Genomic DNA, 137,100 nt, shown 5'->3' with positions numbered 1-137,100 from the left:
ATTGTCCCTCTGTTTTTTTACCAAGGAGTGAGCAGATTTCCAAGCAAAATTTAAGCAAAAACCTCAATTTGTATTTATAAGGTCAAATGCTAATTTAATCTCAATTGCTTCCTTAGTAACATTGTCCCCCCCCTCCCCCCCCCCCCATGAACCATGGGCCTTGCCGTTGGGGTGGGGGGAGGCTTGCGTGCCTCAACGATCCAGATAGCCGTACTGTAGGTGCAACCACAACGGAGGGGTATCTGTTGAGAGGCCAGACAAACGTGTGGTTCCTGAAGAGGGGCAGCAGCCTTTTCAGTAGTTGCAGGGACAACAGTCTGGATGACTGACTGATCTGGCCCTGTAAAACCAACCAAAACGGCCTTGCCGTTGTGGTACTGCGAACGGCTGAAAGCAAGGGGAAACTACGGCCGTAATTTTTCCTGAAGGCATGCAGCTTTAATGTATGATTAAATAATGATGGCGTCCTCTTGGGTAAAATATTCCGGAGGTAAAATAGTCCCCCACTCGGATCTCCGGGCGGGGACTACTCAAGAGGACGTCGTTATCAGGAGAAAGAAAACTGGCGTTCTACGGAGCGGGGCGAGGAATGTCAGATCCCTTAATCGGGCAGGTAGGTTGGAAAATTTAAAAAGGGAAATGGATAGGTTAAAGTTAGATATAGTGGGAATTAGTGAAGTTCGGTGGCAGGAGGAACAAGACGGAGGAAGAAATGGTTCTGGCCGTTGTTCTGCTTATTGTGCTGCGTACTGGGTATACATAAACCAGTTCATAGAATGTGCCACCGCAACTGATAATGCACAAATGAATCCAGTTTAAAAATACTATTCCCTGATAAAGCTCAAATGGCACGAAGTCATCGGAGAATGTATTATCCAACAGTTTCCTGAAAAATATTTTCCACAATCGAAAAAATTCCTTATCGAGAATCACATTGGTTGTTCCAGGTGGAATCTAAAGTATATCAACAGTCTTTTCAGCGTCCTCCTCAAAGACAGAGGTATCGTTATGTTCAAGACAAGAGACCAACAATTAATTTCTGGAACTGGTTAGAAACAGTTTTGAATGAAACGTTAAAAATTTTTCTTTCCTATTTTCCAGTTTTTGATAGGACGATTATAAGAGTTTTGTCATTAAACAGTCCATTTTTTAATATTTTGGTCATAATTCGCCTTGAGGTCTCTGAAGACAGGTATAAAGCTGCGGAAACGGTAATCCGCTCATATTCGTCTCTGTCGTTGTATAAGAATGTGTCATAAAATTAATATTTTGTACTACAGACTCTTCCTCTTTTCGCTTCTAAATGCTAAAGTGCAGTTTGCTTGCAGTTCTGCCACGAAATCTGACTGGTCAACGGTTGACATAGCAGATATGGCGATAATAGCAAGCTGTATCTTCATGTGACCTTAATGGCATCTACTCTACTGTTTTACTTGAAGTAAACTGTATGGTTTCTTGAATTTGTCCAAATAGGTCGAAGAAAACTTGAAATCAGCAATATTCGTCTCAGTCGCGATTTGGATATCTCCATTAGGTAACGGTGCATTGCTTCTGATGATCAGCTCTACGTACACTACTGGCCATTAAAATTGCTACACCAAGAAGAAATGCAGTTGATAAACGAGTATTCATTATACAAATATATTATACTAGAACTGACATGTGATTACATTTTCACGCAATTTGGGTGCATAGATCCTGAGATATCAGTACCCAGAATAACCACCTCTGGCCGTAATAAAGGCCTTGATTCGCCTGGGCATTGAGTCAGACAGAACATGGATGGCGTGTACAGGTACAGCTGCCCATGCAGCTTCAACACGATACCACAGTTCATCAAGAGTGGTGACTGGCGCACTGTGACGAGTCAGTTGCTCGGCCACTATGGAGAATGTGCTGTCCAGGGCAGCACAACAGTCACAAATCAGCGCAAAAATTATTGCGGATTAGGATTAAAAATCGCCAGACACTGTGTTGAAATGTTGTGCCGGATGCACTTTTGGTCGACTGTGAGCAATCGCGACACCAACCTCAGGCACGGCTTCTTCACAGCCAGTTCTCCATGCAGGATATTGCAGAGTCTTGTACCATAGAGATCAAGGGAGAGGATGTTCTTTGGTGGCCGATAACCCAGTCCTAAGGAGAAAATTAAAAAATGCAGTGAATGAAGCAGGCAAAAAGGAATACAAACGTCTCAAAAATGAGATCGACAGGAAGTGCAAAGTGGCTAAGCAGGGATGGCTAGAGGACAAATGTGTGGATATAGAGGCTTATATCACTAGGGGTAAGATAGATACTGCCTACAGGAAAATTAAAGAAACCTTTGGAGAAAAGAGAGCCACTTGTATGAATATCAAGAGCTCAGATGGAAACCCAGTTCTAAGCAAAGAAGGGAAAGCAGAAAGGTGGAAGGAGTATATAGAGGGCCTGTACAAGGGCAATGTACTTGAGGACAGTATTATGGAAATGGAAGAGGATGTAGATGAAGATGAAATGGGAGATACGATACTGCGTGAATAGTTTGACAGAGCAGTGAAAGACCTGAGTCGAAACAAGGCCCCGGGAGTAGACAACATTCCATTAGAACTACTGACAGCCTTGGGAGAGCCAGTCCTGACAAAACTCTACCATTTGGTGAGCAAGATGTATGAGACAGGCGAAATACCTTCAGACTTCAAGAAGAATATAATAATTCCAATCGGAAAGAAAGCAGGTGTTGACAGATGCGAAAATTACCGAACTATCAGTTTAATAAGTCATGGCTGCAAAATACTAACGCTAATTCTTTACAGACGAATGGAAAAACTGGTAGAAGCCAACCTCGGGGAAGATCAGATTGGATTCCGTAGAAATATCGGAACACGTGAGGCAATACTGACCCTACGACTTATCTTAGAAGCTAGATTAAGGAAAGGCAAACCTACGTTTCTAGCATTTGTAGACTTAGAGAAAGCTTTTGACAATGTTGACTGGAATACTCTCTTTCAAATTCTGAAGGTGGCAGGGGTAAAATACAGGGAGCGAAAGGCTATTTACAATTTGTACAGAAACCAGATGGCAGTTATAAGACTCGAGGGGCACGAAAGGGAAGCAGTGGTTGGGAAGGGAGTGAGACAGGGTTGCAGCCTATCCCCGATGTTATTCAATCTCTATATTGAGCAAGCAGTGAAGGAAACAAAAGAAAAATTCGGAGTAGGTATTAAAATCCATGGAGAAGAAATAAAAACTTTGAGGTTCCCCGATGACATTGTAATTCTGTCAGAGACAGCAAAGGACTTGGAAGAGCAGTTGAACGGAATGGACAGTGTCTTGAAAGGAGGATATAAGATAAACATCAACAAAAGCAAAACGAGGATAATGGAATGTACTCGAATTAAGTCGGGTGATGCTGAGGGAATTAGATTAGGAAATGAGACACTTAAAGTAGTAAAGGAGTTTTGCTATTTGGGGGGCAAAATAACTGATGTGGTCGAAGTAGAGAGGATATAAAATGTAGACTGGCAATGGCAAAGAAAGCATTTCTGAAGAAGAGAAATTTGTTAACATCGAGTATAGATTTAAGTGTCAGGAAGTCGTTTCTGAAAGTATTTGTATGGAGTGTAGCCATGTATGGAAGTGAAACATGGACGATAAATAGTTTGGACAAGAAGAGAATAGAAGCTTTTGAAATGTGCTACAGAAGAATGCTGAAGATTAGATGGGTAGATCACATATAACTAATGAGGAAGTATTGAATAGGATTGGGGAGAAGAGAAGTTTGTGGCACAACTTGACTAGAAGAAGGGATCGGCTGGTAGGACATGTTCTGAGGCATCAAGGGATCACCAATTTAGTATTGGAGGGCAGCGTGGAGGGTAAAAATCGTAGAGGGAGAGCAAGAGATGAATACACCAAGCAGATTCAGAAGGATGTAGGTTGCAGTAGGTACTGGGAGTTGAAGAGGCTTGCACAGGATAGAGTAGCATGGAGAGGTGCATCAAACCAGTCTCAGGACTGAAGACCACAACAACAACAACAACTTCATCTTTCTTCACCACAACTGCACACATGTATTAACAGGATATTTTATTTACTTAAACAGATAGCTGCTACTTAACTTTAATGGCATCCATGTGGTGTGGCACAAGCTCTTCAATATTAGTCCTCATTAGCCTCAACGAGGGGGAAGTACAAGTCCCGCTATGTGATGAACGACAGATGTGAAACTGGAGTGCGAGTAGCTAGTAACTGAGACCGAGACTGACCCCTCTGGCCCCCAGCGATGGTCTAAGTACTTGCAGTCGAGAGGAAGTTGGCGGCGTGTTGCTTGTGAGCCTGTCTTTGGCATCTATCCTGATAGGCGCACTTGATCCAGTGCCTACTATCGATCTTCTTACTACATCTTTGCCGAGCGGTGTGCTGGCTTACACGAGCTCATTCCTCCCGCCCGAAATGCAGCACTATTGTCATGTAGGGAGGATGCGAACGACAATGGGGAGGAAGGCAGGACGCTGGATGTAGAGATCAGCCAGGACTGTGGAGGACAGCATACCCCCTACCGTACCCCCCCCCCCCCCCCCCCCATCTGGCTCGCGAGGCAACAGCAACATCCTCCGGAAAACTGCTGCCAGGACACACATCCAGGCCTGAGGGCGTGTCCTGGGAGGATGACGGCGACAGCCGTGGCGGGTCCAAGTCCATCGGGTCGGCGAGTGGGGAAGGCAGGGAGGGGCAAGGGCGCATAGTCCAATCACTCCTCCTGGGGTGCCCTGGTGGCACCAGCGGGCAGTTGTGAAGGCCGCGCACTCCTGTGAGGCCGTGAATCTAGGGGAAGAAAAGCAGCAGAATCACAGGGCAAATGAAATGACACACACGAATTTGATGCTGGAGACAGCCATGCAGAAGTTCCGCCGGTGATGGCCCATGCCTTGGGTGGGAGAGACAGGAGGTGAGAAAGAGTTGCACGCCTGTTCCCGTGTGTGGGTAGTGCAAAGCTGTGCCATCTGTTGCGTAAAAGTGTGTATGAAGCGTTCTGCTTCTCCGTTGGACTGTGGGTGAAATGGAGCACTTGTTAAATGACAAATGCCATTTCGTTCACAAAACTGTTCAAAATCATGTGAAGTGAAATGTGGTCCATTGTCTGACACAAATACTTCTGGCAAAACTTCTATCCAAAATATGGAAGACAACGCTTGAATGGTGTTACGTGATGTGGTAGAGTTCGTAGGCACTGCAAATGGAAACTTGCTAAAACAGTCTACCACTATGAACCACCGAATGTTCCAAAATAGTCCTTCAAAGTCTGTGTGCTCTCGTTCTCATGGCGTTTGTGCCTTAGAGCAAGCTGAGAAAGTCTGTGGCGGAGCGGATTGGTTTTCCACGCATGCGCGACACTGTGACGTCATCTGTTCAGTGTGGACGCCCGTACCTTGCCAAGTACAGTGCCGTCGAGCTAACTGGTTAGTGCGAACCATTGCCCCATGTCCTTGGTGGAGCAATCGCAACACATCCTTTTGCAACACTTTGGGAATATGCACATGTGACTGTCCCCTGTCATTTTGAACTAGGTTCAAAAAAATGGCTCTGAGCACTATGGGACTTAACATCTGAGGTCATCAGTCTCCTAGACTTAGAACTACTTAAACCTAACCAACCTACGGACAGCACACACATCCGTGCCCGAGACAGGATTCAAACCTGCAACCGTAGCAGCAGCGCGGCTCCGGACTGAAGCGCATAGAACCCCTCGACCACAACGGCCGGCTTTTGAACTAGAATCACACCCTGTTGAATTGTAAGGTCATGCCGACGTGCATAGTATCGGCGCACTGCTGAGTTCTGACTACTGTTCAGTGAACGAGGCCAAGACGTGCGAATGTAATGTAACAAAACCTTGAGATCTGGGTCTGCTTCCGTGGCCTGCGCAATTTTTCTGTAGTGCAAGGAAAAAGTTCCAGCAATTAAGAGTCCTGCGCGTCGATTTGGCAAATCAGAGTTTGGGCCAATCTGAAGGAGAGATAGAGCGTCTGCATTGCCATGCTTTGCCGTAGATCTGTACACAATTTCATACTGATACCGCGAAAGCAACAAAGCTCACCGTTGCAACTTTTTAGCAGTGTGTGTAGGAACCGGCTTTGATGGATGAAATAAGGACTGCAAAGGCTCGTGATCTGTCACTAAATACAACTTGCACCCATACAAATAGTGATAGAATTTGGTCACACTATACACAATAGCGAGAGTCTCTTTTTCTATTTGTGAATAATTGCACTGAGTTTGAGTTAACAATTTTGAGGCAAAAGCAGTAGGTCTGTCTTGTGCACCAATTCTCTGCGAAAGCACAGCGCCAGTTCCGTAGGCAGAAACATCAACTTGCGAACCTACTGGCTTGGCAGGATCAAAATACACTAAACATCTGACAGTAAGCAAAGCATTTTTGAGTTTCTGAAATGCGTCTTGATAGTCCTTAGCCGGCCGGTGTGGCCGTGCGGTTCTAGGCGCTTCAGTTTGGAACCGCGTGACCGCTACGGTCGCAGGTTCGAATCCTGCCTCGGGCATGGATGTGTGTGATGTCCTTAGGTTAGTTAGGTTTAAGTAGTTTTAAGTTCTAGGGGACTGATGACCACAGATGTTAAGTCCCATAGTGCTCAGAGCCATTTGAACCATTTTTTTTATAGTCCTTAGTCCACACAAAAGGTACATTTTTCGACGCAGACGATGCAATGGAGCCGCGATCTGAGCGGCATTCGGTATGAACTGAATGTAGTATGTCATCTTGCCTAGTACTGACTGCATTTCAGACACATTGCGAGGAACAGGCAAGTCACGAGTTGCAAGAAAATGAGATTGGAGGGGACGCACACCCTGAACGTTCATCACATGACCTAAGTACTGTGATTCAGTTTGAAAGAAGTTACACTTTTCGAGATGACACTTGAGTCCTGCTTCTGACAACACTCGAAAAAGAGTACGCCAATTTGGCAATATATTCCTCTGGTGTACGACCTGAGATGACAATATCGTCAAGGTAGTTTCGACAAAATGGCACTTTTTCAGTCAGCTGTTCCAAGTAACGTTGAAAAATGACGAGTGCGGAAGCACTGTCGAAGGGCAAACGCAAATACTTGAACAGTCTTAAGTGTGTATTTACAAAAAACACTTACTGTGATTCTTCATCCAGTGGAATTTGCAAGCACGCATACTGCAAATCTATCTTAGAAAAGTAACATCCTGCGCCAAGGCTGTCCATGAATTCCTAAGGCCGAGGCAAAGGATAAGTGTCAACTGCTATCTGTGAGTTGACTGTAGACTTGAAGTCAACACAAATGCGAATGCGACCAGGAGGCTCATGCAACAAAACGAGAGGACTTACCCACTGACTAGCTTGAATGGGAGCAGTTACACCATTATCTTTTAATTCACTGGCTACTTTGACTCTTAAAGCAATTGGGACGAGGTGGGTCCGGAAAAACTTAGGCTGTGCATTGTCTTTCATTGAAACATCCTCTACAAAGTTGTTAGCTTTTCCCATTCCTTCTGAAAATAGTTCAGGAAATCCTTTAAGCAAGCTAGTGACACTGTCTTTTGGTGCAAAAGCCGACACTGAAAGTACATTGTCTTGGATGTTAAGTCCAAACAAATCAAAGGCGTCTAAACTGAATATGCTCTCACGGTCTCTTGATTTCAACACAGTAAAATTCACTGTCCTAGTGTGAGGTTTGTAAGTGGCAGGCAAATACACTGTCCAAGCACTGGAAGGTGAAGGCGTGGTGAGCCTAACTGTTTGTACGTGGCACTATGAAGCAAATGTACTGAGGAATCTGTGTCTAACTGAAAGTACACACGACGGCTAGAAATGCGTTATGAGACAAATAGTTTGTTAGAACGTCGTTGCACAGCACTAGGGCGAGGAGGAGGAACAACCTTAACTTTTGTAAGAATCTGTTGTAGGTTTTGAAAACACTGCGTTCACTGCATGAGCGCTAGCCTATTTTTCCCGGGAGTAGGCAAAATTGGCGTTTTTGTGCCGTTGCAAATCAACTGCTTGGAAATGGCCTTTTTTTCGCATGTGTAGCACGTTGCATTACGTGACGGAAAATGTTGCCTTTAATGTGGGCAAAACATCTAGGGCAAGACTTAACTAAATTTACAGGCCTGTTTACCTGTTTACGTGGCTGCCCGGTTAACTGTGTACGCGCTGGTTGTTGTGACTGGTTGGGACGGTCGCGAGCAAGGGGCGACTCGACCCGACAAATCGGGGCCTGGTCAAACTTATCGGGCGCTATGGCGCCCGAATCATATTGCTCTAAGATTTGCAATACTTGATGAAGTGATGGATCAGAGTACTTTAAGATCTGTTCCCGTATTCTACTGTCTGGGACACTGAATGTTATTGCATCGCCAATCATTAAATCACAGTAAAAGTTGCCACAACTACATTTAAATTGACACTTCCTAGTAACGCCCATTAATTCTGTGTATCACTGGCTGTACATCTGTTCCGGCTTTTTCTGCAAGCGATGAAACTGATATCTAGCTGCAACTACTTGGACTTTCTGGTCGTATTATTGAGTTCATAGCTGAGTTCGTCAGGGGACGCGGTTGGGAATGGTTTTTGTATTAACCTGAACACTGGGGATCCCGCAATCGAAAGGAAGCATTGTAACTTTACAGTATCTTGAACGTGATGAACGTGACAATGTCCTCGGAACTGAATCAGGTATTCGAGCCATTCCTCTTCTGTGTCGTTAAATTGCCGGAACGTTGGTACGCTGGTCGGCGGCGCTTGTTGGGTTGATTGGTTGCTTGCTTGTGCGGCCGATGAAGCTTTTGCAGCCGGTAGTTGTTGCACTGTCGTCAGTAAAGCAGCAATTTCTTGGTTCTGAAGCTGAAAACCATGTATTAGATCCATCACATTGGCCGTCTATGGGTGAAGCACGGGGGCAGAGGCTGAAGGAAACGGGGTAGCCGTGGTTTACACAAATACCTTACAACAAAAAAAAACAAGCAAAGCCTCTCAAAAGAGAAATCTGATTAATGTTGCGGCTCCCCTCCTGGGATACATGCAAGAACACAACAACAAAGTAGCAAAATAATCACCCCTGTAAGCTAAAACACAAGAGAAGCAAGCGAAATCCTCGGCCAAGTTGATTATTTTCGAGCTGCACTGATTTATCCTCGTTGCCACTGTTGCATTCTTGTACCATAGAGATCAAGGGAGAGGATGTTGTTTGGTGGCAGGTATCCTCTTTCTATAACACAACTGCACACATGTATTAACAGGGTTCTTTATTTACTTAAACAGATAGCTGCTACTTAACTTTAATAGCGTCCATGTGTTGTGGCATAAGCTCTTCAATATTAGTCCTCCTTAGCCTCACTGCTGGTGAAGTACAAGTCCCGCTATGCGATGAATGACAGACGCCAAACTGGAGTGTGAGTTGGTGTGTCGTTGACTGAGTTAGTGACTGAGACTGAGACAGTGAGCTAGTAACTGATTTAGTGACTGAGGCGGAGCCCTCCGGTCCGCCACAACGATCTAAATCCTTGCAGTCGAGAGGGAGTTGGCGGCATGTTGCTTGCGAGTCTGTCATTGTCTTCTATTCTGTTAGGCAAGCTTGATCCAGTGCCATCTTTGCCGACTGGTGTGCTGGCGACAGCTTACGCCAGCACAGATATTATGGGCTCATTCAGTTGCGATGCCTGTAGTCTCAGAAATCTCATGAATTTTTGTTCGGCGGTCTTGTATTCTCATGTCACTGATTTTGTCAATGGTTTCCTTTGTGGTGACCTCAGTTGAACGCAAGAGCACTTCTTCTTTAGTGCTTGTTTCATAATGGCTCCAGGCACTATGGGACTTAACTGCTGTGGTCATCATCTAACATTCTGCGTGGTGTCTGTTTGTTCTAACCCGTGTCTCCCTACCACTTTCGCGCAACGAAGCTTGGAGCGTGTTTTTTAGGGAATTGACTGGTTTGAACCCGGGACCTGTTGCTGGTAAGGACATGCCAGACCACACATGACATGTAGAGTTCAGAAGAGTTCAGTGAGACTAGCGATGTTATAATCAAATACTTAATGATTTCAGCGTCAGCTCCACTGCACTCCCTGTAAAATAATCTTAATACTAACTAAATTTAGTGGAAGGGTTTCAAGGCTTTCCTATTTTTAGTTAGCTGGTAAAATAATGTCGAAAAAGCAGTTAAGTTTACCACTGGAAATTTTATTCTATTAACAAAACATTGTTTATAAATCGCACTATTGATAAATGGTTCAAATGGCTCTGAGCACTATGGGACTCAACTGCTGAGGTTATTAGTCCCCTAGAACTTAGAACTAGTTGAACCTAACTAACCTAAGGACATCACAAACATCCATGCCCGAGGCAGGATTCGAACCTGCGACCGTAGCGGTCTTGCGGTTCCAGACTGCAGCGCCTTTAACCGCACGGCCACTTCGGCCGGCGCACTATTGATAAAAGGAAATATTTTAATACAGGATGATAAAAACCAACTGCGTTCAACAAAAATGTGAACGAATATTCCCTGAATGGGTTTCCAAGTTCTACAATTGATCGAAGGATGACCTATGCCATATCACATCTACAATCTAGGTTTAAGTTAAGTTTTATAAAAAGGAAAAACTATCAAAATCGTCTGCTGTGACCCTCAATTATCTTTAATTACTTATTTAACTTGTCATAAGTTACAGCGGCTCATGTGGTTTCTCAATAATTATATAACAGAAAAATCATCGCGTTTCAGATTTTAACTTCAAGTAGCAAATGGGAATACCATGAGCTTTAATTGACGATCGACACTAGTATTACGTAAAAAGGGGATGTAACAGATGAGACTTCTGCAGTTCTGAGTGAAGCGTTATGCGCTGTTATGCGGCATCGCATGCGTTCATTACCTTGACGGTGTTTAAGCAGCGTCAGGGGGCTGCGGGCAGTGCAGCTCCACACCTCGCCGTCTCGGAAGCAACTCTCCCCTAACTTCTCCTTACTACAATTTACCAAAGTTGGTTTAGAAAAAGCTATCTGGCTGTGCTTTCAACTGACCAATCAGGGTCTCAATGTTAACCTTAAGCTCCGCCTACAAAAATTCTGTCCATCCAATGAGAAACGTTATACTTTTCGTGGTGGGGCAATGTTTTTAACGTTTGTAACGTAACAGAGACACAAAAAAGTCTCACGCTAAAACTTGCAGCTGGTGTGGCCCTTTTAGTGTTATCGTAAGTTCTATACCGTTCTTCTGGAGGGCTCTATCTTTTAACATGGGCTGTGGGGTGGTCCTGGCGTTCAGCCGGCTATGTGGGTGTCCGTCCCTTATCGTAGGGCCTTCTAGCTTAACACGGTTCTACTCTCGGCTTCCGTTCTCGTTTCTTCCCTTGGAACTGCGTCTGTTTCACGGTGGGAAGGCATTTAGGCGTTCTTGTGTTAGTCTGTGATATTCCATCGTATTTCTTTGGTTAATTTAATGTCAGGATTTATTCGGAGCTATGTGACATACTGCCGGATTTGCTTATCATGTCAGGGTTGTTGGATTTGCCTGACACCTTACAATCAGTCCCCTAGAACTTAGAACTACTTAAACCTATCTAACCTAAGGACATCACACACATCCATGCCCGAGGCAGCATTCGAGCCTACGACCGTAGCGGTCGATCCGTTCCAGACTGTAGCACCTAGAACCGCGCGGCCACACCAGCCGGCCATGCCCTCCTATAATTACTGTGTTCACTGCGGTTAAACAATGATGACATAGTGGGGAACTGTACCGCCTAACATAGAACTGAAAACCTACAAAATTGTTACGAACTTGTCTCCTCGCCTATCCATCTCAGCCAGTAGTGTTCTGAAAACACTCCCGCTAACGAAACGACTCCTCTAATCTTAGGAGTGAGGGGAGATATTTCATTGAATTTGAAGTGACCGACCAAAATTTCTCCCTCTCGTCCCGAGCCGACCTCCTTCTCTGTCGTGTTTACCTCCGCATTACCTGGAGAACGGTTCCTCTGTTCAAAAAACAGAGGGAAGAGATTCGTTGGATTTGAAATGACCAACCACTCTCTCGCTCCAGGCTTCGCTTTTTTTATCCTTCTCATGGCCTATTCCCTCCCCTTCTTTCTCCATGCTAAGTTAATTTCCAAACAGCCACACAATCATCCGACGACAATCACCATTGGAATACAGGGTAAAGCAAACTTAAATAGCATCAATAGGAATAAATGACATGAAATACTTAGCACTTGGTCCATCATTTCTCCATAGTTTTAGTGGAGTCTTGCCGGGTGAAATTTAATGTGGTAGACCTGGTAACGGTGTAACAAACATGACACACAAATGGCAAATTAATTCACGTTACTTTAAACATTTCAGTATTTACTTGCCGTTGCAACAGACTTACCGGCAATATTTTGTAAGACTAAACGATTGGTAATAGTTTTAGTGCCCGCATTGCAGTGCTGAACACAAATGTGAATGAGAAAAGTCCATATTGGAAATGGAAATGTCGTGTGGCTATGGCCTCCCGTCGGGTAGACCGTTCGCCTGGTGCAGGTCTTTCGATTTGACGCCACTTCGGCGACCTGCGCGTCGATGGGGATGAAATGATTATGATTAGGACAACACAACACCCAGTCCCTGAGCGGAGAAAATTTCCGACCCAGACGGGAATCGAACCCGGGCCCTTAGGATTGACAGTCTGTCACGCTGACCACTTTTTTTTGTTTTTTTTCTTTTTTTTAATTTATTTTTTTTCTTTTTTTATTTTTTTTTTATTTTTTTTTTTATTTTTTAGTGGACCGGTGGGGGCTCGGGGGGCAAAGTGGGCAGGGGTCGAAACCTGAGGCCTGGCCACAGTGTCCCCCTCTCCACCACCGAGCCTGTGGTGCTTAGGGAAGTGGGAGAAACAGGAATCAACAGTAGTGGAAGGCGTTGTTATTTATTTATTTGCATGTGTTTTTGTAATATTCACTAATAGCGTGAAATGATGTGAACACATATGCGAAAGAGAAAAGAAATATAAATTCTAGATAAAGAAAAAGAAAAGGAAAAGGAAAAGCAAAAAGAAATAAAATCCGCGCAATCTGCGACGCGCTCTCCCATCCGCGGAGGTCAGGAGTAGAAGAGACCGTAGGCGGTTGAAACTCAGACACCGCCGGGGGAGGAGGGGTGGGTGTCCTCTGTGCCAGGCACCCCCCAACTCAGTGGAGGTCTAACAAAGACCGCTCGAAGATAGTTAGCAAATAATGTTCGTTAACGTGGCGTGTTTTCAAGAGCTGCATGGGCTGTTCGTAAATAGGTCCAGAAGTCGAGGCGGGATTTAGGTCCCTCATTAATAAAGATTAAACTTTTCACTAGAGGGAAGACTTGAACCAAGGACCTCTCGTTCCGCAGCTGCTCACGCTAACCACCGGACCACGGCGCCCCTACCACTCAGCTACCAGGGCGGACAAAGTCCATATTATTTCACCTTGTCTCACCCTTCGGTTCGGTAAGCTAGCCCAACTGAATCCTAGAATGCCGTGATCGCGTGTTTAGGGGCCATGCCTGCTTTCCGAGAGGTGTAATGGGTGCTGTAGCAGCAAGCTGCGAGTTCTAGTATCTCGTTCACAAGCTGTTTCGTCGCGTGATAAGGACATCTGAGAAGACCCGACAGCTGCTCTATCCGGTGAGGTCTGCCTTGCCACAGTTCACATGTTTCAGTGAGTCGTCTTTATCCTCGTCTAGCTGAGTGGTGACGACACTTGTTGATAAATCACCGGTCCTGGCAACATGCTGGTGCCAGCTAGCTCAACACAATAGCCGCGTTGTTTATAGAAACGGCCAAGCGGAAGTGTTAAGTCAATCTCAGTCTCTCTGAATAATGCGGAAAATGCAAGAATTTCATTTCGTTTTACAGGGCTAGGTCGCGGGAAAGTTGTGATACTGGTACGTATTCAATAACCTATGACTATCATGCAAAAAATATCAACTGAATTGGTTCATCACGAATAAGTTTTATAAGTAACGACTGGTCCCGATCATATCTGCCAGAAAGGGCACAAAGAGTGAAGATATCACAAATCCAAAATAAGGTTAAATTTTTAGTCAACAACTTATACCCAAACAAAAATAAAACATTAGTACAGGAGTTCTGCAGAGTAGCACATTAGGACCAATACTGTGCCTGAAATGCTCTGCCTGACAAAAAAGTATGTACATGATTAGAGCTGCATTTCTCTGTGACTGGTAGAACGGCCAACAGAGTGCATTAGTGTTGTTCGTAATCAGTTTTGTTTCTGGGCCTGGTAGGACATGCTGTATAACGGTTGTGAACAGTGTCCGATGTTGAGTGATTGCTGTGAACGACACAGAGATGCCGCGCACTCGTTTGAGAAAGCGTTATCAGCACCTGACAGAGACTGAAAGAGATCTCATTGTGAGTCCAAATTTGGTCGCCTGGCCAAATAGTACAATATCCAGATTTGTGTAGCATTCAAATGTGTCAGTGATTGCATGGAAACGTGAGGATAGGCATAGTCATTGTCAATGTTCCAGTCGGCCATGTCCTACGAGGGAGATGGGAGTGATTGTAGGAACTCTTGATAGTACACTGGAACCTCATGGATGTCCTGCATCCTTGTATGTTACCTCTCGTTTGGCAATATCATGGTGCCATTTTTAAACAATACGATGCTCCTCCACATATGGCACATGTCTATATGAAATTTTGCGTGATGTGGAGGTACTCCTGTGCCCACCAAGATCCTCAGACCTGTGTCCTATAGAACATATGTGGCACTAGCTCAAACGTCCAATCTGTCGCAGTGCCAGCATGCAGGATATCAAGCACTGGTGAAAACAGTTGTGGGCCAGCTTACCGCAGTAGAGGAGGCAATGACTTAAAGACACTCTTCCCAACCGAATCGTAGCTTGTATCCAGGCCAGAGTCGGTAAAACGTATTGATAAGTGATCTCATACTGCCTATTCTTTGTTAATTTTACCCGAATTTGTAAAAAGCCGGCACGGTAGCTCAGTGTGCTCGGTCGGAGGGTTAGCTACCCTCTGTAATAAAAAACTGAATGAACGGATCAACGAAGAATCTGAACGATTATCGTCGGATGTCGACCCTAAACAAACTCAACGAACAATATAGAACAAAATGAGACCGTTGGAATGCCATGCACGGGGGCCCGGGTTCGATTCCCGGCTGGGCTGGGAGATTTTTTCCCCTCAGGGACTGGATGTGGTGCTGCCCCCATCATCATTTTTTCCCCATTGTCGACTCGCAAGTAGCCCAATGTGGCGTCGCACTCAATAAGACTTGCACTTGGCTGCCGAACTTCACGCCTGGAAACTCCAGCCCAGTGACGCCATATGATCATTTCCATTTCCCCTTGAGGGTGGTTCACTTTGTTTTGTCAGGCAGTGTACGTCTATGAATTTTCCAATAGCATTATTCATAGGAGAAAAAAAATTATCTGCTGATAACAACAACATTACGGTTTCCGGAAAACAAGACAATTCCTTGCACAGAAGGGTAATGAAAACCTCAAGCAACATTTTAGCTACCGAAAAATGAGAGAATTACATAGAAAAGCAAATGAAACTATCAGAGAAGTTTAAAATTGGTCAATAAGCAATTAAATTACGTTGACAATGATAAATTAAATGCAGTTATCATAGGAAATAGTGGAACATTGCTGTATTGTAAATTCTTATCTATTCCCACCAGTTTCACATGTCATATATCATGCAACATGAGATTAACATCTTTATCACAGTCACAATTATTGTATGCAATAGAACAACAAAGCTTCAAAATGACATGGTGTGACCCACTTAATGGCAAAAGACAAACTGCTAAAATGTTTGTCGAGTTTTGTGCAGCACTTGGACGCCCAATGTTGTTCGAAAGTTATCTGTCACGACGTGGTCTCAAAACAGAGGTGCACTAAACCATTGATCCTGAGCCCACCGATGCTCGGAATAGATTGACCTATCGCATTCTGCAAAGCTCAGGTTCCCCCCACCACCACACTCCCACTTAATTCGAATGGCCCAAACGTGCTGCTACCTGTAGGGGTGTGCAAAAAAATATATTTCATTCCTTGCCCTGACAGCTGCTGCTCGTAATCCACATGTTATCTCGAGGAAAACTGCAAGCACCTGTAAAACAAGCTCAGTGTTGTTCGCATTTTGCGAAGATAACCGGGGGTACAAAGAAAATCCTTTGGTAACTTTCAGTCTTAGCTGTTGATTATTAAAGATAGACTGTGTTTCAAGATTCCATTGGAATTGCAACAGGATTGCCATTTTATTTTCTTCTGAGCTTTAAATTTTTTCTTCAGAGAAGTGTCATCAGTGGGAAGTTTTGAGTAACTCATACAACACAGTGTGAGTGAGTGAGTGAAACCTCTTGATACAAATGTCGTTTACTGCATCAATGATATTGAATTTGATGACCAATTGGTGAGGTTCTGCTAATCCTCAGTGTGTTCACAGCTTCAGAGTTACGAAAGAGTTTTATTGAGTCAGTTATAACCTACAGCAAAAACGCAGCACTGTTCTATTAGAAATTAAGAATTTCATGCCTGTTTATCTGTGGCAAACAAGGTTATGAAAATATTAGTCATTACATTATAGACCACATGAGACTATCCATTAAGGATAAAATACGTTACAAATATATATAACCTAGCTTTAAATCAAATGGCTCTGAGCACTACGGCACTTAACATCTGAGGTCATCAGTCTCCTAGACTTAGAACTACTTAAACCTAACTAACCTAAGACGTCATGCACATCCGTGCCCAAGGCAGGATTCGAACCTGCGACCGTAGCAGCAGCGCGGCTCTCGACTGAAGCGCCTAGAACAGCTCGGTCATAGCGGCCGGGAATCTAGCTTTAATTCATCAAAATATGATTAAGGTCAAGTAGTTCATGACGTCACTCTAAACAGGGATAGGCCGCGCGTGGCAGCCGCCCGGTCTGGGGCGTCTTGTGACGGTCGGGGCGACTCCCCTGTCGGAGATTCGAGTCCTCCCTCGGGCGTGTGTGTGTGTGTTGTCCTTAGTGTAAGTTAGTTAGATTAAGTAGTGCGTAAGCTTAGGGACCGATGACCTCAGCAGTTTGGTCCCATAAGACCTTACCACAAATTTCCAAATTCCTAAACAGATATAGGAACAAAAATATGAGCCGGCTGTTGTGACCGAGCGATTCTAGGCGCTTCAGTCTGGAACCGCGCGAGCGCTACGGTCGCAGGTTCGAATCCTGCCTCGGGCATGGATGTGTGTGATGTCATTAGCTTAGTTAGGTTTCAGTAGTTCTAAGTTCTAGGGGACTGATGACCTCAGATATTAAGTCCCATAGTGCTCAGAGCCATTTTGAACAAAAGTATGGTGTACTACTTGTTACGAATTACTTTCATGTTCCTCAGATGAAGAACAGGAAGGAAATCCTTTGGTAATTTTCCATTCGAGCCGTTCTCTCTTAAAAGTACGGTGGGTTACAGGATTCTTCCAAAATTGGAACAGATTTGGAGACTTATTTTCTCGTTTGAAGAAGTATCATCATTTATTAGTAACAGCTACACTTCTCTTGTTGACGGTTTTAATTCTGCTTCTTTTGCCAAAACACAGTGCAACTTGAAATAGTTATTGCGACAGAATCCTGAAACAGAGTATCTTATTAAACGGCAAGTAACGGCAAGAGTGTTCAATAGCATACAGATTCGAGCATTGATTAAGTACTTCGTAAAGAAAAGTATGAAAGCAAAGGACATTCATGCCGATTTCTAGAATACACTGGGGCACCCTGCCCCTTCATATTTAACTATTGCCAAGTGGTCAAATGAATTTAAATTTGGTCGGCAGAGCTTAGATGATGATCAGCGCAGTGGTCGGCCAAGATGTGTCACTACTCCAGAAATCATTGTAAAAGTACACAAAATGGTCATGAGAATCGCCGACTGAAAGTGCGTGAAATTGCTCACGCTTGCGATATGTCATCTGAAAGGGTATATCACATTTCAACTGAAGAACTAGAAATGAAAAGATTATCTGCAAGATGGGTGGCGCAACTCTTGACGCTGGATCAAAATCGTGTGAAAATGGACATATCGGAACAAGAAAGGAGAAACGAACAAGATTTTTAGCGCTGCGCTGTGAATCAGATGAAACTACTATACCCCAGACCCAAAGAACAGTCAAAGCAGTGGAAACATGTTGATTCTCCACCACAAAAGAAAACAAAGACAATTCCTTTGGCAGGAAAGGTAATGGCATCAGTGTTCTGGGATGCAAAGGGGATTCTGTTTGTAGATTACCTCCCCACTGGGCAAACAAGTACTCGAGAATACTATACTAACCTCCTGGAGAAATTGCGACAAAAGATATGCGTAAAAAGGCCAGGTTTAGCGAGGAAGGAAGTAATCTTCCACCAAGAAAATGCGCGCCCGCACGCATATGCCGCCGCCATTCAAATTTACACGAACTAAGGTATGAATTGTTGCTACACCTGCCTTATTCATCTGGTATGGCTCCGTCAGACTTCCATCTCTTCCCACAACTGAAAATTTTTTTCTTGGTGGACGAAGATTCACTTCAAACGAAGAATCGATAGCCAAATTTTACAACTATTTTGCAGGCCTGGAGGAAACTCATTTTCGAGATGGGATCAAGGCACTGGAACATCGTTGGATTTAGTGCACTTATCTACAAGGAGACTACATCGAAAAATAAAAGAAATTTCGGTGATGTAAGTACTTTTTTTCTGTTCCATTCCGAGAACTTTTCAAATCACCCTCGTACACCAATAGGCAGGATTAGCTGCCCTGGACAGCTCATCGACACGGCATACAGAATACTTGCTTTCTTTCCATTCTCACATTGAGGCAGCAAACGATATCACGTTAAAAACAGATAAAATCATAATTTCTAAATACTGTAATTGCTTCGAAACCACTAACTGAATTTTGTAAAGTGAAATGTCATTAAATTTGTCTCTTCTAAAACTATGATATGAGTAGTAGGAATTATTTTAGTTCCTTTTGGAAAGACATTATCCACAAACAATACACCTACGAATAGAATCTATACTGTTTTACTGTGGATTTTTTCACAAATCATTTGGGTGAGAACAGAATTATGATACCTTAAATAGTTCAAGTAATGTTTGAAATGAAAAGCTTAGAGTGGCCGACACGAAGGTAGAGTCCTCAAGCTCACGGCCACTGCCTGCGGCTAACAGGGGCTGCGAGCTGTGATTCGCCCGTCTGTCGGCGGTAGGTCAGAGCGGCTGAAAGCTGTGTTACCGTGCTGTGTCGATTGTTCACGTCTGCTCTCAGTGTCTTACTGTCTTTAGAAAAGTACTTTGACGTGTGTTCCGCGGTGAACAACAATGCAGGAGCAGCGGCCTGCTTGTAGTACTCCTCCGGTCGGTGTGTGTAAAGGGCGGAAAAGACTTTCGTAAACAATCGAATGTACTCAAGTTTTTTACTCGTCTGGCAGACAATGAAGAAGCAAGGAATAAATTTTGCGCAGATTCATAAACAGATTGCTAAAGCGTGTGTTGGCTCCAAGTCAACAGTAGGCCGTATTAGCAAATCTGTGTCATTAGCAGAATCTCCAGTCTTGAATGAGTATTTCGATTCCCCAAGAAGGGGATACGAACGTGAACGAAAATCAACCGACTTTGACGATTTTACCAAAGAGCTCGTGCGAAGAACTGTACTCGGATCTTACGACAGGGGAGAGTATCCAACGGCTAAACAAATACAGGCTGACCTCAGTGAAAAAATTAATTGCTCGGGCTCAGAGACCTCCGTTCTTCGTCTTCTCCGCTCCTTTGGTTTCCGATTCAAGAAGTGTAATGACGGACGGAAATTCTTAATGGAACGCAAAGACATTGCAGCAGCAAGAGCGAAGTTTTTGCGTACAATGCACTTCTTGCGTGCTGAAGTCCTGTATCGTACTTGGATGAAACTTGGGTTTCACAGAACCACACCAATAAGTACACTGGCAGGACTCCAAAGGATTTCAGGTCAAATATACTAATCTTGAATAATGACCATCTATTTTGTATGGCCCGTATTGCTGGATGATACAGATTAGATATAGACTTGTTCATAATTTCAATCATGACCCTTTGTGTGCTAAGTCAATAGGACGTTCATGCGTTGTAACCATAGCTAAGCAAGTGCTTAACAATTACGTCTTAAAAATTTCTAGACCTCGTCGTAATAATGACGATGTTGGCTTTATATTATCCTTCCCACTCCTAAGTTCATTTTAGGTGATTAAATTTCGTGCTTAAGCATAAAAATTTTCCTAGATAGGCCATACCTTGTAAGCAAATGATGTCTTCCCCATATCATGACCAATAAATACTTCATAAATGTTAAGACAGTCGATCTAAGTACGTTCTGCACAGGTTAACATATACGCTCTTTTCCTCAACTACACCTTTTATTTCACTTTACTAGTAAATTCAAGGTCAGGAGTTTTAAGTTCACATCTTGTCGCAACAAGTAACTATTATACAGTTTACGCGCAGGCGCAAGGTATTGTGTCCGCCTAGGCGGGCCTCATGACGCTACGGTCAGTTCCGGTACAGCACTCGTGGCTGCCGCATCGCGGTCGCGAAGTGGGGCCGAGGCAGTTCCAGATAAGTTTTATAGTCTGACGATAATTTATTAATTACTAGTTTTATCTTGACGATGTCCACTATGGACAAACGGTAGTTACTGTTATTCTGAAGAAGGTTGGCTTATCCCGACTGAAACCTAGGTAAATTCAAGGTAAACTGTGCAACTGCGGCTGTTGATTATTAAAATTAAAATTAATATTTATACAGGTGCTGACAGGGCCGCGAAATGTTGAAGATATTTTAAATTATCGCTATTAAAAAAATTTGCAATGCTGTAAGACGGCGAGATGACCTTCAAGCCCTATTTTCGTGCCTGCCACTGTAGTTGAATCATCCTGTATGTTAATTATGTTTATTGTCTTAATCTGTAACAGCATGACATGTCCCATATCCTTGGAACAGTGACCCAGAAATGAGTAAGACCGATACTGTATCTACTAATTGTACTTGAAGCAGTCCATACCTCTCAAAGGGTCATGTTAATCCTTGCCTGGCCTAGAGACGAGTACAGCTGATATAAATTAGTGGGTCTTGCAGAACTCTATCCAGTAATACTGTACCTAGCAGCTGAACACAATGACCACATTCTATGTTATCAGGGGCAGTCAAATGAAAACGAGACAAATGGAAAAGTAAGCAAACTGTTTATTATTTCAAAAGTAATCACCATAACTGTTAATACATTTATCCAATTGTGAGACAAGACAGTCAATTCCTTTATCGAAAAATATGTTTGCGGTTGCCTACAGAGCCATGATTGTACCCAGGCATACACCTCTTCACCTCAAACAAATGAATGGGCACGAATTTTTTCTTCAGGGATCCAAAAACGTGAAAATCGCATGGGGGAGATCAGGATTGTATGGACGATGTGTAAGAGTTCCCAGCGAAACGTCTAAAGTTAAATCGAAATAACCTTGGCAACATGTCTCCTGCCAGTGACTTTCATACAATCTAACCGCGCTACCAAACCGACAGTTTATGAAAATTTCACATTTATTTGTAACGGGATGAGAGTTTTAGTTTGTATAAATTGATGCTGGGGGTAAAAACCTAGCGACAGATATGAAAATGGATTCACAAGTCCAGTGTCTTATCATTGCGACCTTGTACACAGATGAGGCGGCATTTGGAAGTTACTGTAGCAAATTTCCACAGCCATCCTTGTGCTACACAACGGTAGTAGTTTAAGATTAATGTGTAGCAGGAATCGTAATGTACTGTCAGGTAGGTCTATATGGTCTCTCAGCATCTCTTCAGAGGTTTTCTTCATTACAGACAAACTATGGGGTGCGACTCTTGCGACACTCCCTCCAAAATGACAATGCCATATTACTCCTCTTCTCATCTCCTGTCTTTCCCTAAACTACATATCACCAATTCTTATCCACATTGTAACAAATTAAATCAGTTTTTTAATAATGTTATGAGAATTTTTCAAGACTGGATACTGACGCAGTAAGTAAATGGCTGAAATTGCAGAACAGTGAATGATGGGTAACAAACTTATTATTTATCCCTTTGTTTGTTACATCAATACCAATGAATAAAAAATTCAATTTGACTATAAAAATGTTTGTACGTCACAGCCTTCATTAAATTCATTCATATTGATACTTCAAATCAATGAGAAACCTGGCGCTAATCATTAATCGCTAACATCCTGTCAGAAAGAAAAATGACTTTCATGATGTGCCATGAAGCACACACCAATGTATGTGCTATCTATCAGCTGCACCTAATTCGCCTAGTACCACGCAGCACAAACAATAACGATAATCCAGAGAGCATTGTCGGTAGGCAAATATTATTTTTACAGCTAGGTATAGTGTAACCACTTGTTACTTAACAAGCACACTTAAATATACTGTTACACTGAAAAGTGTCGGTCAGTTCACCTTTCATATAATTTCGTGGCTTTATGAAGTTCTATGGAGTGTCTTTTCTCTGCCTGTGCCTCTCTTCTTTATTTCCATCCAGAGACAAAGATCGCACTGGGAACTGATGTGGTTTATTTTTATTTCCATGTAATTGCAACCACCTGTCCTAAGTATGGACGATCGCTGGACTGGATGAGTGTGAGTGTAACTCCAAATGATTGCAACTTGGTGAATTCAGATGGGTTTTCTTGCTTCAGCTTTGTAGCAGTGCCAGAGAACGGCAGCTGAGTTTAACTTTAAAAGCTGGCTGGAGGCGCCACTCAGGACGAATGTTATCTGTACGGACCCTTTATCACTGTGTTAGGGAAGAATGCAAACGTATTTGTCACCATCCAGGAGCTATTGAAAGTTCGCAACCTTTAATGATCCCATGATTGCATGGATGTATAGAGGCAAGAAGGATACAGTCTGTACATTTTCTATCTGTTTATCTTCAAAAACTAAAAATAACATAATATCAGGTCAATAGAAATTGAGAAATCCAGTTTACAACAGCATTTTGAAGAAACAGCAGACTGCACAACAGTAATATAGAAAAAAAGGGCACATGAGGCTAACTTTAGGGTCTTTCTGATTCAGAGAGAACTATTGTTATCTGCTGCATTTCTAAAAACAACGAAATTTATTTTAATACTTTGAAATTTTAACGTGCACTTTTCAACTGAAAGCAACGAGAGAAAGCAGAGCATCAACACCTAATGAATTCATATAATCTTATGTTAGTAGTTGACCTTCTCATTATCGTACCAGTCTAGAATGGACTATCTAACCATGAAAGACAGTTCCTCACAGTGCATAACAGAACACCTCTCAAGAAAACAATCCCACCCTGGAAATGTATACGTTTACTGGCTAGAAACTGCTGGAAATCCTTATATATATATATATATATATATATATATATATATATATATATATATATATATATACTGCAACTCATGATTTGGAGCCTGGTATACAGGGTAGAAAGTCAGAAACAACACCTCTGCACACCTTAAAAAAACATTGGATCACAAATATAATTAAAAAGAATACTGGTGAAATTTTAACCCATACATAAAAAATCGCAGTGGTCTGAAAATTTGTTTCATATCATATCTTGGCTTGCTGAATTCATTGTGTAAATCCAATCTGCTAAACAAAATTTTTTGTGCTTTTGTGCTTTTGGATTTTTGAGATTTGAAGAAAAAATTATTTTTTCAGACCCATACATGTAGCTGTTCGTTATCATGGAATGTATTCACATAAAAATATTGTGCCAAAATTGTCTGAACTTGATGGAAAAGTAGCATTCTTTTATTATCATCATTTTGATTTTTTAAAAATAGCTGAAGTATGATTAGTTTTCTGTCAATAGATAGAGATGGACAGAACAGAAATGTATATATATAATAAATATGATTATATATGTGCATAGTCTGCATCTACATCTGTAACCATGTATGTATATGTGCCTAATTTTCTGTAACCATGTATGTATATGTGCCTAATTTTCTGTAACCATGTATGTATAAGTGCCTAATTTAGATGCACATCCAAAATCAATCTCCTGACATCCAGATTTATGTTCACTACCAACTTATTTGTGAACTAGAAATTAAATATTTATAAAGTTTTTTGGTCGAGAATAGTTGGTGGCACAGTGTAAGGTTCTTAGGGCAAGCAGGTGGTCCCATTCGAACACAGTCCAGTTACTTTACATAACTTTATTCATACCATGATATGTACCCTCTTGTGATCAACACCCCTGCAGTCTACTGACTCTTAACATGATGCAGTAGCCCATCAACTGATGACAGAAAAGATCCCCTTTTATTCCATGTGGCCAGCTATACCTGCAGCTGATGATCTACTCATGCAGATGCAGCAGAGACAGGAATGTATTTTCCACATAGCAGAGTGAATGTTCACAGGTACCGCTTCATTGCTCTCTTATGCATTCTTTGACACGATAAAGCTATTTCATAAACAATGACAAAATTAACATTCAAATATGCTTTCGAACAGCACAAGCTTCAGCAAAAAAGGACAAAGTAGTGTGGCAGCAAGCGGAAGTGAAAAATTCGAAAAAAATAAGAGGACATTCGTCTAAAAATTGACTTTTCTAGACATCAAAAAGAAGAAACAATACTCAAACATGATGGTGTAAGCCTACAGTGCCGATTTGTTATGATGTAACTGATATCATTCGCACATATATGTTGCACATTCAATATTACATATAATCTGAAAATGACAAAAAGCAGTTTTCAAATGTATCAAGCCATCTTTTATATATTCTTCTTTCATACTGGGCCAAACATTGCATAATGCCATAGAAATTCTATTTTATGCTAAATTCTTGTCATGTATTATAAAACAGAATTTTTGTAATTTATCTACACTTTTGGTATGTTGCTGTTGTTGTTTTGGTCTTCAGTCCAGAGACTGGTTTGATGCAGCTCTCCATGCTACTCTATCTTGTCCAAGCTTCATTTCTGAATAGCTACTGCAACCTGCATCCTACTGAATCTGCTTAGAGTATTCATCTCTTAATCTCCCTCTACAATTTTTATCCTCCACGTTTCCCTCCAGCACTAAATTGGTGATCCCTTAATGCCTCAGAATGTGTCCTATCAACTGATCCCTCATTTTAGTCAAGTTGTACCACAAATTCCTCTTCTCTCCAATTCTGTTCAGTACCTCATCATTAATTATGTGATCTACCCATCTAATCTTCAGCATTCTTCTGTAGCACCACATGTCAAAAGCTTCTATTCTCTTCTTGTCCAACTGTTTATCGTCCATGTTTCACTTCCATACATGGCTGCACTCCATACAAATACTTACATAAAAGACTTTCTGACACTTAAATCTATACTTGATGTTAACAAACTTCTCTTCATCAGAAACACTTTCCTTGCCATAGCCATTCTACATTTTATATCCTCTCTACTCCGACCATCATCAGTTATTTTGCTCCTCAAATAGCAAAACTCATATACTACTTTCCTAATCTAATACCCTCAGCATTGCCTGATTTACTTCGCCTATGTTTCATAACCCTCGTTTTGCTTTTGCTAATGTTCATCCTATATCCTCTTTTCAAGACACTGTCCATTCCGTTCAACTGTTCTTCTGGGTTCTTTGATGTCTCTAACAGAATTACTATGTCATCGGCAAACCTCAAAGTTTTTATTTCTTCTACATGGATTTTAATTCCTATTCCAAATTTTTCTTTTGTTTCCTTTACTGCTTGCTCAATATATAGATTGAATAACATCAGGGATAGGCTACAACCCTGTCCCACTCCCATCCCAACCACTGCTTCCCTTTCATGCCCCTCTACTCTTATAACTGCCATCTGGTTTTGTGTGTATATAGCGTTAAAAATAGTCACTAAACTTCAGTATTTTGAAAAACTCAAAATGACCAAAACGATAAAATGCTAGTCCGTCAACAATTTTAAAAATTTTTCGCTCAAAAGATTTTTATGAATACATTCCGTGATAACCAACAACTCCATGTGTGGGTTTGAAAAATATTGATTTTTTCAACAATCTAAAATTCAATAGTGATGAAAAATTGGGTTTAGCGGATTGGATTTGCCCAATACTAAAATACTAACATATGTTATGAAACGAATTTTCAGACCCCTCCGAGTTTTTTACGACAGCATTGGAATTTCACCAATAACTCCCCTTAAACAGTCATGCAGTTAGAATTTTTAAGGAAACAACAAAAATTGGTCACTATGGATGAACTGTAGGAGCCTAAAGAATTTTATACAAAAATCAGAAGCATTATACTATCAACAAAAAACTGATAACTCTAACAATAAAATTAAGAATATTTGGTATGTTGATAGAAGGGAGAGCAAAGAAACTTTACTAGACATTAAACTATAAATAAAAATAATCTTTTATGCAATCTGGAAAGCGTACCCATTATTTTCAACATTTGCTTCTTGTCAGCATCTGAATAAATAGGATGCTATGGCTCTGTTAATGAAGCCTTGAGTCTTACACAGAATATTATTCCCAGAAATATCAGTGAAATTAATATAAGCCCTGTCACAGTATCCCCCTCAGAAGACACCACCTTAACAAAACACTGCTCATGTGGGTGAGGGGTATGTGTGTTCCAGTGAGGTGGAGGGCTATACTAGCAGGATCTTCCAAACTAATCAGGTCTCCACAGAGGATCCATATTAAGTTTCTGTCTCGGTGCCCTCTCAAGTATCCTATCGTTTCCATTTCCGCTCTGTGACTGTGTGGCAGCAGGCACAGTCCCCTAATGTGGGCAGCAGCAGTTCCTTCATAACCAGGACAATGATGATGCATATAGGCCTTACTGCAGAGGGATGGATAGCGTCCTGTAATCAAGGTGAAAACAAGTCCTCCAAAGGATAAAGCCCTGAAGTAAAACTTTGGCAGGTCATGAGGTGGCAGCCCCTCCAGGTCACTCAGGGGGCTGTGGACTAATAACCCACATCACCAAAAAAATTCGAACTAGAGAAACTAAAAGGAAAAACAGTCAGATGTATCTTATGCTTATGACCTTTGGCGTGAAAAGGAAAACTCATACTGGATTTTGGAATGTAAGAACCCTGAGAGAGGCGTAAAAGAGACAGATATCTTTAGATTGAATATATGGAGACTAGGTGAAATAAGGTGGCAAGAATCTGGGGAAGTTCAACACAAAATGGTTGGTTGCTTCTGTATATTGGACAAACAAGTGAATGCAATTAGTAGGAACGGTGTAGGGCTCTTACTATCTAAAAACTGAACAAGGAGTTTACTGGATTGGAAGATGCATTTAATGCAGAGCTAAATGGAGCCCTTAGGCAAATTAACTACAGAAATAGAAACTGTTAATGGGAGACTTGAACGTAAAACCTAGCTCAGACAACGAAGGACTTGAACACATCATTGGTGTACACAGCAGTGGGAATGTAAATGTAAATGATAGCTTCTGAGAGGTATGTATGCTGAACATGACCTAATCATTGGAGGCACAGTGTTTCCACATTGCAACTACCATAAAATAACGTGGACGCTCCAGATCGTGTTACTGAAAAGCAAATAGATGACATGGCTGTAAGCCATGACTTTCGATATTCTCAACTAAATGTCAGAAATAAGAATGGAGCAGACATCAGAAGTGACCACAACCTAGTTTTGATTGAGTTCAGATTGAAGACAGTAGCAGCACTGTAACAACAAGACAGATTCCAGGTTCTCTCTGATGAAAACTTATAAAGGAAGGAACTGAGATTGATTTGTAGAAATTTAAAGATAACTATCTAGATCTGGAGCAAACATATGAGAGTTTAAGACACATCAAAAGAAAGAATGCATCTCTCATGACACATGGAATGAAATCAGCTGCATTAAGGAACGAAAACGAATGTTATACTTTTGTTAGACTAGAGAGCATGAGACTGAAGTGCATAAAGAATACAAAAGAGTGAAAAAGGTGATAAGGCGAAATAAATGGACGAGGCAGCAACTCAGGGAAAAATAGAGGAGCTGTAGAATATCACTAAATGAAGATCGAGGACGGAGTGATGATTACAAACCAACTGACAGAGCTACAGAGATCAGAGATGGGAAGCAAGAACGCTCGTATGGTAATTTGTAAAGGGGGGGGGGGGAGGAGAAAGCAAAACATGGAGGTATGGAGTATTTTTAATAATTTCGAAGATGAATGGTGATTTTAAGCATCCATGAAAAAGTGGCGACTTTAAGCATACATGAAAAAGTTCCAGTCTCGACCGTGTTATAAATCGACATTTAAATCATTTTCTTGAAAGAAAAGTACCTGACTACATTATATTTTTTTCTTTCGTTGAGAGCTAGATGGTGGGCCACAGCCCCCCTTGCCCCAGAGTATAAGTACCTTTTATGAGAGAAGAATTTCAAGGAGTTGGTAAATCACAAAGACAACCAAGTGAAACAGGTGAGGGATGTTCTGGAGGAAGACAAAGCAGATCAAGATATAAATCTTCAGTGTCCCACAATGGTCGAAATTGGGAGTGCTTTGATAAGCATAAAAAATACGAAGATTCCAGACAACGAAACACCAGAGCTGTTAAAAGCCGATATTGGAAGTACCGTTAAAATGCTCCACCCCTTGCTGAAGCATATTTGGCTTGAAGAGAAATTCTCAAACGAGTGGAAAAGTGGATTGGTGGTAAAGCTCCCAAAAAAAAGGAAATTCGTCAGAGTGTAACGACTGACATTGTATTACATACCGTCAGTGCCTAGGAAGGTCCTCCCCAGAGTTATTTTAAATAGGATTAAAAATTCAGTTGAAAACCGACTGCATAAAGAATTGGCCAATTGTCGGGCACAACGCAGTTGTTTTGGTCTTACTGATACTTTTAGGATCATATAAGAGTAAAGCAAAGAATTCTAGATAACCATATACCTGTCATTAATTGGTTTTGAAAAGGCCTCCGGTTTTGTGAAACATCAAGTGCTGTGGCAGGTGTAGCGGAAGTATATCACAGAAGATCTGTGTGATGGCTACAAATGTTGTGTGCTCCACAAGGGATATCTCACAGATCATCTAGAGATAGCAACCGGAGTCCAGCGGAGTTCCATTTTACTATCAACGTTCTTCCTACTTGTCCTTGACTCACTTACAAGAAGAGTCACAGTAGCTAGGAGACAAGTAATCCAGTGGGGGTTTCGTGAACATCTGCAGGATTTGAATTCCACAGACGACAGTGTTGTATTAGCTCAAATGCTGACAGATATGAAAGCTAAATTAAACTCACTGAAAAAAGAAGCGGAGGTTTCTGGGCTCAAGGTAAACATAGGCAAACCAAATGAAATGAGAACAAATTCTGGGGACATGGCAGTGCCGCTGCTTGTAGCAGAGCAGCAAGTGGAGAGTGTCAGCTCATTTCTGTATTTGGGTAGGATGGTGACAGAAGATGGTGGAGTTGGAGAAGATGGGAAGAAATGCATAAAGAAGGCATATGCTGCCTTTGTAAAATTGTATCCAGTATGGAGAAACAGAAACATCAGATTTGTATTTTTAATACAGAAGTGAAAGCTGTCTCTTTTGTAACATTACTACTGACATTTGTTTTGTTAGAATGATCACACATTGCCATTTAAAATGTAAATAAGTAGAATAAATTGACACACTCTAAATACTTCTGCACTTATCACAGACATATCAATGGAGTAACAAACACAGCACATAGAAAAATAAATAACTGAGCAGAACTTAAGGCCGCACTGTGCATAAATAAAATCATAAGTTGATGAACTACTTTAGTTCAACACCATTTTTAAATGAAAAAATCAACTCTGTTGAAGCAGAAAGATCCAGGTGTTTCTGGCATTATTTGCTGTAAAAGAAGAAAACTCCATGGAGAAGTAAATAGTCTCTATGCATCCCTGATAAATATTTTTTGATGTGTTTATATGTAGATATTTTCCCTCAGAAAGAATTTGAAATGTTGTTTTACTACTCAGCAGTTTACCACACAAAATTGATCAAGAGGGGGGAGCACACCACAGAACTGCAGAAACGCCTTAACAAATCTGTATTTGGAATTCGAGTGTTAGCTGACATAGGCGACATAAAAATGAAAAAGCTTGCATACTTTGCCTACTTCCATTCCATAACGTCATATGGTATAATATTTTGGGGTAACTCTTCAAGTCAAATAAAAGTTTTCAGAGTCCAAAAGCGTGTAATACATATTATTTGAGGAGTAAATTCACAGACATCCTGTAGAAACCTCTTCAAAGAACTGGATATACTAACTACTGCCTCTCAGTATATTTACTCCTTAATGAAATTTGTCCTAAGTATTACATCTCTTTTTCCAACAAACAGCTCAGTTCATACATACAATACCAGGAACAAAAATGATCTGCACAAGGACTTAAAAGCACTTACTTTAGTTCAAAAAGGGGTCCACTACTCAGATACACTCATCTTCAATAATTTGCCAGCAAACATGATGACCTAAGATGTTAAGTCCCGTAGTGCTCAGAGCCATTTGAACCATCATTTTTGAACAAAGTAAGAGCATATGGACTATCAGGCCAATTGTGTGATTGGATTGAAGAGTTCCTAGATAACAGAACGCAGGATGTCATTCTCAATGGAGAGAAGTCTTCCGAAGTAAGAATGATTTCAGCTGTGCCGCAGGGGAGTGTCATAGGACCGTTGCTATTCACAATGTACATAAATGACCTTGTCGATGACATCGGAAGTTCACTGAGGCTTTTTGCAGGTGATGCAGTGGTGTATCGAGAGGTTGTAACAATGGAAAATTGTACTGAAATGCAGGAGGATCTGCAGCGAATTGACGCATGGTGCAGGGAATGGCAATTGAATCTCAATGTAGACAAGTGTAATGTGCTGCGAATACATAGAAAGATATATCCCTTATCATTTAGCTACAAAATAGCAGGTCAGCAACTGGAAGCAGTTAATTCCATAAATTATCTGGGAGGACGCATTAGGAGTGATTTAAAATGGAATGATCATATAAAGTCGATCGTTGGTAAAGCAGATGCCAGACTGAGATTCATTGGAAGATTCCTAAGTAATTGCAATCCGAAAACAAAGGAAGTAGGTTACAGTACGCTTATTCGCCCACTGCTTGAATACTGCTCAGCAGTGTGGGATCCGTACCAGACAGGGTTGATAGAAGAGATAGAGAAGATCCAACGGAGAGCAGCGCGCTTCGTTACAGGATCATTTAGTAATCGCGAAAGCGTTACGGAGATGATAGATAAACGTCAGTGGAAGACTCTGCAGGAGAGACGCTCATAGCTCGGTACAGGCTTCTGTTAAAGTTTCGAGAACATACCTTCACTGAAGAGTCAAGCAGTAAATTGCTTCCTCCTACGTATATCTCGCGAAGAGACCATGAGGATAAAATCAGAGAGATTAGAGCCCACGAACAATACGAGACTGGAATAGAAGGGAGAACCGATAGAGGTACTCAAGGTACCCTCCGCCACACACCGTCAGGTGGCTTGCGGAGTATGGATGTAGATGTAGATGTAGATATAAAAATTAGTTACAAATAAAGATCAGTTTAAAAGGAACCTGAAAGACTTACTAGTGGCTAACTCCTTCTACTCCATTGACGAATTTTTAAATAGAAACAATTAATGTATTGTATATATTCATATTATTAGTATTGTTATTTCAACTTTTAAAAAAAATTGACATGTTCCACATCCACGAGCATCTCCTCAGCACGGATCTATGGAATGGAAAACTAATCTAATCCAAACATCTACTATGAGGTTTGTTTTCACAATGAATAAACTTTATCATTGCTAATTCCTTAATTATGATATTATATTCTAACTTTTTTGTCACAGTTGGTAGCTAATAACCTCATTTTCACCATTTAGTCCTGGGCTAAGTGAATTGACATCTTTAATTAATTGCAATGATATTGGATTTGTCATCATAATACAATGAAAATAAATAGTTCAAAAATATGAATACACATTGAATATGTATGTGGAAATGATTCAGGAAAATCACGAAAAACCTAAATCTGGATGGCTAGACAGAGGAAGTTCCATCCCAATGAACATGAGGTCATTGTCTTAGCAACTAAACTACCTAATCTGATGGCACTGTACACTATTCTTTGACAGAACACTGTTTTGCTCTTCATAGCTGTACTCATCAACAACAGCCACTGATGATACTGAACCAATGAGCTTATTGCTACGCCCCTTAACTGACTCCTGTGTGTTCACAAAAATGATCTCAGGTCGGAACACATGCAACTGTACCCTATGTACATCTTCATGCCCTTCTCTCAAGGCACTTGAAAAACTGAGTCATCGCTCTCCCCCCCCCAATAAAAGAGTGAGATGTTGAAATCAGAAGAATGTCAAAACATTACTGTCATACACTACTGTTATCGGAAAATGTTCTACAACTATCACCTTTCACTATTAACTATTACTCTGAATCCTCTAGCTGAACTTTGATTGGGTAGTATCAATTACTTATGAAGAATTTTTTAGGTGTCTTTTTAAAGAAGTGTATTTTAGTAATCTTTACCATCTCATTGGAAAATATATTACAGTTTTATTCCTTGCTATTGTATTGAATACTTTTTTGTTTTTCCTGAGTAAATGTAAGTCCAAAGTTGCTCTTGTTCCAGAATTATGTATAGAACTGGCGAAATATCTATCTACCCTGATATTTACGACACATTGGTAAATGTACTCACTTGGTACAGTAAGAATACCCAGTTTTTTTAAACAGTTCTACACAATGAGCCTGACTATTACTTTTACCTATTATTATTATTACTATTAAAGCCCTTTTCTGAAGTTTAAAAAATGTATCCATGTATTGTGCCTTCAGACCTAAGAGAAGGCTCCCATAGTAAGAACTGAGTGTGCATAGGAACATTATGTCACTACAAGGCATTGGTTGTTACAAGCTGATAACTGCACCCTAAGAACAAAACAAGCTGAAGACATTCTTTCTGTCAGCATCTTTTGTGCTCACTCCAAGACTACTAACACTCAGTATTCATCTCTAAGAATTTTATAAGTCTTACACAATCTATAAAGTTACCAGCAACAGTTACCAGCAACAAAGGAAACTTTTTCTCCATGTCTCTTATGCTGGAAACTCATTTATATATATTAAGAACAGAAATGTACCCAATGCACTACCCCGGGAACACCTATGTTTATGGGTTTCTTGTCTGACCATTGCTTTATAAAAATTTATAATCATGAGATGCATGAACTATGTCTAACTTCTGCATTCTGTTTTCCAAGTAAGACTGGAACCATTCATTTGCTACTCGTCTTGCACCAAGAGTGTCTTGCTTATTTAAGGCCAGTTCACAGTGTTCATCACATCACATCACAACAACATCACGCAAAGGTGTATTCACAGTATTTGTCATATAGTGGAACTGTTACATGAGGATGTAGTCTCAATGTCCATGAAATCACATCACATTACGTCACATCAACTCCCTTAGCCTTGTACCGAATGGTGAAAGTGAGGTTATGGGTTACTGGTACCATCCCTGTTACAAAAAGTCAGAGTACAGTATCGGAATTCAGAAGCTAATAACAATTTCTTATTCCTTATGTAACTAATAATGTCATATGCAATTTAATTTTTTTCTTAATTAGAGCTGAAATTTTCACTTCAAATGTTATTCGGTGAAAACAGCTTCAACAACTTAGGTTCTTAATTGTTTACAGTGTGGGAATCAGCTTTGTTCTGTTATTGTAAAACCTAAACTATTTTTGGCTTTCAGATATCTGATGTTTGGTATGGAAGAACAAAACGGAAAAAATATTCAAGTCACCAGGGATCATTTACAATTTGTCACTAAAACAAAGCACAATAATAAAAATAAAGATTTCTAAGACACAAAATCAGGAAATCCACTAATATAATATGAGTGCAGCGAAATTTGGTTAACTTCCGACGTTACCAGATGACGATAACATCAAAAATTTCTTCCCAAAAATTTTTGACGTGACGTGACGGTCTTTTGACAGTCTGTGTGAATGTCCCTATTTTAAATGCATTTTTGAATGTTTTTATGTGATGTGATGTGACATGACAGGCAATGTGAATTCGCTTTTAGTAGTGTCGTATCGTTAATACTTTCAAAAGCATTTGTCATTGATGCAGTTACTCGTATCAAGGGCTTCAAGTACTATTTTTGTGAACTCTGTAATGAACCATATTCTACTTATCCCACTTCAGAAACCTTACTGTACTTCGTTTATTTATATAACACATTAGTCTGACTTTCCTGACTGATCCAGCTATTTTTGAGAATGCAGATACCAGGAAAATTGGGCTATAGTTGTCAGCACTCTCCATATTACCTTTCTTCAGTAAGGCAATGCAGTTTTACCTCGTGAATTTCCCCACTATAGTACCCCACACTGCAGCTTTAAGTAAAGGAATGCATAGTAAAGTGAAACCAATAACCTCTGTTGATAGAATACCTTAGTTTCTATAGTATAAAAATCACATTTGCAGGTTTACCAGTCACTTATGTTACACACTCACCTCTACAGAGACTTTGGTACATTATGCGGTCCAACAGTTTGAAATTTTGATTCACGTCTTTTTATGCTTTTTTCCTCTGTCTTTGTTTCATTTACACAGAGCTTTTCACCACTGACTACTTTTTTTGAAATAGTTTCTTGTTTTTGTCTATAAAAACCTGCATTTTGTCACTGAATGACATTATAAGCGTATCATCAGCAAATAGAACATTACTGTGTATCATATCGTTTGGTAAGTCATTAACGTAGACAATAGAAAGGAATGGCCCAAGAACAATGCCTTGTGGGATTCCTCTCTTAATTTTCATTAGTTTCGATCTTTCCTTGTTAACATGCACTAATTTTTGCGTATTGACTAGGTAGAAATTAATTACATTTAGTGGTTTTTCTACAAACTTCAGTATTCTAGCTTTTTAGAATAATTTCATGCAACAGAGACTCAAAAGTTTTACTTAAGTCTGTAATCGTAGCACAGTTGATAAGTTTCCTTTCATAACCATTGTGAATTTCAGTTAATAGACTTTCAATAGCTTTTATGGTTGATCGGTTTGACCTAAATCCAAACTGGCTTTCAGTCAGTGACTTGTTATTGTCAAAATACTTGTAGATCTGTATATGTATGTCGCTCTCTATGATTTTTAGATTTTATGAGGACAACTGACACTGGTCTACAGTTATCTGGTAAGTCGCTATCACCCTTTTTTGTGTTCTTGAAGTGTAAATATAATTTAAGAGAATCAGGGAAAGTACTGTCATCAAGAATATTGTTTACAAAATAGAGGAGAGGCGCTCTGATTTCCTTAACTATAGATGTCAGAATACAGTTACTGAGGCCAGAGTAGTCCTCTGTTCTGGAGCTGTTCATGTGGTTTATAGCATCAGTAATGCCTGTAACAGTCATTCTTTTCCAAGTACATCTTTCATTTGGTTTACTCTGAAATTGCAAAAGGAAGACCTCAGCATTACATGTATAATTACTTTGTGATAAAAGATAACTTCCAGAATTTACAAAATATTCGTTTAGTGTTACAGTTCACTGGAACACTGATTTCATCCTTCCCCACGTTTATATCACTTTTCACTCCACAGCAATCTGATTTACATTTATTTTTATAATTTAAATTGTACCCTTGATTTGCTTCAATTTTTGCTGCTATAATTTCAGATTTGAGAATTTTTCTGAAGCATATATATTCGTTTTTGTTCTCACAAGTGTCAACAAATCTTTCCTTCAGCATGAGTAAAACTTCTGATTCTGTTGAGTTGTGGTGTGTACAACATTTTTGTGTGTTATGGTTTGTGCCTAATGCTAGCGTTCCACCTTTCAGTAACAAAGGGGCAGTTTCTGTGTAGTGCATGTTTTATGATGGCAATGAATGTGGAGAAACATTTGTTAATATCTTTCTCATTGGTTAATATGCTGGACTACTCTATTTCTCTCAATTCATTTCTCAGTCTTTTAGCACTCTTTTCTTTGAGAAGTCTGTATATAGTTAATTCTTGGAATTGAAGGCACGTTTCCAATTTCGAGCCTTATGGCATCAGGTTCAGATATTCCTAATTTGATGGTGACACGTTCTACACACATTGCTATAGACTGATTTAAACCAGTTGTAGCAAGCTACACAGCTCCTATCACCAATACACCAATGGCAGCATGGCACTGTTGGCTTCGACTACATTACCACTTCTGCTGTGCTGCATTGGCTAAAGTATTGTGCCAGCCAGTTCTCAGCAAGTCTTTGTAGTGAGAGACTTGGGTGACTCTCAGTTTCATATGCCTTATGATGTGTGATTAAAGTAGTTGAGAGAAGAGCAGACAGATACTGGACACTCCTAGGAAACTTTCAAAAGTTGCCAGACATGTCGTGATTATAAGCAGTCAGTCACGTGAATTCGTGTGTTTATTAGCAGAGTATTTTGAGACACAGTGAGACACAGGAGCACCTCTACTTCCTTTGGGTAAAGTGGTGGAGTTGCAGCTGCTCTGCAAATCAACGAATGATCAGTGATAAGAGCCTGCAATAAGAAATTCGTAAAAGAAGAATAAGGCGAGTTATGTATATTAGAGAAACCTGGAAAGAAGAGGCACCTAGAGAAGAGTGTCACACATCTCGACTCTTTTCAGGAAGATGAGATTTGTAATTAGATTTTTTTGAGTCATCAGCCTTCTGACAGGCTTGATACGTCCTGCCACGAATTTCTCCAGTGTGCCAACCTGTTCTACTCAGAGTAGCACGTGCAACCTACATCCTCAATTATTTGCTGCATGTATTCCAATCTCTGTCTTCCTCTACAGCTTTTGCCCTCTGGTACAATGGAAGTCATTTCCTAACGTCTTAACAGATTTCCTATCATACTGTTTCCTCTCCTGGTCAGTATTTTCCACATATTCCTTTTCTCTCCGATTCTGCGCATAACCTCCTCATTCGTTACCTTATCAGTCCATCCAACTTTCAGCATTCGTCTGTAGCACCACATCTCAAATGCTTCGATTCTCTTCTGTTCCGGCTTTCCCACAGTCCATGTTTCACCACCATACAATGCTGTGCTTCAAACATACATTCTCGGAAATTTCTTCCTCAAATTAAGGCCTATGTTTGATACTTATAGACTTCTCTTGGTCAGGAATGCCCTTTTTGCCAGTGGTAGTCTGCTTTTGATGCCCTTCTTGCTCTGTCTCTCATGGTTATTTTGCTGTCTAGGTATTAGAATTCCTTAACTTCATCTACTTCATACACACCAGTCCTGATGTTAAGTTTCTCGCTGTTCTAATTTCTGCTACTTCTCTTTACCTTTGTCCTTCTTCGATTCACTCTCAATCCATATTCTGTACTCATTAGTCTGTTCATTATAGTCGACAGATTCTATAATTCTTCTTCACTTTCACTCAGGATAGCAATATCATTAGCGAGTCATATAATTGGTATACTTTCACCTCGAATTTTAATTCCACTCCTGAACTTTTCTTTCATTTCCATAATTCCTTCTTCGATGTACAGACTGAACGATAGGGGCAAAAGACTACATCCCTGTCTTACACCCTTTTTAATCTGAACGCCTCGTTCTTGGCTGCCCACTCTCAGTATTCTGCGTTGGCTCTTATACATATTGTATATTACCTATGTCTCCCTATAGCTTAGCATTATTTTTCTCAGTGGTCGACAGATCCTATGATTGTGTCTTGATTTTTCTTTAGTCTTGCTTCTATTATCAACCGCAATGTCTGAGTTGCCTCTCTGGTACCTTCATCTTTCCTAAAGTCAAACTGATCGTCATCTAACACGTCCTCAACCTTCTTTTCCAATCTTTTGTATATTATTCTTGTCCGCAATTTGGATGCATGAGCTGTTAAGCTGATTGTGCGATAATTCTCGCACTTGTCAGCTCTTGCAGTCTTCAGAATTGTGTGGAGGATGTTTTTCTGAAAGTCAGATATTATGCCGCCAGACTCATACATTCTATACACCATCGTGAATAGTTGTTTTGTTTCCACTTCCACCTATGATTTAGAAATTCTAATCGAATGTTGTCCATCCCCTCTGCCTTATTTGATCGTAAATCCTCGAATGCTTTATTAAATTCTGGTTCTAATGATGGATTCCTTATCTCTTCTAAATCGACTCTTGTAACTTCTATCACATCAGACAAATCTTCCCCCTCCCTGAGGCATTCAATGTACTTTTTACATCTATCTGCTCTCTCCTCTGTATTTAACAGTGGAATTACCGTTGCACTCTTAATGTTAACACTCTTACTTTTAATTTTATGGAAGGTTGTTTTGACTTTCCTATATGCTGAGACAGTCCTTCTGACAATCATTTCGATTTCGATTTCTTCACATTTTTCATACAGCCATTTCATCTTAGCTTCCCTGGACGCCCTATTTATTTCGTTCCTAAGTGACTTGTATTTCTGAATTTCCTGAACATTTTTGTTCTTCCTTCTTTCATCGATCAACAACTGGATGGTACAGTGTGTATTAGACCGCAGACTCTGTAACAAAATATGACTGAATAAATGGTCTTTAGCGTGAAAGCTATGCATTGCTGGACATAAATTCCTAAGACTTTTTTGTTCTGTATATATATATATATATATATATATATATATATATATGTGTGTGTGTGTGTGTGTGTGTGTGTATGTGTGTATGGCGAGTTATATATATATATATATATATATATATATATATATATATATATATATATACGCTATGGTGGCAACCTGCACACAGTACTAGATGTGACAAAGTCGCAACTTTGGAGCTTAAAGGTCAAGTGAAAACTACACTGAAGAGCCAAAGAAACTGGTACACCTGCCTAATACCGTGTAGGGCCCCCAAAGCACGTATATGTGCCGCAAAACTACGTGGCATGCACTTGACTACCGTCTGAAGTAGTGTTGGAGGGAACTGCAAGGCTGCCCATAAATCCGTAAGAGTATGAGGGGGTGGATATATCTTCTGAACAGGGCGTTGCAAGGCATCCCAGATATGATTAGATTAGATTAGATTAGATTAGATTAGATTAGATTAATACTAGTTCCATGGGTCATGAATACGATATTTCGTAATGATGTGGAACGAGTCAAATTAATGTTCATGTCTGGTGAGTTTGATGCCCAGCGGAAGAGTTTAAACTCAGAATAGTGTTGCTGGGCCCACTCTGTAGCAATTCTGGACGTGTGGGTTGTCGCATAGTCCTGCTAGAGTTGCTCAAGTCTGTCAGAATGCACAACGGACATGAATGGATACAGGTGATCAGACAGGATGCTTACATATGCGTCACTTGACAGAGTCGAGTCTAGAGGTATCACGGGTTCCATGTCACACCCACTTCACGCGCCCCCTCCATTACAGAGCCTCCACCAGCTTAAACAGTCCCCTGCTGATATGCAGGGTCCATGGATTCATGAAGTTGTCTCTATACCCATATGCATCCATCCGCTTGATACGATTTGAAACGAGACTCTTCCAACCAGGCAACATGTTTCCAGTCATCAACAAGCTTTTATTCTGTAGCCATTAAAATTAAAGCAGAGAGTTTTTCTGCAAATGTTTCATCTTTAGGAGCTGTTTTTAAGTAGACATGTGTAATAATGAGTTTCTGAATGTGTAGTGTCATAACAGACGCTTGTGTAACACGTTCTACACAGAGGCTGACTCGCCAACTGAAGTTTAATACTCCAAATTCAGATTCTTACTGATACAGACTGACACTCCACCATGGCCAAGGTTTGATCTACAGTAACTAGTGCCTGTGAGTAACCCAGTGGCGCAAACAGGTTTATTTTCGTACTTTTAATCCACTGTTCATTCACACAGAGAATGCTGCAATTAATTTCACACAGCCAACACTTTAGTTCAGGAACTTTACATCTTTAAGATTGAACATTTATTCGTAATAAAATTAGCTCATTTTTGAGGCAGGGAGGTACAATGTTTAAACTGGGCCCATTCTGTTTATTTATTTTTAGTTTGTCTTTTATATTATATTCTGACGCTCTTTCTTTCGACCAACACCAATACATCTCAGAAATGTGTGTACTTCTGTAATTAAGATGCTTATATCTCAGAAAGGTACGTACTTCTGTAATTAATATGCATATAATGTATGATGGAAGAAATAATGTATTTATTTATGTGTGATTGTGTGGATGCTTAATGAAGTAAACTAGAATATAAACTATGTAATGAGAACCATCAATATGTAAATGTGTTAAAAATATATGTTCTTAACTAAAAAGTACATGTGCATATATAACATCAACTGACGAAGCCAACTGCGTGGTAAAAATACTGAAAGGCTAATGAATAAACAAACATCTACACACACATGCCTTAAGTATTGTTTTTGTTGTGGTCTTCAGTCCAGAGACTGGATTCATGCAGCTCTCCATGCTACTCTATCGTTTGCAAGTCTCTTCATCTCCAAATAGCTACTGCAACCTACATCCTTCTGAATCTGCTTAGAGTATTCATTTCTTGGTCTCCTCTACGATTTTTAGCCTCCAAGCTTCCCACCAGTACTAAACTGGTAAACCCTTGATGCCACATAATATGTCCTATCAACGGATCCCTCCTTCTAGTCAAGTTGTAAAACAAATTCCTCTTCTCCCCAGTTCTTTTCAGTACCTCGTCATTAGTTACGTGATCTACCCATCTCACCTTCAGCATTCTTCTGTAGCACTGTATTTCAGAAGCTTCTATTCTCTTCTTGTCTAAACTGTTTATCATCCATACAAATACATTCAGGAAAGACTTTCTGACCCTTAAATCTACACTCTATGTTAAAAAATTTTTCTTCGTCAGAAACGCTTTCCTTGCCATAGACAGTCAACATTTTATATCCTCTCTACTTCGACCATCATCAGTTATTTTGCTCCCTAAATAGCAAAACTCATACTGCTTTAAGAGTCTCATTTTCTAATCTAATACTCTCAGCATTGCCTGATTTGATTCGACTACATTCCAATGTCCTCATTTTGCTTTTGTTGATGTCCATCCTATATGCTCCTTTCAAGACACTGTCCATTCCGTTCAGATACTCTCCCAGGTCCACTGCTGTCTCTGACAGATTTAAAATGTTGTCGGCAAACCTCAAAATTTTTATTTCTTCTCCATGGATTTTAATTCCTACTCCAAATTTTTCTTTTGTTTCGTTTGCTGCTTGCTCAATATACAGATTAAATAACATCGGGCATAGGTTTCAACCCTGTCTCATTCGCTTCTCAATCACTGCTTCTCTTTCATACCCTTGACTCTTACAAATGCCATCTGGTTTCTGTACAAATTGTAAATAGCATTTTGCTCCCTGTATTTGACTCCTGCTACCTCCACAATCTGAAAGAGGGTATTCCAGTCAATATTGTCAAAAGCTTCCTGTAAGTCTACAAATGTTAGTATTGTAGGTTTGCCTTTCCTTAATCTATCTTCTAAGATAAGTCGTAGGGTCAGTACTGTTCCACATGTTCCAACATTTCTACTGAATCCAAACTGCTCTTCCCTGAGGTCGTCTTCCGCCAGTTTCTCCATTCGTCTGTAAAGAATTTGTATTAGTATTTTGTAACCATGACTTATAAAACTGATAGTTCGGAAATTTTCACGCCTGTCAACACCGGATTTCTTTGAGATTGGAATTATTATATTGTTGCTTGGAGTCTAAGGGTATTTCGCCTATCTCATACACCTCGCTCACCGAATGGTAAAGTTTTGTCAGGGCCGGCTCTCCCAAGAATATCTATAATTCTAGTGAATATTTTGCAGGGAGCACATTGTGCTCATGTGGGAGCGATCTAGATGCTTTTAAAACAATAAACTTGTAGTCAAAATCGCAGGAATTATTTTTATTCCATGATTACTGGTTTTGGCGAAACTAAATCCGCCATCATTGGATCTGGGGAGGACAGAAAACACTACAAAAGTGGGCTTGGTATCCACTTGTATAACATGTCTAGATTTAAATTTAGTTACATACCTTAGGACACATACAGGTTACAACATCAAGGCAAACAATGGTGATATTAATAATTGCCTATAACACGCAGGCCTTACAAAATTGTCGTAAGTAGCACACAGGCGTCCAACAGAGATGACATTATAAATGTTAAGTGTCTCCATCACATACAGGTGCAAGCTAGGTACTACCGCGACTCTGGCTCTGTTCTTACACTTCAGGCCATGTCGCGAGATGGCACTAGCAGAAGAGGTGTCAGTGAATGTCAGAGCTTGTGTTATAACAGGCTCTGCATGTGTGGTAACACTACATCATTAGGGCTTGTACATAATTCTAGAGATTACTGTATTACATAAACATATACTAAGTAACCAGACAGATGTCCATTTCATATGACTGGAAAAATCTGCACTCATATGCAAGGTGTGTTTTATTGGTATTTTTATATATGACCAGATGGGTATGCACTGTGTAACCCTGTAATGTTCTTAAAATTTGCATATACTCTCGGTAGATGTTATATATCACCAGACTGATGTGCTGTGTATAACCGTGCAGATCCCATAAAATATTTATGTGTGATTGTATCTTATTACGTGTAGGACCAGACAGATGTACATTTTTGTAATTCCGCAGTTCTCATGAAATTTGCATTTGCTTTTCGATATGTCGTATATGTGACCAGGCAGATGTGCAATTGTGTAGGTCTACAGCTTTCATGGGCTTTGTATATGTTTTCATGATAAAGTAATATCTAGAATTATGTACAAGCCCTAATGACATAGTGTTACCACACACGCAGAGCCTGTTATGACGCAAGCTGTGACACTCATTGGCGTCTCTTCTGCTAGCGCCATCTCGCGACGCGACCTGTAGTGTAAGAACAGAGCTGGAGTTCAGGTAGTACCTAGCTTGCGCTTGCACGTGATGGAGACACTTAACATTTATAATGTCATCTCTCTTGGACGCCTATGTGCTACTTACGACAATTTTGTAAGGCCTGCGTGTTATAGGCAGCTATTAATATCACCATTGTTTGCCTTGATGTTGTAACCTGTTTGTGTCCTAAGGTATTTAAATTTATATCTATATGTGTCATACAAGTGGAATCCAAGCCCACTTTTATAGTGTTTTGTGTCCTCCCCAGATCCGATGATGGCAGCTTTAGTTTCGCCGAAACCGGTAATCATGGAATAAAAAGAATTCCTGCGATTTTGGCTACCAGTTTATTGTTTTCTAATGAATACTATCTACTCCCTCGTGGCCTTGTTTCGACATAGGTCTTTCAGTGCTCTGTCAAACTCTTTACACAGTATCATATCTCCCATTTCATCTTCATCTCTGTCCTCTTTCAATTCCATAACGTTGCCCTCAAGTACATCGCCCTTGTATAGACCCTCTGTGTGTATTCTTTCGACCTTTCTGCTTTCCCTTCTTTGCTTAGAACTGGTTTTCCCATCTGAGCTCTTGATATTCATACAAATGGTTCTTTTTTCTCCAAAGATCTCTTTAATTTTCCTGTAGGCACTATCTATCTTACCCCTAGTGATATATGCCTCTACATCCTTACAGTTGTCCTCTAGCCATCCCAGATTATCCATTTTTAACTTCCTGTCAAGTTGACACTTTTTTATTCTTTTTGCCTTCTTCATTCACTGAATTTTTATATTTCCTCCTTTCATCAATTAAACTCAATATATCTTCTGTTACCCAAGGATTTCTACTAGCTCTCGTCTTTTTACCTACTTGATCCTTTGCTGCCTTTACTATCTCATCTCTCAAGGCTACCCATTCTTCTTCTACTGTATTTTTTTCCCCTTTCGGCCGGCCGGAGTGGCCGTGCGGTTCTAGGCGCTACAGTCTGTAACCGAGCGACCGCTACAGTCGCAGGTTCGAATCCTGCCTTGGCATGGATGTGTGTGATGTCCTTAGGTTAGTTAGGTTTAATTAGTTATAAGTTCTAGGCGACTGATGACCTCAGAAGTCCCATAGTGCTCAGAGCCATTTGAACGATTTCCCCCTTTCTTGTCAATCGTTCCTTAATGGTCTTTCTGAAACTCTCTACAGCCTCTGGTTCTTTCAGTTATCCTTAAATTCCCACCTTTTTTGTAGTTTCTTCAGTTTTAATCTACAGTTCATAACGAATAGATTGAGGTCAGTGTCCACATCTGCCCCTGGATACGTCTTACAATTTAAAATCTGGTTCCTAAATCTCTGTGTTACCATTATATAATCTATCTGAAACCTTCCGGTATCTCAAGGCCTCTTCCATGTTTAAAACCTTTCATGGTTCTTAAACCAAGTGTTAGCTATGATTAAGTTATGCTCTGTACAAAATTCTACCAGGTGGCTTCCCCTTTCATTCCTTACCCCCATTCCACATTCACCTACTACTTTTACTTCTCTTCCATTTCCTACAGTCGCATTCCAGTCCCCCATGACTACTAAATTTTCGTCTCCCTTAACTATCTGAATAATTTCTTTTATCACATCATACATTTCTCTTCATCATCTGTGGAGCTAGTTGGAATATAAACTTGTACTATTGTGATAGGCATATGTTTTGTGTCTATCTTGGCTACAATAATGAGTTCACTATGCTGTTCATAGTAGCTTATCAGTGTTCCTATTTTTTATTCATTATTAAACCCACTCCTGCATTACCATTATTTGACTTTGTATTTATAACCCTGTATTCACCTGACCAGAAGTCTTGTTCCTCCTGCCTCCCAACTTCACTAATTCTCACTATACCTAAATTTAACCTATCTATTTCCCTTTTTAAATTTTGTAACCTGCCTGCCGTATTACGGGATCTGATATTCCATGCTCTGATCTGTACAACGGCAGTTTTGTTTCTCCTGATAACGACATCCTCCCGAGTAGTCCCCACCCAGAGACACAAATGGGGGACTATTTTGCCTCCAGAACATTTTACCCAAGAGGACGCCATTATCACTTAACTATACAGTGAAGCTTTGTGCCCTCGGGAAAATTACGGCTGTAGTTTCCCCTTGCTTTCAGACATTAGCATACCATTACAGCAAGGCCACTTTGGTTGATGTTACAAGGCCAAATCAGTTAATCATCCAGACTGTTGTCCCTGCAACTACTGAAAAGGCTGCTGCCCATCTTCAGGAACCACACGTTTGTCTGGCCTCTCAACAGATACCCCTTTCTTGTGGTTGCACCTACGGTATGGCTATCTGTATCGCTTACGTACGCAAGCCTCCCCACCAACGGCAACAACTATGGTTCATGGAGGGGTTGCTTTAGGTACCCTGCAAAAATATATGAACTAAAAGCATTCATTTATTGTGTTTGTAAATGGAGTTTGTATTTGTAGCACAGATACTGGAAGCTGATCCACACCTGCAAGCTACTTATTTCTGTTTTGTCTTTCTAATTTCAAGCTCTCTAGTGAAAAACAACTTAATTCAGCATGCTGTGTAAGTCATTGTAGGCGCTGAATGTGTCTTAGGAAGATTTTGTTGCAATTTCTTCGCAGTATCAGAGAAATGGCCGTTTATAACTGTTTCCAGTTCCTGAGACTTTTCGTTATTCTGCCCCATCTTTGATTTGTATATTATTTGTATATTGATTTGTATATTATTGTACTTGTGTCTGCCTTTCCGGTTTCTTGCTTTATGATATGCCATGCTACTTTGCTTTAATTATCTGCATTACATAATACTTTGTCATGGAATGATTTTTGTGAAGGAAGCAGTACCCACCTGTATATTTTTTATAGTTGTCATAGAAATCGCGTTGATGTTCCGTCCACTATGAACGCATCTTCACGGTGACTTTAGATGATTAGATTAGATTAGATTGGATTAGTTTTTCGTCCCATAGATCTGTGCTGAGGAGATCCTCGTGGATGTGAAACATCTCAAATTTATTATTATTATTTTTTAAAGCTGAAATAACAGTACTAATACTATGAATATATGCAATACATCATTTGTTTCTATTAAAAAATTAGTTTTTGGAGTAGACGGAGTTGGCCACTAGTAATTCTTTCAGGCTCCTTTTAAACTGATCTTTATTTGCAACTAAACTTTTTATGTTTGCTGGCAAATTATTGAAGATGAGTGTTCCTGAGTAGTGGACCCCTTTTTGAACTAAAGTAAGTGCTTTTAAGTCCTTGTGCAGATCATTTTTGTTCCTGGTATTGTATGTATGAACTGAGCTGTTTGTTGGAAAAAGAGATATATTATTTAGGACAAATTTCATTGAGGAGTAAATATACTGAGAGGCAATAGGTAGTATACCCAGTTCTTTGAAGAGGTTTCTACAGGATGTCCATGAATTTACTCCACAAATAATATGTATTACACACTGTTGCACTTTGAAAACTTTTATTTGACTTTAAGAGTTACCCCAAAATATTATACCATATGACATTATGGAATGAAAGTAGGCAAAGTATGCAAGCTTTTTCATTTTTATGTCACCTATGTCTGCTAACACTAGAATTGCAAATACAGATTTGTTAAGGAGTTTTTGCAGTTCTATGGTGTCCTCCTCCCAACTGAATTTATTGTCAAGTGGTAATCCCAGTAATTAAAGACTGTCAGCCTCTTCTATCTGCTCTTCTTCGTACTTTATGCATATCTGAGTGGAAACCTCTTACAGGTTCTGAATTGCATATAGTGAGTCTTTTCCAAGTTTAATGTCAGTGAGTTGGCTTTAAACCATTTATTAATATCCATGAAAATATCATTAGCAGAGCTTTCTAGAACTACACTCGACATACTATTTATTGCAATACTTGTGTCATCTGCAGACAAAACGAACTCTGCTTCTGGCAGTGTTACTGATGAGAGATCATTAATGTACACAAGAAAAAGCAATGTGAGACACCACATGTAATTTCTTCCCATTCTGATGATGACTTAATTCACTAGTCCCTTGCACTGATACCCTTTGTTTCCTGTTAGCGAGGTATGACTTGAACCATTTTGCAGCACTGCCCATGACACCATAGAATTCTAATTTATTTAAAACGATGTTGTGGTTCACACAATCAAATGCCTTTGACAAATCACAGAAAATACCTGCTGCTTGTAATTTGTTATTTAATGAATTAAGGACATTTTCACTGTAGGTGTAAATACCATTCTCGATATCAGAACCCTTCAGATATCCAAACTGTGTTCTTGATAATTTGTTATTTGTGGTCAGATGGTTGAGAAGCTGCCTGTACATTACTTTTTCTATAATTTTTGAGAATTCTGACAAAAGTGAAATCGGTCTGTTGTTTGATGGTATGTCTTTATCCCCTTTCTTGAATAGAGGCTTAACATCTGCCTATTTTAGTCAGTCAGGAAATGTCTCAGTTATAATTGACTGGTTACACAAGTAACTTACAATTGTACTAAACTCACAAGAACATGCCTTAGTTAACTTTGTTGATATTTCATCAGAACCACTAGAATGCTTTGTTTTTAAAGTTTTTATTATGGAATTTATTTCTTTTGGTGAAGTGAGTGACATATTCATGTACCTGAAGCTATTTGTAAAGGCTAGTTTCAGATATTCAAGGGCATTATTTACTGATCCTGACAACCCCATTCTATCAGTAACGGATGTAAAGTACTTGTTAAATAGGTTTGCCACACTGTTCCCATCAGTTACTAATGTGTCATCTACCCTTAATGCTATTTGCTCCTGTTCCTTTCTGGTTCTACCAGTCTCCTCTTTCACTATATCCCATATTGTTTTTATTTTGTTCCCTGACATTGCTATCTTCTTCTTGTAGTGCATTAGCTTAGATGTCTGAATTACTTTTTTTAATATTTTACAGTATTCCTTGTATTTAGCTACATCATCAGCATTGGAGCTATTCTTGGTCGACAGATACATTTTCCTTTTTGTCTTACAGGCTGTCTTTATTCCGTGTGTAATCCATTGTTTTATTATAGACTTCTGTTTAATTTGAGTAACTTTTAGAGGAAAACAGTTTCAGACATGGTACTTACATTATCAAAATATCCACGGGTATTCTGCCGGTCTATAGTGTCCAACGAGCACAATATTTCGGCGATCATGTATGTCGCCATCATCAGGTGAACTGACGGACTGAGCTCCTGTGAACGTGCCGGCACGGAGATCCGTACGCTATGGATGCTCAGAGGGAACTGGGTTCGGTCGCGGCGGAGGCTGATTTAAATACCCTCCGCCCGCGGCGCGCTCCCTCCGCCGTCCGCGCCCCGGTCGCGCGGTGGAACAGATTGCGACGGCGTCTGAGATGACGTCGGAGGGAGCGCGCCGCGGGCGGAGGGTATTTAAATCGGCCTCTGCCGCGACCGAACCCAGTTCCCTCTGAGCATCCATAGCGTACGGATCTCCGTGCCGGCACGTTCACAGGAGCTCAGTCCGTCAGTTCACCTGATGATGGCGACATGTATGATCGCCGAAATATTGTGCCCGTTGGACACTATAGACCGGCAGCATACCCGTGGATATTTTGATTATCAAATACGCCGGGAGAAACTCAAGAATCACATGGTACTTACATTGTTCATGAATGTGTTATATTTTTCATTCTTGTCATGAGCACTATAAACATCTTTGCAGTTCATATCTTTGAGCAGTTTTCTAAAACACTCAATTTTTGGTTGATTGACTACTCTCCTGTACTCAGATTTAGCAGTCTTGATAATCTGCTTAGAATTTACATCTAAAACAAGGAGTTGCATGTCATGATCTGATAGTCCATTTATTACAGGTTTTATGGTATGATTTTGTTCCTTTGATTTGTCTATAAAAATGTTATCAATGGCTGTCCTTGAGGATTTAGTGATCCTAGTTGGCAAGTTTACAGTGTGAGTTAGATTGAAAGACAACATTACTAACTGCAGTAAATGTTTACTGGAAGATTGCATTAGAAAATCTGTGTTAAAGTCACCAGCAATCAAAATTTCTTTGTTTCTTCCTGTTAGATAACCCAAAAGAGCTTCTAGATGATTTATGAATAGATTATAATTTCCTGCAGGTGCTCGGTAAATAGTTACTATTATATAGGATCTGTTATGGAACTCTACTTCTGTTTCACATGCTTCTAGATGCGTCTCTAAACAGAATTTATTAATATCAATGTCCTTGAATTGATGGCAGTTTTTAAATAATGTGGCAAGTCGTCCTCCATCCATATCTACTCTGCAGAAGTAGGAAGCTATCTTAAATCCTGAAATGTCTAGTTGTATACCAGTTGTCACTTGATGTTCCGAGAGGCAGATTATGTCAATTTGGTTAGATGAATTGATTTCATCAATACAAATGAGTAGTTCATCAACTTTATTTCTGAGTCCCGGAATGTTCTGGTGTAATGAAGATAACTGATACTGCCTGACGTTCTGTTTTGTTCCGTTGACGTCTAATGTGAATCGACCTTAAAATGTCTCTGGTCTTCGGAAGTGCCGTGATATGTACACTTACTTTGCTATAACACATATGCAGAAATAATAATTCAATTAAATCTACTGGACTGCGTATCTCGTTAATCGCAGAAGTTATGAATATTTTTGTACATTCATCGATACAAGATATCGAAACGTATCGATATCCTTTGTCAATTATCGATTTTGTATTTGAAAGCTTTTTATGTATATAAGAATGTTTATATTTACCTTTCGTGAGTGAGAATTGGTGTTTACAAACTGGTGAGATACAAATGCAAAATTGTAATTAATATTTGGAAGACCTTGACTAATTTTCAAGTAAATCATAGAGCCAGTGTTCTTTCCTCCAGTGAACGTACTAAATTACGTAAATGTACGTATTAAAAATTACTTCAGATATTTTGAAGAAAATAGTCAGGTATTACAGTTTTAAACTGTAATTTAGATATAATTTTAGATTTATAAATTAAGCTTTACCAGATTGGTTAGAGATGGAGTAGTATTTGTTTCGAGAGAACGTAGATTACTTACTGCAAGCATTTTACTCCTGTATTAGAATTTATTTAAATATATGTTTAATTTTAATTCATAGCTTGCATTCGGCTATAGTTTTATGCGGTATGTGCATGTTGCTAAAAAGAACTAAAATTGGAAAGAAAGCTATGCGTCTGTGTTACATCTCATTTCTTTGTAATTAAATTTTCATATATATTGCATCTGATTGGTAATGCATATGCATTATTCTATAATTGTCCTAAACAGAAGAATATATCGTACAGTTCGTAAAAATAATTTTTATATTAATGGCAAACTTAAACCTGTACAATATCTGTCTCTGTTTTAGTACTTCCATAGGAGGATATTCATAAGTCAATCATGTCTGATGCATGGGAAGAGATTCAGGCTATAAGAAGTAAACGAAATATTATACGTGAGAAACTGAAGAAAAGAAAGAAAGAACGACAGGACATCCTGAACCAATCTGCTGTATCTATTGTTACTGGTGAGTATCAGTTTGCATTAACTGTTTCTGTTATGTGTAATACACATGCTGATGGCTTGATATGGGTTTTAAACTGACTTCTGTGTTGCATATTATTTCGCATCGTGTTGTGCATTTGATGCTTGATAGACTGTTTCTTTCTCTGTTCCATGTAGATGTTACACCAGTCTCACTACCAAAGACGAAGGCTTTGTCAACTGAAGGCAGTTCTTCAAATGTACCATCACCTGTTTCTCAAGTTGACGGTGAGAATTATCACTGCTTTAAAAACTTTCCACTAAGTTCCATTATTTTCTGTAATTGTTACAAATGCGCATCATGTAATTAGAAGTATCCATAGACTTCTATATAATGCAAAATTGACCACTAGATCTCACAAGAGGCAGACCCGCCAGTATAAAAAGAGTCTGGGAGTATTGTGTTGTCAGTAGAAAAGCAGTAACAGCAGAATGGGTTGGTTAGGAGAGCTGAGATGGTTTGCATGTGGACTAGTCGTTCGATATCTAGCACAGTGACTGTGTATAAGGGGATAAAAAGAATAATGTCAATCAGTTCCTCATAAGGTACACATTTCTGTAGTCTGTGCTAATGGACACTGGTGGTGATCCAAAGAGTGGTGCAACTGGACAGTGACTGAGTGGTTTGGAATGATGAATCATCACCTGTGGCAGTCCAGTCAATCCAATGGAAAGATTTGGGTTCGGCAAATGCCTGGATAATGTTACATGCCATCATGTGTAGTGCCAACGATGAAGCACAGAGGAGAAGGTGGTACGATGTGGGGGCATTTGTCACAGTTAGGTTGTGTTCCCTTCATTGTTATTAATAAAACTATAAATATGGGAGTATATAAACATATTTTACAGCATTGTGTAGTGGATACGGTAGAAGAAAGTTTGGAGATGATGATAGTTTGTATCAGTGTGACAATCCACCCTGCCAGAAAGCAGCATCTGAGAGACAATAGTTTGTGCACAATAACATTCCTGGCATGGATTGACCTGCACAGAGTCCCAACTTGACCCCAATGGAACACTTAGAATGTCGACTTCAGTCCAGACATCAGCGGGTGTCAGCTTATCATGGACATTCAGACGTCTCATTGAAAGTGTCCCCAGCAGAGCTCAAGCTGACACAAAGATGCAGGGTGGACACACCCGTTATTAATGTCCACTAATTGGTTTCTGGATACTTTTAATCAGATAATGTATACAGGAATTGAGAATTATGTCTTTCTTGTCTAGAAAGACTACTAAGGAACAGCAGTCTACAACTCATTGGGTGTTGCAAAATAGCAGACACTCCCTTGCAGAATAAAAGGTTCACTGTGGAAGCTACACTTTTTTTTCATCTTACTTGCTTTGGCATAGCTGTGGTTATTCACTTATTCTGCACGCATTAGATGAAGCGTTTTAGACAGCATTTTTGAACTCAGGAATACTCTTCAGTATAGCTAAGTGTCAAGAAATTTCAGCTGTCAAGACAGTTGCTCCTCCCTTTATCTATTATACATCTGCATACACACTCTACAAACTACTGTGAATTGCATAGCAGAGAGAATATAACATTGTACCTTGTGTTAGGGTTTCTCCCCATTCCAATTGTATGTTAAGTATGACATGAATGATTTGTTTTAAACCTGTGTGTGTTGTTGTGGTCTTTACTCCAAAGACTGGTTTCATGCAGCTCTCCATGCTACTCTATGTTGGGCAAGCCTCTTCATCTCCGACTAATTACTGCTGCCTACATCCTTCTGAATCTGCTTACTGTACTCACCTCTTGGTCTTCCTCTACGATTTTTAACCCCCCATGCTTCCCTCCAGTACTAAATTGCTGATACCTTGTTGCCTCGGAATGGGTCCTACCAACCGATCCTTTCTTCTAGTCAGGTTGTGCCACAAATTTCTCTTCTCTCAATTCTATTCAGTACCTCCCCATTAGTTATGTGATCTACCCATCTACTCTTCAGCATTCTTCATCACTGTATATCAGAAGCTTCTATTCTCTGCTTGTCTAAACTGTTTATCATCCATGTTTCACTTCTACACATGGCTATACTCCATACAGATACTTGTGCAATGTTAACAACTTTCTCTTCTTTAGAAATGCTTTTCTTGCCATTGACAGTGTATATTTTATATCCTCTCTACTTCGACCATCATCAGTTATTTTGCTTCCCTAATAGCAAAACTCATCTACTACTTCAAGTGTCTCATTTCCTAATGTAATTCCCTCAACATCTCATGATTTAATTCGACTATATTCCATTGTCCTCATTTTGCTTTTGTTGATGTTCATCTTATATTCTCCTTTCAAGACAACTGTCCACTCCATTCAACTGCTCTTCCAGGTCCTTTGCTATCTCTGACAGAATTACAATGTCATAGACAAACCTCAAAGTTTTTATATCTTCTCCCTGGACTTTAATTCCTACTCCAAGTTTTTCTTTTGTTTCCTTTACTGCTTGCTCAATCAGGATTGCCACAGGTCCTGGAAATCAGGGAATATTAGAGAATTTCAAACATGCCAGGGAAATTCGGGGGGAAGGGGGGGGGGGGGGAACACTGGAAAAATCTCGTTTTTTTCCTCAATAGATGAAGCGGTTTGTTTACTGAGGTGTCATGCATCATTGGTGGCTGGGTGCACTTGAGTATGTGTGCCACTTCCCTACTCCCTCATTCCTACTGCTTCTCCCCTTCCTACCACTCTCCTCAGCTTGCAGTCAGTGCTGCCACCACTTCTTGTCGCTAGCCTAGCAGCTGGCAACGAAAGGCAGGGAGGTGTGAGGAGTGGTTTGTTTGGATCCAGTTCTCGGAGACTTAAGATGCAGCAGCCAGAGATGGCGATCACATGTGCCTGAGTGATTGTGTTTGTGTTCTCATTTTCTGACAAAAGCTATGGCTGAAAATTTAGTTGCAAGAATATGATTCTTTTTTGCGGGCCCGTCTGCAGCTTCGCAATCACTTTTACGGTGAGTTGCTACCTATCCTCATTATTACTGAATCTAAGAGTATTTGAACAAATTATCTGTTGCATGGATTGATCACCATGGTCTCATTTCATCAACATGCTGTTTGTGAATAGCTGGCCGCACAAGTGGATTTCTGCGATGGGCCAAAACTGGAGGCCATTTCTGCGGTTATCTGTGATGGATCAGGCGTGCCAATCTGAAGCCATTCGGTTGCCACTAATGTGCAGGCCCTGGCTATCAGATCTAGTCTCACTGTTCTGCCCACAGGCCGGGTCTGTTTGTGTGTGGCACAATGAAGTCATTTTTCATGATTTATCCATGGTGCTCCTCAGCAGGCCAGAGGCCATGGGTGATGGAGTTCAGGAACTGCGAGTATCTCATGGCAAGTACGTTGTACAGTGTGGCATTATATAGATATTTTATTTGTTGCAGTACATTTTGGGACTTCAAAACTAGTTTATATGTTAGAAAGATGGACCATAAGAAGAAGAAAATTGAGTCGGGCACCGTCGTTTTGTACACTATGTACTCATATATTTCTTGAATGAAAAATCACACAATACCTGTAAAATAATAGGTATAACACGGAGGGTAATAATCGACAGTAATGAACATAGTAGAACCCCGACAATAATGAACGTAGTAGAACCAACATTTTATTGGTGGTCACCTACAGTGTTGGTTTACACAATTCTTCCCCACCTTGTACACTTCTTTCAAGAGATCTACTTTTTTCTGAGGTTATTTCTGAAATTAGTGAAGGTATTTTAAATATTTTGTGACTCCAAGGAAATGCGTATTTTTGTCGCCAAATGTGCTTCATTTTATTGAAATAAAATAACATCAGTCGTCTTAATGAAACATATACCAATTGCCTTGCTTTCTCCATCTAAAAACAGCTTGTTACAAAAGATTTTGATATTAGTACTTAAGATTTTTGCTCACATCAGGAATCGCCATCTGCTTGCAAGGTTGTTTTGCTTTAGGCATTTCCTCGTTTGCACTATTGTTTCTTGTACCATAGCTACAAAGACAGATTGTCAACTGACATCTTCATTTACCCTTGAGATTTCAAAATTTATTAGGGAAAAATGCTAAAACTTGTCTGGAAATCAGGGAAATACCAGGAAATTTCATTTGGGGAAACCTGTGGTAACCCTGCCAATGTACAGATTGAATAACATTGGCGATAAGCTACAACCCTGTCTCACTCCCTTCTCCACTACTGCTTCCCTTTTTGTGCCTGTCGACTCTTATAACTGCCATCTGGTTTCTGTACAAATTGTAAATAGCGTTTCTCTCCCACCACTGCCACCTTTAAAATTTGAAAGAGAGTTTTCCAGTCAACATTGTCAAAAGCTTTCTCTAAGTCTACAGATGCTATAAAAGTAGGTTTGTCTTTCCTTAACCTATCTTCTATGAGAAGTCGTAGAGTCAGTACTGCCTTGTGTGATCCTACATTTCTCCAGAATCCAAACTGATCTTCCCAGAGGTCAGCTTCCTCCAATTTTTCCATTCTTCTGTAGAGGATTCATGTATTTTCCAACTGTGACTTATTAAACTGATAGTCCAGTAATTTTTCACCTCTGTCTGCAACTGCTTTCTTTGTAGTTGGAATTACTATATTCTTCTTTAATTCTGAGGGTATTTCGTCTGTCTTGTACATCTTGCTCACCAGATGGAGGACTTTTGTCGTGTCTGACTCTCCCAAGGCTATCAGTAGCTCTAACGGAATGCTGTCTAGTCCCAGAGCCTTGTTTCAACTTAGGTCTTTCAATGCTTTGTCAAATTCTACATGCAGTATAATATCTCCTTTCTCATCTTCATCTATGTCCTCTTCCATTTCCATGACTTGCCCTCAATTACATCTCCCTTGCATAGAAGCTCTATAAACTCCTGCCATCTTTCTGCTTTCCGTTCTTTGCTTGGGACTGGTTTTACATATGAGCTCTTGATATTAATAAAAGTGTTTCTCTATGCTCCAGATGTCTCTTTAATTTTCCTGTAGGCAGCATCTATTGTACCCCCCCTCCCAGTGACATATACTTCTACACCCTTAAATTTATCCTCTAGCCATTCTTGCGTAGCCATTTTGCACTTCCTGTTGATCTCATTTTTCGGTCGTTTATATTCCCTTTCACCTGTTTCAGTTATTTCATTTTTATATTTTATCCTTTCATCAATTAAATTCAGTATCTCTTGTGTTACCCAAGGATTTCTACTACCCCTTGCCCTTTTCCCTATTTGATCCTCTGCTGCCTGCACTATTTCATAGCAAAATCTCTTCTTCATGGTGTCTGTGAAAACAGTATGTGGAGGGCTGAAGTATATCTCCAGTCTTCGCTTAATACTGGTTCTTGAAACTTTGTAATCAGTATTTCACAGGATAATTGGCACGTATCTTCAAGTGCATTCCAGTTCATAGTTTTCAGCGTTGTTGCTCCTTGTAGCCACTCAGAGAAGGTGGGATCCCTCCCACTTATCTTTGGATATTATAACACCCACTGACACATCAGTTCAAGATCGTGTGAGGAGGCTCCACACCACGTGGTTCTTGTGGTGTAGAGATTACAGTATGGCATATTTTAACTGGTTGTGATTTATGTTCAGACAAGAATACAGATTCTAATTTACTTACAGTCAGTCCTCAGTTTTTGGAAATGATGAGATGAATGTACTATCATTAAGAAACTGTAAAGTGTGTGATCTTTATGCATTGTGGGGTTGACTGGCTTATCCATTTCATTTGTAAGCAGTCACACAGCCATAGTATCTTCAGTTTGGCCGAGCGAGGTGGCGCAGTGGTTAGCACACTGGACTCGCATTCGGGAGGACGACGGTTCAATCCCGTCTCCAGCCATCCTGATTTAGGTTTTCCGTGATTTCCCTAAATCGTTTCAGGCAAATGCCGGGATGGTTCCTTTGAAAGGGCACGGCCGATTTCCTTCTCCATCCTTCCCTAACCCGAGCTTGCGCTCCGTCTCTAATGACCTCATTGTTGACGGGACGTTAAACACCACTAACCTAACCTAACCTCTTCAGTTTGTGTTTTAGTGTTATTTCTTTTATTATATCCACATTTTAAGAAAGATATTTTCTCAGTGATGATGTTAACAGTCCTTATAATTTAATTACCAGTGTGGATGTGTGAGTGAAAATGGGAGTGAGGGAGTGCAGATTCAGTTTTTAAGTATTGTTGGCGAAATAATAATCCTACCTCCCCCCCTCCCCCCCCCCCCCTCTCTCTCTCTCTCTCTGTGTGTGTGTGTGTGTGTGTGTGTGTGTGTGTGTGTGTGCTGTTAGTGGCCAATCATTTTCTTAATTTTGTAGATGGTGAGGAAAGTGAATCTGCCATTGATCTGGTCAAACCAGATCCGGAAGTGGAAAAGCTGCTGCTTCGTTGCTTATGTGAAGTGTCACTGACACTGCCTACAAGTTCAAGTGAGCTTGCCGCTGCTGTCGGTAAACAGCTTAACAAGAGTGTTCCTCATCTAGCTGTGACAAATCTTTTGCAGAAATTTGCAACACAACAGTTAATAAGGTAAGAGATTAGAAAAAAACTGCTATGCTGTGAGGCGAATATGTAATTAGTTATTCATTATACGGCATGGAATTTTTATCATAATTTAGGACTAAGCAACAAGTCACTTTTCACCAGAAAATTAAGAGAAAATTCTAATCAACATGAACACAAAAATGTACACACTTTTTGGAACCAAAGATTACAACTTTAGAAGTGAAAAAAGCCGCTTGTGGAGGAAGAAGGTAAGAGAAAAGGAAAACTTCAAGAAATGAGAAACAGGAGTAAACAAATGTTGATGGAACTTAATTATTCATTCAGAACCTAAATTTTTTTTGTTTAATAATGGTGATCATGTTGACTAAGGCGGGGCTGTCACCAATGTGGCATGGCAAGTGTTGTGATGTGGGGCATGGCAGATACCTGACAGTAGCATGGCATGCATGTGACTTGACCGAGCTAGAAGTAACGTGGCACCATGTCTTCTTCAGACAGTGAAGATGTTCTACCTGTAGTCAACATAATTAATTTTTATGAAAATGAAGCAAAGCTGCATCCATCTCAGTAATTAAATTGTTAGTAAAAATTTTACTTTTCACATAAAAAATATAAAAGCTCTGTTTTAGGATTCACTCGTGTTTTCACTATGCAGTCTTTCTCATTCGATTTTGAGGAAACTATTCAATAATAAAATTTGACCTTTCTGCATCTTGCAGTCTCGCATTGCAGCTTGACAGTGATCCGGCTCTCTTTTCGTTATTGCTTATAGCTGTTACATACTTTGAAATTAAGTAAACTGCTGCTCATATTTCAGAAAGTTTATAATGAAAAATATAGTCATTAGTGAGTTTATGTTTTGTGCATTTTAGGTCACCACTGTTGCATACGAAGTGTAGCTAACATATCAAAATTGTTTTTAACATGGGATAGAGAGCAGTACCTACGTCTAGTCTCAAGTAAACACACGATATACTTTGGTATTCAGCCACAATGGACTATGACGTGCCACTCTCAGTGCTATGGCCACATGGTATATGCAGTTGTGGCTTGTGTTTCTCTTTTGTATGTGGTCATTTACAGTCATTTTCTAAGCTAACATTGCGTTAAGAGTTATTCTCATTTCAAAAGACAATTGCAGATCCAGCAGCAGAGCTAGTATCAGTATGTGTGCAACAGCATACATATTTAATACGTTCAAAATGCCACGCATAAAAACTAGGTTTTCCAGTGCTCAAACCTCAGGCTGTATTGGTGATTAAAAAGATAATGTCAAGTGTCTTGAATAGCCCTTGGGCTTGGGACTACTTGTATACCCAGCAGAAGGATCGTCTTAGTGTCACTATCGTACAGTACAGGGTCAAAGTACGAATATTGCACACTACCTCCTAGGTAAATAGAGCAAATCAGTTATTTCTTTTTGCACTTTATGTGGCCTACAGAGGGCTTGATGGGACTTGTGGAGCCACCATTAGTTCATTGGCAGTTCCTTGGGAAACCCTACAAAAAGAATTTTTTTATTATTTTTTCGCCATCACCAATGGACCAAAACCCAGCTGAGGATTCCAAGATGTCTATGCACAGCAAATGAAATTTTTACGATATATTCCCAAGATCCCGTTCTCAAACAACCTTAAAAGTTTTCCAGATATAGAGGTTCAAAGTTAGCCCTACTTGTACCCATAAAATATGCTGTAAAATGTCTCCATTGTAACCTGGGGACACGATGTTGTAGTACTGAAGCACATGTAAAATTTCTTTTGCACATAAAATCCAGTCTGAGGTTTAAAATTGGTTTTGAATTATTTCAGTTGCATGTAATTTAACTGTCCAAGTTTTATTGAGCAACGCATTTCTTTTCATACGAGTTACATGCCCTGCTGCAGCAAGGAAAAGAAGGGAACCAGTGTAAAAATGTGAATATGTTCCTGTTTATTTAAAAGACTGACAGAAAAGTGGAGAACCAGATGCCTTAATCCTCATTCTGCCTTCTCACCAAAAATTTTGGCATGCAAACATATTTCCGCTTTTTTTGTGATGAGAGAGGAGGAGGCAATGACAGTTGCAAAGAGAGAGAAAACTTTTAAATACTGGAAGATAGTAGACAGTGATTGGGTTATAGAAAGAATGAAGAAGACAATGACAATGTGAGTGCCAGGGGAGGGGAGTTGAAGTAGATGAGAGACAGTGATAATGAGTGACAGAAGATATGACAGTGACACCAAGGAAGAGAGAGAGGGTGACAGTGAGAAGAGGCAGTGGCAGTAGGAAGGAAGGAGTGATATATTAGCAGTGTAAGAGAGATCAAGAGGGAGACAGTGACAGTGAGAGGAGACTGTAGTAATGGCAACTGGGAGTGGAGGGTATGAGCAACTTACAGCAACAGTCGAGTGGCTGTGAATGAATATTTTTAAATGTGCTGAGGAAGGTAGAATGAGACAGCTGGTTCCCCACTTTTCAGTAAGTCTTTTAAATAAACGGAATCATCATCATCATCTTGGACAGTTTTCAGTCTCTGGCCGGGTCTATTTGGAACGTAAGCCTCTCCATTGTCTTCTGTCTTGCCACCATCTCTCCGTCTTCACCTTGGTCTAGTCTTCTCCTTTCTTCTGGACACATTCCTCCACTCCTTTCAGCCATCTGTCTCTTGGTATTCCTCTTGGTCTCTTTCCTTCCAGTTTCATCTTGTGTATCCTCCTGGGTATCCTCTTCTCCTCCATTTGCTTAACATTAACTCTCTGATCCTCTCATTTCTTAACCTGTGCATCTTTGTCACTCCAATACTCTTCTTCAAGAATTTCATCTCACTAGCTTGTACTTTGCTTTTCTCTCTTCCTTTCATAACCCAGGTTTCGGATGCATGTCAGGATCAGTACATAGTATGACCAGTATATAACCTTTTATTTGGGGTACATCCTTGCTTCATATCAGGCTTCTGACACTCTTCCAAAATGCTTCTGCTTTTCTCTCCCACTTGTTTATTTCTCTGTTGTTTTTTTCCATTTTCCTGTATCAGGCTTCCTAGGTACTTCAAACTCTCCACTCTCCTCAATTGTTCCCCACCAATTGTTATTCCAGTTGTTCCTTTCTCCTTCATTCTTGTTGTGATAATCATCTCACTCTTACATATACTAAATTTCAACCCATATTCATGTACTGTTCATTCCCATACGTCCAACTGTTTTTGTACTTCCCCCTCCTTATTCCCCCAAATAAACAGATCATCTGCAAACACTATCACTTTCATCTTTCCTTCACCATTTACTTGTGCTACTGTACTCATTATATCATCTATCACTGCAATGAAGAGTAATGGTGAAAGTGCGCTTCCCTGCCTCAAGCCATTCTTCTGTTCAATTCAAGCAGATCTCTCTCCTCCCACTTTCACACAGCTCACACTTCCATGGTACATTTCCCTTATCCTCTAAGTAATCTGTTTTGTTACTCCTCTGTTCTCTAGGGCTTTCCACACTTTGCTTCTACGTACACTATCATACACTTTTTCAGTGTCCAGAAAGGTCATTAGTAGATCTATTCCATATTCATAGCACTGTTCCTGCAGTTGTCTTGCAGCAAAAATTAGATCCACCGTGGACCTTCCTATTCTGAAGCCATGTTGCTCTTCTCTCATCTCTCCTTCTAATTTGTCCGAATTTGTGCTTCCAAAATTTTCTCAAAAATCTTTGCACAATGACTCATCAGTGTTATCCCCCAATAGTTCTTTCACTCTTTTCTATTTCCCTTCTTAAAGATCGGGACAATTATTCCCTTCTTCCAGTCGTCTAGGATCATCTTTTGTCTCCTCACAATTTTCATTACTCAATATAGCCTTTGTATCCCCACCTCTCCTGCTGCTCTCACCATCTCTACACTTAGCTCATCCGGACCTGGTGACTTCCCTCCATTCATCTTGCCCAATGCCTCTTCCACTTCTCTCCATGTAAGGTCTTTTTCTGTTTGCTGTTCCTCCTCTTTTTTTCTCCTCGGCTTGTTCCTCCTCATCCAGGTCTCCATTTGGGTTCAGGAGTTCTTCAAAATACTCCTTCCACTAATTCTTGAGTTCCTCTGTATTCTCTACATCTTGGTCACTTTTGTTGACCATTCAGGTATCATTTGTCATACCGTTCTTCCTCTTATTTTTAATCAACCCATATAACACCTTTTTTTGAACCTTCTCTATCCTCCTCCATCATTCTGATCCACTGTTCCACCCACTATCTTCTCTCCTCTGCCACCACTCTTTTTGCTTCTTTCTTTCTTGCTTGATATTATTCTCTTGTCTCTACTGTTATCTTCTGGAACCATACCCTAAAGGCTCTATTATTCTTCTGTACTATATCCTTTGTTTTATCATTCCACCAGGGTTTCTTTCCATCTCTTTTTATTGCTTGTCCTCCCACATATTGCTTCCACTGCACTTACTAGTGTTCCCTTGAATCTACCCCATTCCTCTTCTACCATTTTTGGTTCATCCTTTGGGATGCTTTCCTCTACTACTTGTAGGTACTGTAGCTTGCTTTCTTCATCCTTCAACTACCATACCCGTGTATGTCGTTCCTGGTTTTCTGTCCCTTTATTATTCTCTCAGGTTCATTAGCAGCAAACAGTGTTCGCTATCGAAGGCCTCTGATGGTATTACCTTAATGTCAAAGATGTTCCTATTCATCTCACTATCGTACAGGAAGTAGTCAACTATCGACTTTGTCTTTAAGTCTTGACTGTACCAGGTAATCTTGTGACTCACTCTTTTTCTGAACCAAGGGTTCCCAACCAGAAATCCATTCCTTTGACAGAACTCCAATAGTCTTTCACCTTCCTCATTTTGCAGCCTTGTCTTTCTCTTCCAACGTGTGAGTTTAAATCCCCCATTACTATCACATTCTTCCTCCCCATCTGCTTCTGCATTTCCTCTTCAAACTTTTGCTTCTCCTCAGAAGTGCAACCACCTGTGGCGCATTCACTTGTATTGCCTCTTTGGTTGTCCCCTTGAGTGACATTTTGATCTTCATCATCTTATCACATATTCTCTTCACTTCCTCTTTTAATCTATCTCTTACTACTATTCCCATTCCACTTCTCCTTCCCTCCTCATTTCCACTCCAGTACAGTCGGTAGCCTTTCCTCAGTTCTCTCCTTCCCTCTCCTTTCCATCTTGTTTCAACAAACTCCAACAGGTCTAACTTCCTTCTTTCCATCATGTCTACCATGTCCACTTTTCTGGTCAATGTTTGTATATTTAATGTTCCAAATCTTAGTCCTTCTTTATAGCCAGTTAGTCGTCGATTAAACCCGTCCTTTCCGAGGCCTGTTCTATTTTTGAAAGCAGAAATCATAATCCACTACTGGCTTGCAGGGCCTATTGTAGCTTCACCAGAGGCCCGTTAACTGTCACTTTTCTGGGTTCCTGTTGGACCTTCATAACTGCTGTAGCGGTCCCGGGGCATGCACAGTCCCCACTGTACCTCACTCCTACAGGCAATCCCCTGCTTCATGCCGTTGCCCATCTCCCATGACTTGGATGAGGAGTTGGACTTGGGGAGACAAATAAACAGGATCATAGTTGTATTTTTTGTGCTTTGGTAGGAGCATTTTACTGTTGGTATACTATATGTATCAATTTTCCTTGTCTGCACTAACAGTTTCATTCATGTAATGTTCATCATTATGATGATGACGATGATGATGATGATGATGTTTGGTTTGTGGGCACTCAACTTCAGTGTTATCAATGCCTGTACAAATTCCCAGTCCTTACACAGTCCAGTCTTACCACTTACCTGAATGATAATGAAATGATGAGGACAACACAAAACACTCAGTCCCTGGATGGAGAAAATCCCCAACCCGGCTGGGAATTGAAACCTGGACCTAGTGACACTAGCCACTAGACCATGAGACATAATGTTCAACAACTGTTTTTACGAGGTGCATTCAAGTTCTAAGGCCTCCGATTTTTTTTCTAATTAACTACTCACCCAAAATCGATGAAACTGGCGTTACTTCTCGACGTAATCGCCCTGAAGACATACACATTTTTCACAACGCTGACGCCACGATTCCATGGCAGCGGCGAAGGCTTCTTTAGGAGTCTGTTTTGACCACTGGAAAATCGTTGAGGCAATAGTAGCACGGCTGGTGAATGTGCGGCCACGGAGAGTGTCTTTCATTGTTGGAAAAAGCCAAAAGTCACTGGGAGCCAGGTCAGGTGAGTAGGGAGCATGAGGAATCACTTCAAAGTTGTTATCACGAAGAAACTGTTGCGTAACGTTAGCTCGATGTGCGGGTGCGTTGTCTTGGTGAAACAGCACAAGCGCAGCCCTTCCCGGACGTTTTTGTTGCAGTGCAGGAAGGAATTTGTTCTTCAAAACATTTTCGTAGGATGCACCTGTTACCGTAGTGCCCTTTGAAACGCAATGGGTAAGGATTACGCCCTCACTGTCCCAGAACATGGACACCATCATTTTTTCAGCACTGGCGGTTACCCGAAATTTTTTTGGTGGCGGTGAATCTGTGTGCTTCCATTGAGCTGACTGGCGCTTTGTTTCTGGATTGAAAAATGGTATCCACGTCTCATCCATTGTCACAACCAACGAAAAGAAAGTCCCATTCATGCTGTCATTGCGCGTCAACATTGCTTGGCAACATGCCACACGGGCAGCCATGTGGTCGTCCGTCAGCATTCGTGGCACCCACCTGGATGACAATTTTCGCATTTTCAGGTCGTCATGCAGGATTGTGTGCACAGAACCCACAGAAATGCCAACTCTGGAGGCGATTTGTTCAACAGTCATTCGGCGATCCCCCTAAACAATTCTCTCCACTTTCTCGATCATGTCGTCAGACCGGGTTGTGCGAGCCCGAGGTTGTTTCGGTTTGTTGTCACACAATGTTCTGCCTTCATTAAACTGTCGCACCCACAAACGCACTTTCGACACATCCATAACTCCATCACCACATGTCTCCTTCAACTGTCGATGAATTTCAATTGGTTTCACACCACGCAAATTCAGAAAACGAATGATTGCACGCTGTTCAAGTAAGGAAAACGTCGCCGTTTTAAGTATTTAAAACAGTTCTCATTCTCGCCGCTGGTGGCAAAATTCCATCTGCCGTACGGTGCAGCCATCTCTGGGACGTATTGACAATGAACGCGACCTCATTTTAAAATAATGCGCATGTTTCTATCTCTTTCCAGTCCGGAGAAAAAAACCGGAGGCCTTAGAACTTGAATGCACCTCGTACTCACGTATTGAGTATATTAGACATGTTCCCCGCTGCCCAACCATTGATCAGACATGTTGGGAATACTTCTGAAATCACATTATTTTGAATTTTTGCAATTATATGACCTGTCTTAGCCTTAGCTGCATGTTACAATACCTAGTTATCAGATCCTCTTATAATTGCAATTGAATTTGTCTGTTTACCAGACTGTTCCAGAAGAAGCACAGTGCAGCATGTCAGCAATAAGAGAAATATAGGTGTTTCTCAAAACTCGTCAACACTTTAAATTTAGGAGTTTCTCAAAGCTTTACTGAAGCTGATGTTCCACAAACAATCCACTTGTATGAACTCAGCCTTAAGGTGCTTGAAGAGTTGAATATGTATCTCACTACCCTTTTTTTCTGAGGACACGCTGCCATTCGAATAATTGTAGCTGAAATGTCAAAAGTAGTACGAAAACATCTGCATACTGTGTATATCCCAACACCTGTTACGTCATGTCAGTCAAATAGGCACTGCTCCATTAGACAGTGTGTATTCCATCTCAGGTTGCAAGCTATATGCATACCTTGTACCATGCTAGCCCACTCCAGTGGGTTCCCTGCCTAAGAAGACTTTACAAAGATAGTAAGTACACTGTGTATTGGTGTCGAATCCACCGGGGGGGGGGGGGGGGGGATGAATAAACTAGGCCACAAGAGAGAGCAGAAGGAATATGAAATTAATTATGGTGAGAGTGGCTGTCATAATGGTGAAAGGCAAGGATAGTTTCAAAAATGAGAGAGAGAGCACAAAGACAGCTGAATTGTACTACACATGTTACATCAGATGTTTCATAGGTTCAGTGTAATTTTTTACTCAAAGAATCAATAGCTGAGGTAAAGGACATAGTATGTTACTGACAGTGAAGCAGATGCCGGATTGCAGCTTCAAGTTTTGTAGCGCACTTGATGTTTTTTTTTAATTATTATTTTATTTTTCACTAGTAGGTTGCAAGTCATGCTGCAAAATAAGTCTTGTTTTGAAAGGCACACAACAACGTAAACAAAGTTATATGTTTAATACACACCTGATATAAGCTACGAGGATACAGCATGATATGTAATAACACCCTATAAATATGATGCCATAGGTGGCACTGGTTTCTTGCATTGTATATATCACTATATAGCTTCAGCAAATGAAAAAATGCGTTGATGAAGTCTTCTCACGTTATCAGTTGAGTGAAGGTGACATTCTGCAGCTACATTTCGACAAGTTTCCTACTCGTAATTTGCAGGAGAAGTGTTGGGTTCACGTCCAGTATGTATCTTTACAGATGGTGAACAACAGGTTCCTCTGCCTTGTCTGCAATGGCTAGGCCAATCACACACCTCCAGAAGGGGTGTGGTGAATGGGCGAGGGGAATCCTGTTTTTGGCCTAACCATTGCAAACGAGGCAGAGGAGCTTGCGCTCCAGCATCTATAAAGGAATGAACTTGGCATGAACCTGACCCTTCGCCTGAAGATGACGAGTAGGAAACTTCTCCAAACGTAGCCACAGAATGACACAGTGACCTGGCTGATAACCCAAGAAGACTTCATCTTCGAAATTCATGTAGAAAGTTTGCATTCCCGTATAGAAACTGCATTTTTAACCTTGTAAACGTATTATTTTATATACCTGTGACAGAGAGCATTTCATGTAAATCTAATCTTGAAGTTGTTGGAAATTCTGTAAGTAAACAGGCTTTTCTTGAACATTATGGAATATGTATGTACTAAGTTATGAAATAGTGAAAATATTACTTACAAATATAAAATTAAAACAGTCTCTAACTAGAATGAATTATTCTGTTTGGTCACATGATGAAGGCTGTAGGAGCCCTGTGCTTTTATCTCATCCATAACCATATAACAAGGCAACATTGTTTTTGAGAAAGTGAATGTTAACCATTAGTATATGAAGCATCGAAGATTTTAAAAGTAAAAAACTGTGCATTGTAGGGAGAAATTTTTTATGTTACAGGATGTGTCTCAACAGTTTACAGGGTGTACACAATAATTGTTTACAATGTATCACAGTGGTGTAGAGGAGGTTGAGATGAACAGTTTGATACAGGACACTAGTGGTCTATCAAATCTGGAAATTATCACAAATTGGCCTAAAAAACCACCTAAGCTATACCACATGGCACAGTGTGCATAATTGTCAGTATTCATTCACTGTCTGTCGACAAAGTATTTGTCCTACAGAAGGAATGAATATGACATTTTCTTGTAGGAAATTTATGTAGTTTAATCTTGCACTGGAGTACCGTATTTATTCGAATCTAAGCCGCACCTGAAAAATGAGACTCGAAATCAAGAAAAAAAAAATTTCCCGAATCTAAGCCGCACCTGATATTTGAGACTCGAAATTCAAGGGGAGAGAAAAGTTTTAGGCCGCACCTACAAATCGAAACAAAGTTGGTCCATTGTTATATGAGACACAATTTAGGTCGAATGAATGACGATACAGCTACAGTAGGTTCGAGTCGTAAGCTTAGCAGTTAAGCTTTAGTGGGTAGCCATTGCTGTACGTCACGCGCTCCGTCCGTATTTATGCGGGTACCTTTCCTTTTTCACATTTGGTTTGAATTGATTGCTTATTTTGCTTTGATCTGGTAAGTGCCGTTCTCTTTGTTATAGGTGTTTATGTCACTATAAGCTGAAAATGCATTACTGCACTGTGTCATGAATTGTTTGTCGCATTCTAATATGAGTGTATACGGCCTGTTCCCGCTCGCGGCATGGCTTGTTTTCGTGCGCGCTACCGCCACTTACAATAAAAAAAGAGAGGAATCATTTCATTAGCAAAACAACGGCAAGAGACTGCTATTTGTTGTTACTTACACTGCTGCTTTCTTTGATAATGATCAACAAGAACCAAATAATAGACTGCTTTTGATAGAAGACGTTCTGAACGAGAGTTTAGCGAAAATTTTTCTCCGTTTGAAAATCTTTGCAGACGCCTCTTCAGTACATTACATTCTGCACAGAAATTAGAGTCATCTTAGATTTAAGAATTTAATCAATTGCCGTGCTTCATTTCTGACTGTATCACTATTAGGCATAAGAATAATACGAATATAAACATGACATGATATGTATATTCTTTCGCGTTTGCTGTTGTCTCACCCTAGTTTCGTAGCTTATTAGGCAGGCAGGATTTAAATGAGATAGCAGCAAACATGAAAGAATACATGGCAAAATGTTTATATTCGTATTATTCTTATGGCGAAGGGAATACTGTATGTGATTCATGTGGTGTCACCGCCAGACACCACACTTGCTAGGTGGTAGCCTTTAAATCGGCCGCGGTCCGTTAGTATACGTCGGACCCGCGTGTCGCCAGTATCAGTGATTGCAGACCGAGCACCACCACATGGCAGGTCTAGAGAGAGACTTCCTAGCACTCGCCCCAGTTAGACAGCCGACTTTGCTAGCGATGGTTCACTGACAAATTACGCTCTCATTTGCCGAGACTATAGTTAGCATAGCCTTCAGCTACGTCATTTACTACGACCTAGCAAGGCGCCATTACCAGTTACTATTGATGCTGTAAAACATGTACCGTCAAGAGCGATGTTCACCAACTATGAATTAAAGTTAAGTATTCCAGTAGTTACGTACGTTCTCTGCTACTACAAATTCCTTGTCCTGTTCCAGACCTCACGCCAGCCTGCGTGAGCTTAAACGCGTGCCTTTCGGCTTCCTGTCATAGTGGATTGGCTGTCTTGCCAATCCACAACAATTCACAATTCATAAAAGTTCCTATTAGCAACCATCTCTTCTCACAGGTAGGAAAAAATTCAGAACGTGGGGTTGGCCATATTGGCAAACATCCCAAACAGTCTTGCCAGTCGGATTTTCATAGTACATTGAAATGCTGCTACATTCAAAGATGAACAATACGGAATTTGTATTTACTTCATTGGCTAAGGTATAAAATGCAGTGGTCGAAACTTGGGGTGGAGAAGAAGGCTCGTCTTCCACCCTTATTTTTTTTAATTTATTTACTGACGTGAAGGTTTTGGCGCTAGTATTTATCTTTGTTCCTGCAAAGCATGCTTATACAGCGCTACCTATATTCGATGGCAGAAGTCACTTGTGGCGGCACCTACCAACATTTTTCAGAACTTCCACTTACTTTGCACTCGATTCTAAGCCGCAGGCGGTTTTTTGGATTACAAGAACCGGAAAAAAGGTGCGACTTAGATTCGAGTAAATATGGTAAATTTTCACCAGAGGCTGCAGTTTTTGAGTTATTTGAAAAAATTGTGCCAAACTTACTTTCAAATGCACCTCCACAATCTCCCTACACTGGGCTGGATTTTAGTATGTTGTAAGTGGCACTCCCACCTGCTGCTGTACAAAAATTTGTGACTACACAAACTGTTTCCACATTCACCTCTTTTTGGTCTTCATTGACTGGGCTGTCACATCACCAGCTTAGTCGGCTATTTTACTAACATTAAAAAATTTGATGCATACACTAATTTCCTTTACAATTCAATCTTGGTGTAACTCCTACGAACACAGTAGTTTTGTTGTAAGGATGCCACACAAACAAAATTATTTAATTAGTAATTTTACACTGTTAAAATTCACAAACTTGTGAGATAAAATTTACACAAACATCATTTACACAAGCTTGAAGAGTGACATCAGTTTTACAATTTGTACAAGCACAACTAAGTCAGTGGTGTAATAATAGCCCCCAAAATGAAGCCAAAAATGTTGAATCAGGAAATAATTTATGTAGTTACAGATTGTACAGTTGTAGGAGGGAGTGCTGAGAACAACATACTAAAAATCCTGCTTAGTGAGAGGTGAATGTGAGAGTGTGGGTGCATTTAAAGAACACTTTTGCACATTCCTCTTGAATAACTTGAAAACTGCAGCTTCTAGCGAAAACGTGTTCCAATACAAAATTAAACTATATTAAATTGTGTGAATTGGAGGTGGATGGGGGAGAGAAAGGGAAGGGAAGGAATCATTGAGATCAGCTGCATGTGACTCCTGCTTATTTGGCAGTTGCGTTAACTACTACAGCATTTGGACACAGTGTTTATCACAGTTGTGTGGGCCATTTCAGCATCCGTCCCGGCTAACCCACACTCTCACCAAGTGCAGCCTATCTGCAGTCTCTGTCCATGTCCTCCATGCTCGCTATATTCATATTCCTGTGGGAGGCAAATGTATTTGTGCATCTGCACTGAAGAGGTGGATTAATGGCCCGTCGAGGTGAATCAGTTATGTGAATACATGGAGCCCGTGCTTTTCAAAGGCCCAGCATACATTTTCACTTGTCACCACTAATTGCGTATAGAGTCCTGATGCAACTGTCATCAACAATTCCTTCTCTTATCTTTCCTTCCACCCCACCCCCCTCCCTCCCCACCACCTCCCCCTTCAGTTCACCTAATATGTGTTTGAAAGAACAGACACCACCCATTGATACATTAACTATCTACCAAAAAAGGCCCTATTAATGCTTTCTATTTTAATTCCCACTCATGACGTTTTTCAGATTCCTTGTATCACTCTCCTTCTGTTCCATGGAGAAGCAAGCAACCCTTCCCTGATTGCCATTTGTTACATGTTCGACACAATTATTTGCATGTAAAGGCCATGTATGGTCGCTGGAGGCCTCAGTGTTTTCTGTGGATTTGGATGTTGTCTCCGACATCCCGCAAGTGTCACCCCAGCATATTCTGCTCTCAATGGTAGTGTATGGATGACAGATTGAGTTTCATATAGCCATGGGAGTGTCGGTAAGCCTAATTATCTTAAATATGTACCGGCTCTTGGGCTGCCCTGCATTGCATTAGCCACTAACTCAAGTTGTTTCTCATAGAAAACAGTGTATTCCTTTGCGGGGACAATTTTCTGCACATTAGAAGAAAGTGGAATGGCAACTTACATTGTGAGTGGTAAATTTAGTAAATTCACTGTAGGTTGAAAATATTTGTGAGTTAGATGTCTCTCTCTTTTTTTTTTTTTTTTTTTGGTTTCCAGATAGTTGACAAAGTATGTTTAGCATCAGTCAATCCCAATCTTTACTACAGTTGTATAACTAGTTGTTTCAGAATATCTTCAATTAGACAGACAATTTGAGTGACACATCTCCCTCAAGTGTCTGCAGTCCCTAAATTTCGTCCACTCACGCCATTCCCTTCCCCTCCGTGATAAAGTCAAGGTCAAGTTGCAACATTGGCAGGACCTTGGCACTGTTCCTCCTATTTCAACGAGTCAGTGGGCCAACTCCCTGCTGGTGATTCAGTGGTGTTCATTTGTGGCGATTTTAAACAATCAATAAATGGGCAATTTGCCATGGACTCGTATCTCATTCTGTGGCCAGAGGAGTTGATGAATGTGTTAGGGGGCCAGTATTCCTCGTGTATCGACTTGCACGATGCATAATTGCAATTGTCCCTGGATGGGATCCCTCTTCTCGAAGTTTCTCAGTGCTCAACATCCTATTTGGGCTTTCATCAGTTTAATCACTTGTCTTTTGGAATATTATCTGGAACAATTGATTCAAGACATTTATTTTTGCCTGAAATACCCTGATGTCAGCTTGGTCACGAGGTCCATGTGCAAGGAGCATTTGCGGATTCTGCAGATGGTTTTCCAACACGTTCTGGAGAACAACCTTCATTGTAAATTAGAAAAATGTTGATTTTTTTCCAAGGTGCATCTTTTGTGTTGTGTGCTCTGCAAAGATGGCCTCGTCGTACAGGTGATCACTTCAGTGCCCAAGAAACTGCAGGAGTTAGAGTTCTTTTTGGGCAGGATTTCATAATATGATAAGTTTATTCCCCTGGCCACACACATCTGCCTTCCTCTTAACTGGCTTCGCCAGAAAGGGTTCATATTTGTCTGGTCTGCACTTTGTCAATGAATTTGTCACTCCCTGAAGCAGTGTTTGTGCTTCACACCCAGTTTGGCTTCTTTTACACACGGTAAATCTTTGATCTTGGCCAGTGACACGACCCTGTGTGGCGTTGGTGCAGTTCTGTCACATTGGAACACATATAGCACCAAACAGCCCATTGCTTACACATCAGAGCTGCTTTTCATGACACAACATAATGGTTCACGTGAGAGAAAAGGAGGCAGTGGCTATTGCATGGAGCAAAATTCCTACTTATAACTAACCACAAGCCACCAGTTTAATTATTCAGCCCTCATTCCAAACTACCGGGTAGGGCTGGCCACTGACTGCAGAGGTTGGTGCTTTCCCTCAGTAATTATCCTTATGACATTCAATACTGGTCCACCACACAGCATGCAAATGCAGATACTCTATCACAATTGTCAGCAGGACCAAATCCAGAAGTCAACCAACAGTAGGCCATCGTTTTTGCCTTGTATGGTGCCTTGCAGCAGACCTTGTTGCATTTTCCTTAGATGGCACAGGATGTCATGCCAACTGTGGGAAAATCATTTCAGTTGTCCATGTGGGGTGACCTGAGTGCACTCTTTTGGGAGTGGATTCATTGTGACATACGTTTGTGATTTGGTATTGTCCACAGAGTCCTCAAGCTTGCCATGGAAGAGCAAGACTGTTGAGTTGTCATCCCTCCAGCATTGCACCCTCACATATTCCAGCTGCTTCATTTGTTGCACTAGGTTATGATGTGTATAAAGGCTCTGATACATTGTCACATCTGCTGGGCAGAGACTGATCACAATGTTAGACACCTTGTGCAGGCTTGCATAGCCTATGCACAACACAATGCTGTGGCACCTCACCAGTTTTTCCTTGGCCATTTCCAGAGCATTCTTGAGTCACAATACACATTGACATCTTTTGAAAGCATGTGGTTGTTTGTGATTGATGCCTTGTCAAATTTCCCATACACCCCAAAACATGCTCCACAATGTTGACAGCAACAGTTTGCACATTGTCAGCCATTTCTGATATCAAGCCTCTCCCCTCCAGATCCTTGTATCTGACAACAACTGGCACCTTGTGTCATGGGAGTTTGAAGACTTTTGCATTTGCAATGGTATCAAGCATCTGACTATCACCCCATTTCACCCTCTGTCTAACTTGGAGGTAGAGCATTTTGTGCTCATGTTCAAGACCCATATAAAAAATCTGTCTTTGCCTTGTCATACAGTGATGCCCTATCAAGTTTGCTGGCTTTGTATCAGGTGATGCCAATTAACAAGGTGTAGTCAGGCAGAGCATTTGCATAGGTACCAAGTGGAGAATCTCTTGGAATTCTTGCACTCCAACTCGTATACCTTGGACCATCGCCGCTTGCCATGTTTTTCTCACAGCGCTGTTGTTTGGTCCTGGTGTCTTGGTCAGCAGCAGGGGTGGATGCCAGATGTAATAGTGGGCCACAAAGCATGGCAGTTGTTTGTAGTGGATGTCGGTCAAGCCTAGCTGAACCATCATTCTAATCAGTTGCGTCTGCAACCTGTTGGATCTTCGACACCATTGTCTCCAAGCCATCTGGGCATCGGGATCAGTCGTAAAGTTGTTCCAATGGAAGGCTCCCAGTAGTGGCAGTGTGCATGATGTTGCTGTATCCATTGCACCCTCCACTATCCTACCTTCAACCAAGGAATAGGGCATCTGTGGGATGGTTCCTGTGCATTCCACTGCAGTGTCCATGAAATTTGAACCAGTGCCCTCTTTTTCCCCACTCACCAGTGGCTGAGTCCTTACCTGTGCCCATGCCAGCTGTTACCCCAGCCTTCCTGCAGAGCAAGCTGTGTTGCCATTGTCTCCTTGGATGGTCAGTCCAGTCAGGGAGTCTCGCACCCATCTAGTTTTTGCACTAGAGGTCGTGGCACAAACTGGGCCATTTTTGGTCCTATGTGGCCTTTTTATGGGGAGGCATTTAGTACTGCCACCAGTGGTTGACATGGATGCAGAGGAGCTGTTGTTGGTATGGCACCAGAATAGCACAGATCACTGCCATGGGTGGCATGCATAAAGTGTGATGTGGGACAGAGCCATTGACCAGGTGTTTACCTGCTGGCAATAATAGGCCTGGCCTGCAGTTCTAAGTCCAGTTTCAACGCCCATGGACCAAGCCGTAGCCCCATCAATTCTATGTGCTCCATTGTCAATCACACGCATTGGTCGCATGTTGTGATTATCTGTGGTTTGTTCTCTATGTGGTGTTAAGGCTTTATGTTCCCTTGTAGATTAACACGGATGTCAAGATCCCCTAGATTAAGGTGGATGCTAGGATAGTTCCTTTAAAAAGGGCATGGCCAATTTCCTTCTTCATCCTTCCCCTGTCTGAACTTGTGCTTAATTGTTAATGAGCTTATCATCAGTGAGACATGAAACAATCTACCTTCTTTAATTTTCAAATGAGCTCAGATATCACATTTATCTCGATTGTGAACTTAACAAATATTCTCATTCAGCTGTGTTGATTTCTTTGCGGTAACATGGGATGTTTTGCAATGCTAAAGGTTTCAATGTCTAACAATTGAATGTGCCTTTGTGTGTGTACTCTGATCTCATTATGTGCAGTGTAAGAATAAATAATAATAATAATAATAATAATATGTAACTGATGTAATACTTCTTTTCTTGAGATCTCTTAAATAGAGAAGTTAGAAACCAGGAAGGGGTTGGGGGGGAGGGGGAGCGGAAGTAGTAACATCATTGCAATTAGAATGTGTGCTTAGCTTTGAAGATAGTTGGAGAAAGAACCTGGGAATATTTTACAAGACTGCTCTCACACATCCCAAAGATAACCAAAAGTGTCATAAATTATGATAAAGAGATTAAGACTGATATGGTAATACTCGTATTAGCAAGTATTGAGTTTTATTTCTGGAACTCGCAGACAACAGCTTCTGTGCACATTGCAAAACACTTGAGTTTAGATTTAAGCATTGCTATGTTTTACTGTACCTTGTGTGATTTCATTAGCTGAAGAAATATGGGGATTAATTTTTTAGCATAAGTTTGTTATGTAAACAGTGTAATCATGGCAATCACACACCATTTTTGCATGCAATGCAATAGCAGGCTTTGAAAACTGTTACCTGTCTGTACGCACAATTAAGGAGAGTTCATGGAAATGAAGAATTATTCCACTGTGGTATCCAGAAAATAAAATCATGCAGACATTTTCATTCTGATACAGAATATGAAAAACAGATCATGAAGTCGTATCATTAAAATATATGAAGTTTTTCTGCCTGAATTTATTACTGGGCCTTTTACCCCTGCTTACTTTTTAAACCACATTTCGATGTATACATTATTTGTTGACAGTGTGAAAGAGAACAGCAAAGATGGCAAACCAGCACTAGATGTTGTTTCTGCAGAGCACACCAAGCTTGTGGCCATGGTAAATGAGCTAGAAGGAGAAGAAAAAGCACGAACATTAGAGCAACCAACAGAAGAAGTGAGTCGAAAGCGGAAATGTGAGGGGGAACTTGAAGGAGAGCCTGCACCCAAGGCTGTAAAGACTGCAGCCTCTGACAGAGATAAGGATCCGAAGGCTGCTGATATTATGGTATGCTAAAAGTAGTAATGTGTCATTAACACATGTGATTTGTAATGTCTGTGAACATGTTTCAGCATCTACTACAAACATGATTGCGAAATTCTTCAATTCAGCCGTACTTCAAGTTGTGAAAGCAATTGCTGTAATTTATGAGGGTCCTGGTAAGAGGTTCAAAGCTAGCAGCACAGCAAATAAGATAATCTACTGCTTTTTATATAATATATTTAATTACCGTATCTTTTATTGATGGAGTCAAATACTCCCTCTCATCAGTGGTTTTCTAAGCTTTCAAGTTAACTCCATTTATTTGTGAAGATGCTGAGATACTGATGGAGCTGTATGTGTAAACATTTCTGCAGACATAAGAGTGATTATGTATCTTTCAGAAGAAAAGAATACTTTCTTTACATATTTCAACAAATTTTATGCTTCATCGGGTTCACTTGATCCAGAAGTCACAAAACGCAGTAGCTAAAATTCAAAAAATAGAAGCGAGAGAGCTAAGTAAGTGAACACCAATACTTGCAACAAAATTCACTTCAGAGAACACAACAGCATGTATCCTCAGATCAACAAATAAAAAAGAAGCTGCATCGAAATGTGAAAATATTTTGTTGGCACCCCAGCACACACATCAAAAGATTGAAGTGTTCGTTTTTTCTGCACATAGTTTGAGAGTGGAATGGTAGAAAAGTAACTTGAAGGTGGTTTGATGAACCCTCTGCCAGGCATTAAATTGTCAGTTGCGGAGTAGTCATGTAGATGTAGATCTAATTCAGATATGGGCAGAAAAGAAAAGAATAATGTAGAGGGACACCTCTATGTAAATAACATCACATACAGCAAATATACTGTGACAACCCGCAGGTACGGTTAATCAGACATAAAGAAGCCTGGTGACTTAAAAAGATCTTGTAGAGAGGTACAGGGAATTTTAGAATGTGAGGTTATCCAAACTTGAAGAAATTAAATGTTGTGTGGCTTAACAATGTTGTCTGACTTGTGCATCTCCAGGGGAGGCCATTAGTGTTCCAGTACCAGAGACAATCACCATACATCTTCATCTCAATAATTTAACACCAAATCCCAGATAACTTTTTGACCTCAGTGTTCAGTCAATAGGAATCTCAGAATGTGGAAGAAGTATATTGAGATTTAGGAAAATGTTATGGTAGGTTGCATTTTCATTCACTTGAGACATTCACTGTTGTATACTCTAGGCAGTAATGACGGGTGGCAAGTTGGTAAAGGTTGTGCAAATAAATGCATTGCAAAGTGCCATTGCAATGACAGAAGTATAGAAAAGGGTGGAAGATTTGGACATGGATGTAATGTGCAACTATGAAGAACATATCGGAAGTGGTCAGCAATGAAGCCCAGCTGAGTTCAGATAGTAATTACCGAATCCAGAACAGTGACTGAACATATCTGAAGTGGTCAGCAATGAAGCCCAGCTGAGTTCAGATAGTAATTACCAAGTCCAGAAGAGTGACTGCCATTGCTGTTTAGAAAGGGACATTACAGTCACAAAACTAAGTAAGGTGTGGAGTGAGCCTGCGGGACCCATAGAGATACTGGCTTGCTGACATGCATCTTTCCATACCAGCATGAGATAGCCCCATACTTAAGTCAGAGACTGGTTGTCACTATTGTAGATATCAGATATCATGTCATTGTTCTTGATGCCAAAGTAATATCCGTACCATGACAGCGGGGAGACTGAACAATAGGAGGGTCAAACTAGTAGACTTGATTCAAAAATTAGGCTTTCATATTCTGAATTGACTTGTTTCTACATTGTACATAATAGGAAAGCAGAAGAAACAATGAATGTAGACTTTGGCCACTAAAATTGAAGTTCAGTGCGTCTGAGAATGGCAAGTATTAGAGGGGGTCACTATGAGTGATGATAACATAATACCGTTTGACCTTAAAAAGCCTTAGCTAACTGTACCACTTGGATTTACAACTATGAAAATGTTGACTAAGAGCTTCTGAGGAATGAGGAATTACAAGCTCCAGAGACAATTTCCAATTTTTGCAGTGAAGTGCAGGCCTTATACAAAGCACAAAATGTAGTTTAAGATTGCATTAAATTACACCATCAAATGAAGAACTGATGACTCAAGTGAAATCTATAAACTTCCTCTACTTGGAAACCAGGAAGATGTGTAGAGGTGAAATTCAAATCAAGCAAATAAAAAATCATGCCAACCAATGAGCCTTTTGAATACCCTAAATTACAAGAAAAGCTATTCTTATTGCGGTTACGTACCCATTTAGAGCTGACTAGAGTCAATAGGGGTAAAAGATCTATCAAAGATTCAAGAGCACAGCCAGAAAAAAATGGATTTTTAGCTCTAGTGCAGAGCTGGTGCTTGCACAACAAACTGCAAATGGAAATAAATAAAACAAATTGTACACTTCTGAGTGATAAATGTCCAGGCACAGAATCTGACCACCAGGCAAAATAAAATGTCGATCAAAAGCCAAAATTAGTATCTGGACAACAGAGTCTGATGACTATTGAGCACATAAAAGCAGTCTCTGAATTGGCCTCAGAAATCATGCGTAAGACAGTTAGTATCACTGCAGTTTACTATTGGGTGCCACCTGACAGTGAGGTGGTATCATTAGGCAACCCTAATGGCTATAGTTTCATTCATAGCCATTGTTTGTCCAAATAAACTGAAGCAAGAATGACCAGTAAAGATTCTGAGATGAATGCAGAAGAAAATACTCTTACTATTGATGGCTGCTTATGGAAAACCACCAATAGATTTCCTACTCATATTCATGGGAATATAACCTGTAGACCAACATGAACGAAGAAGAGGAACCATGTATGGCCTCCAAGGAGTAAATATAAGAGAAGTGCAGGCCATAACTGGAGAGTTACTAAATAGTGGACATGCAGCATGAAGAGGGATGAACAAGGAATGGCAGAATGGGGGAAGAGATGTGCTGGCCATAGTGTGGCTAACTTCTGCCTTATGTTAAAAAATAAGTAGGATGAAGCAATTACGTCTATGGTCCATTTTATGTCTGGGCATGTGCTAAGGTTAAAAAACAGAAAGAATATTATGTTTAGTTAATAACTAAACATCTTGCAGAAGCCTCTTCAGGAACCTTGAGCTTCTTACACTTTTGTACCACTACATTTACTTCCTATTTGTGATTTATAATAAGTGACCCCTCTATGACCACGGCCTTGCTGATGTAGGATGGCATGCATGCCTCAACAATATAGGTAGCCTTACCACAGATGCAACCACAATTTAGGGTTTTCAGTGGAGAAGCCAGAATAATGCATGGATCCTAAAGAGGGGCATCTAGTAACTGGAATCTGACACGACTCGTACATGCAGGCTGACCGTCCGAGAGTGTTGACGGTGAGTCACCAAAACCACAGAAAGAAACAACTATGGACAACAACAATAGTTATGGACGGATACAACAGAATGGAGAGACTGAAGAGTGAAGCATATCGAGATCCAAGACGTATCAAGATCAGGAACCCAGCAATGATGGATGTGACATGTGATACCACAGCGCAGTTGGAACACAACTGACTTCTGAGCCCCTTTGTTGCCGGCTTTGTAGGGCCGCTGTGAGTGCCGATAGGCCGGCACAGTGGATGTAGCCAGCGCACAGCACTGTGATGGCAACAGCAGTGCTCGCAGGTTAAAGGGGCTCAGCCTAGCGGTTGTCATCTATGTCTCTGCCTTGTGGCAGGCTGTCCCTCCCCCTCAAAATGGGCGCATAGGGCCTGAAGCGCCCGGGCTGATGTTTTGGGAGGTGAACAGGTGCTGTCCTGTCAGTGGAGGCCACCAGCTATGAGAAGGAGCACAGGACATAGGGCACTGCACTGGGGAACTACAGAGTGGGGGGTGACTGTGGAGCAGACAGAGGCTGTGGTAACTTCTCGACCGCCATACCTGTGCCTAGGGGAGCTACCGACAGTTCCAGGAGTGCAAATGGCACTCATGAGGCGAGGGCAGCAACTCCAACTCAGAGTGACCCACTGGTGGAGGATTAGGCTGGAGGCGGAGACAGAGATGGTTCAATTGCCGATGCTCCAAACCTTTTGGGTATCATCGGTTGTAAGGCACTGCTCATCAGTGGCCACTACCGTAGCTGGCATCCATGAGGGTTTTGCCTCTCAGGAGCATGCCCAAACAGCCGAACCAGAAGGGTACCGTCCAGCATGTCAGGTCTGGAGTGCCAGGAGATGGAGGAGGGTATGTGGCTGTTGACCATGTTCTGCTGGGCTGCAGTCGAGGACAGGGTTGGACCCATATGTGCTCAGGAATATTGTGAGTTCTGCCATTGTGGTAGATGCACCCGTGGCCTTCAACATTTGTTGCTTAAATGTGCGTAGCATCCACTCTGCTTCACCATTGGAGGAGGGGTGGAATGGAGGGCTACATAGGTGTTTGATGCCATTAGCAATGCACAACTACCGAATCGGGAGCCAATTGGAACATTATGTCATGGATCAGGGAATCGAAATATGAGGTTTTGCAAGACATGCTGGCACAGGTAAAATCACAACGACAGCTCAAACCTTGTAAATCAGTCACCTACGAGTGATAAGACTGGTCGCCGTGCTTTTGGTACTGATGGAACTCAAGGCACAATGCAACAACTTGCAACTATTGTGAATAATAGGTCAACAACATCGAAAACATTTCCTTGAAAGTGAGTGCAACCGAGTTTGAAAGAGGAGCCAACTTTCTAAGTAAGTAAAATGTCTCCAGGGAAGCCCAAGAAAGGAAGAACAATCATTGGGGAGTGTTATCAGAGACCCTAAAAGCGGTAAAGTGCTGTCTGAGCTGCAATGTACATGTCCCAATCCTCCTTGGTATTGTTAAATGGTGGAAATACGAGTGGGCCGGACTCCGCCCGGGAGGTGACCATAGTCGAGACACGTTGTGCACCTGTAATCAGTGTGACAGCAGCTGAATTTACTGACACAAAATGTCAGTTTGCTGATGGAAGTACTGTTGCAATTTCTGCTGCAGGAGCAGCTGTTGTTGTTGCTGTTCCAGGGGCTGTACAAGTTTCATGTCCATGTGCACCGGGAACCTTTTACCTCGTTGCCAATTCTAGTAATTGGAATCCGACACAGCTTGGAGCTGCAGGCCGACCAGATGAGAAGATAGACGGTGAGTCACCAAAACCACAGAAAGACAACAGCTGTGGACAACAATGAAGATGACAACAATAGCTATGGATGGATACAACAGAACACCTAGTCCGAAGACTGAACCATATCGAGACCCTAAACATGGCAGGATCTGGAACTGAACAACGATGGATATGACATATGATATCAGAGCAAAGTCAGAACACGACTGACATCTGTCAGCTTTATAGGGCCCCTGTGAGTGCCAGTAGGTTGGCATGACAGGCTTAGCTCGGTCGCAGAGCTGGGGTGATGACAGCAGTGCTCGCATGTTATAGGAGTGCCGCCTAGCAGCTGTAGTCTACGTCCATGCCTTCCGGTGTGCCGTCCAAATTGTCAAACCAGGATACTACAGGACAGCTGCCTTTCCAGTTATTCCATGGTTAACATTCTGGATGATTGGCTGATCTGGCATTGTTGCGCAGGTACTGTGAATGGCTGAAAACAAAGAGAAACTAGAACTTTTATTTTTCCAAAGGACATTCAGCTCTACTGTATAGTTAAATGATGATGGCTTCCTCTTGGGTAAAATATTCCGGAAGTAAAATAGTCCCCCCTGTGAATTCCCAGATCAGGAACTACTCAGGAGGATGTCATCAGGAAAAACCAAACTGGAATTCTGAGAGTTGGGGCGTGGAATGTTATTAATAGGATAGTTAGGTTTGAGAATTTAAAATGGATAGGTTGAAGTTAGATGTGGTGGGAATTAGTGAAGTGCTGTGCCTGCAAGAACAGGACTTCAGGTCAGGTCAGCATTGCAGATGACGAAGAGACTGAAAGAATTTGTAACAAGATAAAGGAAATTGTGCAGCCAGTTCAGGGAGACAAAACTTTTAATCGTGGTGCGTGACTGGAATTCAATAGTAGAAAAAGGAACAGAAGGAAAAACAGTAGGATAAAATGGACTGGGAAAAGAAATGAAAGAGAGAGCCATCTGGTAGAGTTTTGCACAGAGCATAATTTAATCATTGCTAACACTTGGTGTAAGGATCATGAAAGAAGGTTTCATACATGTGAGCGACGTGGGGACACTCAAAATTTCAGATTGGCTTCATAATAAGACAGAGATTTTGAAACTAGATTTCAAGCTTTAAGACAGATTGGGACCTAATCATAATTTATTGGTTGTGAACTGCAGATTAAAACTGAAGACACTGCCGAGAGGTAGGAAGTTAAGGAGGTGGGATGTGGATATGTCAAAGGAACCAGAGGTTATTGAGAGTTCAGAGGAAGTGTTAGGCAAAGTTGGAGTGAAACAGGGGAAATGAATACAGTAGAAGACAATTGCATATCATTGAGAGATGAAATAGGGAAGTTAGAGGAGGATCACAAAGGTAAAAAGACAAGGCCTCTTGGAAATAATGTAGGAGACATTGAATTTCATTCATGAAAGAAGAAAATGTAAAAACGAAGCAGGTGAAATGGATTACAAATGCCTAAAAACGAAATTGGAAGAAAATACAGAATGGCTAGAACAAATGCAAGGCTGTAGAAGCATACATAACTAGGAGAAATAAAAAATCTACTCACCAAGCAGCGGCAGAACACACACATAAAAGACAGTTGTGATTGGCAAGCTTTCGGAGCCAGTGGCTCCTTCTTCAGGCAGAAGGGTTGAAGGGGAAGGAAGAAGGGTGAAGGAAAAGATCTGGTCTAGGGAAAAGGGTAGATTTTGGGAAAGTCACACAGAACCGCAGGCTGTCTTCCCTTCTCATCCTGTACGGTAAGTCTCCCCTGACCTGCATTTCTGGTTGACTTTTCCAAAATCTTCCCCTCTTCCTAGACCTCTCCAGTCCTTTTCCTTCACCCTTCTTCCTTCCCCTTCAACCCTTATGTCTGAAGAAGAAGCCATTGGCTCCAAAAGCTTGCCAATAACAACAGTTTTTTGTGTGTGTGTTCTGCCACTGCTTAGATTTTTTATCTATCCATTAAATAATTTTATCAATAATTGATTGTTTTAGTTGTTATAACCAGGAGAAAAATAGATGCCACCAATAGTGAAATTAATGAGATCTTTAGAGAAATGACAAGCAACTGTATGTACATCAAGAGCTCAGATGCCTAGCTAGTACTAAGCAAAGATGGATAAGCTGAAAGATGGAAGGAATATATATAGGATCTGTATATGGTAAACCAACTTGGAAGACAATATTGTAGAAAGAGAAGAGGAAGTAGGTGAAGATGAGAAGATGAGAAACATGATACTGCAAGAAGAATTTGACAGAGCACTGAAAGACCTACGAGGAAACAAGTCCCCTGTATGACAACATTTTAACAGATTTTTTGGGATCCTTGGGAGAGACAGTCATGCCAAAACCATTCCACATGGAATGCAAGATATGTGGGACATGTGAGATATCGTCAGACTTCAAGAAGAACATAATAATTCCAATTCTAAAGAAGGCAGATGCTGACAGGTATGCATAGTACACCAGTTTCATAAGTCATAGTTGTGAAACCATGTATGGAAGTGAAATATGGACAATAAGCATTTCAGACAAGATGAGAATTGAATGTTTTGAAATGTAGTGCTATAGAAGAATGAAGTTCAGCTGGTACTGCAGATGGAAACTCTCCATACAACATAGTCTTCATTCACGTAAGCTCCCTAGCCTCAAATTTCGCTAGTCCCCGTCTTCCATTTGCCTATTCCCTTCACTGATCCCACACCTGCTGTACACATACTTTCCGTCCCGCCAGTACACTTGCATAAGCCTTTCCCATTCTCTACTTGTCTCCTGTCTACCTTGCCTCCCCCCCCCCCCCCCCCCTGCAAAAAGAAAAAAAAATAAAAATAAAAATCTCCTACCCCCCACAGCACAGCCTCCCAATGCTGTATCTAGCAGCCCACTATCCTATCCCTACCACATCCCTGCTTGCTCCAACAGGCAGCACTGAAATCTTCCACCACCCATACTCTGCTGCCCCTCCCCATCCCATGCCTCTTTTGTATCCCCACCAGCCATTCCACCATGCCTCTTTTGTTTCCCCACCACCCATCCCAGCAAAGACAGCTGCTCATCTCAGATGCAGTCACAGTCAGGCATTAGTGCCTAGAGGAGATGGTGGCCGTGTGTGTGTGTGTGTGTGTGTGTGTGTGTGTGTGTGTGTGTATATTGTCTAAATCTGACAAAGGGCTTAGTCTGGTAGCTGAATAATATCTAGCAGTCTTTTCATTGTGCCTGTTTGCTATTCAATACCTCCTTCGTGTGATGAGTAGCATCTATCCTTTCATGTTGGTATTATTGAATTGGGGAAAAAAGAAATTTGCGGTGCAACTTGACTAGAAAAAGGGGACTGGTTGATTGGACACATCTGGAGGTATCGAGAAATGGAAGGGAGTATGGCGGTAAAAATTTAGAGGGAGACCAAGGCTTCAATATGGTAAGTAGGGTCAGATGGGTGTAGAATGTGATAGCTATGGAGGGATGAGTAGCCTTATACAGGATAGCATGAAGAGGTGCATCAAATCAGTCTTCAGACTGCAGGTCAAAAAATAACAACAAGAGTGAATTTAGAGCGAACTATGGATTTCACAAGCTCAATACTAAATCTAAAAATAATTCCTATGTAAGCTATACATCCCTGTATAGGGTTCAGAAATGAGTTTTGTTTCCTTGTGCAGAGGAGTTTTAACAGATTTCCAGTAGACACCAAGTAAGAAATTGAAAATTCAAAATATTCAAAATGAAAATAAAAGAGTTTTATTGGCAACTCTAATGAAGTAATTCTCTTAAGCATCAGTGTGAGTAGATTATCACTTAGTCATAATTTGTTGTTAGTATAATTTACAGGAGTAGTCTCCAGTGGCTGCTCCTACTAACTAATGAGGAAAGCCTCCTGTCTTGGTTAAACACTGTAGTAGTAGCAAAAGGCCATTCTAAACACTGTTGGCTATTTGGCTAGTATGTTTGGAATGAATACCAATGGGTGCCTGTAGAGTTTGGTCACATAGTGTACCTGGTAAATGAAACAAATCAGTAGCTGCACCCTATGCCGCTGTTCACCATTGCTGAAACAATAAAAAATGACAACAAACAGCAATGAAAGTTAGCACTGGTGAAGTAATCTCATCTAGTATTCAGAATTCCTAACAGAAGTAAAGCACTACCAGAATTTGTTGGCATATTGTTACAGTGTGAATTAGTATGCCAGTTTTAGTTGCCTAAAATAGATGTTTTTGTTTCACAGTCACTTCTCTCCATGCCTTCAATACGTGAAAAGGAAAATAAGAAAGTTGGTGAAGAAATTTTAGACCTCCTCAGCAAGCCTACAGCAAAGGAACGATCGCTTGCTGAGAGATTCCGCTCACAAGGAGGTGAGAAAAATTAATGTATACCTTTCAGTGACATTTATTATTAGCTAAAATTTTCCTTCTCATTAAAGGCCTCAAAATATTGTATCAGGTGCTCAGGTGATGGAGTTTTGTCCTCATGGGACGAAGGTTGAGTGCATGAAGGTTAACTCTGCTGAAGCCTGTAAGAAGCTACACTTCAAAAAAATTATTCAAAAACACACAGATGAAGCCCTTGGAGACTGTTCTTTTTTAAATACATGCTTTCATATGGATACATGCAAGTAAGTTGTAAGAAGTGCGACTTTAACATAGAAAATTTAGTATTTATGTAGTGAAGGTAAAATGAAACCTTAAAAAAAAAATTTTAAAAAATCATATTGGTCCACCTGCATCCAAATGAAAGAACCTGCATTTTTCATTAGACAATACATGTGGCCTTTTCCTGTTGCAAACAAATCAGTGTAGTAGTTTCTTAATTTACTTGTTACCTTTGTTTGTGTGTGTCTGCGTATGTTCTTGTCATATTAAGGTGAAACTATTCCCACTGCTTACCAAGAAGCTCTGTTTAATGATTTTGCATATCATTGTACATCTCTGTGGAGATTTTTGTTTGGGGATGTCATGCCATAAAAACCATAATTAATCCTTACATATATGAGGAAACACTCAGAAAATGTGGATTACCAACATTGCCACATGCTTCTTATGGCCGTGGTTTGTGACTGTGTAATTACCATATAACTGATAAACTTCACAACAGATTTGAGGATGATGTGGTGTCCTTGTGATATTTGATAGAAATTGCTAAGATAGATTGTTGCAGTTTTACCGTGCTGGTATAATTCCAGGCCACATAAGGTAGTCAGAAGTGATAAATATTAAGCAGAAAACTACTTTTTTGTTCATAAATAATGTATCCAATTTCTGTGCCAGAGATGTAGAATAAAAATGGAACATCATTTTAAAAGACACTTTTTAGCAGACGCCCCTCACTGTAACATAAAATAGTAATCGCATATAAAGTATAATACAAAGTTCCAGGATGACAGGTGTGTTCAACAGCCTTCATACTGAAATCATAACTGCATTTCTTTTTCTCAAGCAGTGTGTGTTTCAGAGTTACAGAATGAACTGCAAACCTTGGATGATGTTTTTGTAGGTGATGTTTTCTTCCCTCAGCCTCCAAATCACATTTTGGGCACACCTGAAAAATAATTTTTTGAAACTGAATGGAAAAGATGAACATGGTCTTAAACTTCTTTTATCTACTTGGGCAGCATTGTGGCTAATTAGTTTCTGTACATTATGTTAAATATATTCATATCGACATGGTAACGTAGTTTCTTTACATTATGTTACTTAATATATTCACCTGAAATACCTTATGCACTTCAGTCATTCCAACATTTTGTAGAAGAGAATCAGCCTGATCCTTCCATTTCTTGCTGACATGTATCACAGTTTGCAAGCCCTTTGTCACTTTTGATACCTCTCCTTCCAAAATAGACGTATTGCAAATAAAACAGGTGGTAGGATCCAGCATTATACTCTCAGTCCACAGAAAAGGAAAATAAGAGTAATCAGTAACACCACACAACACAGCAAACTGAACTGTCCCACATAGCTTTAATAAATTCATGGTATCAACTCAACTAAACTGGGTAATTGTTGGGAAAAATGCCAGTGACAGTGGTAGGAGAATGTTGAGTGAATGGGAAGGGGAACTTTCAGATTTTCATTGTTGGGCAACTGATCCTGACTTCAACATTACTGAACACACAAGAAATTTCTTTGATATATGTAATTTTTCTCTTCATTTACTTAACTGACTAAGCAACAAAAGCTGCAAAAATTGCGCATTAGTGTAATCCTGTTCCAACTCTTATATCTCTAAAACTATTTGCTCTACTTAAAATAAATACAAAACTTTTTCTGTGTAGAGTTTTTTGAGGAATATTTTTTGTAATTACAGTTCTCTTCTAAAAATGAAACAATTTGTGCAAAAAAAATTTTAAAAATAGAAGAAATTCTCTCTTAGTGGGGTGAAAAGGGATGATGCACCCTCCCTTTGAGAAGGTGTAGTGAGGGTGGCTTTTCTGTTTCTTACTGCTATACCCCATATGAGTATTTTCCCAGAGCTTCAAAACTTTGTAAATTATTTTCCCCATTTGCTGTTTTTTGACTAGTTTGCCTGGAATAATACAAGCTTTCATGGATGACAATCTGCAAAGACATTGGACTGAATGAAGAGTACTCATTAAGTTCCCCTCCAAGGTGTCCAGACATGTGTGGCTATCTTCATTGAAACATTGAACAATGTTGCTGCAGCGACCACTTGTTATTCCGCTATGTTGCTGGCTGCCGATGGTGGGCATTTTGAACATCTAACCTAACCACATGCTTAATTGAAGACAATGTGATCAGTATTTAAATGTAAAACAAACACATAATAAATAGTTTTTGTTTCTTAAAGTGTGTATACTTTTTTTGGCAGATTCTGTATTTCATTATCTCTTCCTGGAAAATTCATATAATAAGCATCTCAGTACTTACAGCATAAACAATGGGAGGGAAGACGGGCATTAATTTACATTGCCTTTTTTGGTCTTGTCATAAATTACTGCTGTATTGATAGATTGAATCTATAGAGTTGAAGGATGCTACTTTTGAAAGTGGAATATGATTTTCAAGATACAGACCATTATCATTTACCGTGTAACTTAATGCCAGAAACTGTTTTTTCACAAAGTTGTAACACTGTTTTGTTTTCCAGGTATGTGCATTATGAGGTAGATGGCCCTACTGTGCAGTTTCCAAAGGAAGCTGGTAGCAAGATAGAAAGTATAGAATGCAAAGCACTTGGCCGATCTCAAGAAATGACTATATTGTATCCTCCTCAGTGGATACAGTGTGATCTTAGATATCTGGATATGACAGTATTAGGTATTTTTGGAAAAAAAAAATGTGATTGACTCTTTCTTCCTTCAGAAGAATCACTATTTAGTTAGTTTTACATCTTTTGTTGCAACTGTAGAATCATGAGCAATGAAACTAAAAAAAACTTTTATAGGAAGGTGTGATTTGTTTTCTTTTTGTTTATAGGGAAATTTGCTGTGATAATGGCCGATCCTCCATGGGACATTCACATGGAGTTGCCTTATGGTACAATGTCTGATGATGAGATGAGACAGTTAGGCATTCCAACATTACAAGATGAAGGACTTATATTTCTGTGGGTGACTGGAAGGTTAGTACTTTCAGTAAATAGTATTAAATACCTTAATGCAGTGAGAAACTTTTTCATGAATGTATATATTGGTGAAAACTAGAGAGCATCATAATTTGTCATTTGCCTTTTGCAGAACAATTTTGGGTTGAGTTTTATTTTTAAAAAAGACAGTCTAGATTCTACATACATATCATAACAAAGATACCACTTAAGAGCATCTAAACTAGACAAAAATTAAAAATTGCACCACCTGCATATCTGCAAATGTGACAGCTTAGTCATAAGGGAAGTAGGGAATGAAAGGATAAGCTTTGTGAAACTAATAACATAGTTTCATTGTCAAATAAAAAAAGACAACAACCAAAATAAACACAGTCTATTGCAAGTGCACATCTTTGCACACCTATGTAATCAAAATCTCATGCTGGGTAATGTTCAGTAATTTGTCGCTCCACCATTTGCGCTGTAATCCTCTTTAGCATGCAATGCACCAGGTGGTCAATCCAGTCCCTCTACTTGAAAGCAGCCCTCCTGATGTCATCTTGGAGGGTGAAGGGAGGGGAGGGTTCCCTGTGAGAATACACTAGTGAGTTAAAGTGGTCTGAAAGCATACTAAATTGTGTTCATGTTGCAGGTACCACAGGTCAAATGGTCATATTATATCCCCCCCCCCCCTTCCTCCACTCTCACCTCTGCTGGAGAAAGGTGTTGACGCGATGGCAAAGTGTGCTTGTATGTTCTTATGCTGAAAGATACACTCATCACTGAAATGTTGACTTCAGGGCTGGACAACGGCTCGGAAGATCCTGTATTGATACTTCACATACCTCAAATTACCCTTGACAGCAATGAGAGATTCCCAACATCCTTACATCATATTGGCCCAAAACGTGTTTGGCTTGCCTCCCTGTCTGATCTGTGTGGCTGCATGCCTGAAATCTGTAATGATGCATGGTCTTCTCCATATCATTTGTGATGATCATGAGGTGTCAGAAATATCCTGCACTTGTAGGTGGAGAGAACCCAGTACCATAAGCCCGGATCCATTCAAGTTGTTCCATAGTTCATTTTCTTCATGCAAAGTACAATAAGAGTGGGAGGGTGGAGGGGGTCATACCATTCGTAATGGATGATTTGAAGCCAAATTGAACATGTAGAGATGATTGTGTACTGTCTTGGACAACACAGCCCTCTCACTTGCCTCCAAGAGAGCAAATGTGTTGCTTTCTCCTTGGAGTACCTACAAATGATAATTAGAGGGTAGCAGTCAGCCATCAGCTGGTATTGTTGGCTGTGGACAACCACTACAAGGCAGGTTTCAGTGTTTTTTTGTCTCATGATAGCAGTTGAATGTTTAACATGTTCACACTTGCCACCACTGGTGGCTCACAGTAGATCCTCCAACTGAGCAGCGTGCACCATCGATGGCTCAAGCTCAAATTTACCAATTATGCACCAGCAATACACTACAGTATGATGTATTACCCGTCTGCCAGGTGTAACAAACAGCTGTGAATATAATTTTATATGACCCGCCAATGAGAGAGCTTTATGAATGAATGAGATATCACATAATTTGTGATTAATTTAGTGTAAAATTATTTTGCTAGTTACTGTAAAGAATACATATTAAGTTGTGGACAGCCACAATTAAAAGACATTTACGCAAAGCTATTGGCCATAGCCTTCGTTACTTTTCCTACATTATTGATATTCCTACATGGAGTTTCCATTGTTTGTAAAATTATTTTGTGTGATCTCTCATTGTTTTAAAAGAATGAACTCATGCCACTTTCAAAATAAAAGGTCAGTATATTAAAATTGTGGCCTAGAGCGTTTGAATACATCTGCCGCCCCACAGTGAGAAACAGGAAAACCAGAACTGCCATATAAAGGAAAGCATGAATACGCACGCTGACTAACAGTGAGACATGCAATTCTCAGCCCCAGTGTGAAAGTTTTAAATGACGTTGATAGTGGTGAATGCCATGCAGTGAGAATCTTTCGATGTTGATAAAGTTTTGTGCTGTGAGATGACAAGGTGCTCATGCTCTAAACTTGAAATGACCTCCAAGAGATGTTGACTGACTGAACAGTTTATACGAGCCACATTGTCCCATGGACAGTTGGAGACCCAGTGCATTCTAATGCATTGGAAATATTGGTTTAATTTCACCTCCATAACACAAGTGGCCATATGTAGCAATTTCCAGTGATCAAAATGAGGTTTGAGAAAGAGGTTTAAAAAAAAATAAAAAAATAAAAAAAAAATGAAAAACAGGAACTATGTAAGTTATATGCATGAGCAGGTTACATACATTTTGAGTATAAAAATTGCTTCTTGGGCATTTGCAATTCATAGAACAAAAATATGATCGTCTGTTGTTTGCTGTTCAGTACTTTTGCCTCTATTATGCTCTATTGTAGAAAATTAATTTTACTTTGATGCTGGTTCAGCAAAATAATTGGCACTCCAGATTTTAAGTTTATTTTGCTGGATAGAAGCTAAGTTATGCGTAGCAAATTTAATAACTCTGGTGAGTAGTGGGAGTGCCTTTCTGTTCCACAATAACATTGATCAAACTATACTCCACCGTTTACACATTGATGGGCAGTAATATTTCTATTATAATGGCAGCAGTTTAGATTTTCTCTGGTGTTAATTTTCATTTCTCTCAAGCATAATGATTTATGTGTTTTGTACCTAATCACTACACACAAGAAGTGTAAAGTCTTGGTATGAAATGAAAGGCTGTCACAAAGTGTGTGTTAGTCTGTTTTCCTTCTTTCAAATTGGGTTCTGGTTCTTTTCTATTTATGCCCTGATGTTCACAGTTGCATACATGTGTGTTTTATTGTATCAGAGACTCTTTAACTACAATATGCTTTTAACTTCTTAGCTCTCAGTCTTCTTGGAACATTGGTGATGGCTACCTGATATCACCACAGAAAGTAAATGTTATAATGTTCATGATTGGACTGTTTTCTTTGGTGCATAGTAGAGCTCTGTCTACTGTTTCTCCTCCCTGGTAGGCCATAGTGCTCTCATCTGTTACAGTTAAGATTCAGTTATGCTAAACTCTTACTATTTTTCTTTTCTGTGAAACATCTTACATGTGATTCTTTGTGTTGTGTGCTTTCTTTGTAAACATAAGCAGTTTTAGTACCAGGCAATGACATGGGTACTTTCTTCAAGTATCAAGTACGTCACTGCAAGTAGAATAAGATGATGATGCAGTGTTTGTCTTTGGCACACTGATGTGGAAGTTGTCACTAATTCATCTATGTGCTTCACAAGTTTATTTATATGTCCAAGGTGACTTCTTGTTTTCCCTTTTTGTACAAGTCTGACCACACATCAGATAAATTCACTTGAAAGGTCTAGATTCTAATAATTTCACGTTGTTTGATAAATTGTGTTCTTTCAAATGTTTACATGTGCTATTCAAAATTTGTACATGGGTTCTGAGGCCGTCCTCAATTCATACAGGTGGCTGGCAGAAGTGGTGAAGGCTTCTGGCCTCGTTTGTTGGGTGCAAGCAGAGCTCACGATTTGCAGCATTGTTCCCAGAGTTAATTGGGGTCCTTTGGTTTGGAGCTGAGTGGAGGGTCTCAACCAAAGGATTTGTCAACTCTGTGATGGTCCTGGCTGCAGATTTCTGGACTTGTATTTTTGGTTTGGGATTTGCAGGATGCCCCTTGATAGGTCAAGGGTGCACAAACAAAGGAAGCAGCTACTTGGATAGCAGAGTACTTGTGGAGTGCACATGAAGGTTTTTTAGGCTTAGGCAGAACTTCAAGGTACTCTAATGCACACTTGTTAATCAATATGCAGCAAGGGAGATCAGACTGCTTTCAGAGTAGAAGTGCTTTGACTGACAAAATTTTACCAGTAAATTGTCGAAGTATTCGTAACAAAGTTCCCGAATTTACTGCCATCCAGGAAAATTCTCGCACTCAACTTATTCTTAGAACCGAGACCTGGCTGAAACTCAAAGTGGAATGCTCTGAGACATTTAGCAAGTCATGACACATACATCAGAAATACAGATCAGAGGCCATAGGAGGGGGAGTGCCACCATTGCAGTTGACAGAAGTATTGTCTCTGTTGAGGTTGTAGTTGAGTGTGACAGAGAAAATAAATGGTCACGTATAACAGGTCTAGGTGAAGCAAAGCTGATTGTTAGACATTTTTACTGGCCACCTGATTCTTCTATGACAGTTCTAGAGTCATTCAAAGAGTGGGGAATGGGAAATGGCAGTTAGTGATAAGGCAGCTAGGAGGAGGAGATATTCAGACAGTTGTGCTTTGCATATAACCAATAGATTTGACTAACTGTCAGAGTTTAGTGGAGAGGAGCCTCTTGTAGCTGTAAGTGTAGGAAATATGCAGCAGTCCTCAGCAGTTAGGAAGTCTGAGCCAGTTAGAAATTCTAACACAAAGAAGAAGGTTCTGCTGCTAGGTAGTTCGGATGGCAGAGGTGCGGGCCAGCAGTTGCAGGAAGTGTTGGGGAGTGAGTACCAGTAAGGGTGTGGGTGGAGGTGGGAGTAGTCTTGATAGAATGAGGTAGGTGGTAACCTGGTAAAGATAGCTGCTCAAACTAATGTGCACTTCTTGCAGTTGTTTCAGCGTCATGATCGGCCTCATCTTAATACTGCTGTTAGGTGTGTTAACATGGGGCTGGAGAAGGCACTGATGATGGAGGACATGGCTCACATTGCAGTGATGCCAGTTGAGTCCATCAATTGATGGGGTTTCACTAGGTGTGGCCTACACCTCTATAGGTATGGGAAGCGGAGGCTGGAAAAGCCTAGAGGTGACAGTGTTGTGGGTGGCAGTGGGATATCTCATGGGAAAATTACTATAGTAGTTGGTGTTAGAGCTGCACCTGTTTTAGATTGAAGTCAGCTGATAGGTACCCCTGCTTAAAGGAAGTACCTCTAACAAAGGAATCATCTTCAGATGAGGTCATGTATCCAAGTAGTGAAGGAATTAGCATATTTCATCAAAATATAAGAGTTATCAGAGGTAAAGACAGTAAACTGCTTATAGATGTTGACGCCAACATTATTGCTATGTTGGAGCACCACTTAAATAATTTGACAATTCAGAGGCTTCCTTTACCATGGTACAGATTTGCTGGTTGTTTTTCAAGGAGTTCGTTGCAGAGTGGGGGAGTAGCCATGTACGTAAAAAACAGCATTCCATTCAAGTCCTTAGACGTATCACTGCACTGCACTGAACAGGTATTTGAATGTTGTGCAGGGGTAGATAAATTTAGTGAAACTAAACTTATAATTGTTGTTTATAGGTCCTCTAACTCTGACTTCAGAGTAGTCCTGCTCAAGCTAGAGATGGTTCTTGGTTCACTTTGCAGGAAGTACGAAAAATTAGTTACATGTGGTGGCTTCAGTATTAATTTTGTATGTGATTGTGCAAGAAAAAAGGATGTTGGAAGATCTAAATTGATATGACCTGATGCAGATTGTGTTTTTTCCCAACTGGTGTACAGGGGAACAGTAGCACAGCCAAGACAATATTTTTATTCATTCTTCATTACTAGATGGGCATTCTATTAGTAAAAGGGTGAATTGCCCTTCAGACCATGATGCACAAATTTTAACACGAAAAGGTTTTGTACTCAAATAATTGTTGTGAATAAATACAAAATATGTAGCAAAGCTAATCAAGTGACAAAGAGAGTTTTTTAAAACTCATTAACGAACAATTATTTAATTGGATAGAGAGAGGGACCCCCTTAGTATACAGTTTATCGGAAGAAATTGGTAAAGAAATGGTGACTACTGCACAGTAGGTGTCAAATAAAGCAGAAGCTTATAGTTGGAGAGTGCTTAATGTAAACGAAGGATCATTTAAAAAAACTCGCAAACCTAAAGAAGTACTGGTCATGCGTAATGGGTGTCGCTGCCACCAAAGGTAATGTTCAGGCACTCATGAATCACACATTAACTAATGACTAATGTTGAGGATATCAGTGCAAAATCAGAGGTGCTGAACAATTTTTTCAGATGTTCTGAACAAGGGAAGATACAAGATTACTGCCCTGCTTCATTATTGCATCACTGCAAAGATGGTTGATATAGGCATTCGTGTCAGCAGTATTGAGAAACAACTGAAATTGAGCAAGGGCCCAGGGCCCAATGTAATCCGTTATACAAAAAATTGTGTCCAGTAGCTGGAAGAGAGCATTAATCACATGTGTCTACAAGAAGGGCAGCAGAAAGAACTTATAAAACTGTCTTCCAATATCATTGACATTTATTTCTTGAAGAACCTTATAACATATCCTGAGCTCAAATATAATGAGGTATTTTGTACAGAGTGACTCCCACCAACCAGTCACCTTGTATTTTGAAAACATCATTTACGCAAAACCGAACTTGCACTCTTCTCTGACGAAATACTGAATGCAATGAATGAAGGCAAACTGGTAGATGCAGTATTTCTTGGCTTCCAAAAAGCATGGACTCAATATTGCGTCAACATTTAGTAATGAAAGAATGACCATATAGGGTATAAAAATATTTGTGACTGGATTGAGGATTTCATTGTAGGAAGGATGCAGCATGTTACTGTGGATAGAGTCACCACATATGTAAATTTAACTTTAGGTACGTGCCAGGGAAGTATGTTTGGATCCTTGCTACTGTTGTTATCTATTACTGACCAGATGGGCGATGTTAATAATAATAATAATAATAATCTCAGAATTATAGCAATCTCAGAGTTTTTGCAAATCATACAGTAATCTATAATGAGTATATGTGAACAAAGCTGCTCAGATATTCAGGCTGATCTAGATAAGACTTCAAAGCGATGCAATAATTGCGAACTTTCTTCAGATGTTGAGCATTATGAAATTGTACACATCACAAAATGCAAAAACATAGTATCCAATGACTATTTAATCTATTATATCATAAAAATGGTTGGGTGCAACAGTTTGTGGGGATGTGAAATGGAATGACCACATAGGATCAATTATACGTAGAACAGGTCATAAACTTTTGTCCACTGACAAGATACTGGGAAAATATACTCAGTCCACAAATGAGATTGCTTACTTGACTCATCCTAGAATATTGCTCAAATGTGTGTAACTAACACCAGATATGGCTAACAAGGGATATTGAATATATTTAGTGAAGTGGTTGAACAAATGATGAATGGTTTGTTTGGCTTGTGGGAGAACGTTGCAGAATATTGTAAAACATTAAATGGCAGGTTCTTGAAGTATATGCCAGCTCTCTCACAAAAGCCTACTTACAGATTTCCAAGAGTCAGTATTGAGGTCTCCAGGAATGTATTGCTGACTCCTACATATTGCTCTTATAGCAACCATGAAGACAGGATTAAACTAATTACTGTGAACACAAAGGCATTTAAGCAGTCACTCTTATTGTACTCCACAAACAAATGGAAAGGAAAGGAAGTCTAATATAGTGTACACTGGGAACTATCCTCTGCCATGCACTTCTTAGTGATTTGCAGTCTACAGATGCAGAAGGAGATCATCCACCTCCTTCCTCTCACTTCTTTTGTCTTCTCACTTTAGAAGGCATGTCATTTTGAATAAGACACTTCAACTTGTGATGGCTATCTCCATCATCATCATCATCAGGAGTATAAAAATCATTGACTGCTGGGACTGATGTGGCGTTCCACATATATGGGCACAGTTGCAGCATCTCGAACCTATCAAAGAGGGCTGAAGTGATGTGTGTGTGGAAGGTGAGCTGCACAGCTCATAGCAGCTTTGATGCACCATGGAACCAATGACTTCAGGTGGCACAAAGGGGCTGGTGACTCATTTCAAAATGCTGCTCTCTCTTTCCTACAGACCATGCCCTATGAAGTGTGTACCTCTGGTCTCTGTTAAAACTGTTGTTGTTTATTCTAATCTCGGTTGCCTCCTTTATAATGGAATCCTAATATGATGCTACAAGAGACTCTTCTTCTCAAGGCGCGTTTTATATCTGATGTGTATGGCATCCTCGATGAATGTGACACCATGTATATAAGTCAGTCAGTTCGCACTGTTGCAGAGCATTATACTGAGTGCAAGCAACATATCTAAAAAGGGGAGCTTGAGGATTTGGCAATCACTGAGCACTGCCTGGAAACCAGACGTAAAATACAATTTGAAAAGATAAGCATCTTGGCTCGTACATGATAATATTACGAGGTGGCTGAGATTGGAATAAACAGCAACAATTTTAAGAGACCATGGATACACACTTAGTAAGGCATGGTGGCAGTCTTTGTGAAATAACATTCATGTTTTACGTCGCACTTCACTTAGCATAGACCGGGACTGTGTCCTAGGCATGCCCAATGTGAACTGAATGGGCACGGCCCGTGCTGCCTGAGTTGTTGTTGTTGTTGTTGTTGTTGTTGTTGTTGATGTTGTTCCGCCGGCAGAGGTCGTGGCCGAATTCTTGTGTGCCCTCTGGTGGACAGGACTCTACTTGCGGCAACTACCGTCCGTGACGCGCCGTGCCGATGTGCGCCTCCCGCGATCTTTCTGATGGGTACTGCGCTCCTCCTCCTTCAGGGGATGAAGCCACTGTGATCCACTGCATCGAAAGGTGGAGCGTCGGGCAGGAGCGATGACCTCCACGTCCATCGGAAGGCTGGAGTCGAGGGGATCTGCCAACCCTCGAGCCGGAACCTTCGAATACGGCTGGAAGTGACCCACACGAAGGCGCCCCCGTCGTCCCACCACCGGAGCCCGGGAGACAAGCCGTCGAACTCCGGATCCCGTTCCACCTCGGGAGGGGCAAGACCCAGTGGCGGGGACGATGGGGTAGGGATGATCACAGGTGAACCAGCCTCCTGAGAAACAGGGCCTGCGTGGGGGGCCAGCTCGCACTGGGGCATCTCTAACGATGGCGATGCCGGTGCTGGAGCTACTGGAGGCTGCCAAGGCTGAGAACCATCGCAGTGCGGCGGAGTCACAGCGGGGAGAGGCGGTAATGTCCCCTGAGAAACCAACACGGGTGCCGGCAATGGGGAAGCCGGTGCCCGAGGGGTCTGAGGGTGGGTGCCCAAACATGGATGTAGCTGATTTTGGTGACAACGTACCTCCTGGTCCCCCGCCTGCAAGGTATAGAGCCGGCGGCCGTTTCGGCGCAGGACCACCGCCGGTATCCAACGTGGATTGCGACCAAAGCCATGTGCCCAGACCAACATACCCGGTGGAAAGCCAGGTACTCCGTTTTACGAAGACTGGCGAGGACCAGGCCGGAGGAGGTGCAGCAGAGTCCTAGGTTGGCACCTGTGGAGGAGCTCTGCGGGGCTGCGATCTCCCATTGGTGTGGTCCGGTATGCCGTCAGGAAAAAAGTCAATGCCTCCTCTGCAGGAAATTCGTGCACATACTTTTTCATCTGCGTCTTAAATGTGCGCACCATGCACTCGGCTTCCCCATTCGATTGTGGATGAAAGGGGGGAGAGCAAACGTGCCGAATACCAAAGTGCCTGCAAAAATACTAGAAGGTCTGTGAAATAAACTGAGGTCCGTTGTCCGAGACCAGGGTGACTGGCAGACCTTCCACAGAAAAGATTTTTGCTAGTGCCTGGATTGCAACTTCTGAAGTGGTTGAGGAGCAGCGAACCACATATGGGAATCGGGAATAAGCATCAATGACAATGAGCCAAAAGCCATTGAGAAACGGGCCTGCAAAATCGATGTGAACACGTTCCCATGCTTGGGTTGCAGGCGGCCATGAAGAGAACGCTGCCCTGGAAGATGCCTGTTGGCTCGCACACTGGGAACAGGCGACCACCAAGTGCTCAATTTCTTTGTCAATACCGGGCCAGTACACATGTCTGTGAGCCAAGGTTTTAGCACGGGAAACACCCCAGTGCCCCTCATGTAATAACGTGAGGACCTCCCTTCGTAAACTTGCAGGAACAACCACGCGAGGAGCTGTATCATCGGTAGCCAGAAGGAGAACTCCTTCAAAGACCAAGAGGCGGTCTCGTAGAACAAAATAATTACGAAGAGGGTCCGAGGCCCGGCCTGGAGGTCGGGATGACCACCCCTGCTGAATGAGGCGAACGACTTGCCAGAGAACCGGGTCAGCTGCCGTTTCCCTGGCGACCCTAGAACTAGTGTTTGGGAAGCCATCAACCGCTTGGCAGGACGCCACATCCAAATGAAAACACATAATCTCTTCTCGATCGAACTTAAGGTCCGGGCCCACTGGAAGACGGGAAAGTGCGTCAGCGTTGGCATGCTGTCCGGTAGGGCGAAAATGAATGTCATAACGGCACTTAGAGAGGAACATGGCCCAGCGCTGTAGTCTGTGAGCCACCCTATCCGGAATCTGAGAGGTGGGGCCAAATAACGATATTAACGGTTTATGGTCAGTGATTAACTGAAACTTCATGCCATACAAGAAAGGGTGAAACTTGGTAACAGCATAGACAATGGCCAAAGCCTCTTTTTCCACCTGGGAGTAATGGGCCTGCATGAGACTAAGAGTTTTAGATGCAAACGCCAGTGGTTGCTCGGAACAATCCGCATTACGATGGGCCAGGACCGCCCCCACCCCATACTGCAAAGCATCTGTAGCCAGGACCAACAGCTTATGGGGGTCAAAAGCAGCCAAACAAGGCGCTGACGTGAGGAGGCCCTTCAAAGAGGTGAATGCTCACTCGCATGCAGGCGACCAATCAAAAGGAACACCCTTGCACAGAAGGCAGTACAGGGGGTGGGCTATGGTGGAAGCCCTGGGAATGAACCGGTGGTAATAGGCGATCTTGCCTAAAAAAGCTTGTAACTCCTTCAGCGAAGCGGGCCGAGGAAGGTCGACGATACCTTGGACCAAACTTCCTAGCGGCTGGACGCCATGCTGAGAGATGGTGTAGCCCACATACTCAATGGATGGTTGGAAGAAGTTTGACTTACGCAGGTTGCAACACAAGCCCACGGACCTGAATTTGAGAAAGAGGGTGCGAAGGTTGTGCAAGTGTTCCTTCATGCTGCGGCCCTTGACAATTATGTCGTCCAGGTAATTAATACAATGAGGGATTGTCGACGTGACGTGCTCAAGATAGCGCTGGAATATCGCCGGGACACTGGATATTCCGAAGGCCAACCACTGGTATTGGTAAAGGCCAAACGGGGTGTTGACGACCGCCAGCCATTTGGAGTCCTCATCAAGTGGTATCTGATAATAAGCCTCCGAAAGATCTATTTTCGAAAAATATTGGCCTCCCGCCATGGCGGAGAACAATTCATCAGCACGAGGCAAAGGATAGGTGTCCACCACCAATTGGGAATTAATGCCAGCCTTGAAATCGCCACAAAGATGTAATTTTCCCGAGGGTTTCCTGACAATAACGAGGGGCGAAGCCCACTCACTAGAAGAAATGGGAAGAACGACCCCTAGGGCTGTCAGCCGGTCTAGCTCCTCTTTTGCCTGAGGGCGGGGAGCCAAGGGGATCTGCCTCGCGCGAAGAAAACGCGAGCGAGCCGACGCCTTCAATGTTAAGTGAGCTTCAAAGTCTGAAACTCGCCCCAGGCCCTCCTCAAAGATATCCGGAAAGTCAGTGATCAAAGATTCTAATGATTGATAGGGAACGTCTTCGGAGACCAACTGTATGGTGTCAGTGATAGAAAAACCAAAAGCTTGAAAGGCATCCAAGCCAAAAAGGTTAGCGGAGCTCGCATCACCGACAACAATAAAAGTAATAGGCCGAGTGACTGATTTGTAAGTCTCGTCAGTAGTGAATTGACCCAGTAGGGGAATGAACTGTTTACCATAACTGCGTAGATGCCGGTAAACTGGCGCCAATGGGGGCGACCCCAGGTCGGACTAAGTTTGTGCATTCAACAAAGAAACTGCCGTGCCCATATCTACTTGCAGTTGTAATCGGCGTGACCGAACCGACACCTCGATAAAGACTTTGTGTGCCGATGCGTCAGGAGCCTGGCCCGAGGAAACTTCCTGAATGTCAACGTCCATGTCCTCTGTAACTGCTTCCTTCGATTCTTTTGAAGCCGAGCGGCAAACTTTAGCAATGTGTCTGGAGGACACTCCGACCGATCATGATGTATATAGCACGACGCACAGGACGGTAACAGGGGCCGGCGGCTGGAACTCTGTTTACGCGCCGTGCGGGAGCGGCCGTAATGGCCGGATTGTACCGCTCGCACGTCGTCCACCCCGGACGCAGTGAACCCGGCAGCGCCGCTCTGAACCGCCGCGATGTCGCACCACGCTTCCAGCTGTTGACCTGCAGCATGAAAGACTTCATATGATTGAGCAATGGACAGGACTTCCTCGAGGGAAGGGTCTTCTAACTGCAGGGCCCGTTGCCGGACCTCCCTATCAGGTGCCGAACGAACAATGACGTCGCGCACCATAACGTGGGCATACGACTCTCGCGACTGCTCCATGACAAAATGACACTTGCGACTAAGACCGTGCAGGGTAGCGGCCCACGCCCTGTAAGACTGATGGGGCTGTTTCTTGCATTGATAGAACTCGACCCTAGCCGCGGCGATAATATGAAGACAGCAATGCACAGAATGCGTCAAAAGACAAGGACGAGGGTTCTTGCAATGGCGCTAGCTGCCGCAAAACTTGATACAGCGAGGGAGATATCCAAGACAAGAAAAGAGCACGACACACCTCCGCATCGGCAACATGAAATGCCTGGAAATGCTGCCGAAGGCGATGTTCATTTGCATCCCAATCCTCCGCCGTCTCGTCATACGGGGGAAAGGGAGGAGGGAACGGCGCTGGAGCAGACAGCGTGGAGAGCAACGCCGGAAGCACTTGTTTCATGGTTGCCATGAGCTCCGTCTGCTGCTCAACCAAAACCCGCACTAAATCCTCCATGCCGTGGATAAGCTGCGAAACCAGAACAACGACGCAACACATGAAAGAATGACCCTACTCGTCGCCAATTGTGTAGTAACACTGTTCACGTTTATGTCGCACTTCACTTAGCGTAGACCGGGACTGTGTCCTAGGCATGCCTGATGTGAACTGAATGGGCACGGCCCATGCTGCCTGAGTTGTTGTTGTTGTTGTTGTTGTTGTTGTTCCGCCGGCAGAAGTCGCGGCCGAATTCTCACATGCCCTCTGGTGGACGGGACTCTAATTGCGGCAACTACTGTCTGTGACGCGCCGTGCCGATGTGCGCCTCCCGTGATCTTTCTGATGGCTACTGCACTTTGGATATCGAGCAAAAACAAAGATTTATGCTTGATGCGTTTAGGGAGTTTGGACAGCAGTTTCACCTGAGGGGGCGTAGCAGAGCTGCTGTGTGCTCCACAACTCGCACCCCACACATGCATCACTTTGTCATTTTTTTAACTGATTCCAGATGCTGCAATCGTTCCCATATAAGCAGAACACTGTGCCAGACTTGGCAGTCAATGATATTTTACTCCTGATGACGATGGCAAAGAGAATCATCGAAATCTTGAGTATTTTATTTGAAATGTTGCAGCTTTGAAACAGAGGAGTTTATTCAGTTATGCTGGTGTGGAATACTCCCAAGGACACAAAACTTTTCTGTATTGTGAGAACATAATGCGCAGTGTGAGACCGTTAAAAAAAACTGCAGGAAAAAAATATTGACATGTTTGTGAGTGATCAGCTGCTGAGAGCTTCCTCAGTGTGGTAACTGGTTGTCTGTTCCCATATCAGTTTTGGTATTTCTCTTCAGATTTTCCATTATTGTTTTAAAAAGAGAAATGTTGTAATGTTTCTTGTTTCTCGACTCATTTCTAACAATACCAGCAACATTCAGTCACAGCAGTAATTTATCATTTAGATGCGAACAGCTGCAGCTATTGTTAATATGTTCTTAAAAGACTGTAAACTACACAAATATGTTCCCTAAGGATAGTCACTGGAATCAAGACAGAATAATGGGTAGAAGAAGTGAGAAGCAAATTTTCCTTTATTACAGCATTGAAAGTCACGAAAGATTGAATCATTTAAACAGAATCAACAACTATAAATAAATGTCTCACATCACAGTTCCCTGCTCCTTCCCTTCTGTGTTATTCCTAATGCATGGAAGTGGCTCATTTAACTTTGCAGTAGTGGCTCTTTATTACAGGGCAATGGAATTGGGCAGAGAGTGCCTGAAACTCTGGGGCTATGAACGTGTTGATGAAATAATATGGGTCAAAACAAACCAACTGCAGAGGATAATTAGGACTGGTCGCACTGGTCATTGGCTCAACCATGGAAAAGAGCATTGTTTAGTAAGTAGCCACACAGTTTGAATATTTATTATTGGTTTCTTATGTGAAATGCCATACTCTAAAGTTGTATGTTTATTACACGATTTCATTATGTGGAGTGACATAGTATGGAACTATGCTATAATACTCTGTTCAGCACATTTACATTGCTAAGAAAATGAGATTTAACACTTTTCATATCTGGCATTTTCAGTTAAGTCACACATGGCTAGCACACCAGGGAATTGTTAGCATAGCTGGGTACAAATGGGCACACTGGAGTTTCTTAGCTGTATAAAGACTCCATTTATTACTAGGCTAATTACTGTTTAGCTCTACAGGGCCTTTATACTGAAATGTTTCCCCACACCACCTAGTATTGTCTTTCTATGTGTGTGAGTAACTGTATGTTCACTGTTGTGGGTAAATACATACAGCGTACACAGGGCGGTGTGTGAAACTGATGGCGATTACACGCTTCCGCTGTTGTAGAAATCTGCTCCAGATGCTGCAGATACCGTGTTGAGCTTCTTAAAATGAACAATATTTTATTGTTCTATTAACTGATTCCTTTCCATATGCACTTATATTTTACAATTTGAATCAAAACTCGTAATGGCGTCGATTTTTTACATCACAAGAATGGCTCTCCTCTCCTAAAATTACTCTTAACAAGAACAAACAAAAACTATATCCTAAGAATAATTATGTGAGCGCTGACCGCCACAGAGTAATAAACAATATCTTTGTCTCTCTCTCGCACTGTCACAGCAAGTTACGCTGCATGATACATCATATATGCCCCTCTTGTGGACGAACGTTTTTGGGCAAAAATAAACACGAGCGTTCACACAACACTATATCGGTGATTGTTTATGACGCTGTATTAAAGTCCACTTTAGGAATTGGTCGAATCCAGTCATTCTGTTCCTGTTTTCCAAACATCAGTTCGTATGGGGTGTATTCTGTCGTAGTATGTGGCATATTGTTTACAATTTCCTGAAAATCGTGAAGATAATCGTTCCATTTGGGTTGCTGGTTGTGGCAATATGTTCTCATGAACCGGTTTCATTCACGAAAAATTCGTTCCACGGGATTCGCCGAAGGGTGGTACACTGATGTTAGAATTTGTTTTATACCACAACTGGCTAATGTTTGCCTCCAACGAAATCCAGTGAACATTGACCCATTGTCAGAAAGAATAGCCTCTGGTTTGCCTACCTTGACTATATAATCCTTGACCAGCTTCTTGGCTATGGATGCAGCAGTAGCTGATTTTAATGGATAAAGTTTGACATACTTAGTAAATATATCAAGAAAAGCTACAATATATTTGCATCCTCCCCTTGATGATGGTAGAGGACCACAGACGTCGACCGAAATGATTGACAGCGGTTTAGTGGGTATAATAGGATGTAGGAAATGTTTCACACAAAAATTTCCTGGTTTGACTAGCTGACAAATTTTACATTTCCTTAACTGTCTGTGCACTTTCCTGCGAATGTTTGGGAAGTAGCAATATGCTAGAATCTTCCAAGCACACTTTAATACTCCAAAATGTCCCCAAGTGATGTGCGTGTGCAAAATTAAGTCATTCTCATTCTTCTCGGGAATACACACCTTCCAATTATCTGAATCAAGATGCCCTTTGAAAAATAAGACGTTGTCCTCAACTTTGTACAGTCTCTTCAGATCATCGTTTCCAGGCTTTGCTAAAGTTTCCTTTATTGAATGCCAACGAGGATCTTCATTCTGAAGTTTTTCCATGTTCTTACACATGTCAAGAAAATGTTTCCTATATATTCTATCAGTCATTATAAGAACATTAAATTCAGACGGATTGTCCGTGATGTTGATAGTTGACAAATCTCCATCTGGCATTCTAGACAGTGCATCAGCGATGAAATTATCCTGTCCGCTTAGGTATTTAATTTCAAATTGAAACTCTTGGAGTGAGAGCGTCCATCTTGCTAATCTTGGATGTAATAATTTACATGTTTGCAAAAATCTTAACGCTTTGTGGTCACAGTATACTGTTGTCTTCGCTCCATATACGTAATAGTAAAATTTCTTAAATGACTAGACTACGGCCAATGCTTCCCTTTCGGTAGTCGTATATGTTCTTTCACAAGCAGTTAAGAGTCGGCTAGCAAAGGCTATTGGACAGAAAGTTGATTTTCTGTCTATCATCTTTACTTGGAGGAGGCATGAACCTATTCCAATTTTCCAAAGCATCTGCCATTAAACCGAATTCTTGGCTCATATCTGGATGATATAATATTTGTGAACTGACTAAGGCATGTTTTATTGCTTCAAATGCATTCTGACATTGTTGCGTCCACACCCACGGAGTATTTTTGCGCAACAAGCTGTACAACGGTTCTGCATTATAATAGAGTGGTCATGAATGAAACGCCTGAAAAAAGACAAAACTCTGAGGAAGCCCTTTAACTGTCTTTTTGTTGTTGGAACTGCAAAGTTTTTGATTGCCTTTAGTTTCTCGGAGTCGGGTAAGATACCTTTTCCATTTATAAGATGACCCAAAAATTTGATTTTATCTCGAGCAAAATGGGACTTTTGCAGATTTGTGATTATGCCTGCTTCCTTGAAATGTTCTAATACTCTTCTCAATAAATCAACGTGCTCCTTCCATGTCGTCGTAGCTATGAGCATGTCGTCCACAAATAAAGTTAAATTGCTTCGAAGTGCAGGTCCCAATGCATAATCTAGAGCATTTATAAAAACTCCTGATTGAAGTTACTATCAACTAAATAAAAAAATTTTAAAAGAAATCATTCATACTATAGCTAAATTCTCTGCATACTGAAAAGAAAACTTATCTTTACTGTGGAAAACAAATACATAATGTCTGCATATCTCTCGTGCATTATGCCTGAAAAGAAAAACTAACTACTAAATTGCAAAAAGAAGCCCGAAAGGTAAAACCTTAAATTGATAGCTTCTACCTGCATGTACAAATGCGGTGTACTTTTTTGATGGTTCGTCTAGAGCCACCTGCCAAAATGAACTTCTCAAATCAATGTTTGTTAAGTATTTCATCCCCTCGAACTTTTGAATTAGCTCATCAATATTTTCCGGGTGAGTTCGCATGGGCACGATAATCTTATTTATCTGCCGTGTGTCTAGCACGAGACGAACTTTTCCTCCCTTTTTCGAGACAACATGAAGCGGACTACAGTATGGACTCGTCAAAGGTTCGATCAGATCCCATTCAAGCATCTGGTGGATTTCCACATCAACTGCCTTTCGTTGGTGCCACGGTACTGGATAAAAAATACGGCAGAAAACTTGGTGTGGTATCACATCTAAATGGCATGTGTATCCCTTGATTACACCAGGTCTTTCTTGAAAGACTTCATGATATTCCTGTAGAAGATCATATAATTGCTTTCTTTGGTGTTGTTGCAAATATTCAGGTTCTTGTACCTTTTCATATACCATATCTTCAGGGTTTAAAACTGGTTGCAAGTAATTAATTTGGTAATACCGTACAGGTTTGCTATGTATCCACTTTATTTGCAGCTTTCGTCCCTGACAATACTTTCCATGGGTACTATATTCCCTGAGAAGATTCAGTTGATGTTTCTGATCCATTATTGTAAAACTGGCACGGCCTAGAGAAAAATCGATATGCCAATTTCTCTCTCTAAATTCATCTATACCCAGGATACAGTCCTCAACCAATTTTTCTATTACAAGGAACGTGCAATTTATAGCTACATTTCCTATATCTAACTGGAGTTGAGTCTGCCCTTTAACCTGAGAAGACTTATGACCAGTAGGACCTACAATTCTACAACATTGAACAGGAAAAATCGGTGGATTTGCTTTCTGAAGTATTCTTTGAAATAACTTCTCAGAAACGACATTTACTGCTGCTCCTGTATCTAAAGTAACTTGCACAGTAATGCCTTCAATTGCCGCCTGAATTTTTGCAACAGGTTCAGTGATATGTTCCTCTTGACAAGGCATCATATCCTGCTGAAGTTCTTCTATTAATAAATTGCCATCATTGTACCGAAAGAAATTGACGCTTGAATTTTCACCTCTGAAAACTTCCTCGACTGCACCATCGGGGCTTCTGACCGTCGAGTTTAGTTTGACGATTGCCCATTATTAGTAGATGTCTGCTCCGTTACGTCGGTTATTATTGGTGGTTGATTTCTCCATTCATTTGCATTATCATTTGGTACCCAACCTGAAGTTTGTGGTTGGTTGTGATATTCTTGGGTTGGTTACTGATATCGGCGTTTTTGCTGATAATTCCCTTCTTGATAGTATCCTTTCCTCTTCTTATTATTCTTCCTCCATTTCCGTTCATATGTTTGTTCACATTGTTGGTCATGATTACACTGGTCGGAATTTCGTTACCAAATTTCACGTTTTTCTGGAAATAATTCACCTGTGGGTTTGGTGAATTGTGTGCAAAAGGTTTGTTTCCATACTGTTTGTTGTTACTATTGTATTTGTTAGGTTGGTAACTTGGCTGGCTATAGCGCACACGTGATTCTTTGAACAGAATGTCTATTGAATCCAATGTGGCTAGAAAATCTTCCACATGTTGTTCAGGCACATGTAGAAGTTTTTCCTTAACTTCAAGTGGAAGTTTGCCCTTTAATATTCGAATGATATCCTGCGTCAGGATTGGTTCATTCCAGTATTTACTTTTATTTATATACTTCTCGAAATACTTTCTTAAAGATCCATTTTTGAAAGAAAAAGGTTGTGGGTCAAAAACTTCCTTACGTAGTCTTTCTTGTACTCCCTTATTCCAGTATTTGTGCAAGAAAGCACGTTCAGATTGGTCATAATCTTGACACCAATCGGATGCTTCTGACACCCACATCGATCCATCTCCATGTATGAATCCTACAACGTACATAATTTTTTGTTGCTCAGTCCACATTCGCAGCAATATCCCTTTAAATTGCTTGATAAATACCACGGGATTGATCGACTTCCTTTCGGGAATAAATATCTGGAATTGACGATATTTAAGCATTTTTTCTTCATTCATAGTCGCAGGTGTATTCTGGTGGCTACATCGCGGTGAATGATAATCTTGATAATTTGTTTCTGGTTGATTACGTAAATATGCACCAATACATGGATATTGTTGCATGGATTCGGTTTCACTGGTTTCATCAGGAATAATGTCTGCTTTTGATAAACTGCAAGTAGTATGTGCCCCTCTAGTATTAACTAGACCTTGCTGGCATGCTTTTAATGTATTTTCTATCTTTGCTTTCCAAGCAGGAAATTCATCTCCTATATTCTCCTTAATATCTTTAACTTCTGCTTTAAGTTGTTCTTGTGCAGCTTCGTTGTTAACTTGCACGTTAGAAACCATTTCTTTCAAGGTTTTGTCCACATAATTTCGCACTGTCTCGGTTTGCTCTTTTGCCCAATCTTCAATGTCCTTAGAGAATGCGATCTTATGTTCATCGAAAAGTTTGTCTATGTGTTTCTCGCCTTCGAGACTGAGAGTGTCTATCCTCCGAGTAAGCTCAATGACAGCTTGCTCGTTATCGTGCTTAATTGTATTCACGTCTTGCGCAATAGTGTTCTGTACATGAATAACTTCCTGCACTTGATGATTTAGTGTATCTTGACGACATAAGATGTCTTTGTATTTGTTTGTTAATTCCTGATACTGTTGTTCTTGTGTAACTATGAGTTGTGCCTGACTGGTAATCAAGTGACTCTGCTTTGTTTCCAAACTCTGGAATTTTTCAGTAATCTTATCATTTATTTCTTTTAGTTTATTAGATTGCTCCTGAGCCAAATTAAATTGCGCACTCTCCAATACTTGGAATCTACGATTCATGTCATTTGCAAAAGTGGATTGCGTAGTTTCCAATGCCTGGAATCTACGATTCATATCATTTGCAAACGTGGATTGTGCCGTTGCAAGATTAGATTGCGATGTTTCCAATGCCTTAATCCCTTGTCTTATGACAGTGAAACTTGACATCAGCTGGGATAACAAATCGGTATTCTCAGCAATTGGCGATTGCACTGGGCTTAATGAGGATTGTACCAACACAATTTTCGGTACAGTCATTTCGTTTTCGCACGCGTCTGTCTCAGAGATGAAATTCATGTTGTTTGTTGGTTGCTGCATATTTCTCTGGACTTCTTTCGACATATGAATGTCGGAACTAGCAACCGTTTGTGTCGACGGCGTGAGCGCATTAATTATTGCTGGTTGCTCAGCCGTAATCGACATATCGCTAACTACGGCGGTATTAAATTCTGTGGCACTAGTTGATGACGCATTTGCACTATTTAATTCATTTTTGGCATTGTGATGCGTGCTTGCTTACTGGCTTTGAACATAGAGCTAGTTATCACCATGTAAATGAGCAATTGACAGTATCTCCTCTAAATAAGTCCTACAAAAGTGACTATTGAACTTTTACACACGCAAAAAACGTTAATGTCCTAATGCTGTCAATGTACACTTTACAATGTGACACAAACACAGTACATAGATAACACATAAAATATTGTCTTGGTATCTACTGAAATACTGGAATTCTAGTAAAAGTAATATAGCAACACTATTTATACTTAGAAAATTAATAGATGAAAGGTCACTAAATGCATAAATGCTCCAGAAAGCTAGTAATTCAAATGTTCTGGCCTTTTTGAAGTTTCTGCTCGGCTGCTGAGATGGCGTACTCGTTCTCTTTACAAGATACTCCCGCACGTTCAGTTAGCATGAAACATACAAAGGACCATAATGTAGTTACTTTATAAAACTAGACATATATACACACAATGAAACATTAATTACTAAATTACTAACATATTTATATTGCAGGTTCACTATGAGTGTCGTATCAGGATCGTGTCCTGTCTAACGGTAGACATATATAAAGACTCCCTTTTATTACTAGGCTAATTACTGTTTAGCTCTACAGGGCCTTTATACTGAAATGTTTCCCCACACCACCTAGTATTGTCTTTCTATGTGTGTGAGTAACTGTATGTTCACTGTTGTGGGTAAATACATACAGCGTACACAGGGCGGTGTGTGAAACTGATGGCGATTACACGCTTCCGCTGTTATAGAAATCTGCTCCAGATGCTGCAGATACCGTGTTGAGCTTCTTGAAATGAACAATATTTTATTGTTCTATTAACTGATTTCCTTCCATATGCACTTATATTTTACAATTGGAATCAAAACTCGCAATGGCGTCGATTTTTTACATCACAAGAATGGCTCTCCTCTCCTAAAATTACTTTTAACGAGAACAAACAAAAACTATATCCTAAGAATAATTATGTGAGCGCTGACCGCCACAGAGTAATAAACAATACCTTTGTCTCTCTCTCGCACTGTCACAGCAAGTTACACTGCATGATACATCATAGCTGGTTTCTTACCTAGTACTGTAAATTGGGGTATGTCAGTGCAACATGCATGCTAATGGAGTGAATGGCTGTTGAGATGAAATAGTGTCCGCTTGACTGTCCCTTACCTCTTCCATTTTGACAAACAGAATGTAGCACAGAGAAAACAAAATGGCAGCTGTTTTTTTTCTTTCATTTCTTATGGATGAAAAGCATGGAGATGTCATTCTTTTTTATTAAATGACTCAATGAACAAGCCGTACAAGGTATTTATCTATGCTGTTACTGTGCAGTCATGTTTTTTGATGTGAAATGTTTTTACTGTCCACTTTTGATACTCCATCCAATCATTCCTTTACAATCTTTTTGGTATGCTTCACCCAATACTTGTTCTGGTAACCTTCTTTAAATGTAGATAAATGTCTGTAAACAGAAGAAAAAACTCAATAGTGTACAGTTGTAGGGTTTGTGATAAACTTTTGGAGCTCTTTGCGTTATTTAGCTGTTGCTAATACTGCAGAGTCATATGAAATTAAAAGAACATTAGGTGAAAATCAATTTCAGGAAGGATAAATGAAGATTTAATGTTTGTTGGGAGGAAGCAGAGAAAGTGCAGTGCACCTATAAAGGAAACCAATATTATGAAAAGTATAGATTGAAATTCATTATATAGAGGAGACACTGAGTTGCAGACAGGCACAACAGAAAGACAGCTATCTTTTTGAAACATTCTGGCAGATCAAAACTGTGTGCTGGACAGAGACTCAAACTGGAGACCTTTGCCTTTTGTGGGCAAGAGCTCTACTGATTGAGCAGGAGAACTTCTGTGAAGTTTGGAAGGTAGGAAGCAAGGTATCGGAGGAAGTTTAGCTATGAGGATGGGCTGTGAGTTGTGCTTGGGTAACTCACTCAGTAGAGCACTTGCCAGCGATAGGCAAAGGTCCAGGGTTTGATTCTTGGTCTGGCAGGAAGTTTCATGTTAGCACACAATCCACTGCAGAATGAAGGTTTCATCCTGGAAACATCCCCCAGGCTGTGGCTAAGCCATGTGTCTGCAGTATCCTGTCTTCCAGTGGTGCTAGTTTTGCAAGGTTTGCTGGAGAACTTCTGTGGAGGTTGGAAGGTAGGAGATGAGGTTCTGGTCGAAGTAAAGCTGTGAGAAGAGTTGTGAGCCATGCTTGGATAGCTCAGTCAGTAAGGCATTTGCTGATGAAAGGCAAAGGTCTCGAGTTTGAGTCTTGGTCCGTCATACAGTTTTAATCTGCCAGGAAGTTTCATATCAACACACATTCCCTTTCAGAGTGAAAATTTCATTCTGCTATCTTCTTGTTGTGCTGTCTTTTTGTTATGCCTGTCTGCAACTCAGTGTCTCCCCTGTATGGTGAGTAGCAATCTATGATTTTCATAATATTGTTGTTATTCCATCCTAGAATTTCCACTGTAGAAAGGCAACCACATACAAAACACTTCAGTCCTGAAGTTACTGTACCAGTGTTTGGAGTCCTTACCAAGCAGCCAAAAACGGAGACACTGAATGAATTCAGAGACATGCTATTAGAACTGTAACAGGCCGGTACACAAAAGTATAACAGAGATGACCAGAAAACATAAATGGAAATCTCTTGAACTAAGGCAATGTTCTTGCAACATAATTAAAGAACTGATATTTAAGGAGGACTATGTGACAATTCTGCTGTCTCTGTCCTACATCTTAATAGGAATTGGAGAATAAGTTAAGTTCCCATCTTTCATAAGCAGATGGGATAAGGCAGGAAATCACTAATGTTGTCTGTGAAGTGTATAGGTAAACATACTAATTTATAGAATTGGCAGTACAATACATTATAGCCACATCTTTACATTTCTTGCAGAGTTTTCATGAGCATTGAATGTACATTTGTGTTGTTATGTAGTATTATCTGTATACTACAGGTGGGGATGAAAGGTAGTCCAGACAACCTTAATAGAGGACTTGACTGTGATGTTATTGTGGCAGAGGTACGAGCTACGAGTCACAAACCTGACGAAATATATGGTATCATTGAACGTTTATCGCCAGGCACAAGGAAGATTGAGCTCTTTGGACGCCCTCATAACGTCCAGCCTAACTGGTAAGTACTTGCTTTAAATGTAGCAACCCAGTGGATGTGGAAATAATGCTATGAGATGAAAACATTAAGTAATGAATGTTGCAATAATAGAAATAATTTGCACAACAGCATAAACAGGAAAACAAAGGTGCAAAGATGAAGATGTCCTTTGTTATTTCAGTTCTAATGTTCCAATCACAGTATGACATCTTGACAAAAAGTGGGAGACCACCTGCCTCAGCCCTCAGTTTGCTTTCCTCACCAGAAATATTTGCATGCAAACATATTCATCCTCTTTCAATACAGAATATTAAAATCCTTTTATCTAGTCTCGCTTTGTAGTGAAGCCTTCATACTCAGGAACTCTCTCTCACTGCCATTGTCTATATATGTGTCTTTCCCACTGTCCCGTCTTCATCCCTTTCACTCATTCTTCCTTGCAACTGTCACCTTTTCTGCCACTTTTGCTGTGTCTCTGTCCCATTGCCATCATCGTTGTCCCGTTCTTTTTCTCTGTCCCATTGTCATTGTCTTTGTCACATTCTTTTTCTCTGTCCCATTGCCATTGTCTCTTTCTTTCTTGCTTACAGTCTGCTGTCTTTTTCTTCAACCACCATTGTCTCCTCTCCAAACATGTCCATGGGTATGTTTTTCTTGGGGTTTTGACCCCTAGACCAGGAAACTAACACATGGATAAAGGATATGGTGGAGAACAAGCAAATTTTTTGTGGTTAAATTTCACTGGTCAAGGGGGGGGGGGGGGGGTCAACATTCCCCAAACATATTTATGGTCTCTATTCATCTCTCTTTTTCATTTCTACTGACTCCTATCCTTTTTGTCCTCTTACTGCTGCTATCTTCATCCATATCTCTTTCTCTTTTACTGACACTGTCTGTCACTGACCATCACTAGTTCCTCTCTCTTTGGCTCCCATTCCAGCTGTCTTCATCTGTCGACATCCCCATGGTCCCAGCTCATCTCTCTTTTACATTTGTACTGTCTCCTCTGTCTTTTGTTCCCACCACTACTATTCCATCCATCCATCTTTCTTGTCTTTTAGTGCCACTGTCTCGTTGGCCATCACTATCTTATCTATCCTTGGTTATCACTGCTATTGTCTTCATTTGTCTCTCTTTCTCTTTCGCAGCCATTTTGTCTCTCTCAGTGCCACTGTGTCCTCTCTCTTTCTCTCCCACGAGCACAGTCTCGTCTTCCACTGTCACTGTCTCTGTGTTACTGTCTTTGAGCACAAAAAAAGTGTGGATATGTTCACGTGCCAAAATGTTTGGTGAGGAAAGCAGAATGAGGATTAAGGCAGCTGGTTCTCCACGTTTCTGTCAAAGTCTGTTGAAGGGGAGCATATTCACCCGTTTTTTGTGCTCCAACAGTGCATTTTTCAGTTGGTTTCCTTCTTTTCCACGTTAGAGCATTGTGTGCTACTTATATAAACAAATTCTGCTGGTCAGTAAAGTCCTGACTGGTTATTTATGTACTTCAACACAATTACATTATTTATATCTAGAAATAAAGATGATGTTACTTACCAAACGAAAGCATTTGTATGTTGATAGGAGACAATAAAAAAACACACCAACACACACACAAATTTCAAGCTTTCGCAACCCAAGATTGCTTCGTCAGGAAAGAGGGAAGGAGAGGGAAAGACAAAAGGATGTGGGTTTTAAGGGAGAGGATAAGGAGTCATTCCAATCCCGGGAGCGGAAAGACTTACCTTAGGGGGAAAAAGGGACAGGTATACACTCGCGCGCACACACACACACACACACACACACACACACACACACACATCCATCCGCACATATACAGACACAAGCAGACAAGGTAAGTCTTTCCGCTCCCGGGATTGGAATGACTCCTTACCCTCTCCCTTAAAACCCACATCCTTTCGTCTTTCCCTCTCCTTCCCTCTTTTCTGACAAAGCAACCTTGGGTTGCGAAAGCTTGAAATTTGTGTGTGTGTTTGTGTGTTTTTTATTGTCTCCTGTCAACATACCAATGCTTTCGTTTGGTAAGTAACAACATCTTTATTTTTAGATATATTTTTCCCACATGGAATGTTTCCCTCTATTATATTCATATCAATTACATAATTTGACGCATATGACAACATAACAACAAAGTACGCGTAGTAAAAGGTTAACACAAAATTGGGTGCCATCCAACGCAAGTTCACTTTACATGGCTTTACATAACAATGTGCAACATTTTTAGCATACACCAACATTAACCAGACAATTCAGTTTTGATTTTCAAACGCAAAAATTTTGTACAACAAAGTAGTAGTTAAAAAAAAAAAAAAAAAAAAAAAAGAAGAAGGTACAGGCAGGTGGCACCATCGAATAATTTCCAGGTCAAGACAGCTTGCATAGGTGTAAAGTTTAGAGACAGTGCTACTAAATTTTGGTGACCATGAAACCCTTGCGATGATCCTTGGACCCGGACCCTTGCCGTGCATTCACTAACAGTCAAAACTACATTTAGTCCTCAGAATGAATATTATCTGCATATTTTATGTGCATAAATATGATATCTTTGAATCTCTGGATTTCTGTAGTGTTTAACGATACAAAAAAAAAATTTCAAGGTTTCCCAAGAACATCGTCTTAAAAATTCATGGTAAAAATTTTGACCATTTGCCATGAATAAAAATTATAGAAGTGGCCATCGACACAATTGGTACTTTTTGATACTCAGAAATCACTATTTTTCAGGTGTGTCTTGATAACTGATAGAGATTTTTGGAAACAAGAAAATGGCATTTCTAAATAAATGTCTAAAGAATGCAAAGTTAAATTTGAGCCATTGTCCATGGTTATTTATGCAGATAATTGTGGCCCACAGTGCAAAAGCGGCTAAAACTGGTTTTCACTGTTTCCTCTGAACCTCTGGATCTTCCTAATGAATAACAGTATCGAAAAAAGTTTCAAAGTTCTTTGAAACCATCTTCTTAAGAACATGTAGCAAAACGTTTGGTGATTTGGCATGAATAGAAAATATAGATGTTACCATCCACACAATTTCTAATTTTGTTACCCAAAAATCATTGTTTCTTGAGGTTTTCTCAAGAACTGCCCATGAACAAATGGTGCTTTCATAAGCTGTCTAAGGTTCACACTAGACCACACCTAATGCTAAAGAACCAACCAATTGGCTCAGTTTGCCTGGGCTGGAGTAAGTTTGTAGTGTTTAAATTGTGACCCTGTCCTGTAGGATAGCTATAGTATGCCCATTCTGGTGACGGTGATGATGTATTTTGCAGAATGGTAGTCTTGGTTAAAATCTGACAAATATGCAGGTGGTAGAAACTGCAGTTGAATGTCTGCCATCGGAGACATCAGATGGCTCACTGGCAAAGTAGTTGAAGCAGATATAAAAACCAGAGAATTCTGTGATCCTGTTTTATGCTCAAGGCAAGGGGGGAATTTATTGGTCTTTGCAGTGAAAGACCTGGTACTTCAGTTTACACTTGTGTTAAACATTTACCTTTGAGATCAGTGCACTTTGTCCATTGTCTTTCCAGAGAGTCTTTATTTAATTTACTTTGTGAAAAAGCTTTGTGGTCCAGTGTTTGAAGACAGTCTATTATTAAAATACCATGAACTATCTTAATTACAATAATAACTTCATATACAATTATGGCATAGGACCACAATTTGTATATAAAATTTGGTCAGACATTGCAATAATAATGTGCAAAATAACAGCTCTTCTAATGGTTTATGCAGCCTGTTACTACATGATCTGAAAAACATAAACTATTTGGAAAATTGAAGATGTTTAACAAAAAGATAGCAAGGGAAAAGAAAAAAATAGAAAACAGGAAGAGTCATGACGTAGAACCTCATCGCAACTACTGGGGGGTGGTGAACTTTGAATATGCATTGAGTCTACATCACATGGCTGGTTGCTTGACAACTTGTAACTATTTTCATTCCAGTGGGGCCATGCAGTGGGGGTTCAAGATCTTGCCCCTGTTACAGGTCCATTGTTAGTTCTGGCTAAGGAACATTATGTGATTTAGCAAAATTGCAGTTGTATTTTACAGCAAGGATATCTTTCAGCTATTGTAACAGATATAATAACACTAATTTAATATTGGTAGTTGTCTAAATCTTGGTGTTTAAGCTCCACCAGATGGGAGAACAGTACTTTTTTTCTTAACAATTAAGTACAATCGTAGGCATGAGTTTTAGCAGTGTTTGTGGCCTCCTAATGACGGGGCAACAAGCTCCACATGCATGTCACTTTCTCTACACTGATGCTCCCTCTTCACTCACATTGCTCACTGCTGGATCCTACTCCCTATTTTGCATTCGTGCGACTTTAGTGTAGTCTGGGGCAAACCCTTTCTTTATATGCTACTAGCAGTCTGGTGTTCACTATGTTGTTTGATATAAACCACTTTTTAGAGCCGTGTACAGCTGTGTATAAATGAGGTGAGAATGTCGTGTTAGGTCTAAATGTGTTCAATAATGTGTAGTGGAAGGCAATGTGTTCTGGAATTCCTTCATCTCCGCTATTCACAGATGTTGCTCTGCTCAAGCTTGAAATGTCCCAAGATGAGTGAGGTGAGACAAGAGCTGTGTTCTGCCCAAAAAATGTACCATTCTCTGACTAGGACTAACGTGGTGCATTTTCAGACTTTCTCGTATGTTCAGGAAGAAAGAATAAACTCGTCAGCAATTATTATGTAATCTCAGATACTCTACCAGGTATTCATCCTCCAATTTTTTAATTTATATTTGTTGATCCTGACACTAGTTATTCTTCTGGGCATTTTTTAGGTGTCCTTTCCTTAGCCAGTATGCAGTTAAAATTGTAGTTGTATCTATCAAACAAATAGTGGGAAGTCCAAGATGGAATAACGACAGTTTTATGAAAGGATAGACTTCTACCCACTATGTAAAGGAGATGTTGAGTTACAGACAGGTACAACAAAAGTAAAAAATGGTAACACAAGTTTTTGTGGTTTTTTGCATAAAGGACAGAATCTTTGAATCTCTGGATTTCAGTAGTGGATAACGATATTGAAAAAAGTTGTGAAGTTCCTCAAGAACTTCTTCTTAAGAACATTTGGTAAAAATTTGAGTGATTTGCCATGAACAGAAAATACAGAAATGGCCATTCCCACAATTGGTACTTTTGGTACCCAAAAATCACGGTTTTTCGGGGTTTCTTAGGAACAGCCCATTAACAAATGGTACTTTTATAAGTTGTGTAAGGTGCGTCATCTGCATCCTTCCTACTAACATAGCTTTTCTGAAGTGCACAGATGGTAACTGTCACTGCAATATATCCTACATTCCCATAACTCCTGTGGCCTCAACCTTCACTAGTCCCTTTCCTTCACCTACATGTCCTCTTCCCTGCTTCCATTCTAGCATTACACAGCCTTGTATTGGATCAGAGCACCCACTAGTCTTTTTCCCCTTCTGTCCTCATCTGTTCCCCCTTCCTCTTTACTCCCCACCCAAAAAAACCTCCTGACAGCACTCAACAACCTTACCCTGCCCCACCACATGCCACTAGCAGCACTACACCTCCCTTCACCCTATCCTGCTATCTCCCCTCCTCCCTGCCCCAGCTTCTCCCTTACCCACACCACCCAAGCTTATAATAACTCCACTAAAATAGTTCCAAACACCTAAAACAGCTCAAGGATGCACTCTTCTGTCCTTAGCACATAGCTTTTCAATGATTCTTGAAGCAGAATCAGTGTGCCCATACTATTGATTTGGAAGTATCATTGTGAACATGGTATACTTTTGTGTTGAACAGTGGGAGCCTTGAATTTGTAGCACCTATACTTGTTATCTTGTGCATTATGTTAGAAACTTTTTCCTCAACTGCTGCACCTTAAGGTCTTTGCATGTCATGTTGTTCAGCAGCTGCAGAGACATTGCCTAATTTAAATGTTGGGTTTCGAGTTACTGATAATCTAACTTTTAGCACCATGTAGATAGTTTGTGTGCTACCATCATCAATTTGTTTCCTTAACATTATTTGCTCACTTTTCCACTACACTTCAGCATTTTTACTCAAGTGCAGCTTTTGAGTTCCCAGAAAACACTATTAGCATAAGGCCAATGCATACAGTGACCACATATACATCAATGCCAATCAGTCAGACTGAGGAAGGGATTCTATCACGAGATCCCAGATCACAGCTCCACAGATGGGCCCATGTGGGCATCTATTTGTGATATGTGTAATCACTTCCAGTTTCCTGCATGCCACTCCACCACTCACCCCCTTGCAGTGGTAATGAAAGCTATGATAGAATGATGCAGGTGCCATATCTCTCTCTGTTGCATGACCAACAGAGGCCACCTAACATAATCGAAGGTGCCTGTGATTCTGCGAGGGTAAAACAAATATAATTGGAATTGTATTTTTTTAAATTATTTAATGGAAAATAAAAGGCAGATATAATTTTTTCTACATAGTTTCCTGCTTTAGAAATATGTTTTTGCCAATGAGAAGAAACAAATTTTTTATCACAGATTATAGAATAAAACTGGCTATGTGAAGAGCCAATTACGCACAAATCACTCCATGTCCTTGTCATCTTCAAATTGTTTTCCTCGTAGAACTTCTTTAAGCGGCCCAAACAAATAAAAACTGTAGGACAGTAGGTCCGGGCTGTAAGGAGATGATCAAATTCAGTCCGGGGCATTGCTTAAAGTTTTGAGATGGTCAGAACTGCAGTATAGGGCCTGGGCATTGTCTCGAAGAGGGTAGCCGCTTTAATTGGTTGGTCTCATCTTTTATGGCAGTATGCAGCCCTCACCTTGTTCAACAGCTCACAGTAGTAAGCAAAATTGATTGTGCATCACTCATGCAAAAAATCAGTAAGCAAAATGCCTCAGTAGCCAAAAACAATGGTTGAAAGAACTTTGCCAACTGACAGTCAAGCCTTTGTTATCACTGATGCTGCCTTTTCTTTCCTGTGCCATTACATACTGGCTTGTTTCAGCTTGGGATTGTAGTGGCAGACCAGAATTTCATCGCAAGTGATGATCTGACTTGAAAATGCATCGCTTTTTGTAGACCTTGCTGTAAGCATCTGACAGACCTCCAAATGTTCAACTTCTGATCTGCAGTCAAAAGGCAAGACATCCTGACTCTCTCTCTCTCTCTCTCTCTCTCTCTCTCTCTCTCTCTCTCTCTCTCTCTCTCTCTCTCTTTACTGGACTTTAGATTGTTTGTGATGATCACTTGACAACGTCCATAACTTATCCCTACCTGTTCTGCAGTTTCAGATACCCTCAACAGTTAGTCATCTTGGAGAATATCTTGAACTGCATATGTTTGTCTGTAATCCTGGTCAGAGGACAGTTATCGTGTTCCTGATTTTTCCACTAGTTCTCATCCTTCCTTGAACTTTTTATTCCAGGCAGGCACATGAGTCCTTTACAGTGCTTGATCCCCATATTTTGCAGCCAATCTCAGGAAAGTTTCCATCGCTTGAATTTTGTAAGTATGCATAGCACAGTGGAGGGGTGCACCTGTTGCTCTAACATCGTGAATGCCAGCGACGAATTGGGTGGGAGTATGAAATGACCAGCTCTCCCCATTCCTCACTCCTAAAGCATACAGTAGTTGAGACTGTGTAAAAAGATCACTGACAGCTTGCAGCACTGTTGCCAGCTTTCAGCTGTGAAGTCCTGATGTCTGCAGGAGGAAACAGTAGCCATCTACAGAGCTGTGACAACACTGAGGTGTTGCCATAGAGGTGTTTAAAAGATTGTGTTATGTTATTGATTGAAGTAGGCTCACAAAGCTGCCACACTCATCTCACTGCAGCTGTAAAGGACCAGCTTACAACAACTCAGCTATACAAGTGCAGGATCAATCCTACCAACAGTAGACGCTCAGGAACAAAAATTCAATTTATATTTGATGTACTCTCATACCATAAAACAGTTGCATATTTTTGAAAGATACCTGAAGCATGCCAAATGTTTCTTTACGGTGTCTTCTGCTGCTTGACCCTGTCGGAACCCAAATTGACTATGGCTAAGTCCATGAAGCTACCTGTGTGGCTGAAGTCAGTCACACAGGAAGCATTCCTAGACCGTAGCCCAAGCATTTATAACCAAGTCCTCCTGTAAGATTTACATTTTAAGTGGTTCATATCTTTGGATTGTTTGATAATTATTGTTCTCATGGTTTACCATGAATCAGTAAGTAAGGAAGATTAGGGTGTAATGTCCCATCCACAACGAGATCATAAGAGACAGAGCGCTAGCTCAGATTGTTTTAAGGATGGTGAAGGGAATCAGCCATGCCCTTTGAAAGGAACCGTCCCAGCATTTGCTTGGAGTGAATTAGGGAAACCATAGAAAACTTAAATCTGGATGGCTGGACCCGTATTTGTATCATAATCCTCCCAAAAGTGCGTCCTCTGTGCTAACCTCTGCACCATCTCATTCGGTACCATGAATCAGGTACATGAATCGGACGTAATGCTTCATTTAATACAGATATTAAGCAAGGTGCAATCTGTGGTGCTAATTACTGCAGCACTTCTGACTGGATACTGTCAGATTTGAGTGTTATCCCTTTCTTTAACCTGGCCAGCATCACTGCATCCCCCTCTTGTGCATAAGGATAGTTCAGATGTTCCACTGCATGCCTTCACCCCCTTGTGGATTTGCTGTCACTGATCCTTAGCATGGTCTAAACCAGAACTGTTTTGATTCACTCAACCAGGAGTTTTTTTTTGTATCTGTCATAGATATCATTTTGGAACTAGCTGCATAGGTACTTTTCCAGCTGTCTTTCCTTGTTTGGATGAGTATCATTGTGTAATGCTCCTTAATTCCTCTGCACTGATCCAAGCTCAGTTGTCTATAAGCGCACTGTTACAGCCTTGTGGAATTTCTTGTTTGCTTTCTTAATTTTGTTGGCTGCAGGGTCCATGGGTTAGTCTGCTTATTTTGCCGTTTTATAGGTGGGACGAATCTGCCTAATGGAGTTGACTGATGTTCTTCCAACACCCCTTCCACGCCCTGCTCTCTCTCTCGACACACACACACACACACACACACACACACACACACACACACACACATACACTTTTATTTTATGTAAACTAGCACACACTAAAGGGAATGTAAACTGTAAACAGAATTGTAACAAACTGTAAACAAATTTCTTTTGTTGTATTTTTCCATACTTAGGTCACACAGTTGGTATCATAACCAGTTTGACTTCTCAGGTGATCTGAATATGTTATTCAGTGACTCATCAAAATTAGGTATGATGTTATGTACTAGAATCATCATAAAATGACGTTTGAAGAAATTGAAACCTGTTATGATACCATCAGAGTTTTGTCTCTGGCTGTGGTTATTCACTACAACCTGGACATCAGGAAAAGTTCAAATGCAGCTTAAGACCATAGACGGTGCAATAAACAAAATTACAAAATTTCAAAATTGTGTAAACCAGCAAGGTGATGGGAAATGGTCAATTGCCAATTAACTCATAGCCCTTAGCACACTGTAAACTGTATAAGTAGTGTATATGACAAAAAAAAATTCAATAGCTACTTTCTTTTTCATTATACATGGAAACTGAATATTTATTATATATTTCAACTGTTGAAATCTGCTGATCTCCGCACCTCCAACTGATTTGCAAATATCCATGTTTATGAGATGGGGAAAAAGATCACTATTTTTAATATATTTACTATAGAAAAATTAAATGAGTTGCTGTTTTGTGTTTAAAGTAACAGCCTTGGTTCAGGTAATGGAAGGAAGGTTTTTATTGGCATTTGGCTGTGAAAAATTGTTCATCACTAAATGCTAATCATCCGTGGGATGTTTTAGGCCCCTGCTGAAGGTAATAAACTTACTTTAGAAACAGTGTTCCAATGGTTTTTCAGCAAAAGCTGATTATTGGGTTGATAAAAAAACAGTTTTTTGAACTTACCCAGAATATCCTCCAAGCTGTAAATTTATGGTCCCAGACATCTAGTTTATAGTCACATGTAAAAATTTACTTTAGATTAGCTGTGATAAACTGTATGTTTTCACAAATAGTACCTTAAGGGGGGTAGGATGTCAGACGGGCCAACTTGGAGCAGGAGAGGCACCACAGGACATTTTATTTTCTACTGTCTATACTTTTACAAATAAATTCATAAAACTTTGTCAGTATGACCAGGAAGGATTCTGGACTCACACTCATGGCAGTGGAAGTGGGAAAACATAACAAAATAATTTTTTTTTAGATATGAAATTTCATCATTTTTTCACTTTGTTGCTATAGGTACATTTTTCTTCACAAGTAAGAGAGATACTTTGATGAATTTTGCACAGCATACAAACCATACTTACAAGTGTATCAAACTCTAGAATTTTCCAAATCTATTAAAAACTGTGGTAAAAATTAAGATAATTAACTACAAAATTTGATTTTTTTTTCTAAACATAAAGTTTAAAACGTAACAGCTCATTCATTTTTTCATAAATTAAATAGATTCTAGAGTTTCAGACACCTGTAAGTATGGTTTGTATGCTGTGCAAAATTCATCGAACAGTCTCTCTTACTTATGAAGAAAAGTGTACCTATAACAACAAATTCAGCCAATAGTAAGCAAAAAAATGATGAAATTTCACATGTAAAAAAAAATTATTTTGTTATGTTTTTTAACTTCTGCTGCTACAAGTGTGAATCTTGAATCCTTCCTGGTCATGCTGACAAAGTTTTATGAATTTACTTGTAAAAGTATAGACAGTGGAAATTAAAATGTCCTCTGGTGCCTCTCCTGCTCCAAGTCAGCCCGTTTGACGTCCTACCCCCCTTAACAGCATTTAGGCCTACATATCATTCATTCCAATTACCATTCAGAGTACTTTCACAATACTACATCAGATTTTACAATTCAACATTTAGGACATGACTGCCTCATTAGGTTGCTCAACAGAAACTCGCACTCCTATCATCAGTTGCATTGTCTTTGTGCTTACAAAAGGTGACAGACTATCATAAATTAGCAAGAATTCCAGAACTTTACTTTTACAACAGAGACTTTTCCTAGTTTCTACTTGTAATTAGCAGCATTACAACAAAAATAAATAATTTTAGTTTCTATCTGTAATTGTACAATATATAACATTTCAGTATTTGAAGTATGCAAAGAACATTCTTGAATTAGTAAATATCTGTGTTTTCAATACACACCGGCAGGAGATGCTATCGTGCGGGTGGCGGGCTAGCGTACTACATTACAACTTGTACAGTGCTTTCATTTACTAGGTGTGCTCCTATTGAAAGTGACATGTGCTACCTTCCTCAAACCATAGAACTTGCAGAGTAATGAATAGCCAGTTCAATGCGGAATCTGATCCCCAGTTCAGCGTAGTAGTTTTCAGGTACTCAGAACACTGCGAGAAATGAAGTTGTTAAATATCATGAAAATTCATAGGATTAAATGGGAATTAAGTCCAAACCTCTTATTTGTAGTGTAAGGCTTAATCACTTAGCTGCCTAGAATAACTTATTAATCATATTGTAACTAAAAATTAGAAAACTAGTTTTATAACAATTTAATTTCTTTAATGCGGATATTACCTTATTCAAATATGTTTTAGTTGGAACCTAATTTTTTATTTATTATTTGCACAGGATAACACTTGGAAACCAAGTCGATGGTGTTCGTCTTGTTGACCCAGAGCTCATCCAAGCTTTTCGAAAAAGGTATCCAGATGGAAATTGTATGACCCCACCAAAGTCTTGATCTAAACTAAAATTAGTGAGAAAATTTCATTTTCATACTGTACTATACATCAGCTTACGTGTGTTATCATGAAAGTATTCAATCATTTTGTAAAAAAATGAAAAATATGAATTTATGATAGTGAAACTTTTCTGTCAAATTTATTCTCCGTGTCCCTCCCCTCCCCTCCTTCTCTCTCTCTCTCTCTCTCTCTCTCTCTCTCTCTCTCTCTCTCTCTCTCTCTCTCTCTCTCTCTCTGTGTGTGTGTGTGTGTGTGTGTGTGTGTGTTTTGTCAAGGGCATAGCCATGGGAGGTGGGGGGGGTGGGGGGGGCGGCGGCAGGAGGTCCGCAAGGACCCCCCCCCCCCCCCCCCCAAAAAAAAAAATCACTTAAATGAAATTACACACTACCTACTTATTATTTATTTTTATTATCTGCTGTCACATTTATTTGTTTTATGTTTGATTTAACAAGTTGCATCGCGTTTTGAGCATGTTCCACCCATCTTCATGCATTTATGCATTTTATGCATACAGAAAATTGCTCCTCAAAACAAATAGTCTTAAAGTAAATTAACTTAGCAGTCTTTGTTTACTGTTCATTGCTGGAGAGACTGTTTGGTTTTGTGGTGGTTGGGGATAGGGGGGGGGGGGGGGGGGGGTTGTCCAGCGACATCTTCTGCTGATATGAAGCTGTCTTGTTGTTTATTATGATTGAGACCACCGCCTGTATGGGATGCAGAGAATTTTGCATCTGTTATTATGTTGCAAAAATCTTGTGTGACGCTCTTTATATGACCCTTTTCACTTCCAATTTTGCCTTAGTAAAGCTGTGTTTTTTATCCTTGGTACACTGGCAGAGCAACTGTGTAACATCACAATATTGTTCTATTTATTTTATCACTTTTTTGACATAATTCACAGCATGAATTTTTCTGCGTTCATGTAAACATGATACACTAAATATAGTATGGTGGCCTTGCAGGGTGTGGGTGAATACTGATTATCACATTTATACTGATATTCACGATGCAAACATGCGAGTCATCATTTGTTTTAACATTATCTCCATATTTTGTTTTAGGAATTAAAATTTCCGTTTGTACCATGATATCAATTCCTTTAATTTCTGATTTTGTGCAACATTTCAGGACTGTCTTTGTTTTTGAAATGGTGGCTGTGTCTTTAATGCTGATTTGTTGCATTTACCCAGTCTGTATATAATATTTGTTGCATTGGCTGTAGATAATTTTGTAAATGCCTGATGCATCAAGATCTCTATCTGGCAGTTTTATATTCTTAGTAAGCTCCATACTTTGGTTGTTGTTCATGCTGAAGCTAATTTTTACTTCTGTGTTCTTGAATAGCCTAGCTGATTTGTCAGACATTATACCAAGATATGACATTTTTACGTATTTAACTGCTGGGATGCTTCACATGTGAGTGTAATTTGAAGTTGTTTTTTCAGTTTATTTTTTATCCTTTGTGACAATGGATTAATCGGTGAAGGAGCATATCCACTGCGTAATGCAGTACATTTTATGCTTTCTGTTTCTTGCTGGAGTTCTGTACATTGAAGAGGAAATGTGTGTGTTCTGTATAGCATTGATCTATATGCAGTTCCTTGTATGAGGTGGGCTGTGTAGAGTAGTTTGGTATAGTGGTGTCTGTACTAGCATCTTCTCAGTAAGTACACCTTTTGGTTCTATTTTGGTATTTTCACATCAAGACAAGGTATACTGTTGTTTTCTTCATGTTCAAGGATAAATTGGATATTTTTATACAGGCTATTTAATTCACTGATGGGGTCTCAAACAACATTGTCTGTATCACAAAATGGGATAAGAGTGTCACCCACATTAGTGTTATAGAATTTAACATTACTTGTGATGTTATCTTTTAGTGTCAGTATTTCATTCTCTGTATGATTGGTAAATATTTCTGCAATTAGACCACTAAGAGACCTCACATTGCTAGCCAGGATCCTGTTTGTAAATTTCATTTTTGAAAGAGAAGTAATTAGATGAGAGTACTAAATTAAGTACATCATAACCTCTATTATTTCTTGTCTGCTCATTGTCTTGTTTTTCTGTCGGTTCTTTTGAGCCATGTAGTGCAGCTGAGAGATATTTTGGTTTTCAATCACACAACGAAAAAGTGGTGCACACTATTGATAGTAAACAAGGCCATCGATAGAGTTAAACTATCGAGATATCTATAGTACTGTGATCTACCACCCATTCCTACTTTAGCCCAGTTAAACTATTGTAGTGTTCGGCTTATTTGAGCTCAGCTGTTTTTTGTTGATCAGTTCAGTTCTTACTTGCACTTGAATTTAATGTAAGTGCTGCTGTTTATTGTTTTTGCACTGTGTGCTGTTGTAATAGTTTCTAATTATGGATGAGTTTGTAGCAAGAGAGAAGAGGAAAACCGATTTTGAGGGTAAGTTAAAAATATGTATGCACTGTCTAATTACATATCTATAGCAGTTTAATATTAACACTGGAGTCTTTATTTGGAGGCTGATGGAACTTTGTGGTTGCAATATTCCAGTGTTTCACAAGGCAGCAGATCAGTAAACATCATTACAAAAAACTTCAGTGCATAAAAGCACCCATGGATTTGGCTGTGTCATCCAAAGATTGCATTGATCACCAAAAAAATAATTCTCAAATGATAAAGGTTGCATTTCTTTGGAAAAATTGCTCAAAATTCTATCATTAGTAGCCCTCATGACAAAATATCACCCAGTCTGGTCACCTGTGTAGCACTCAATTATGAAAGCCAGTCTGGATATGGAATGATGAGGACGGTTTCTGGATACCGTATGGGGTCTGTGTTGATAGCACATTCTCTAGTTCGTTCGTGTCTAAAAGATTTTTTTCAGTGGCTTTCTTGACTTTGTCCAAACTGACTGCCTCCATCCCTCCCTTTTCATCCAAAATCTATAAATATCCTTGTACTGCTATTTTAACTGAAGCCAGGACTTCCACTCACGATTAAATCTTAAAATGTGTAAGCATTTATGAACCATCAAATGTTTTTCCAATTTCTCCATCGACTGTGGTAGCTCTGTGCATTGAGGCACTGAGCCAGAAATTCATGGATTCAGCAGGCGAGGTGGTTCAAATCCATCCACCAGCAACTTTGAAAATGGTGTTCTGTGGTTTCTCATTTTCAGTTTAGGCAAATGCCAATGTTGGCCCCATACTATAGAAAGAGAATAGCTGCGTCATTGGAAGGTGGCGAACGATTGTCATTTTTTACTGTGTATCTGTGCACTTGTGAAATGGCGGTATATCTTGTCTTCAAGTTTTACTACAATAACAAAGTTCTGCTGTGAAGTGTCTTATTAACAATATCCTTGGAACAGTGAGTCCAACTTTCGCAACTCTAAGGGATATCACATAAACAACAATGTATGTTGTACACCATAGAGGAATTTATTAGTTCAAGGTCTGTATAACCATATTATCACGAATAAATATGAACTCATTTATGAGTTTGCATATGGTACAAGTCATGTTGAAATAAATGCATAAATCAACAATGTTAAGACCCCAAAACTGTAGCTCATAGTATTTGTGTATTCCATCTTGTTTCATGAATAAGTTTGGTTGTTTTAGTTTCAGGGTGATTGTTGAAAGAATAATTTTAAAAAAGTTATTGATCATTTAAGGAAACTGAAGAATTTTGATGAAATGTTAGATACTTTAATAATTTGAGACTGAATTGAGAAACTTGGGATGCATTGATTTGGTGAAGGAATTTTGACTTCATTTCAGATAAGCCATAAATTTAAATACAAGAATGTAATAGAAAGATAGCTATTGTCAAAAAAGATTTGAATGCAATTCACTTTATAAGATATTCAAGCCAGTGTTAAGATTCTTCTGCTTTGCAATAGTGAACCTCATATTAGAAGACTGAGCTGTGTGTTGTCAGCAAAGAGGCAATACATTATATTTTGTTTGGCCACAGAATGATATTATTATTCAGGGTGAGCACAAAGTCTTGCCCTGATTATAAAAATTTATAACAGAATAACCGTTTGACATGTTGTCAAATAGCAAAACTCCTTTACTACTTTAAATGTGTCATTTCCTAATGTAATTCCCTCAGCATTACCCAACTTAATTCGACTACAATCCATTATCCTAGTTTTGCTTTTGTTGATGTTCATCTTATACCCTCCTTTCAAGACACTGTCCATTCCATTCAACTGCTCTTCCAAGTCCTTTGCTGTCTCTGACAGAATTACAATTATTTCTTCTCCATGGATTTTAATACCTACTCCGAATTTTTTTTTTTTTTTTCTTTGTTTCCTTCACTGCTTGCTCAATATACAGATTGAATAACATTGGGGATAGGCTACAACCCTGCCTCACTCCCTTCCCAACCACTGCTTCCCTTTCATGTCCCTCGACTCTTATAACTGCCATCTGGTTTCTGTACAAATTGTAAATAGCCTTTCGCTCCCTGTATTTTACCCCTGCCACCTTTAGAATTTGAAAGAGAGCATTCCAGTCAACATTGTCAAAAGCTTTCTCTAAGTCTACAAATGCTAGAAATGTAGGTTTCCCTTTCCTTAATCTTTCTTCTAAGATAAGTTGTAGGGTCAGTATTGCCTCACGTGTTCCAACATTTCTACGGAATCCAAACTGATCTTCCCCGAGGTCGGCTTCTATCAGTTTTTCCATTTGTCTGTAAAGAATTCGCATTAGCATTTTGCAGCTGTGACTTATTAAACTGATAGTTCAGTAATTTTCACATCTGTCAACACCTGCTTTCTTTGGAATTGGAATTATTATATTCTTCTTGAAGTCTAAGGGTATTTCGCCTGTCTCATACATCTTGCTCACCAGATGGTAGAGTTTTGTCAGGACCGGCTCTCGCAAGGCTGTCAGTAGTTCTAATAGAATGTTGTCTACTCCGTGGGCCTTGTTTCGACTCAGGTCTTCAGTGCTCTGTCAAACTCTTCACGCAGTATCATATCTCCAATTTCATATTCATCTACATCCTCTTCCATTTCCATAATATTGTCCTCATGTACATCGCTCTTGTATAGACCCTCTATATACTCCCTCCACCTTTCTGCTTTCCCTTCTTTGCTTAGAAGTGGGTTTCCATCAAAGCTCTTGATATTCATGCAAGTGGTTCTCCTTTCTCCAAAGGTCTCTTTAATTTTCCTGTACGCAGTATCTATCTTACCCCTAGTGAGATAAGCCTGTACATCCTTACATTTGTCCTGTAACCATCCCTGCTTAGCCATTTTACACTTCCTGTTGATCTCATTTTTGAGACATCTGTATTCCTTTTTGCCTGCTTCATTTAATGCATTTTTATACTTTCTCCTTTCATCAATTAAATTCAATATTTCTTCTTCTGAATTGTGATAACAATGTACTATTAAGAGCACTTACATGTGATCCTCACTTCTGTAATTACAATTCTGCCTTTCAACACCAGTAGTCATTCTTACAGTTGTATCACAATGTTGTGTGTGAAATAGTGGTCAACGGCCGGTGACACCACAGTAGTGTCATGTGCATAGTATCGCATGGTGGCCAGCGACACCACAGTGGTGTGAGAATAGTATCGTGCAGTGGCCGGCGACAGCACTTTAGTTTCTTTTGCAGTCTGTTGGTGTTTTGTTTAGGTAACAATAAGTTACACCCACGACAAGTTTTTTTGTTTTTATAAGTACCTGTGCCCTTTCATCATAGCAGATGAAAGAGATTATTTACAATGAATGCGTGGAGCAAAACTTGGAGGTTGCCACTACATTGCATATGTCTCATCAGGACCTGGTTGACAGACTTTCAAAAGCAACACCAACTAATAGGCCTACGTGTTTCCAAAATGAAAATTAAGAAACTGCCAGGCATGTTAAAAAAAAGTACTCACATACACACACCTTAATGTGCAAGTCTTGTGGAGTTGTGTTACGTCTTGGAGACTGTTTTGCAGCATCATATGAAAGAGAAATACCAAGTACCAAAGACTTTACAAATAAACAAATATTTGAAACAAATAAATTTTGTATTTATTCACATATGTATATCTTTGAAATTTCATGAAAGTAGGGTAACAGGGTTGAGAACTTACGAGAACTAACAATGAGATTAGTAAAATGTAACAATTTATAATCTCCCGATAATGTCAAGAACGGCCGGCGACAAGACAAGTAATCCAAATTAGCGTACCATTTTCTTCCCTCAGATGATTAAGGCTTTCTTCTAACTTTTTCTGGCAGTTGTATGCATCTCTCATCTGACCTATTTGCCTGTGTTAGAAGGAACTCTAGTAGCTGATGCTGAATATGCATATGAGTACTGTTCTCAGTCCTGGAGCAAAGTTGAGGCCTTTCCCTAGAACTGATAGGGTGTCTTGTGTAATTCATTGGGTAGGAAGATGCCCACCATCCTGCTACGTTCTCTTGAGTGTATTATGTCTCACAGACAAGAGAATTTTGAACATTGCTAATTTATTATTGGACTTACTTTTGAACCATGTAATACTTTTTCACCCATTTCCAGCCACAGTAACATCCTGTTGACCAGATCCAGAAAAGGCAGAGCAGGTTCCTGGAGTTTCTGTTAAAGAATATGATAGATTCTTTCTCTAACTAACACCATACTTACTTAGAGCTTCATAAAGTGATCAAAACCATGGAAAAATGCTGTATTGATCACTGATGAGAAGATATTACAAAGATTTTGGCCAAATAAAGAAGCACATTTAAACATTTAACTTATTAGCCTTTGTTTAAAAAAATAAAATTCAATTCAATTGTAGAATGCAAGAGGCGGCAAAGCAATGGTACAGATCTAAAGGGCTATGAGATGAGCATAATGATACTAGTTTCTTGAAGCTCAACAGCAACAAATTTCAGCAACAGCTTCAACAAGAACAGTAGTAATTCACATCCCATTAGGAACAGCATCAGTAGCAAATGGTCATGAAATCATAGCTGTTAACATAATTCATAGCTACATTCTCAGCCACACCTGTTGCTCTGTCATCCTGTTACTTCAGGACAGCAGCACTGCCTGGAAAATGTACCTGCATCAACAGTTTGCTGATCTTCAGAAATTGTTCTTTTTGTCTCGATTGTCTCTGAATGTAATGTTTCCTTAGAAAGCTACAGCCCTTTTCAATACTGATAAATTATTATTTTCAGAATATGCGAAGCACTTTCAGAATATTATAGTTGCAAGTCACATACATCATCCTCCAGGTTAGGTCTTTGCCACTGTTAGAAATTGCAGTTTGAATCATGCCATGACTGGCTTCCACATCTGAGAGTCATTGTTGTAATGAACAGTGTATACAGTCATATGCTGATCGCTTAATAAAGGCACCCAGTTGTTTGCTATGCACCTGGCAAAGAAAAACATACTCAGGCACCAGAGTTTTCAGATCCAAATTGATAAAGTTCTCAGAATTGCTCAAAGTTTCAAATTATCGCAAGAGACTGAAAATTGTTGGCAAACACACTCTGAAGTTTCTTATTGCTTCTGACTGCCAGAAGAAACAAATGGCTCGGCTGGCAATGGAGCAGGCTACGTCTAGGGACAGCCACAGCAAACAATAGGATTCACAGACGTATTCAGTCACAAAGAAAAATAGATGAACAACTGCAGAGTGCTTCTACTTCCGCCAACTTACATTTCATGCAAGAACCACAACAATAGGAGAAATTAGGATTCAAATGGAGGCATATAGACATTTGTTTTTCCATCACTATCTGCAATGAAACAGGAAAGGAAATGATTAGTAATGGTATAAAATACCCTCCAGCTTGCAGCATACAGTGGCTAGTGGAGTATGTTTGTAGATGTACATGAAACTAAAACTGGAAGTAATAGGTATTTTGCCATCAGTATCTTCACAATAAAATTGTGTTACACAATTAAACGGAATTTGCTACTATTAGAAAAGCGTAAAATGTATAAACTATAGCAGCATTCCCTCTTCTCTTAGATTTGTATCAAAATAATGTTCATAAGAGATTACCATGCTTAGAACTCAACGTGTTTTGTTGGTCACCTTTATTTCAAAATTGTTCAAAAGCATATAGCACTAATATACACCTAGTCTGGAAATTAGCCGCCTCCTTACTGTTTATTCTTGGTGATAAACTAAACAAACATATTCAATATAAAATGTACTCACTTTAATTAAAGAATATGGGTAATACAGTTGTGTGGAAGGTCCTCTAAAATTCAAATAAATAGTTACAATCATATTTTTAACCAGCACAGAAACACACATTTCACATTTTAAATTTATCACAACTTCAAGACTTAATAAATGAAAAATGCTAGTCTGCTTTTGTTCTACAGTATTACTTTTATTATGTTAACTGGTTTTTGGCTTGGATGACCATCTTCAGACATTCTCTTATTGCGTAGAATATCTCATTAAATTTTCTCTATCTGGTCTTTATTATGTAAAAAAACAAAGATGGGGTGACTTACCGAACAAAAGCGCTGGCAGGTCGATAGATACACAAACAAACACAAATATACACACAAAATTCAAGCTTTCGCAACAAACTGTTGCCTCATCAGGAAAGAGGGAAGGAGAGGGGAAGACGAAAGGAAGTGGGTTTTAAGGGAGAGGGTAAGGAGTCATTCCAATCCCGGGAGCGGAAAGACTTACCTTAGGGGGAAAAAAGGACAGGTATACACTAGCACACACGCACATATCCATCCACACATACAGACACAAGCAGACATATTTAAATATGTCTGCTTGTGTCTGTATGTGTGGATGGATATGTGCGTGTGTGCTAGTGTATACCTGTCCTTTTTTCCCCCTAAGGTAAGTCTTTCCGCTCCCGGGATTGGAATGACTCCTTACCCTCTCCCTTAAAACCCACTTCCTTTCGTCTTCCCCTCTCCTTCCCTCTTTCCTGATGAGGCAACAGTTTGTTGCGAAAGCTTGAATTTTGTGTGTATGTTTGTGTTTGTTTGTGTATCTATCGACCTGCCAGCGCTTTTGTTCGGTAAGTCACCCCATCTTTGTTTTTTTATATATAATTTTTCCCACGTGGAATGTTTCCTTCCATTATATTGGTCTTTATTATGTATTAACACAGCTCATTTCTGATCTACAATCAGTTTTACATATTCTGTAAATTAGCTAAAGCAACAACAATGGGAAATCCTTTGGTCCCAGAAAGCTCTTCCCAATACTTGTTTTGTTATGCATCTTTTAAATGCCTGCCTTCACTTTTAAAAAATCACTATAATAGATAAATGCTGTTATCAAATTATCACATATTTGTTTTTGCTACATCTCAAATGAAATTAATAAAATTGCTAAAAGCACAAAGAAATGCTTTATGATTATTACACAAGGTGTTGCCAAGCAAAAGATCTACATACAGGCCATGAGAGAGCAAGACCAGTCTAAGAAAGCAAGATGCTGAAGAATATGGCGTGTATTTGCAGCATAGGTACTACAATGACATTTTCTGTGGAGACAAAAAAGAATCAAGATAACTTATGCCTGGGTAGTTGATATATATCCAGGAAAGTTATTGTCATATTCATACCATGTATGTGTCTAAGGCATCAGATATAAAACTAAGATTTGTCATTCCTTCTTGGAACAATAACCATGTTATAGGCGGGACAACAAAGAGGATTTTATTTTATTTGTAACACAATAAATATCTGCAGAGTAGATTAAATAAATTTTGTTTATAAATATAAAGAAAGTACACTTCTGAAAATATGCAATCTTTTCATGCTACTTATTACAAACCTTTAGTTCTTCTGCAAATTTGTATTCAGAGGTAAATTTTGTATGCACAGTTCAAATTTTTATGAATACTTTAACCGTGAAAAGTATAATAGGGCACAATTGTTGAACATAATCACTATGATTTATTTGTACAAAAATTAAAAGTAAATTGTAAATGTTGTGTGGCTGCTAACCTTGTGCAAGCCTTTTGATCTGACAGCAATGAAATATTGTGTGTCAATCTTGCTGCTTATTTCATCAAGCAGTTTCTCATTTGGCTTGAAGGGTGATTGGATCCATTCCAGACTACTACACATTAAAAATCTAGGACATCCACCTCAGTAGCCAACAACACTAAGAATTATATCATGGAATCAAACACCAAAGTAAAAAGAACAATTACACATTGTAAGTGTATATTTAATCATTATATATTTATATATAATGTCCAAAATACTGGAAAAGGAGAGGGAGTAAGTCAGAAGTGTAAATGCCCTTCATCCCCATCTCTTCCATGGCTGTAATTATAACATAACAGCATAAACAAATACTTCCGAAAACATAAAAGTGCTTCCATAAGACTCTCAACCAGCAATCATTTTGTTAATGTTGTTCACACAGTGATCTCTACTGTACTGTGTGAAGCAATAGTTAGTGAATCAGGAAGGCACTCAAGTATAAGGTGTAACGGGGATTTTTCATAAACCTGAATTAATCACACATTTTGTAAATAAACTGATAACACAAGCCCTTTGTCTCTGTCACTAGCCTTCCACAATGCACCAGATTGGACCACCAGAATCTGTCATCACCACTGCAGTGTATTCCATTAGATTTCACAACTACAGCCCCACCCTGCTGCACCTCTATGGACTGTCTCCCAACCATAGTGCTCACCTGCAGATGATTAACTCAGGAAAATTAATGTGAGCATATTCTAAGCTGAAATACAATAAATTTCCACGAGGCAGAAAAGCTTCTGTCCACAAATCAGCACAAATTTAGAAAGCACCACTCACACCAAACTCAGCTTACCCTCTTCTTGTCCAGTATCGTGCAAACCATGATAGATGAAGGGCAACTTGGATACTCCACAGCCCCAGATTTCCAGATAGTATTAGACACAGTGTCCCTGTGCAGACTTAGATCCAAGCGTAGGGAATTGATAGGACCCTTCTTGTTCTCTATTTACATAAATGATCTGACAGATAAGGTGAGCAGCAATTTGCAACTGTTTGCTACTGAGACTGTAGTACGGGAAATATCATCGAGTGACTGTAGGATGTTACAGGATGAATTAGACAAAATTTCTACTTGCTGTAAGGAATAACAGGCTGCTCTAAATGTTAAAAAAATCAAGGCATAAAATTGCAAAACAACACAAAATGGAATAAGCATGTAAGGTTGGTAGTAGGGAAGCTGAATGGTTAATTTCAGCTTATTGGGAGAATTCTAGGAACGTGTAGCTCACCTGCGTTTAATATCATTCTTGGTTACTGCATAAGTATTTGGGATCCCCACCAGGTTGAATTAAAGGAAGACGTTGAAGCAATTCAGGTCTATTAAAGTGACAAATGACGACATCCTTAAAACCGATGGAGAGATTTGTGGAAATATACTGCAGAAAGAAGCAAGCAGTGGCCTATGGAAATACGAGGGAATCTGAAGAATGATAGTGTGCTAGGAAAATGAAAAAATAGTAAAGGAACGTTATTACCGAGCTACTACATTAAGTTGTGAAAGACACATATAATGAGGAAGTTTGAAATAATGGAGTTCTATTGCTAACCACATTGCTACCACAACCAGACTGGTGCAAAACAATCCTCAAATTGAACACTAAAAGAAATGAAGGATGCTTGTGTTGTAATACAGCTAATAAACACATGTGAAACATTATGAAGTTGGCAGAGGGACTACAAATAAAACGGTGACATAGAGACAAATCATGGTACAAGCAGTGATTACTGAAATCAACCTGCACTGTACAAGAGGTGCTGCATGAGAGAGCTAAGCAATAAATATACAGATATAAGCAGACAACTTGCTGAAGCTCAGTGGGCCATGGGGAGGGGGGGGGGGGGGGCGCATAATGGACAAAATTCTGTATGCTATCACACTTACAAATACAAGGTGTGATTATACCAGCAAAATGTAATAAACATTTGCATCAGTAGACAAACTTGCATTTTATTGGTGTATACAAGAACAGAGTTACAATTTAAAAAACTAAGAAAAGAGAGTATGGGGGGAAGTCAAAAAGAAATCAGAGACATTACTGTTAGTAAATTCTGGAAATTTATAATGATTTCTGAGCGAATTTCCATGATAAACATATGATAAATCAGTTCGGTGAATTATTATTGAAGACTGGGTTGTAAACAGACGTTATGTTACAGACATATGCACAAAGTTGCAAAATATTTCAGACAATGAAAACTACAAGTAGGAACATCAACAATGCAGGAAAAAGATAGATTGCTACTTACCATAAAGAAGACACATTAAGTTGCAAACAGGTACAATTTTTTGATTTTTTTAACATTTAGAGCAGCCTGTTATTCCTTACAGCAAGTAGAAATTTTGTCTAATTCAGCCACAGCCTTCATCGGCAAAAGAGAAAAACACACCATTCATATACACAAGCAAGCACACCTCACGCACACATGACTGCCACCTCCAGCAATTCAGGCCAGAATTCTTATAGCAGAACCTGAATGTCACCAGTTTAAATATGCAGCTGTAGTGTGGCAAAATGTGTGTCAGACTGAGAACTAGGCAGTGTCTAATTATTATACACTAAATATGCCCAAAGGTACATTCATCAAGGTCTCACCAACTGGAAGTAGCTGCTTTGGTTCTGTCAAAGCTGCCATATGTTCTAGTTATTGAGGAGAGAAACCAATTAATATAGGGTCAAATGCCTTGGGAAGATCTGAGGCACACATTTTGCATTTTGAACACTATGATACTTGCGGAAGGTGAAGAATTATATGTGAGTATTTCTCCTAAGGCCCCTGCTAATGATAAAACTTGTTTGTCAAGTTTGTTGTTTCCTGTACACAGGTTTGTCAAACAAGCACGCTGACATACCGACAAAGACTTAAGCTACTTTTGGAGCAGCTCTCACGCTATGTGTATCATGTAGTGGGACATTTTGACATTTGTCGGAATAGCTACTTATACAGGTGGAGCATCTCTTACATTGGCTTTCGCACTGTATAAAGAAGAAAAAGAAAACAAGATGCTGGTCCAGAAAATGGTTGAAACTATAAGATAAATATACTCATGAAAATCTTCTAAAGGAAATATTACACTTAGAACCTGATGATTACACCAACTTTCTCCAAATTGGTAGTGAAACTCTTAATAACCTGTTAAAATTACTTCACACTCACTTGGAAAAGGAAGACACAGTTACGTGAAAATTTATCTTCTACTTGGTCCTCTAATGAAAGTTCATTAACATACCACAACATGGGAAAATATACATTGTCCACAGACAATCCAGAGAGCTTCCTTTATATTATTATTATTATTATTTTTATTATTTTACTGTACTCCCACTTCTTTGTTGTGCATTGAACATTGTGTTTTTTTCTTAACCTATTCCTGCACAGTACGCAGTATATGGCTGCAAAAGACTTGGTACTTCTACCCTTTTGGTAACCATTTCTATCACTTATCCTTGTTTCCATAATTGTGAAAATTCATGATACAATAAGATAAAAGGTAATGACACTCCTTCACTAAACATGCGTCCCAAAACAACAAACATAATCTCCACCATCTTGTCAAATAAAATTTCTCACAATTCTGGAAGTTGCAAACATGGGACAAACATGCACCTTTTTGAAAGTTACTATAGCAACAAGGTGTTAATTAGGTCCTCCCAGAGATATTTGAACCTTGCAATAAAATAACCAAATTTGATACCATATCAATAAAGTGCTGTGACTGTAGAGGAATCTGCTATTTCCCTTTCTGCCTCGGGTACCAGTTATGAACACACGTACAGGGAAAGACTGTATTGGCTCCATCACTGACTTTGCACCACCATCGCAACTGATAATACTTGCTATCATTCTACATTGTGTGATGGAAGTGTAACCTAGAGGATTAAATGAAACTCAAATGTTCCATGTTTCTGGTTCTGATAGATATGTTTGAATAGTAAAGGAGAAATTCTTACCTGTACAAGGTATCCTAAACCTTTCTGGGATTGAAATTCCTGTTGTGTGTTGACAAACATGTTCTATAAACATGTCAAACAAAGTTGGCATAGACAAATATTTGACGAAACTAGTAAAGTTGGCAAATTGTGTGATCATTTACAGGGAACTTTAGGCTGCAGCAACTCTGAAATGACTTGATATAATGCTGAATTTCTTTGTGTGCCAACAGTTCACATAAAATCAGGCCACTGAGAATAGTTTACACGTGGTTCTACCAGAGAGCAAAGATAAATAAAAT

At 40.2% G+C, this 137,100-nt stretch overlaps 1 protein-coding gene across 1 annotated transcript; it reads left to right on the top strand.

The window, feature by feature from the left end:
- Positions 1–49,621: 49,621 nt before the first annotated feature.
- On the top strand, positions 49,622–122,986 carry LOC124619413 (N6-adenosine-methyltransferase catalytic subunit). The gene is made up of 12 exons (XM_047145776.1): positions 49,622–49,723; positions 50,307–50,465; positions 50,621–50,710; positions 56,767–56,977; positions 74,463–74,706; positions 84,077–84,203; positions 84,292–84,463; positions 86,956–87,125; positions 87,285–87,429; positions 101,520–101,667; positions 110,962–111,140; positions 122,782–122,986. The coding sequence occupies exons 2-12, from the start codon at positions 50,339–50,341 to the stop codon at positions 122,891–122,893; spliced, it is 1,725 nt and encodes a 574-aa protein (XP_047001732.1). The 5' UTR covers positions 49,622–49,723; positions 50,307–50,338; the 3' UTR covers positions 122,894–122,986.
- The last annotated feature ends 14,114 nt before the right edge of the window (positions 122,987–137,100 follow it).

Source organism: Schistocerca americana, chromosome 6, assembly GCF_021461395.2.
Source record: "Schistocerca americana isolate TAMUIC-IGC-003095 chromosome 6, iqSchAmer2.1, whole genome shotgun sequence".
In the NCBI taxonomy this organism is placed as follows: domain Eukaryota; kingdom Metazoa; phylum Arthropoda; class Insecta; order Orthoptera; family Acrididae; genus Schistocerca; species Schistocerca americana.
The sequence above is the reverse complement of the archived record's forward strand: the minus strand, read 5'-3'. Positions and strand labels throughout refer to the sequence as shown.

Bases quoted from the DNA above. Each gene is read 5' to 3' on its own strand.
- LOC124619413 (XM_047145776.1), top strand. From the start codon at position 50,339: ATGTCTGATGCATGGGAAGAGATTCAGGCTATAAGAAGTAAACGAAAT. The intron at 50,466-50,620 runs GTGAGTATCAGT...TGTTCCATGTAG, and splicing joins TGCTGTATCTATTGTTACTG to ATGTTACACCAGTCTCACTA. The intron at 74,707-84,076 runs GTATGCTAAAAG...TTTGTTTCACAG, and splicing joins CGAAGGCTGCTGATATTATG to TCACTTCTCTCCATGCCTTC.